Genomic DNA, 144,179 nt, shown 5'->3' with positions numbered 1-144,179 from the left:
GCCGCCTGCCTTCACCTTGGCGCAGCTTTCGCCAAATTAGGGGCAGACCCCCGGTCCTTTTGCTTCTCCCCTCCCTGGTCTGGGCTGGTGCACCCGGAACTGTAAACAAAGCCTGAATACTCCCTTTCTCTCCCCGCCCTCCCTGTTGTCATAAATTGGTCCAAGAATCCCTAGGCGCTGTCAATCCACCGCGCGCTCTGCCTGCCTCCCTCTCATGGCCCCGAGTATCTTTTTTCCACATTATACTTTCTCCTCACGCGAAACAGGTGTGTGTGTTTTCCAGGTATGTTCGCGTTCAGAGCGAACGTTACAATAGTCCCTGGCAACTTACGTGGGATGTCCATCTATCTTAAAATCTGTCTAGAATTGAGACTTCTTAGCCGTCCCTCCCCAAGTACCGCCTTATCTCGGCGGCATTCTCTGCAGAAGGCATTTTACAGGTAAAAAGACAGGAATGTATTGACGCACCCAGTCCATCCTTTTAAAGCAGAGACAACGCACTCAACAAGTTGCACAATCGTTCCCAGCCCGATTTACGTCCCGAAGCATACTTCTCTCGCCTCCCCCCTCTCCCTCCGTTGCTCTGCAACTGCTTAAAAAAAAAACCGCCCACGGAAGCTATTATAGTTGGAGGGAAAAACACTCTGTGTGTGTGTGTGTGTGTGTGTGTGTGTGTGTGTGTGTGTGTGTGTGTGTGTGTGAGAGAGAGAGAGAGAGAGAGAGAGAGAGAGAGAGAGAGAGAGATATTCGGTATGTAAATTAGATTCTAAACATTAGTATTTTGCCACCTTATAGGCATACAACCGAACTGTATACAGTCCCGTTTCTGCAGCTGAGTAGGAAACAGGTTCATAGTCAAAGTCCAAGGCGTGCGCGTGGGTCAGAATCATTGCAGCCCTGAAGGAATCGCTTAGTCCTACTACTCCGAGTGCTCTGATCTGGGGTGAACCCTCAGCGGAACCAGTGGGAGTTACTTCCGTGTAGATGGGCAGGAAAAGCAGCGAAGCTCCAAGGATCCTTTGCTGTGTCTGTGGGAAACGTCGCCGGAATGCCTGCGTGTTTGCCAGAAAATAGCGTGGAGATTGCAACCCACTCAGGTAATCGACGAACCAGCGGGCTCTGAAGATAAGAAATGGGGGTGCGTATTCCCGCGATCCTTCCCAACAGCCTGAGGGTTAGGGGGCTTTAGGCAGGCGACGCGTTTGCTGTTCCCTTGCCCGTCCCCCCCCGCGTGCCCACCCTCAGCCTTTTTAGAGGAGAAAATTTGCGTCCTCCCCCCGCTCAATTGAACTTGCTTTGGCTGCCGATTTGGGATCTTGCAGGTGAAGGGGCAAAAAGATTAACTGAGGATACGGAAAGTAACTTAAGAAGGTGAATAGATGTTCAGCAACCTTATGGACGTCTCCTTTGAAGTCAGCGCCACCACTGGGGTTAATGGGGCACGCGCGTCATAAGGTTTAGGGTTGCACTGCTACACCCCACCCCACTTCCCATAGTGATCCCGTGAAGGTAGATCCTGTGCAGGTTGATTTGAAAGTAAACCCTACTCATCTCCCCAGGGCTTGTTTCCAAGTCAGCACAGACTTAAAGAGAGGCGTTTATCTCCGAATTTATTTGGGGGCAGTTAGCGCTCTCTGGCTCCCCTTAGCTCCTTTTCCGGGAATTCAGAAGAGTTGTGCTTCTTTTTGCAAATAGGCCAATCCATTAGGATTTCCACCTCTTCCTAAAAATGTCTCCTTCCTTTCCTGAACTTTCGAAGAACCCTTGAGTCAATGGGATTCCCCTCCCAGACAGGAAACTTCCCTGCCCCCCCCCCCGCGAGCTATTTTTAGGAATCCTATAAATAGAGGGAGGGTTTTTGGGGACAAAGCTTGGAAACGGAGGCGGGAAGAACCCTGAGCCGCCACCTTAAGTCCTCCTCCTCCGGCTGCTGACCCTGGCGCGAGGCAGCCAGAGGGCTGGGAGGAGGAAAGCTCGAGCTTATTTGCATGAGCGCAGCCGCGTCAGCCGCCGCCGCCCGCCGCCGCCGTCCGTGGGCTGAAGCGCACGAAAAGGAAAAAGTGAGAGTTGGGAGGAGGGAAGGCGGAGAGGGGCGGGGTGGCGCGTGACGCAAGGGGACGGTGCCATTGACGCAACAGGCTCGGGATGCTCCAAAAATAGCAACCGCGGCGCCCAGCTTGCCCCGTTGGTGCCTGCTCCATTGCGCTGAGAGCGGGAAGCAACAGCCTGAGAGTGGGCCGGGCTATTTTAAGGCTCTGCGAATCGGAAACTCGAAAGCAGCCAAAGGGGGGTTATTTTTAAACCTTTTCCTGGGCGCTGTGTTTCGAGATTGAAAACTTTCTTCTCTCTCGCTCTCTGAAGCTGCTCCAAAGAGAAGGGTTTGGGCACCCACGGGCAGCGCTAACTCGCTTCCCCCTTTGTTAATGCTGCCAAAACCCGTGTCAGAAAAGTATGTAGTCCTGTTCAGAGTAACACGTACTAGGAATCATATTTAATAAGCGTGGGTGTGAGAGGAGTTTGCAAATAACTTTCTCTCTCGCTTGACCCATCACTTTTTTTTGCAAAGGAAAGTCAGGCTGACATAAAATATTCTCTGCAGCGATGGAGAGGAAAGGCAGCTGCCTTGGGGTCCGCAGGCAAGGTGACCCCCAGTTCTCCTTTGCCGCCCGCGCCTTGAAAGCTCCGGATCGTCCTGTGATAAGACCACTACATTTGGGCTGCAAAAGTACGGGCGACCACTAGATGGCAGCCCATCGATCTGCCTGTCTCTCTCCGCTGAATGGCACGGATTTTAGCGCACACCGTAACCCAAGAACAGGACTACAAACAAGAAGGGATGAAGCAAAAGCCAGGGATTCTGCTTTTACCTCCACCCTGCCTCAGTCCTGCATCAGATGGCAAGGGAGTCCTACAAGCCTCAGGAGATTTGCTGGGGGGCCTTTCCTCTCTGCCTACCTGCAAGTACAGTACTGGGAGGATCACTAGGTGGCAGCAAATAGTTTTTCAGTGTTTCTTTGATGCCATCTTGTGGTCATCTGGTTTTCTGTTGCCCAGCTGAGAGGTTGCCTTGAGGCTCAAATAACTTCCACATATGGATCAAGGCCATCCCTAATGTGTCTCCTGTTCTGATGATTGCCCAAATAATGGAATGTATTTTTGAGACTTTAAATATTTTTGCTCAAAAATGCAGTATTAATTTGGACAGCATGAACTATAAAAGAATGAAAACTAAACAGCCCAATCCTTTTATATTAGTCTAAAGCTCTTCTGAAATTGCCCAATTAGAATCATTTAGTATTGCATTTTCCCCGAACATGTCAATAGGGGGCTGGATTGTGTAGTCAACATAACCAAGAACGTTTGAAGTAATACTGGTAAAACTTGTATGTATTTTCTAAAATAAATGCGTAATCATTTCCAATAATTTGTTGAAGGCAGTTTAGATATGTAAAATCCTCTATCTTCAATATTCAAGGTTGATTCGAGTCAGTAGACCAGGGGTGTCAAACTCTCAACATCACGTGACGTGTTGCGACATATTGCAACTTTTTTTCCATTGCCGGCAATGGGATGGGCGCAGTTTCGCCATGATGCATCCAGCCCATGGGCCAGCAGTTTGACACCCCTGCGGTAGAAATTTCCTTTGCCATTAACCACAGTTTCATTTCAATGTGCAAAATAATGTATTGTATAGCTTGCTCCAAAATAGTTGTATGCTTTAAGAGGGCCAGCTGTTTCTATTTATTTCAAGGAAGTGGCATCCTATTAAAAATCTTTTCTATATAAGTACTTGAAATAATGTTATTTTTCTATATTACATCATGAACGCTAGTGATAGACATGGCGTTTTAATTCCTTTATATATTTTTTCTAAATCCTTAGAGATGCTACACACATAAGAATTAGTGTGGCCTGTGGAATTTAGAATCTATATATTTATGTAAGCATCTTAACTTCACTGCCATATATATATGTACACAAACATACACACACATAAATTTTTAAAAATAGGAAATTAATTACAGTTAAAATATTAATATTCAAGATTGATTCACAAATGAATAAAAGTTATCCCTCTGTGTTTATGTTTTATTTAAACAAGTTTAGGAGGATAAGAAAATTATTCTATTCTTGTTGCTAAGTATATACCTCAATTGATATATAAGTTATTTGCACATTTACTTGTAGCAGAAGATTGCTAAGTGGGAAATATGTTCCTTATATCATAAGAGTTATTTTTAAATTACAGTCTCCCTTTAAAAAAATCAAAGGGGGATTCTGTGGTCAGATTTTCTGTCAAATACTAGATGGTGCCCTGCATAATTTAAAAAACTACAGAGCATTTTTTTTCTTCTCTTCAATCATGTCCAACTCTCAGAGACTGCCTCAAAAGTGGTTTGCTATTGTCTCTTTCCTAGGGCTGAGAAAGCGTGACTGGTCCAAGGTCCACCAGTTGGCTTTTGCCTAAGGTGGGATTAGAACTCACCACCTCCAGCTTCTAGTCTGATGCCTTAACCACTACACCAAACTGGCTCTTCTGTAACATTACAAAGCTTTATATTATAAAATCTGTAGCTTATAAAAGGGAATGTAATAAAATATATAAAAGCACTACTCTATGTTTATGCAGTGCTAAATCATATTGTTCAAAAACTTTCATGTAAGTGGCTATAGGGAAGTCTAAATGAAAAGTATTATATAAAAACACAGTGCTCATAATAATTTAACAATACTTCTGGAATTAGGATTGAATCCTGCATGTGAACACATTTACTTACAACATGGGTAGCAAATTAATTTCTTATATTGGAGATCTAAGCACATTTATTTGTCTGTGTTATTTCAAGAATTTAACTAAAAAGACAATGAGTACAGGCTTGAGGCACAGAGATTTTTATTTCTAGTACATGGGAAATACTATGATTAGGAATATATCAAAATGAATAAAATGCTACTTCTCACACCAACCAAGTTAATTTATATACCAAGAATAAATGAAATACGGATGATGCAGCTTGTTGTTATAAATAATAATTATTTTTGTTTGTAATGTTCATAATAAACAAGCAATTTCTCTTAGTTTAATGCAAACTGATTCTAAGTGTTCTGAAAATGAAAAAAAGTCTTCAAATGTTGTTTCAGAAGAAATGGCGTAGGTAACCTTACCCATATTAGAGCTGAGAATATTGATTGTCAATTTAAGATGCACTCCGTTATGAGCTTTCCCCCAGGATCTTGCATGAAGAAAATTTCAAGATAGACAACAAAATCAAACCAGAAAGGCTGTGATAATGGCCTATAAAAAGAAAATTACATCATAATATGTTTGTGTTAGCAATAACGAATAATTTTATTTTTTAGAAAACATGTGTCTGTATTTTAACCTACAATGGAGTAACTTTCCTGTCTTTTTTCTGAAAACCATATTGATGAGAACTGAAAACTAACATTGATAAAGTATGCTTTCAAAGGAGGTTAGGTGCACAAGGGAAAATGGAAAAAATGTTCTTGGACTATTAATAGTTGAAAAAAGAATTTAACTATGTGCTTTTTTACCCTCTCCCCAAATACCATGATAAATCTGCCAGAATGCCGTTTAGGGCAATTAATCAAAGATACAGGAGTTCTTATTTTTTTATCCGTTCGCCAAAGACACAATACATTTATAGGATTTAGGTTTAAATATTAGTTGCAATTTCTGCTGATGCCAACATTTCAATATGGAATGAATGTTAATTACAAAAAAGCAACAATCTCTTTATGCATGAATATTATTTCAGTTACAGTTCTTGACAAAAGTAATACTTCCCTCATGTTTTAGTAACTCTCTTTTACCCTATTATTTGCATAATCCCCCCAAGACATTTTTACTTTTGAGTATGATTTGATTTAAATGGTGCTTTTAAAATAAGCAACATGCTTTGTTGATTATTATAAAAGGTTTCCCATGCTATATTTGCAACATTATAGAAATTAACATAGTTGGGCCCTTATATTGTTAGGTACATATCTAATTATCATAGCTTTAGAATCCATGTAATATAAAATTTCATTGCTCATTTTAAAGTTTTGAAGTTAACAACATAAACTTCAAGTTGAGTAATTAAGTAATCCTTATATAGACACTTATTAAAGTATTTATACATATTATCTTAAATCTACATCTATCATTTTGCCAATTAAAATTAGGACTTTAATTGCAATTAAGTAATTTAATTGCCAATTGAACAGCAAAATTGCTAAGTGACTAATTTTAATGCCTATTTTAATTACCAATCATGACTGGGGAGGGAGCTAATCAAGCAGTATCAGAGTAATGATGTGAAAAAAAGAAGAGAGAGAACAAACATCCATGGCTCCATGCTTCAAAAAGACATCTACGTTCAATGAATGCAAACAGTTTTTATAGATGTGACAAAATCATGCCTTCTGATACCTAAATAGCTGTACACAGAATTCAGTGTAAGAGATTCACTTTCTAGAACTGGAATTATAAAGGAAAAGCAATTTGACATTTTATAGAATTACGTGCAAAAAACATCTCCATCTTCAAACTGACAGTGTCTGGCATTCTGGTTGCCAAGTACAATTTTGGTCTCAAATGCCATTGTACATTGAGGACCACCTGCATCCTTGTAACCTAACAGTATCCCAGCAAAGTATGTTTCAGAACATATTAATTTGGAAGATTAAAAATAATGTTAATCTAGTGAATTGCTTTGAGGAAAAGCCCTTCAATTTTTTGTTCTTAAAACATAATGGTCACCTATGATTAGGAATATATAAGAAAAAAGAGTGTCAAAATATTAATATCAAGAAGGCAGCAACTGCAATAAAGCCAGAGTAATATTTACACGAAAATATTAGAATCCATAGAATGAAGTATTTATTGTATGTTTGCCTTTGTGATGAAAGGCATATGCCATTGTGTTATCAGCAGTAGTATTTAGGGACAATTGAGCACATGAAAAGGTGAATGAAGAATATTCTGAGCCAGTGGAAGCCACATTTTAGAAGATCCATATTAAAATATATTTCATCTGGGCATTGTTTCTAACTAGTTTCTACCCTTTAATGGCCCCAAAATTATTCCTATTTAGAGAATAAGAGAAATCTTCAAATTAACATAATACTTTCCATGTCAGCTCTTATAATAAAATCCAATATGGGAAATGTTTCTGCACTGTTTATATGCAAAATATTTACTTCTAACAGCAGACAATGTATCAGAGCTTCTTAAAGAGCCTATATTAAGGTTCAGAAGGATAGTGAAAATGCTTTCTCAATTAATAGAAAACTCAACATTCACTTAGCTAAACTACACATTACACTGCTGATACAGGTAACATTAGTGTATAAGAGTTCTTCTCTATAAAAAACTACTTTCTGGAAGGGTATTTTATACTAGCAGAAGTTGAGAAGGAAAGGTTTTTAAAGTCCCAACCTACTACAACATGCTCCCCCTGCCACTCTTTTGTAATTGCAAGGGGCATGTGTGGTGGGATGGGGGAATACTGGACTAAGATTACACATGCATTGTTAAGATATATTGACTCTGCAAGTATCTTGTCTAGAGATGCTCACTTACATGTGCACCTGCCTAAAGGCAGCTTTGGACTGCTGTTTTAAATTTTAAACTAAAGGCAAAATTATCTCCATTTTTATATCCGTGGATGTTAAATCATTCTTTTGATAGTTCATTATATAAATGGTAGCGATTTGGAATGATTATATGCTCATCTCCCCAAAAAAATCAAATGCTACAGAAACTTGGAGAAAAAGAACTGATTAAATCCTAGAAGTTGCAGCCTAGGATAGCTTCATCCAGTCCGTTGCAGAAATAAAATACTGTAATAGGACTCAAAAGTGAAACCTTTTTTCTTTCTTATTAAATCTCTCCTTAATTATTAGACTGGATTGCATCTATAGTTTGTGAACAATAATTAAATATAAGGGAGAAGCATATGTTCTGAAACTATAAATAAAAAGTTGGCAACAAGATAGGGTTAAAAAAATCTTGAAATATTTTCTGCCTCTTTTATGTCAGAATCGGAAATTATGGAAAATTGCAGCATTTAGAAGCAATGTCCAATATCTAAACACATTATAGTACTTTCCATTAAATATGAGCTCTGTAAAGTCTTTATGCAAAAAACAACATTTTTCTAAGGTAGTTCAAAATGCAGAACCTGAGGCAGGCAAGAATGATAAAGACAAATCCCTTAAAAATACTATTTTAAGGACTATGCATGTTTATTCTGAAGTCAACTCTGTAAAATTCAACAGGATTTCCCTCCTAGAAATGCATGTTTTAAACATAAAGAATGCTATTCTACACCCATTAGTTTGATTTCAAATTTCTTAGTTAAGATTAACCTTATTAAATCTATGGGACTTTGTCATGTTGTTTCATTGATTTCAGTGAATGCATTCTATTACTTTTGGAACTAATCCACCAACAAGAATCTGAAAACAACCCCAAAGAAAATATTGTATATAAGGTTTTTAATAGTTTATATAATGGTATCTCTGCTAACAAATAAATATGAATTGCTAAGGTATAAATATATTTCAAAAGAGGATAAGTAATCCTTTTTATAATTGTTATGGAGTCTGATTAGGTAATTGAGATAAATATGCTTTTTAAAAAATCATGTGAAAATGTAACCTTAAAAGACAACAAAACACAATTAGCTTCCTTCAGCTTTTACTAAACATTTACCTCATTTTCTGGGACAGAAAAAATGTAAAGTATAAACACAGAGAAATTGAATGTGATGTTAATATTTTAATAAGATATTGTAATATTAAATACATGTAATTCTTCTTTGTCTGCCAGGTTATATTAAGGGGACTAGGCCATATAACATATTTTGACAGTTTCCAGGCTCCTAGCTGACAAATAAATGTTTATACCTTTTGAAGTCCTTCTGCATTTTGCTCTCATTCTTACTAGGCATACTGTAAGATCCACTCTGTTCAATACCCTATGTATTTCCTCACAATCCATCCCCATTCAGTGCAATCACATTTACTTCCCGGGTATGTGTGCATAGGATTGCCACCTTACTGATTTTAAAAGTCTTAGGTCAAGGAATATAAATTGTCCAATGCAATTCATCTTCTTGTTCAGAGTCATTAAATCCCCCCCCCCCGAATATATTTGATTGATATTCTTGGAGGTGAAAGGCTAAAGGGACCATATGGCAACATGTTGCATTCCATATGTTATCTGCCCATCCATGCTTAAGCTGCCATTAGCAACATCTGCACCTAGTGGAAATCCAGCTGCGCTGAAAGCTATTGTCAACTAAATGAAGAAAAAAGAGAGATTTTCACTGTCAGCAGATAGACCCGTTTCTCCGTCTGCAAGGCATAACGAGGGGATTAAAAGGGAGAGGGAGCAGGGGGTGATATTATTAGGCGAGATTTTTACAGGAAAATTTGCTGTACGGTTAAAAACAAAAGCGCGGATTGATGAACACACGTATTGAGGAAAAAGATCCGTAAAGCTTCCACCACGACGCTGCAGTTCCTAAAGGCTTTTTTCCCCCGGAAGCTTCCAAAGGCGTAGAAAGAGCTCCTCCCCGCCCCCTGAAGTCTTCTCGAGCTAGAAACAGCGGGTTCATTTAGGGGTGGGGACAAAGGTGAGAAGCTCCTCCTTCCCCCCCCCCACGAGAGTGGGTTCAAACGAAGAACTTACTTTTCCGGAAGCGCGGGCTTCCTGCAGCTTGCTCGATGGTGCGCCTTCCCGCCTCCGCCCACACACTAATAATAAATAATAATAGCCGCACATACGCTACGCCGCTCCATTACGACAATCTAGGTTCTTGGAAAGAACTCGGAGCGCATGAAGGCCAACACCGGCTACAGAACTGGCAGCTACGACTTCACATTGTTGTGAATGGATGATGATAATAGTGATTGTTACCTTTTCCTGGGCTCCGCCAGAAGCCCGGGCTTTTCTGGTCAATGCCCGCTTCCCGCGCCCCCTTTCTTCTCTAAACCAGTCGCTAAACTCCTTCCCGGGCGTAACCTTTCGCCTCAGAGGCAAGCGGCTACCTCCAGGGGGCTCTCGCCGCGGCGCCTCTTCTGAGGAAGGTTTCGGGGTGCAAACGGGCGGCCAAAAGGCGACGGTCTTCCTTCCCCGCCGTTTCTTCCAAGCCCCCGAGTCGCTTCACACAAAGCGCCCATTGTAACCGCAAGCCCGGCTCCGGTAGCCAAGAGCGTCAATCCCTCGTCAGCGAAACGGCTCTCCGTGACGGCAGCGCCAAGCTGTATAAATAGCCCGGCGCAGCCCGGGCAACAGAAGGGAGGAGGGAGTTTCCATTGAGGCCGCCAAGGAAAGGAAACAATAGCTTTTGGGCAGGAGGGAGCGCGCCGGGCGCGCGCCGGCTTGCTAGCACCGGGCGCGCGCCACCCTGGGACGGCGCCTGTCTCTGCGCCAGCTCGGTCGTTGCGAGGGTTTCCCCGTTGTGGCTTTCCCGCCAGAAACGTAGTTTTTATGTTTTTGTTTCCCAGGCATAATCTGTAGTCTTTTTCCTGTCGCCGGCTCAGCTTCTTAGAAGGTCTCCCAGACAACCCCTATTGGGGGAAGAAGGAAAAAAAAAAACAGCCCCGCGGTTTAGATTTATTCCTTTCAGAAAATCCTTGCATACAGAAAGATTTTGAGACGGAAAACGTGCGACCGATTCTGAGGTGGCCGGTTTCAGGATTCTTTTTTGTGTGTCGGCGCCATCAAGTCAGCCTTTACTCCTGGCCATGTTTGCAGAAATGATTTGCCCTTGCCTGCTTCCTAGGCCCAGAGAGAATGACTGGCCTAAACTCCAATTGGTTTTATATCCAAAATTGGAATAGAACTCGGAGTTTCTCCGTTTTCAGCCTGGTGCCTTCATTATTACACATTAAACTGGCTTTTATTGAGAGTCTAGAAAATTAACAAGTAACAAGTACCATTTTGTCTCACATGCTTAAAAAACAATTTATATTATTGATGGTTATCTAGCCAAAAGTGGTAGTCTTGGACTTAACAACCATTCATTTAGTGACCATTCAAAGTTACATTGGCACTGAAAAAGTGATTTATGACCATTTTTCACACTTACGATCACTACAGCATCCCTGTGGTCAAAAGATCAAAATGCGGAAGCTTGGCAACTGGTTCATATTTATGACAGTTTTGTAGTGTTCCAGGGTCATGTGATCACTTTTTGTAATCTGTCAAGGGAAGTCAAATTGGCTTAACCATGTTCCTAACGCAACTGCAGAGCACTTAACAGCTGTGGCAAGAAATGTCATAAAATGGGGAAAATTCACTTCACAACTGTCTCGCTTAGCAACAGAAATTTTGAGCTCATGGTTGCAAGTCAAAGACTACCCACTAATACTATACTGTAGTTTAAATACATGGAAGTTATGTCAGAGTCATTGCTCTTCTTTTACTTGAGAGATGACTGAAATTTATTTCTACCTAAACTTGCACATGGCAGATGAACTGCAAGATTTTATCAATTGTTGGATCCTTCTTCCATATTCTGAGGTAGGCAGTAAGAGCTGAAGGGTTGCTGAATTCTCCAGTGTCTATAAAAACAAAATATCCAGGATAAAATATTTTTCAGAAATAGCGGGCTCCTGAAAAAACTATAAATTTTGTTTTCTGTCACTGGATATTCTCATTTCCTCCCTCACCTGAGAATTACTATAATGATCAGTGATTTTTTTTCCATTTCCATTTTTTATTAGTTTATAATATACAAAAATACAAAAGCAAATAGTAAGAAAAATAGGGGAGGAAAAAAGGAAAGGAAGAGTGCAGGAAAAAAGGGGGGAAAAAGGCATTGACTTCCGATTCCCTTTGGTTCAGTAGAACAAGATAATAACATCAAACCTCATTTTTTTACTTTTACATACTAGTGTAAACTAGCCATTTCTATAACAATAGATCTATCTAATCACTAAAACCCAAAATCAAAGTTTCATTTTTTCCACCTCAAGCACAAAGTCCAGAAGCTGTTTCCAGTTAGAAACAAAAGTATTTATGTTTTTTTCTTTTATCAAAGCAGTCAATTTAGCCATCTCTGCTAACTCTATCAACTTGTGCAGCCATTCGTCCATTGTGGGAATCAAAGAGGCCTTCCATTTTTGTGCATAAAGTAGTCTTGCTGCCGACTTACTGATGATTTTCAGTTTTGGCTCATGTCATCACAATGAAATGTTTTAAATCATTTTAAGAGTGTGAATAGTAGTGGGTTGTCTTTTGCATACCTTCCACTCTCATTCTCAGCTTTAAAATTGCATTGAATTGAACTGAACTAAACTGAATTGAGTATTTCATTTGGCCAAATGTGATTAGAAACACAAGGAATTCTCCGGTGCAGAAACTCTCAGTGTACATGCAAAGCAACAGTATAATAATCATAATAATACCAACAATACCTTTTGGTCCCTCCAGATAGTTATTTCAGACCTGCCCCTTTTTGCTGCCATTTTTTCTCCCCAATCCAAGCTTGTCACAAGAAATAAGGGAAGACCACCTGTATCTTAACTTTCTGTAATTAATCCAATTGTTGGATTGTTAATCTAATTGTTAATCTAACTGCTAATTGTTGGCTGCTGCTGCTGCTGTATTAGGCATATGTTACACTTTAAGCAAGTGTAAGAGTATATATTTTTTTTAAAAAAAACCTAGTAATCATAATATTTTGACATGCCCTTTTGACTAGACACAGGTCAATTTATAAAATATATAAAGAAATTGCCAAAAAACCCTATTATATAATCCAATTTAAGATCACCCATCAAAATATAGAGCTTTAATAACATGAAAGGTTAATAACTTCAAATGTAATAATCAGAATCTGTATCTAAATAACAAAATAGTAAGTGGTTGCAGCTTTGCGCTTTGTTGAAGAAGTGCCTAGCTACTCAGAAAAGAGATTAAGTAAAGTGGTGGTATTTTAAATCCTGCTTAAGTTTACCAGAATGTGATCTCAGACAATTTATTTAAGAGGAATGCATGTGATACTTCTTTAAAACACAATAGTAGTAGCTAAACAAAGAAAATATAGCATACATACAGTATATCTGCTTCATACAACAGCAATGCCATTGCAAAGGTGATTGCTTGCTTGTCTTCTGGCTTGAGCAGATTCACATGTACAGTATAAAATACATGCTCCAGTACTAAACATATTTCCTTTGCTACTGGATAAAATGCAGCCAGCTCAATACTTCTGTGGCTATATTAGCCAATTTCCAGTTAACCTATTCATCTTCAAAAAGATTGGCCTGTTTTGTTAATTCACAGATCAGCAAATGAATAGCATCCTGAGATCAATATTCAGTGATTAAAATAGTTGAATTTTAGAGAACTACATTTATAGCCAAAAACTATAGCCAGACACAGTAAAGTCAACAAAATGTGCTTTTAAATCATTTTGAGAGGTTTGGGGTTTTTAAAGAGTGAGAATAGTAGTGGATTGTCATTTGCATACCTTCCACTCTCATTCTCAGGTTTAAAATTGCATTGAATTGAACCGAACTGAACAGAATTGAATATTTCATTTGGCCAAATGTGATTAGACACACAAGGAATTTGCCTCCAGTGCAGAAATGCTCAGTGTACATGCAAAGCAACAGAATAATAATCATAATAATATCAATAAAAGGGTATAGTAAAGAAGATAATAAAGATAATTAATAATACTACATAGTTAAATATGCATAAACATTAGACAGCACTGTGAGAATTAGGTGTTCAGCAGAGTGATTGCATGAGGGAAAAAACTATTTTTGTGTCTAGTTTTGGCATGCAATGCCCTATAGTGCCATCCTGAGGGAGGAATTGAAACAGTTTATGTCCAGGATGTGAGGGGTCTGTAGATATCTTCTGCCTTAAATGCTAAAAAAAAAAAGGCCAACAAATTTCAGCCATATCTCTTCCAAGGAAATAACTATAGCACTGGATGGTCTCCAACGATCCCCCCAAAATATTGAGTTATATTTCTCCCTGAATTCTCAGAATATTTCCTTTCACTTAGGCAATTTTATTGAATGTGCAAAGAGTGATGGCGAATGCAAGTTGTGATCCACTACTTAGAATTTCTTATTATCATGTGTGCAGTGGCCTATGCAGCAAACCAGCACTATGCCAAAATTGATGTTCTGCATGCAGTGACATCATGAAAATGTCATTTTTATGTTTTTGTACCCCATGGTCTGAAACAAGTATATACATCGCTGTCTTTGTATGATTTTGTAATTATTTTTTTTGTAATTTTTTGTAATTTTTCTTTTGTAATTTCCCCCCATTCTCCTCTCTGGACACCCATGTGTGGAGCAGAACTAGTATTAAGAAATGTTATGCATAAGAATATCTGCTTGCAACAAATACCTGATAGTGCAATTAAAAAAAGCCAGTCAGCCTTAACTTAGAGCCCTCTGGATGTGTTAAGATTCTATTTCTGAAAACTCCCTAGCAAAGTAGCAAGGGATAGGAAACTGTTGGCTACAGGCCTGCCTGGCTGTCTGCAAGCAGGGCGGCAATGAAGGAAGTGAGTGAGGTCACATTGTGTACAAGATCAGGGACAATAGGTTTTCCGCAGGTTTGTAGATTTCAGAAATTAAAGTAAAATTAATACTAAACTATTGATTTCATGTGTACAGAAATAGTAGTCAGAGATGCAAATTGAATTCAGATTGCTCACCCTGATACAAGACATAGTCTGCAAGAAGGTGGGTTATTTCATCAATTAAAATGTTTTTCTGCAGTTAAACATTGCAGGTGGCTATGAATATTGCTATTTAGAACTCATATTTAGAGGAGAAAATATTAATTGTGTGGCCAGCCTGTACAGAAGTGATGTATTGGAATGACGCCACTATTAGCATAAAGATTTGCAGATATGAATCTCCCCTCCATGTCATATGTAAATAATATTCATTTAGATTGGCTGATACAATGACTATTGCAGCGCTTTGTCACTGATACAAAGACGTTGGGAATGGTTTTGTCCATTTCTGAAGCAAATGTGAAATGCTGGTAATAGCCAGACGAGCCAGAATGGATTAAGATTGAATTGTAAAGGATGTCACCTTTCTTAAATCCACATCGAAGATCACATTCTGGCACTGTTCTTGAGATCTGTCCGCAAATAATAAGAACCAGATGCTAAGTAAAATAAATTTAGTTCCAGTGGAACTCTCATATTGGATGTAATAATTTTTTTCTAAAGAGGCCCAATCAGGCGATTTTTTTTTTTGAGTGCCAGACATTTTTTCCAGGATTTTAATTTTAGAACTTCTAAGCTTCTTTCTGATATTGTTCCTAGTTCCTTGCAGCTTCCATATCTACTTTTTCTCATGATTCATTTCCATTTTTTCAAGTATCTACTCTTTATACTACTTTATACTAATACACATTTGGGACCTTAAATCTTTCTTGTATCCTTCATTGATTTTTGTGGCCTTTCATTTTAAGAAATCAAATTGATTACGCTTTTTGATATATATTTGTCTTTGCTTTTTGTACATGTGAATAAAATAATGCTTTAGGAAAAGTTTAAATAATAGGATAACGCTTCAGGAAAAGTACAAATATACACAAGCTGCTGTTTTCAGACACATTCTTTTTTATGTGAGATGCTACCATGATACTTTCATCCTGGTTGGAAATTGTGTTGATTAACGATTGAGACCCATATCCTCAATCATGTAGATATAATTCTGGGATGATGTATAGATCATAGTCTGCTAGAGCAGCCACTACTATACCAGTTACAAATGGATTGTGATTTGGATCAGTTAGCAATATGTAAATCATATTGATTTGGAGATTGTTCTCCTTTCTGTGCCAAATTATGTGATATGAAAGTAGTAAGCATGTCTGAGCTTCCAGTATGTTAATAGAAGCCTAATTAGAAATAATGTGATTCTTGTTTGAATAATATAGGCTAATTATAATTGGTTACTGTAAAAATAATAACAGATTTGATTTTGCTTTCTAATGATCTTGAGTATTGAAATTTTGCAATAAGGAAACTAATGCATTCACATTTGCTTATTGTATCAATATAGTCTAATTTTGTTGGGTCTTCTATCGAATTAACTGATGAATATAACACCCAGTTTTGATTTAGTGTCATTCATTTTTTTTTCATTTATTAAGCTTCTTTGGTTTGCAGAGCAATATGTTTGTTTTTGCTAATAGTATTAAATAAGAATCAATTTTCATATCATCATTCATCTGCTTCTTCATATTGAATAGCCAGAGCTCATTTAACTGAAGTATAGCAGATGTAAAATGAAGTTCTTGCTTAATGCTGTACACATCATTTAATGCTTGCGGTCGCCGGAATTGTCTCTTTGTGATAATATTTGCTGTCAAAATAAAATTGTATTACTTACAGAGATTTGGTATATTCTTTTACTGGACACACTGGAAATCTAATCTTCCAGCATCACAGATCTTGTATGAGTATCTTGCTCTTGATTTTGAACATATCAGAAAGTGTTCAAGGATGATTGGTGTGATTTGCACTTAGGTTTAAAAAATATAGACAACCTAAGCTCCATTGGAGCAATGCTTCAGTGACATTTCCTTACCTAAAAGAGAAACAGAATGACCATGGGTGATGGGCAAAAAAGCAGTGGGAGCAGGAGCATCTTCCAAGTTCCTGTTGGCTTCCCTCTTAAGTTTCCTTGTGGGAAGCTGGTAGGGAGCATCAGAAACCTCCCTCCTTCCCACCCTTCCTTTCTTCCCTCCTTTGTCTTACTTTTCTCCACTTTTTCCCTCCTTCCATCTGTCCCTCCTCTCCTTTCCCTCCCTCCTGTTATTCTGTCATCTTTCTCCCTCCCTTCCTTCCTTCCTTTCCCTCCTTCCTTCAATTCCTGCTGCTTTCCTCTTTACTTTGCTTGTGGGAAGCTTTCAGGGAGAAAGTTAGTGGAAAGCTGGCAGAAAGTTACAAACAAGGCTAGCTAGCAGGCAGTTAAATGGCTGCTGTCAGGTGGAGGAGGGAGCAAGGGATTGTGAGACTGGCTGGGAAACTGTCATGGAACATTGAAAATGAAGTTCATGTCACTGCAGCAGTAGCCTATCAACACAACAGCAATTAGTAGCACTAGAGCAGCCACAACTTCCCCAAATTTCATTTCCTCAGGAATCATGGGTCCCATATTTTAGACATGTTCTGTAAGTTCATTTGAAGTACCTTGGTCCAAGTACCTTGGTTGCCATATGATGCCATATGATGTACCATTTCATCCAGTTAAAGGTCATGATAATGAGAGTTTTAGAAGTACTGTACATAGATTCACATTGTAAGAAACAAAAAAGAGCTGTTAAGGAATATAGAGTTCTTCTTCCTGGTGCCGTTAAAAAGCTGTTTCATAGTTCTTGAGTCAGCGGAAAACTGTACTGCATGGTATAAGATTGGTTATCCTGATCCTGCCAAGGAAAGATGCCCATAAACCAGTGGTTCTCAACCTTTTTAATACCGTGACCCCCAACCTGTCGTAAGTCGAGGACTACTCAACCAGTCGTAAGTCGAGGACTACTCAACTGGTGCAGCACCGTTTGCAGAATGGGATTTTTGGCGGGCTCAGCAGGGCAGAGACAGCTTTGACAATTCCTATTGGCTTTTGAAAGCCAATAGAATTAGACTCTATTCAAAAGAGTCTATTCTATTGGCTTTCAAAAGCCAATAGAATAAAAGGGAGTAGCACAGCTAAGGAAAAGGGGGAAAAAATGGCGGACTGCGTTGTTTGGCGACCCCCCGTGAAATGGTCGTTCGACCCCAAATGGGGTCCCGACCCACAGGTTGAGAACCACTGCCATAAATGGTGTTGTCCATATTTAGAGTGTTTGGCGTATTTTAAGTTAGGGGTAGATGGGTTTATTTCCCTTCTTTCCCATCAAAATAATCAGCCAGCAGTAAAATAACCAGCAATCTTTCTCCTTAAAATGGTTAGCATGATGGGGGAAAGGCAGGTTTTTGACAGTTTTGATATCAGTGGATAATTTTTCAGACATGGCTTTAGTTCTGTTCCTGGAGAGACCTAAACCCACATTCAAAAACAGCCCAAATTAAAGTTGATAAGCATGGGGAGTGTTGTGCCATGAAGCAGAAGGGAAACAAGTGATGCTTCAAGATAAAGGTAAGAAAACTAATTTTTAACCAGAAGCTAAAGATGATTTCAGGGTACCTCTTGAGTGGGCTGGGAATCAAAAAAAGACAATGTCATGAAGACACAGTAGAAAAAAAGATTGCTGGGATATGTGGGTACACAGACAACTTTATAAGGCTCTTGTATCATACCAGCCTTTAGAAGGAAGCAGCCTCCTCAGTGCTTCCTCCAGAAAGTTTGCACAACCCTTCCAAACTTGAAGTGCTGTTCACCGAGTACATGAAATCTCAGCTATTACTTGGAAGTAAAAGGGTGGACCTCAATTCCTGGAGATGTTAGGGAGATATCCATGTAGTTTTCTTGAAAATAAACAAGTGGCTTGCTATTGCCTTTTCCTGGAAGTATTTTTGACTTCCCAATTTGGCCTATAACCTGGGGGTTTCTCATCCAAGCATTAACCAAGTCTGACCTTGCTCTATTTTTGAAATCAGCCAAGATCAGCTAGATCAGTGGTTCTCAACCTGTAGGTCGGGACCCCATTTGGGGGTCGAATGACCATTTCACCGGGGTCGCCAAACAACGCAGTCCGCCATTTTTTTCCCCTTTTCCTTAGCTGTGCTACTCCCTTTTATTCTATTGGCTTTTGAAAGCCAATAGAATAGACTCTCTTGAATAGAGTCTAATTCTATTGGCTTTCAAAAGCCAATAGGAATTGTCCAGGCTGTCTCTGCCCTGCTGAGCCTGCCAAAAGTCCCATTCTGCAAACGGTGCTGCACTAGTTGAGTAGTTCTTGACTTACGACCGGTTGAGTAGTCCTCAACTTACGACCGGTTGGGGGTCACGGCATTAAAAAGGTTGAGAACCACTGAGCTAGATGCTGCCATCTAGATTCTCCCGAAGAAATCAGCTACCAGAGAGGCACTGAAGGAATGAACACCCCCTTTAGAGGTGAGATTTTCATTAAAACTGTACCATGAGAAAATAGAGCTAATAACCCTGTATGCATCCTGTGCAGTTGCCATTTAGCTTTTAAGAATTAAAAATCTTAACTGATTTTGTACAATTAACTTCACCTATGACTTAATGTGTTTCTGGTGGAACATTAGAGGAAAATCAGGAGTCAGAGGTGTGAATCTGCTGAAATAGGATCCACTTTTGAATGTTCTGTTTAGGATTGGCATTGTGCTATCAACTTATAGGGAACAGGGCTGTGGTTACTTGAGGGACTGCCTGTTTCCCATAGTATCTGCCCGGCTGATCCAATCTGGTTAGATGTTCCAGATCCCTTTGATTAAATAACACCATTTATCAGGATCGCCATTCTGTGTAACAGTATCTGTCCCCTGGAATGAGGTTCTTCCTGAGATTTGAACAGCTCTCACTCTACTGGTGTTTCCAAGGGCATGAAGACTTGGCTCTTCGGTCAGGCCTTTGGCAAACATGATTGAAGGCCCCTTTTCTTCTTTCTTCTTTATTCCTATCTGGGTTTGTTATGTCTGCCATCTTCTTTTTTGTTTTGGGTTTTCTTGGTTTCTTGCAATTTTTTAAAATAATTTGTATACCACTGATGAAGAAAACAATCTCCATCACCACCTACAGTTCTTGGGAATCAGGTGGCATGTGCCTTTAACAAATTACTACTAAATATATATATACATTGCTTACTGGTGTACACCGCTTAGAGAGTGCTTGCACTTAAAGCAGTATATAAGTCTCATAAATAAATAAATAAATAAATATTATTGCCTTTTATGTTGATATATTTGTGTATAAAGCAAATTAGCTTAAAGTCTCCAACATTTTCTCATGCGTATCAATTTAAACAGGTAGGGCTTCTACTGAGCCTCTTATTACTAAGGGAAGAAGGTGTTTGTTTGTTTGTTTGTTTGATTGATTATGTGCCATGAGGTTGGTATCAATTCTTAGCAACCACAAGGATAGATCGTTTCTAGGAGAATCTATTCCCACCTGGTCCTTCAGGTCTTTTAATGGTGCACGCATTGCCACTGTTATTGAGTCCAGCAATCTTGCTGCTGGTCAACCTCTTTGTCTATTTCAGGGGTTCTCAACCTTGGCAACTTTAAGACTTGTGGACAAGTCAGGAGCATGCTGGCTGAGGAATTCTGGGAGTTGAAGTCCACAAGTCTTAAAGTTGCCAAGGTTGAGAACCCCTGGTTCTATTTCTTTCCATATTTCCCAGCATTAGAGCCTTCTCCAAGAGAAAGGCCTTCACGGAATGTGTCCAAAATATGATCATTTGAGCCTGTTCATTTATGCCTCAAGTGAAAACTGTAGGCTTATTTGTTTAGTGATTTCTTTTTTGTCTGTTTTGTTTTCTTGGGTACCTATGAGTATTTTCCAGCACCAAAGTTCAAAAGCTTTCCAGCCTGTTTCTTCTAAGTCCAGCTTGTACTTCCATAGAGTATCTCAGGGAAAACCACTTCGTGCATGATTCTACTCTTTGTAGATAAAGACACATCATAGCATCTGAACTTTTTTTTTCTCCAGACCTTCATTGTTACCTTACCAGTTACTAATCTGTGATATATTTCTTGACTTCCGCTTCCTTTGCTATTAATAGCTGATCCTAAAATGCAGACGCTATCTACCACTTACCTCCTTTGTTAGTTCTAAAAAGAGAGAAGTACATATAACATAAAATGCAATTCAATTCAACCCTTTATTAATTTTAAATTTACAAATTTGTGTTATGAGTTTTACCTTAGCGTTCCCATTTTGAAGTCTTTGAAATAATTAGATTATATAAATAGAAGTACTTCTCAGTCTATTTCCAAATCAGGTTTTCTTTCTTTTTTTCCCCCAAAAGATAAAATAATCCTGTATTTTAAGAAGTTATTTTAGTATCTGGATTAATTCATATATTTTTTTCATTCGGTTCTCAAATTACTTTTTTCTCCTACATAACATACCATATTAAAGGACTGATTCTCAGAAACACTTAAGAGTTCTAGCGTATATTACCCGTAATGACACCCAACATATACGTACAATTTTCAAGCGCAGAAACAACAATTCCAGTTTGCCAAATTGTGGTTTAGTAAGTTGGGATTTAATGTTAGCTGTTTGCAAACCCAGTGGGAGCAATTTGTACAACTTCAGAGTCAGTCTTGAATGGAAACAAAAGCGAGGCCGCTCTTTCCTTTTGTGAATTTGGAGACAATGATTGGTCCATTCCCTTAGTGGCAGGAACTGTTGTCTCTTTCTATTCCTGGGGGCTTAAGCGAGCCATTCCAATCAGTCACACACACAGAGAGACAGACAGACACAAACAGGTACGCAAACAGCCTGACAATAGTAGTATTCAGTATTTTGGGACTGTATTCATAGCATTCAGTATTTTGGGACTGAATTTGGCACTGGGAGTGGGAATCACTGTTTGCAGTGCTTCTTCTTCTAAGGCCAGCTAGAGCCTGTAATGATAGGAGAGGTCAAGAACTAAGATTTTCTATGATAGGTTGCCATACAGCAGTGGTTCTCAACCTTTTTAATGTCACGACCCCCAACCGGTCGTAAGTCACGGACTACTCAACTGGTCGTAAGTCGAGGACTACTCAACTGGTGCAGCACCGTTTGCAGAATGGGACTTTTGGCAGGCTCAGCAGGGCAGAGACAGCCTGGACAATTCCTATTGGCTTTTGAAAGCCAATAGAATTAGATCTATTCAAGAGAGTCTATTCTATTGGCTTTCAAAAGCCAATAGAATAAAAGGGAGTAGCACAGCTAAGGAAAAGGGGGAAAAAATGGCGGACTGCGTTGTTTGGCGACCCCCGTGAAATGGTCGTTCGACCCCAAATGGGGTCCCGACCCACAGGTTGAGAACCACTGCCATACAGCCTGACTTTTTCTCCTTCCCTATTCATTTTTATATATTCACTGTGTATCTGGCCTCTGAATCAAACAGGAGATTCAGTCAAGTTCTATCCCTATGGTGGGAGGGTCTGGACAGGAAGTATGAGACTCAGGCTTAATCCCAGCAAAGAATAGCTCTGGTTTGGGAAACAACTGAGGCAGTAAATATTCCACTTTTGGTTATGGGAACCTTGTACTGAATTGGTTTGTAATTTGGGTGTCCTCTGGAACTCACTTTTCCTGATTAAAAGTCAAGGGGTAGCTATCACCCAGAAAACCTTTGCTGCCCTGAAAGTACAGTGTACCATTTCATCCATTGGCGTCAGTACTTTTGCTTCTGGGTGTAATTCAAGATGCTAATTGTCATATTTAATGCACTACGTAGTTAGGACTTAGGTATCATCAAGATTGTCCTTTTTCTAATGGTATCTTCCCATTCAATAAGATCTAGAAGGGAGATCCCTTTGAATCCTAAAGCTAAAGGAATATTATTTTGGACTAAGAAAACAGGATTTTTATGTTGCTGCTCTCCTTCTGTGGAATAGCATTGTCCCGAGATTAGATCCTGTTGGTATTTAAGAAAGTCATTGATTATGTATGGCCAAGTTAGTGTTGATGATTAGCAACTACATATAGTGTTCTTCACCATAATGATCTGTTCCCAGCATGGACCTTCAAGTCTTCCAACAATTAAGAAAATCCTTAAGATATTTTAGTCTTTAAAGAGTGATTTGTGGTGCAGAATCCCTACTGAAATGAATTATTTTTATCTGGTTTAGATATGTTATTCCTCAGTGTAGAAAGATTTAAAGGGTGTTCACATTTGTATTTTGTTATTGAATATATAATACATTGGCTGAATTGGGGTATACAAAACTTAGAGTTGGCTGTGATTGAAGCAGCATACTAACTTAAGTAATCATTACTCAGCAAGTAGAATTTGCATACATTGAATGAATGTTTACTATGGATATATTTAGATATTTAGTTGGGGAAATGAGTAAAGAAATTTTAAGATGTGCAAGTGGATGGTGTTTAGTCTGGGTAGTTTTAATCTAACTTCAGATCAAGAATAACCATAATAAAATATTAAAAACAATAAGAGAAAATATATCCAAAGTTAAGTTACAAAAAGGCAATTTTCCTGAAGGACACAGAGTAACAACCAGGGCTTTTTTTGTCATAGAACGTCCAGAACAGAGTTCTGGCACCTTTTTTGGATGGAACCTTGTAGGGTAGGCAAGGCGGGTTGTATGACGTGTGTGAGTTCCTGCACCTTTTTTTTTTTTTTTTTTTTTAGAAAAAGAGCACTGGTAACAACTACAACTAAAAGAAGTGACCCAGGAGAAAACTGTTGTGCAAGGATCTGTCAAGTGATGGTGGTTTCCAAATGGCTCAGTTCTCAAGGATAAAAATTCTGACACCAATTCAACTAATAATCTTAATGCAACAAATTAGAAACCTTTAAAAATCAATTGCAGTGGCAATCTGAATCTTGTACCAAATGTAGAAGTGGTATTAGATTGTGAAGATGAAAGAAGTAACTTTTGCGGGCTGAAAAAAATAAGAAAGATCAATTAGGAAGGTACAGTTAAAAGTTACAAAATCAGAACTAATTTAAGAATTAGCAATTTAAGAAGTTGCACTGAGTAAAAAATAGAAGCTAATCAAGTTTTAAATGAAGTTCAACAGAGGTGTTACCCTTAATTTTGCATTAACTTTTCTTCAAAAGTTCTGTCTTACTTCTATCTTAATTAAAACTCCACTTTGCTCTTCATATTCAATATCTACTCCAGTACCTTATACCAATCTATTAATATCAAGTAGGTGAATTAGTAAAACTGTAAACATTTGAGGGAGAAATTGGCTGGCTGTTAGCAAGAGAAAAAATATTAATTTAAATTCAGATAGTAACTAAACATTTGCACATTTAATACATATTTGTTTAGTACTGTGTGAAGATTTGTTTTCATTCCCACAATCATCACATCTCTGAACTAATTTCTGTAAGGTGTATTGGAGATAATGTGTAATTTAGTTTTTCAATAAAATGAGCTCATGGTTTAAAAAAATGATGCCAACACACTATAAATAATTGTATATTTTATTTAGAATTTGTATAAAAGGCACAGCAGTGTATTTTATTTTAGCATTCTGTAATCAGATATGTAATGTTCTGTTTAATCATCTACTATAATTGGACTCCGTTGTTGGTTTCCAAGTAAGGTTTTGTTTTTGCCTTCTCATATGGGATTATAAATTAAAGGCTATAAAAAAAAAACAATATCATTTAATTGTCTAGAAACCTCTGCTTTATAATCTGTGTAAATCTGTATAACTACTCCAGTCACAGTGTCTCTTTATATGTGTTTTTTTTTTTACAGCCATGTTTCTATTCATGGAAAAATCTTCAGAGACATTCTTTTTCCCTTTTAAAAAATTCCGTAAAGGAATAATAAAATATTATCTTCAACGAACCTTTTAATTTTTCACTCTTTATAGCAGTAATTCCTAAAGTGTGGCCAGAGACCACTAATGTGTCATAGAAGGGATTAACACATGCTCGGAAAAACTACATCCAATAATAAATCCATCTCATTTATGACCCTCACTGCAAAGTGTCTCTGATAACCCCATTTTCTGCCAATATAAAGGCAGTGATACCAGTAAAAAATGGTGTCATAAAATGTTGGGGCTCAATTATTCCCTAATTCCATTGACGGTTCTTTGTGGAAGGGAACCAGCCCAGCTCAGCTCCAAACTGGAAGCAATCAGATTCCTTGTTTTTCTTACTAAAGGAAAAAAGACTGCTTGCAAAGACAATGCTCATGAACTTAGTAGTTACAGTATATTATTCTTGACTTGGCCCCAGCTTTCCTGCCAAATATGGTGGAAGCCAAGTGAGGAATTATGAGAGGTTTGTAAAAGAGGACAAGGATTTTAATGTTTTAATGTCTTTTAAATTGTTTTAGAATTTTAGAACAGTAAGCTGCCCAGAGTCTCTTGATTGAGCAGGGCGGCTATAGAAATTGGATACGAATTTTTAAAAAATCAGGCGAGCAGTGATCTATTCCAAAATTCCAAAAGAAATTTGAAAAGGACCAAGGAGCCATTTTCTTATTATTGACAACTGCTGGAAGAGAGAAACTGAAAGCTGAGAAATTTACCACATAATTCAAAACTGCACTTGAAGGCAGACAGAAGAATGATCTCCTAGAACAGTGGTTCTCAACCTTTTTAATGCCGCGATCCCCAACTGATCGTAAGTCGAGGACTACCCAACCGGTCGTAAGTCGAGGACTACCCAACCGGTCATAAGTCGAGGACTTTCCCTGCCTGGGAGCGCCACGCATGCGTGGTGCTGTCCTCTGCGCCGGCCGAGGCCTAGCTGGCAAGGGGCAGTGACGGTGCAGGGCGACCACCAGCTGGGCCACCAGCTGGCCCAGCCCAGGCAGGTAAGGCATCCGCCGGGCCCCACACGCACCAGAAACCCTCCCTGTGCCCGCCGCTGCCCCGCTAGCCTTACCTTGGCCACCGCCCATTTGGGGCAGCAGCAGACAGGCCCAGGCGCTCCTGGGCGGCCATGGCAAGCGGCAGCGATGGCGCAGGGCGACCACCGGTTGGGCCACCAACTGGCTCAGCCCAGGCAGGTAAGGCACCCACTGGGCCCCACGCGTGCCAGCAACCCTCCCTGCACTCACCGGCCTCCCACCTCCCATCCTTGGTCCTCTTTTACTTACTTTTAGTAGTTGCTCAGCAGGGAGGGAAGCTTTCCTTGCAGCACCGTTTGCAGACTGGGGCTTTTGGCGGTCTCAGCAGGACAGAGACAGCCTGGACAATTCCTATTGGCTTTCGAAAGCCAATACAGTATGTAATTGCTGTATAGAAAAGAAGATTGTGAGTAACTTTTTACATATCTTTTTCTTGCTTTTTGTTATCCTTTGTTTTTTTAACCCTTTTGTAACCTTTTTCTATTTCTTCTATGTTTTTGTAATTTTTAAGCCTTTGCAGAATCTTTTTTTTTAAAAGAACTATTTTACTTTATACTTTATTACGTATACTTTATTTATTTGGCCAAGCATATTTAGACACACAAAGAATTTGTCTCTGGTACAGAAATACTCTGTGTACTTGCAAAACAACAGAATGTAATAATAGCCTATTACTGGGATATTCGTGCGCATCGGTAAAACAGTGAATTGTCGCAGATTTGAAAGTCTTGTGTTGGAATAAAATGAAACACGTAATCTGAGTATCTGTAAACATTTCTAGAATACCACAAATGAGCTCATCATAGGAAGGACTGGTGAGTTAAGAGACATTGTTTCCTTCTGATGTTAACATTAAATCCAGACGCAAAGAGGTCAGTTATGCCCCAGGAGAACATTTTTGAGAAATTTGAATGTTAGGTTTGCACTGTGGTATTCAGGCTTTTTTTTTTTTTTTTTTTTTAACTTCACTGCAATAATACAACAGAGTTCCAGCCAGACATCTGGAATATGATGATGCAATGAGAGGTTTTCCAAACAATGATGAACATGTGGCCTTGGGAATATGTGTGTCATTTAGGGAATAACAATATTGGATTAACTGTATGTTGTTTACAAAAGCAGATTGAGAAATTGAGGGATTTTTACATGAATTATGTAAAATCATTTTTTTACTTATACTCATCATGAAAGTTTGAAGCCCTCGGAGGTAATTTTTCTATGAAAAGTAAAATAAATGAACATGGAATCAGAAAGTAATTAGAAGATTTACAAGGATATTGGAATTTTTGAAGTGGTTCATTACCTCAAATGGGCCAATATCTTCCTTTGTTATAAATAAACTAGGGTGAAGCAAACATGTCTAGGGATGTTGGCATCACAGACCCAGCACAGAAAAGAACACGAATATCAATTCAGATAAAACAAATAGCAGTTAATCATAAAAACTGACTAACTGCAACCCTAAGGTAAAGAAGGAAGAGCCACAATCAAGACAATGGTCAAATAAAAGAAACTTGAGTTTCAAGACAGACATGTAATTTGAGAAAACATTTTGGACTTGACCCTACCCTAACATAAAAAGAGGGGAAGGAAAGTGCATTCAGACTTGCAAAATTTGTTACAATAAATCTGTTATGATAAATAATATGATAGTATTTGTCTGTATGGTTTTGGTGTCCTAGTTTGGTCTACCTCAAAGGGCTGACAGTAACATAGAATGCAAAATCACAATAGTCCAGGTCAAAATATGATTAGCATGATCATTAAGCAATTGCAGATTGTTGTCCAGGCAATAATAAATAAGACAGCAACTTGCATATCAGAGATCTGCAGTGACATAAGTTTTATGAAAAATCAACGAGGTAGGAAAGATGAAGACGTGTCCCGTAGTATCAGCAGACAAGAGATGCTACGCCCAGATTGCCTGTAGAATTTTTACTAGCCATAAACATCTCTGTAAAATAGGATGTTGCAACCTGAAGTCCCAGGGCAATAGATGGCCACTGAAAGCTTCTGAAACGCCCTCTAACTCCAAGAGCTGCAACCAAACTATAATTTTCAGAAGACAAAAATGATTAAACAAATCAGGAGTCATTGTAACAATTCTGGAGTGAAGAAATACAGATAACCACTAGATGGCAGCAAAGCGCTAGAATTTTGATTTGCTTTGTTTTGCTCTCTTTGCTGCCAGGTAATGGTCATTAAGGTTTTTGCAAGCCAACTAAGGTAGTACTATAAAATCACCCAGCCGATTTCCACGGCTAAGGGTAGACTTGAACCTGAGTCTCTCCAGTCCACATTTAGTTTTTTTGCCCTTGCCCAATTTTTGGGGAGTTAGGATCTCTGAGAATGATAGTCAAGAGCAATTATAGCCCTTGCCAAAAAATGTGTGTCCCCCTGTATTTAACAAGAATGAAATACACTTTACCTCTGTGGGTCTGTGTACCCACCCACCTATTTGCTAATTTCAAACAAAATGCTGGAATATGCACAAAAGCAGCCTAGTTCTGAAAATAAAGAATTTCTATAAACCTAACTTTGTAGTGACAATAATAAAATTAATTGCATTATATTTACAGGAATAATTAAATAATGTATAGAAATAAGCAGAATCTGCTTATTTGAATAGATAAAAATATGCATTTGCTTACTTACTGGACAAGAATGAATATTTCCTTTAAATAGTTATTCTTCAAATAAATTTTTATTCTTCAAATTAAAGGTTTTAAAACAGGTCCCCAAACTTTTGGGCACCAGGGACCGGTTCCATGGAGAAACGTTTTTCCATGGACTGGAGAGTGCGTTGTTTTGTTTACTGCCTGCATCCCACGGATGGGGCTTTGCTTGTTTGTGCGGACTAATTGCTGGCAATGCTGCAGCCCAGTACCGGTCCACAGACTGGGGGTTGGGGACCCGTTTTAAAAGTGTGAAGCCTTAAGGATGAGTGGGAAACTTGAGGTGCATTTGGAAGTTTACAACTGGGAACCATACATTAACCTATAATGTTTTGCAAGTGTTTATTACTCTTTTTATAGGGGGAGAGATGACCCAGTGGTTAAGTCACTGGGCTTGTTGACCAAAAGGTAGGCAGTTTGAGATGTGATGCAGTGAGCTCCTCTTCTTGTCTGAGCTCCTGCTAACGTAGCAGTTTGAAGCATGTAAATTCAGGTAAATAGGTACCACTTCAAGGTAACAAGGTTACCTTCAAGGAAGGTAACAGTGCTCAATGCACTTGGCATATAGTCAATGGTGGGATTCAAATATGTGAACAACCAGTTGTCTGTGTGGATGCCACTTCCAGAAGTCCATTCTGGGCCTGGGCAACAAAAAATTAGCTACTGGTTCTGCCGAAGTGATGCAAACTGGCTGAATCCCACCACTGCATATAGTCATGCCAGCTACATGACCATAGAAGCATCTTTGGACAATGCTGGCTTCCTCGGCTAGGAAATAGAGGTGAGCACTGCCCTTAGAGTTGGACACATTGGACAGAGGAAACATTTACCTTTTTAAAAACCTTTATTACTCTTTTTATAGTCTTTTTACTTTGATTTTCCACTATATCAAAGTACTGAACTCAGACTTCAAGTACACTCTTCTTATTTTGATCACTTTTTTAAAAAAAACCCTGAAGCTTTCTTAAGCTGTGTTTACTTTGCTGCTGCAAATCAATGGCCTGCTTTGGTCTTCACCAACATAACATGTAATATTTCAGATCCAATATGACATTATTGTCTAGAGAAGGCTCCACTTGTTCTCTGTGTTTAGCATTCTTTTAGTCTTTTTTGTCTGAGTATTTGTAAGCTCATGTGCACAGGTATATCCCTAGCTGAAGTTACAAGCTGCCTTGAATTTTGAGAGGCCAAGCATTTTTTAAAATTATCAGTTGCTTTTATATTGTAGCTAATATTGTGAAATCTCACTATCCAGTTTAGCCATGAATCCATTCCTTCGGACAAGATATGGACTTCGTCCTTAATCTCTGTATAAGTTCTATTTGCCTATCCATCAGGCTTGCTATAAAGATTTCTGAAACAAAATGTAGTATTATTAAAGCTGGAATTAATTTTGTGATCAAGAGAAAATTAAAAAAAATGTCTGTTCCATCTTCAGTAATACAACTGTCATAAGAAATATTCTTCTTATTACTGTACTTGCCCCTATAATAATTTATTTTAATTGTACTCAGTGCTGAAAAAGAAGTAGGCGTTATGTTAATTGAGAAGAACAATGTAAAATCATCAGCAAAGAAGCAGATATTATTTGTACTAACAATATACTACATCCCAACAAGATTTCCCCCTTCTTAAATGTCTATTTAATTGTGCTTTGAAAGATACAAGACTATCTCTAAAACCCCACAGGGCAAAGAGTCATCTAATAAAAATAAATCTTATTGAAGCTGATTTTTTGCCATATCTAAATCACATCATGAAGAGACGTCCTCTTGTAAGATAAGGCATTACAACATCAAATCACAGTGCATTATAATGAAGGAACAGGATGCTTTCGCCCATCCAAACTGTTTTTGAAGATGTATTAATTTCCTTTTACAACAAAAGGCTGGAGCTACATGCCTAAATGAAGTCTAGCCTGGCAGATTTTTCCATAAGAAGAAAAAACAGAGGTGGCAGGGAGTGGGGGGAAGGACTTCTGGCTGAGAAATAAAGGTGGCCACCTTGGAATAATGCAAGTTGAAGAGGCATCATGGATTAATGTGACAAACAGGAGACAAAAAAAAGAACATAAATATAATAAAGAAATAGGAGAGAATTTAGATTTAAAATTAATTAAAATTAAAAATGATTACTGTAGAGCGATAATAAAAGTAAACCAAGAGGACTTTATAATCCTGTGCAGCCTAGGATTTCCAGATTACATCAAGAGAAAACCAGTATATTCACAGACTTATTGTTATACACACTTCTATCACAAAACTGAATGAAAATCTGATGTTAATCACCAATTGCTAAAACATTTATTTAAGTATTGGTGGGGGGGGGGTACGTTCCTCTCTTGGGATCACTTCATAGTTTGGAGGTCCTTCTGGACTCATAGTTCTTGCTCGAGAACCAGGTGACAGCTGTGGCTAGGAATGCTTTGCACTATTTCATAAGGTCTGCAGTTGTGCCTGTTCCTGGACTGAGAGGCTTTGCTCACATCTTATTTACCTCCTCTTTGGATTATTGCAATGATGTCCACATACAGTAGGGCTTTCCTTGAACTCAATCAAGAAACTGCAGTTGGCTCAGAATCAGCAACATGGCTACTTATGCATATACCTTGAAATGCGCACATAACTTTGCAAGGTGCACAGGCTTCCAAGAGAATTCTGGGTATACTGGGTGCTGGTTGTGACCTATAAAGCAGGGGTCCCCACCCTCAGTCTGTGGACCGGCACCGGGCCATGGCATGCCAGCAACTGGTCCGCACAAACAAGCAAAGCCCCAACCGCGCGATACAGGCAGCACACAAAACCACACCCCCTGCGGTCTGCGGAAAAATCTCTCTCCCTCGTGCCCAAAAGGTTGGGGGCCTCTGCTATACACCATTATTTGTGCAATTGCTTATCTCTGGTTACATTGTCCCTTCCCACACACTGTTCTAGAATGGGAATCCTCCAGGTCCTTTTGTTTCTTTTCTGTGGCTCTGCCCCCTCCCTAAATTTGTTTGTTTCCAACCCAGTAGTGGGATTCAGCCAGTTCGCACCAGTTCGGCAGAATCGGTACCTAACTTTTTGTTGCCCAGGCCCAGAATGGACTTCTGGATCCACACAGAGAACTGGTTGTTCACATATTTGAATCCCACTACTGCTCCAATCCTGCTAACTATCCCTCCTCTGGGAGCCATTAAAATTCTGATTTTTCCCCCCCTGGACATTTGGGCCAGGAAGTTAAATGTACCCATCTTAGGAGAAGATATGATGTGTCTAGTGCAGTGGTTCTCAACCTTTTTAATGCCACGACCCCAACCAGTCGTAAGTTGAGGACTACCTAACCGGTCATAGGTTGAGGACTTTCCCTGCCCGGGAGTGCCGCGCATGCGTGGTGCTGCCCCCTGCGCCGACCGAGGCGTAGCAGGCAAGTGGCAGAGACGGAGCAGGCCGACCACCGGCTGGGCCACCAGCTGGCCCAGCCCAAGGGAGGTAAGGCACCCGCCAGGCCCCACGCGTGCCAGCAACCCTCCCTGCACCCGCCGGCCTCCCACCTCCCACTCCTGGCCCTCTTTTACTTACATTTTTAGTAGTTGCTCAGCAGGGAGGGGTGGAAACTTCCAGACAGCTCGCCTTCGCTGCAGACAACTTGCAGCACCGTTTGCAGAATGGGACTTTTGGCGGGCTCAGCAGGGCAGAGACAGCCTGGACAATTCCTATTGGCTTTTGAAAGCCAATAGAATTAGACTCTATTCAAGAGAGTCTATTCTATTGGCTTTCAAAAGCCAATAGAATAAAAGGGAGTAGCATAGCTAAGGAAAAGGGGGGAAAATGGCGGACTGCGTTGTTTGGCGACCCCCGTGAAATGGTCGTTCGACCCCAAATGAGGTCGCAACCCACAGGTTGAGAACCACTGGTCTAGTGGTTGGAGTGTGTGTTTGCTTTTTATTTTTGTTGTAAATAGATATTGTTATGTTAATCATCCAGAGTCCTATCAGCAAGTAGGTGCCATGTATATTGGTATGTATGTAGATATGTAGATATGATAATTCTTTCCTTTATAGTTGTCTTGACAAAGATAAGCCTGATTCATAAATTCCAATAGAAATACAGTATGATCCTTGTTTAATATAAGTAGAAACAAATCCCACTATTTCTAATAGACCTAAAATATGCCTGCTGGAAACCACCATGGGTTGCACTGGGCTAATTAGATAAGTGATCTGTCCTGGTATGTAACAATTCAATAGTGAGATGGACACCATATACTGTAAGCTTAGTAAATAAATAATAAAATTTCTCTGCTTCTAATTAGCTGTACTTTAAGCATACTGTATATAGGCCACTGAATTGATTTCCATGAAGCATCCCAAGCTTGGCTTCACGTACGCCTATTTCCTTGAATAAAAATATGTGGTTCCAAATTAGCAACCAATTAGAAAGGATTTAAATTCCATGTGTTGTATACCTAGAAAGGAATGACAAAGCCCAACTGCAGATCTGCAAAACAGATCCGAACTTAACATCAAAAGTGACATAGGCTCATACTCGGAAAACTTGGGGTTCAGGGTTAAGGAAGCAATTTTTTTTTTAAAAAAAAAAATGAGATTCTGTTCATTTTGAAATCGTTTCCTTTCCATTAGGCTACATCTTCATGGACTGTCAGGCACCACAAAATGAGAGAGGTTGCAGAGATGAAGAGAGGACTTGTGTCATGGGAGAAGGTTGCATAAAATGGAAAATAAGGATAGGTAGGCAGAGAAGCCTTTTTAAAGAAACAGGAGTAAAGAAGCCCAGATAGCATGGATCAGAACAACATTGGTGAATGATGCAAGTATCAGAGAGATCCAAGTGGAGAGGAAGGCTAACAAAATGATTATTGAGATCACGAGACCAGAAAGGAAGATTAGGCCTCCTTAAACAAGAAACAGAATTCTGCTTCCAGTCCTTACACTTATAGTGTATCCCAGAGGTCTTCAAACTCGGCCCTTTTATGACTCATGGACTTCAACTCCCAGAATTCCTAAACCAGCATGCTGGCTGAGGAATTCTGGGAGTTGAAGTCCATGAGTCATAAAAGGGCCGAGTTTGAAGACCCTGGTGTATCCTTTGCCCATCACAATACCACTTGTTGGGGGTATTCTGTTAATTTCAAAGCATGTTTTGCTAATTCTGGAATTCTAGCTTAATGATTTGTTGTTTATTTTAATGACTTCTTTGGTCATGATGCTTTAGTCTGAGAGAACACCCCAGTACTTGGAACAAAATGGCATAAATGCTTTGTGGCAATTAAATGCATTTAATATTTCTGTTAGAAGGTTGCATTGACATTATTTTCCTGGACATCAATTATATACAGTAAATATCACTTATTTACCATAATAACCTGTTTCCCCCACAAGTATATTCATTTACTTGTAGCAGTTCAGAGAAAGAAAGAATCTTAAGCTTTTAAAAGAATTGTCTGTGTACATGAACAGAACAGGCAAAACAGAGAAAGGTTTATATACAACAATACAAAACAGTAGCTGCAATATTAAGATAAAATTTATTATGTACAAGAAATTGTTAGCATGGTTTAAATGCTGCAGGGTCCATCTATTCTGACACTGTCCCTTTCAGCACATTAAGAGCACAAAAGCTTATGAAAAAGTAAAAGGTCACATATACCCCAATCCTAGATTTAGAAACAACCCTTGCCAATTTCACTGTAATCTGGCTCTTACTAAGAATGCACAAGACCAATGGTTCGATCTTCAGATCTTAGCTTATTATTTAAAAGCAAATCCGTAAAAAAAAATGTACACATAGCTCTCAACATACAACCCTTTAGTGACTGTTCGAAGTTACAACACTGAAAAAAGCCGAGATGGCGCAGCAGTTAGAGTGCAGTACTGCAGGCCACTTTAGCTGACTGTGTTCCACAGGTCAGCGGTTCAAATCTCACCGGCTCAAGGTTGACTCAGCCTTCCATCCTTCCAGGGTAGGTAAAATGAGGACCCAGATTGTTGGGGGCAATGTAAATATATATATACATTGCTTACTGGTGCACACCGCTTAGAGAGTGCTTGCACTTAAAGCGGTATATAAGTCTCATAAATAAATAAATAAATGTGACTTATGACCGTTTTTCACACTTAGGACTGTTGCAGCGTCTACATGGTCATGCGATCAAAACTCAGATGGTTGCAGTGTCCTGGGGTCATGTGATCACCATTTATAACCTGACAAGCAATGGGGAAGCCAGGTTCACTTAACTACTGCATTACTAACTTAACAACTCTAGTGATTCACTTAACAACTATGGTAAGAAAAGTTGTAAAATGGGGCAAAACTCAACTGTCTTGCTTAACCACAAAAACTGTGGGCTCAATTGCAGTCATAAGCCGACTACCTGTAGTGAAATCTTGTTCCTCCAACATAATTCTGGCATTCTTTCTTGAAAACATGCTGATCTAATCAGAGGTTGGGATCTCTCCAGCTATCATTGGCCACTTCAGACTGCTGTGGGTCCATGCCCTGGGGTTAGTAAGATCCTCCATGAACAAATTAGCTGGGGATACAAGAAAGGCAGGAACTTCACTTCCCCAAAAACCCTGATGTTTTTCAAAATACTTGCCGGGCCTTATAAGGGCTGCAGCTGCTTTTAAACCTGGAATTTGTGCTTTTTTGGTTCTGAGATGCAAAGGTAGATTAAACCAGGAAAGGCGGCTGGATTCTGCCAACTGTTTATTGCTACTTCGGTCAGCAGTGGGTTTTTGCTGCTTCTGCTGATAGTTTCCCATTGCCATAATTTTGCAGTGATTATTAAATCAGGGGCAATGCCACTGTGTCCATTGTGTGCCATTCTGGATCTGATGGCCTCAGCTGCCCTAGTGATGACTGGTTATTAGAGTTAAACACAATTGTATCTTTTCCATGACCACCAAGTGGATCCTTTTGGTTACAGTTGTCCATGGGGTCAGAAATGGATTCCTTGACTATTTGCTGCTGGCACTACAACTCCCTTGCAGCACTAGATGAGAATAAACCTTGCTCGTTATCATTAGTTCTCACTCACATGCCTCCAGATGTCCTGTCAATCAGAAACAGGCATCTGACAGGCACAAAGGAGGCTTGTGTTACACTGTACCTCTTCTTCACACCTGTGCCCTGTCAACACACTTTCAAATAAGGGTTTAATATCCGTTCAGAAGACCGATAGCCCCATGTTTAGAAATAGCAGATAGGGTTGTGCTATGCAGAAGCATTGAGGTGCTCCTTCATGATTTTGGCCCATCTACCTTTGAGACCTTATGACCTGTCAGTCAGATCAGGTCAGGTTAGTCAGGAAAAAAAACCATATGCCAGATTAAAATCTACTTCAAGAGCAAGTCAATTTAATTGCCCAAAGTTGGGGAAAAAATAAGTATTTTTTCAATGCCAACAGTTTTCAAGTTGACATCATTATTATAATTCATCATACAGTCAACCAGACATTTAGATTAGATTTGTCATTTTTATCCACCTACTGAGTCGTTCTCAAGGATCTGCAATAAGCAGATGTTGTTTTTTGATGGTGTTAAAGATATTGTCGTAGGATGTAGGCTATTCCACATAAAGCTGACTTTTGCAATTGATAGAGGGTATACAAGTGGTACTCCAAATGTTCTGTGATTGTGTTATTGTCACTCCTCTTGGTACTATCTTGGCTTTCTTTTGCCATAATCTTCTTTTTGTATATCTTTGTATTTTGTGGTTTTCTCCAGTTCTTTCTCTTCTATTTGGCTGTCTCCAGGCACTGCAACATCCATTATCCAGATTTGTCTTTCTTATGGATAATTATGAAGTCTGGAGTGTTATGTGGCAGATGCCTGTCTGTTTGAATTTAGAGTCCCAAAGCACTTTAACTTTTTATTTTGTATTACTGTCTATTTTATATGGTCCTACCAATTTTTGCTTGCAGAAAAATGGCATTTCTTGTAGATCTTCCAATGCAGTATTGTTGCTACTTTGTCATGCCATTGTTTGTAGTCAGTGTGTGCAATCTTCCTGCAGCAGCTAACTAGGTGATCCACTTTTTCTTCATCTTCTGTGCAGGGCTGGCATTTCCTGTCTGTTGCTGTCTTCTCAGTTCTGGCTTTGTATGCATTTGTTCTTAGGGCTTGGTCTTATGCAACTAGATTTAGTCCCTCTGTCTCTTTCTTCCATTTTTTTTTTTTGCTCTTCACCATTGCCAGGCCTTCTTGTTATCTGCTTTGTCTGCCAGTTTCTTTTAATGTATTGGCCATGTAGTACACTGCTTTGCCATTTCTCTTTTCTCTTCTTCATTTGGTCTTTCTTATAAGCCAGTTTAGTCTCTTAGTATTCACTAGGCCTTCATGATATACTATTTCAGGGCATCTTCTTCACTGCCCTTCAGATATCCTTCCAATGCCTTTTTTTTTTCTTCAACTGTTTGGCGTACTTGCAACATTGCACACCCACTTATTTCCCTTGGTAAGTAGAGTCTGTCGACATTATTGCAAGGATGAAGAGCATAATTCATTGTCATTATTTTTCTGAACTTCCCAGTCAGGGCTTTTAGTTCTGCTTGAATCCAGTCCATTATTCCAGCTATGCATCTAATGACTGAAATTGTCCAGGTGTTAATTGCTTTGATGATGTTTCCTCTACTGTTTGGACTTTCAAATTATCTTCACTTCCCCCCCCCCAATCAGAATAGAGCTGAAAGGGTCCTTGGAGATCTTCTAGTCCAGCTCCCTGCTCAAGTAGGAGACCCTATATCATTTCAGACAAGTAGCTGTCCAGTCTCTTCTTAAAAACATCCAGTGATGAAGCATCTACAACTTCTGGAGGCAAGCTGTTCTACTGGTTAATTGTCCTCACTGTTAGGAAGTTTCTCCTTAATTCCAGGTTGCTTCTCTCCTTGATTAGTTTCCATCCGTTGTTTCTGGTCTTGCCTTCTGGTGCTTTGGAAAATAAATTGACCCCCTCCTTGTGACAGCCTCTCAGATACTGAAATACTGCTATCATGTCCCCCCTACTCCTTCTTTTCTCTAGACTGGCCATTCCCAAATCCTCAACCATTTTTCCTATGTTTTAGCCTCCAGGCCTTTAGTTATCTTGATTGCTCTTCTTCGTACTTTTTCCAAAGTCTCAACATCTTTTTTGTAATGTGGTGACTAAAACTGGATGCAGTATTCCAGATGTGGCCTTACTAAGGCTTTATAAAGCAGTACTAAAGCGGTACTAATACTTCACATGATTTTGATTTTATGCCTCTGTTTAAACAAAAATTAGCTTTTTTGGCTGCTGCCAAACACTGCTGACTCATATTTAAGTGAGTGTCCACTAAGACTCCAAGGTCCCTCTCACAGTTACTGTTTTTCAGTCAGGTTTCGCCTAAACTGTACTTGTACAGTACTGGTTTTTCCTGCCCAGGTGTAAAACCTTTTATTTTTATTTATTTTATTTCAGTGTGCTTGATGTTGTCCACTTGGAGGATGCCCAGATATTTGTAGTGATAGTCTCCATCCAGACTCTTGATGCTATTTCCATACGCAACTTGATTCCTTCAGTTTTCACTATTTCACTAAGGCACATTTGTCCAGCCCAAATGCCATTGCAATAGCTTGGCTGTATATACAGTGTTGAATAGTTATTCTATTTCAGATGAGATTTTTCCATATGGCTTCAGATCATCTATGTCAGTGGTTCTCAACCTTTTTAATGCCGCGATTCCCAACCGGTCGTAAGTCGAGGACTACCCAACCGGTCGTAAGTCGAGGACTACCCAACCGGTTGTAAGTCGAGGACTTTCCTTGCCCGGGACCGCTGCGCATGCGTGGTGCCACCCCCTGCGCCGGTCGAGGCATAGCTGGCAAGCGGCAGAGGCGGAGCAAGCCGACCACCGCCTGGACCACCAGCTGGCCCAGCCCAAGGGAGGTAAGGCACCCACCGGGCCCCACGTGCGTAAGCAACCCTCTCTGCGCCCGCCGGCCTCCCACCTCCCACCCCTGGCCCTCTTTTACTTACATTTTTAGTAGTTGCTCAGCAGGGAGGGGTGGAAACTTCCAGACAGCTCGCCTTCGCTGCAGACAACTTGCAGCACCGTTTGCAGAATGGGACTTTTGGCAGGCTCAGCAGGGCAGAGACAGCCTGGACCAATTCAAGAGAGTCTATTCTACTGATTTTCAAAAGCCAATAGAATAAAAGGGAGTAGCACAGCTAAGGAAAAGGGGGAAAAAAATGGCGGACTGCATTGTTTGGTGACCCCTGTGAAATGGTCGTTCGACCCCAAATGAGGTCGCGACCCACAGGCTGAGAACCGCTGATCTATGTAAATGTGAAATAGTTTCACAGAAATTCTTGATGTTTGAAAGCTATGGCTGACTTGTTCAGTTTGTTGACAGAAAAACCAGTACAATGACAAACAATAGTGATGATAGAGAGTCTCCTTGAAAGAAACAATTAGGGATATACACTACTTATCCAGTTACCAATATATACAAACATACACATCCAAAGTTTCTGTCTAGCTCAACTAGGCATGATACAAAATTGAAAAGAAATTTTTTATTTGAGTTATATATCACCTTTCACATCTAAGGCACTGATACCACTCCCACATCCAACTTTACTCCAAAATAGATGGAACTGAGGCACCATCAAAATGTAAGCACCTTGCCCAAAAAAGTAGTTCTGGAGAAAGTTCGTATCACCTCTTCTTTTACATGACAGAATTATTTCTGTAAATAGAGGTTCACCATTACATTTTTTCTATCTCTTCTCATTCAGTTTTATGAACAAGCAAAGGTAGGACTCAAGCAACTAAAGATATTGTTCAAATTTTCAGAAAATATGGTTTGGAAAGTATCAATTCTTATTGGTAAAGAAAAGGCTAAAATACCATTTATTTTCTTGAGGATGAAGAGATGCATGCTTGACAAAACACCATGTACACAATAGAATTATTTAAAAGGTATTTATAGATAATGTGCAGTAACATCTATTGTATCTTTTCAGGTACAACATCTATTAAAAGAAAAATCAATTTCTTTAGTCTGATTTTTTTTTAACCTGCACTGTGCTGTAAAACTAAAGATCATAAAAAGATAATTGTCGAAAAATGTAAAATATTTATTGTTAAGATACTTTAGGCAGGGTGTAAAGCAAAGAAATACAATCCAAATCTCATGCTGGTAAAATTCTGGGAATTACTTTGCAGTCTAAGAGCGACCAGAACCAAACAGAAAGGGCACATGAATTCAATATTGACCATATTGATAATGGTATATATTACAATAATATAAATTGCATTTTAATTTATCTTGTCACTGGAAATATATTTACTTTGACAATTAATGTGTGTTCTTTGTGCATTAACTCTTCTCACCGCTAAAAGAAAAACTGCAGTGTGTTACAGTCTCATAGTAAACATGCCTTTTTAGAAAGAAGTTCCATTGAGGGTCAGAGTCAGGTGAGTATGATAGTCATATTGGTGCCTCTTTAGAGTTTGAATTGACTGATCTCACTTTGGGGTACATATATTCCTCAACTTACAACGATTTGGTTAGTGACCTTCAAAGTCACAGTGGCAGTGAAAAAAGTTTTTCACACTTCATGGTCACACAGTCAAAATTTGCATGCATGTATTTATGATGGTTGTAGCGTCCCAGGTTCAAGTGATCACCTTTTGCAACCTTTGCTGACAAGGAAAGTCAATGGGGGAGTCAGATTCATTTAACAACCGTGTTGCCAACTTAACAACTGCAGTGATTCACTTAGCAACTGTGGCAAGAAAAGTTGTAAAATGGGGCAACTGTCCTGCTTAGCAATGGAAATTTTGGGCTCAATTTTTAGTCCTAAATCGAGGATTACCTGTATTCTGATCATTTAGGGAATATTCCCATCTTGAAACAGACCAAATCTGAGCTTGAATCACAGGCTCCAGATTCAAAAAGAAGTTTTTAAGCTGGAAACACTTCCAGAACTGCTGGAACAGTCCATTTAAATATTAAATAAGAGCCGAGGTGGTGCAGCAGTTAGAGTGCAGTACTGCAGGCCACTTTAGCTGACTGTGTTCAGCAGGTCAGCGGTTCAAATCTCACCGGCTCAAGGTTGACTCAGCCTTCCATCCTTCCGAGGTAGGTAAAATGAGGACCCAGATTGTTGGGGGCAATGTAAATATATATATATACATTGCTTACTGGTGTACACCGCTTAGAGAGTGCTTGCACTTAAAGCGGTATATAAGTCTCATAAATAAATAAATAAATAAATAAATTTCAAATTGTGAATCTTTTATATACCTATATAACGAATGCCACCTTTTTAAAAAAAATTGGAATTGTTTTAATTTCAGAGCTTCCAGATTAGGATAGACATCAATAGGTTAAAACTGCAGCTTTCACCTTTACTCTGACTACAGCAGGATTTTTCAAAGTTTCTTAGCTGCCAAATCTGTTTTTTTTTTTTTTAAAGTCCTTAGTCAATAGGAAAAGCCTTCATGACAGAAACTGCCACCTCCCTCCCCTTAAAAAAAGGAATAATTAAGAATCTGAAAGAAAATTCTTTTCCACCCCAAAACCCAAACATTTTCTTCAAGGGAGGGAAGCAGTGATGGGCAGGGCTAATTTGCAGAAGGCAGATTGGGCACAGGGAAACTAATGGCTATGGTGTTTTTATACTGCATGGCTGAGGTACCGCTGATGAATTTCTATGGGAGCCCTTAGCTGTATGTAGTGATTTTTTTAATTAACTTGTTTTGTCTTTAATCTCTCACAGAATATCATATTCTTGCAGAACCCTGTTTGATTTTGTATTTATTTAATGTATGGCAATGGTACAATTAGCCAGGAGACTACGATGTTACTACATAGTAGTTATTTGGCTGCTGAAGAGTGCTAGTCCTTTTAGTTCGTGCTCACGTGCATATCCAGGATGAACTACAGGGGGCGAACTAGCTGTGACCAGGAAGATGAGAGACATCCTGTGGTGCCATCTGGGGCCTGCTCTCACCGCCTGCAGTCAGGCATCATATTTGGGCAGATCCAGCACCAGCAGAAGTCCAACTGTCCACAAGAAACAATACATGTCCCACTGAAATGGTACCTATTTATCTACTTGCATGTAGCATGCTTTCGAACTGCTAGGTGGGCAGAAGTTGAGGCAAGTGATGGGAGCTCACGCCACCATGCAGTGTAGAAACTCAAACTGCCAGAGTAGAGACCATCTCCAGCATCTTTAAGCCACTCAGCCACCCTGCCTTCACCCTGTTTGAAAAAGCCTGGGTTAGATATTGCAAAGTCAATTGTGAAAGCACGACACAGAGCAATCGTCTTTTCGACTTTATAGTAAACCCTCAATCTAATGCAGTAATGAAGGTTGGATAGGAGTTTCTATTAAAGAAGAATGCCTATTAAATTTGAATGGCATATAACCCTTGCACATTTTTCTTATTTTTATGAATTTTACACACGGAGGCAAAGAAACATACCAGGTATATTCTGATTTCATCTGCTGCATCTGAAATAGGATAAGATCACTCAAGAATTGATCTTACCTTTATTCGCATGCTATTCCTAGGCTGCTGAACCTGTTAGAAATGAAGATAAAAATGTAATTGTTTGAACAGGAATTATGACCTTGTTGCATAATTATATTTTGACAGGGGGTGGAGCTTTGTATTTTGCTTCCATTCAGTGTTGTTCTAATGCAGGGGTTCTCAACCTTGGCAACTTTGTGGACCTCAACTCCCAGAATTCTGGGAGTTGAAGTCCACAAGTCTTAAAGTTGCCAAAGTTGAGAACCCCTGTAATGTAAACCATTATCTTGATTGCTAGCTAGGGAGAATGTCCTTCCTACTGAGATAAGGAGGGAGTACAAGCTGAAGTGATTATGGGTAGAATGGGTGGAAAATTGTCATATTTTTTTATAAGATTTGTTAAAGCTACCTAACTCCAGGAAGATTATGGGCAGCTTTCAATATGTGCAATACATAAGTTAGAAACACAACTAAAACACTGTGGCCTCCCTGATTGAAGCAGCATCCCCAACATTGAAAAAAGACTTGAGAGGGGCACATAGACACCCTAACCCCAGGCCCGGGAATACAGCAGGTCTTAATTACTATCCTACACAATGCTGTTGCTTGGAAACTGTACTCTGGATACAATCCAGCTAAACATTAGTGTTATTCTATGGTGGCAAAAAAGCAGGAATCCTTTTCCAGCTAGCACATTTTATTAAAAAGCATAAGCTTTCCTGAGCTGCAACTCACTTCATCAGATTTAAAAAGTGGCTAGACTGATAGAAGAATTACTAAACTGATGGCCTATACTAGGTCTTGCTGAGCAGAAAAAGCTTATAAAATTAAGAAACCCCCAAGACTGACAGCTACAACCAGACAAAACTGGTTGGGTGATTAGACTGATGAACTATTGTTATCTTATGACAACAGGTTCCTAAAAACGCATCTCTTATATGACTATAGGACCACTTTACAATACCTTGGTAAGGCCACACTTGGAATACTGCATCCAGTTTTGGTCACCATGATGTAAAAAAGATATTTGAGACTCTAGAACAGGGGTATCAAACTACCGGCCCGCAGGCCGGACACATCACAAGGAAGCCGCACCCAGCCCATTGCTGGCAATGGCAAAACAGTCCTGATACGTCGCGCGACGTCACATGATGTCGTAAGTTTGACATGTCTGCTCTAGAAAGAATACAGAGAAGAGCAACAAAGATGATCAGGGGATTGGAGGCTAAAAATATAATGAACAGTTGCTGGAATTGGGTATGTCTAGTTTAATGAAGAGAAGGATGAAGGGTGACATGATAGTAGTGTTCCAATATCTCAGGGGCTGCCACAAAGAAGAACCAAGCTATTTTTCAAAGCACCTGAAGACAGGACAAGAAGCAATGGTTGGAAACTAACCAAAGAGAGAAGCAATGTAGAACTAAGGAGAATTTTCCTGATAGTTAGAACAATTAATCAGTGGAACAACCTGCCTCCAGAAGCTGTGAATGCTCAACACTGGAGGTTTTTAAGAAGAGACTGGACAGCCATTTGTCTGAAATGGTATAGGGTTTCCTGCTTGAGCAGGGAGTTGGACTAGACGACCTCCAATGTCCTTTCCAACTTTTATTATTATTATTATTATTATTATTATTATTATTATTATTATTATTATTATCATCATCATCATCATCATCATTACTACTACTACTACTATTATTATTATTGCATCCCCACTCATATATTATGCAATACAAAAGATGACATACGTATGTATCAAGTTCTGACCAATTGTTTTTCTTCTTTGTTTGAATATTGCATAAAAGTCTAACACTTGGATACATGCTATTTTATTGCTGCAGTAACAAACAAATTGGGTTGGATTTCTCTCATCCTTTGTGTCATTTGGAGCTCCCCACACTAGATCTTTGGGCCTACCTTATACTAGTTTTCTGACCAACCAAACTAAAGTTGTCAAAAGCAGAAGAGTATCTTCTCTTTAACCACAGAATCCTGGTGGCGCAGTGGTTTAGAATGTATTTACTGTAGTCAGACTCTGCCCACAACCAGGAGTTTGATCCTGATGTGGCTCAAGGTTGACTCAGCCTTCCCTTCCAAGGTTGGTACAATGAGAACCCATATTGTTGGGGGCAATATGCTGACTCTGTAAACCACCCAGAGAGGGCTGAAAGCATTGTAAAGCACTATATAAATCTAGTGCTATTTTCCATTTGTAAGAAAATGTTACTCTGGTTTCTTCCAGTGGCAAAAGAGGGCATAATATACTCTTAAATTCCCTCTCTTCCATAGCGGTCCCCCAAACTTCTCCCCTTCCACACATATTGAAGCAAGGAAACCTTCTGGGAAAACTGAAGTTTTAAAAATAACTGGCAAAAATAATATCTTCCTTTTCTGTTAGTATAATTGTCCAGAGTAGGCCTATTTAGGAAGACTCTGGATTTAACTAGCTTTTTTAAAGGCATGAAGAGAGGTAAATTGTGCTTGGATGTCTGAGTAACAACACTTAGGCCTGGATATGTAAGTTGGGTGCTTGGTGAGTCTTGGCTAACCATGTCTTTCTAATTAGGTTTGTTATTCACCAACTATTGCAACCAGATTAAAAGTGGGCTGATATTGGGCATGGCCCCGCTTAATAGAAAAAACAGGATACAAATATAAGTATTATATTTCAGACGTTCAACTGTTTACCCTTATTTAAATATATAAGGTCCATTCAAAAGGTCAGGATTGAAAACATTTATCTGGTCTGATTTGTGTTGCTTAAGGCTGACGAAAAGTACTTTGAATTTCCTTATGAAAAGATCATGTGTTGGTTTAGGGACTCATGACCTCAAGTCAGCCCCTTTGAGATCGCAGATCTGTATGTTTGCTTGAAACTGCATTCCCAAAATAACAGCTCAACCTGTACGATTATTTTAAAACCCCAAATACAGATTGTTAAAGACATCTCAGAAGTGCCCAAGGCTCTTTTCTCCAAAAGGAATTGGCCTTTTAAAAGCTGCCCAGAATACCTCATGGTTTTAGTTGTTGTATGTTCATATGTCCTGAGGAATGCTCTGTTTCATCCTTTAATTTTTGGTATGTCTGGTTCCAGAAAGTTATTAAGCAAACAGATGACTTTTTTTTCACTTTTACACATTTGTATGCATTTAAAATATAAATTATCTGAATAAGGTAGCCCAGTATGCTGATTATAAATTAGATGCACAAACATTGTGGAATTGTTTCCAGGATCTGAGTTAGCACATAACAACCTTAAGCCATATATGGATTGCTTACAGCAGGGGTCTTCAAACTTGACCCTTTTATGACTTGTGGACTTCAATTCCCAGAATTCCTTAGCCAGGCAAGGGCCAATTTTGAAGATCCCTGGCTTATGGCATTACATTCAGTTTCAACATTCACGAATGACGGCGAATGAATATCTGTGTCCCAGGTTAATGTTGTAGGATCCAACCTGGGTCGGTCATCGGGACCAGAGGTTTTTCAGGGAAGATGGGCTCCAGCATGAATCCAAAAGCTCGGAAGACAAACTCTGATCCCAGTGACCGACCTGCAGTTTCAACATTAGTCATATGAATGTATTATGATGCTGCGGTATTAACATTAATTAGTGATTGGATTAATTTAACAAATGTAGAAGTACTCCTCTTGGAGGGTTGGGATTTACTTTTTGGATGGCATGCCTATTTAATTTTTAATAAAAAGGTTGATAGGGTTTTTAAATCTCATATTATAAGGACTTCTTTACTTCGGGTCTGGAAGAAATATTATAGAAGCGATTTTAAAATTCCGTTATGGGCTATACCATGGCATGCGATAGAAGGGATAAGGGGAGGAGTCAAGATGGATAGTGTTTCTTATGCACAACTACTTAGATGGGATGGTAAAAATTGGCAATTAAAATCTTTGGAAGACTTAACACAGGAAAATATCATTTATTCATGGTTTCAGTATAGGCAGATAATGGAGAGGTGGAAGATAGATTGTAATGTAGGTTTGCTTAGAGAAGATGAGAATTTGTTAAAACAAATAAAAGATCAAAGACAAACTCATATCAAAAGAATTTATGGGGTGTTAGTAGAATTGGATTCAGAAGCAGAATTAGTGAAAGAATGTATGGTTAAATGGGCACAAAATTTTGATGAACCGGTTTTATTAGATACTTGGGAGATTATTTGGGTGAGGAATGTTAAATTTACACAAGCCCAAAATTTAAGGGAGAATTTTTATAAAATGTTTTATAGATGGCACCTTGATCCACAAAAAATGTCTCGTATGTATCCTGACTTGCAGCCTAAATGTTGGAGATGTGGGTGTTTGGATGCTACTTATCATCATATTTGGTGGTTATGTAAAAATATAAAAGCTTTTTGGATTAAGATATGGTGGAATATTCAAAGAATTTTTAGAAGAAGGATAAAATTTACTCCACAATTGTTTTTGTTAGGTATTGTTTCTGATTGTGATAGTAAAGAGATTATATTAATGTTAAATTTAATCAAAGCGGCTAGGTCAGGGGTAGGCAACCTTGGCTCTTTTATGCTGGCTCAGGAATTCTGGGAGTTGAAGTCCATGAGTCATAAAAGAGCCGAGGTTGCCTACCCCTGGGCTAGGTTGTTGGTAGGGCAATGTTGGAAGAAGGAATCTTTGCCTACTTTGCAAGAATGGTTTCTTAAAGTTTCTTATTTGGCGGAAATGGCAAAGATTTCGGCTCTTTTGAAAGATCAATCGCAAGAGAAGTATCTCTTGGTATGGAAAAGATGGATAGATTTTATACAAGTTGGATATAAAAAAATATTATTTAGTTTTTGAATAACTTATATTTAAAGTTTAAGATTTCTGTTTCTTTTTTTCTCTCTTCTTGTTTTTTTTATATATACTGTTGTCAATTATTTTATAATTGGTGTAATTAATGTATTCGGATATGTTCACGGAATATATGTGTTTTAAGATTTTTTTTTTAAATTTTAACTAAGCCTGTATTCAGCTCTGGGAAGGTTGGGGGAGGGTCGGGAGGGTTCGGGGGAGGGAACTTTTTTTTGTAAAATTTAAAAAATTTTCAATAAAGAAAAACAAAAAAAAACATTAGTCATATGAATGCCTTTGGCCACTTTAAAAACATGGTATGCAGGCAATAGTTCATCCTACCCCCCCCTTTTTTTTAACCAGCATCCAATATTTAGAGGCATTGTACTTTAACTGAAAGTGCTAGCGTTAGGGTCAGTTAATATGTCACATTATAACAACCACTGTCTAAGGATATTTATTCTTTAGGACAAAAGCCGAGGTGGCGTAGCAGTTAGAGTGCAGTACTGCAGGCCACTTTAGCTGACTGTTCAGCAGGTCAGCGGTTCAAATCTCACCGGCTCAAGGTTGACTCAGCCTTCCATCCTTCCGGGGTAGGTAAAATGAGGACCCAGATTGTTGGGGGCAATGTAAATATATATACATACATTGCTTACTGGTGTACACCGCTTAAAGAGTGCTTGCACTTAAAGCGGTATATAAGTCTCATAAATAAATAAATAAATAAAAGAGACCAGTATTTTAAATATTTATTTGGAACATATATTGTTTTATAAATGCAAGAGTTCCAAGTGGAATTCTAACCTAAAATGTAGGACGTCATATTTTTTTTTTTTTTAGAAAATGCTACCACAGCTAAAACTAGCCTTAAAGGTTTTCCTGTCCAGTCCAGGAGTGTCCGACTTTAATAGGTGGTGGTTCCTTGGCCAATGGAGCCAGCGTTGTCCAAAGACATTTCCTGGGGTTATGTGGCCAGCACAGCTGTATGACAAAGGCCCAGGGAACTTTGTGACCTTCCCACCAAAGTGGTACCTATTAATCTATTTGCATGCTTTCGAACTGCTAGGTGGACCAGGAGCTGGGGCAAGTAATAGGAACTCCCCCTCCCCCCTTGAAACCAGCTGACAAGCTCAGATACAAAACAGCAACTTGTAAAAAAGGAGCAGAGACACATTACTAGTCTAAGCAGGAGGAAGAGGGATTATGTCCTCTAGAAATCAACTTGGTTACCATGCTGGGACCTAAAATGGGACACCTGAATTTTTTTCCTGCCAAATCACCTGTTTGCAGTTCCCTGGTCTGCAGCTAAGGGTTATACAGTAAAGTTGCTTCTAAAAGGACTTAGGTTGGACAGTAGATGGGGAATACATTGTTCGTCTTGCAAATAAGAGACGCAAGCCGAGTTCCCTAATGAATTACTTGACCCAGTAGGAAGTGCCCGGTAATTCTAAAGAGGCAGCCTTTAGCACTACCATGCAAAGGAGGCAAAGTTCAGTCGCTCCAACTTTCCGTTATTTTTATTTTTGCTAAGGAGAATGCAAGAATGCAGGGAAAACAAAGGCAGGTTGCAAATGAATGAACTCAAAAGAATAAAGTAGAAGAACCGCAAGGAAAAGAAGCCCGATTTGGACGCATCCTCGCCGCCTCTCCCTCCCTGCCTTTTCTTTAGCAAAGGGAAACTCCAAGTTAAAATGGCCCACTCGCAGCGCCTCGTGATCGCGTCCCTTGGAAACGAATCTGGGTCTTTGAGAGGCGATTGTGTTGAGGCCCCGGCTGGGTTTTTTTAAAAATTATTTTTAGGGTGACTTTCTTGGCAGGAGAGTTGTTTACCGGCTGGAAATGTCAAGAGCGCCGCAACGGCCTCCCCTTCCAAAAGGCAGCTACTCGAGAACAGGCGGCTGAGTGACTCGCGCGCTCTCCCTCTCTCGGCATCAACACGTGTGTTGAAAGGGAGGAGCGGGAAGCGCTCGCTCGCTTCCACTCGTTCCCCCCCTCCCCCCATTACAGCAACTTGCTCCTTTGCAGGCCGGTTATAGAGGAGGCACGCCTCGAGGAAGCCGGCTGGGGGGAAGAGGAGGAGGAAGAAGACGGGAGACCGCCAAGAGCCCCTAACTTTGCACCCCCGCCCCCTTCTTGTTCATCCGCGAACTGCGGCAGGGCTCGCACTGCGAGGCCAGGTTTCCCAGAAAAAAAAAAAAAAAAAATGCAGCCCAGGGGCTAGCTAGAAGCTGCCGGGCTGGCGAGAAGCAAACAAGGTAAGCGAGCAAGTCGCTCCGACTGGGCTCCACCTGCAGCCCGGGGAGGCGAGCGCTTTAAGGAACACGGCGCAAACAGCTTTGCGTAGGCCGGGCGACTTCCCGGAATGGTCCTCGCGTAGCGGCGGCCGCAGCGGGGCCTACCGAACGCGGGAGTTTTCATCTGAGATCCCCGCCTCGGCCGGGCCTCAGGGAAACCCTGTTGGCGGCGGGGACAGGAGCCCAGATCGGCGCGGATCCCTTTTTCCGCTTGCTGGCCGAGGAGGAGCTGCAGAATCCTGCATCTTCCGCTTTGCTGAGCCTGTGGGCGGCTGCAGCCTGGAGGGAAGGGTGCTGGTCGCAGGGAGATGCTGACTCCTCCCCCCCCCGCCTTCTTTCTCTTCTCAGCTCGGGCGGGAACAGGCGGGTGCAGTGGAATCGGCGCCTGGATCGGAGGAACCGGGGTCCCGGAGAAGGAATCGCGAGGGTCGGTCTGGTTGCCTCTTTATGGCTTTCCTGAATTTCTTCGCGCCTGCTTGTGGGTTTGATGGCTGGGATCAGGACCCGGTGAGGCAAGGGAGAGAGAGGGCACAGGTGGTTTCCCCACGATCGGGGTTCAGACCTAAAACCTGTTGCCAATGGTCAGAAGCTTATGTAATTGTTGCGGAGGGTCCGATCCTGGGCAGAATGCCCTGCTTTCTCTTTTTGTCACCGCGGCGACCTCATTTACAGGCCAAAAATTGTGGCTGAGCTGCTGTCCTCTTGCAAAGAAATGTATAAGGGTTGTGTTTGTAGTAACAAAAACGAGGACATCCATATATACTGTGCTTCTGCTTCAAGGGTCTGATGATGATGGTCATGAGTTGCATACTTTTGGTAGCTGTTTTTTCTCCCAAGGATAAGCCTTGGGACTTGTGATGTAATAACTGAACTCAAAAGGATCAATCAACCCCCCCCATCCCTAAATCTAACTAGCATCTTATATACCGGTAGTATTAGATTTGGGCTTATCATCTGCCAGCATCATCATGAGATCATGCCTTTCATTTGAGAAAGAAATAGTTCATTTAATAACAAATTACAAGAACTACATTCCTGCTTTTTTATTATTATCAAAGACTTTGAGGCTTTTAGTCTTTTTCTCTCATCAGTTGCAGTATCCGAGTGCTTTTTCTGGTTGCCAGTTTGGATATGCTAAATACACAGTGGTTCTGCTACCATTGTTGACTTACTACTGTGTAGAGTACACTTGGTTAGGGTTATTAGGAATATGTGAACAGATGGCAGGCCTCACCATTAGTCAGAGGAAAGTGGTCTGTTCAGTACAGCAGATACTTGAGGTAGAGGGAAATGACCAAGTGTAAGAAACAGTTGAGAATATACTGTTCAATCTGTCCTGAGTCAGCGTAAATTGGAAGTAGATAACTGACAGTTATGACTAGAACCTAATTTAAATTAGGAAGGATTTGTGAATCCAGTTTTTCCAAAAAAAAAAGGATGAAGCAAAATTTTCCTTCCTAATTATTATTATTCCATTTTATATATAATTCAAGGGGATAAGCATACCTAATAGTCCTGCCTGTGAGATGGATTGGACTAAGAAAGAGTGATGAAAAAGCTGATACATATTTGTGAACTAGGGTGGATTTCTATTTGCAAGAATTTGGAATTTTTTAATTCAAAAGAATTCAGAAAAGACTTTGAAGCAACCTGGTGGCCAAAATAATATAGAAGTACACTTTCAACAAGTCTTTGACGATTTTTTTTTTTTACCTTTGGATAGGTCTAAACCATTTTTATTGCTTCTTAGCATGATTGGAGGATTCTAAAATTCAAGATAAAACCACTTACATATTCCTTAGGTGAACATTATTAAAGATTTGGCTGCTGAACAAGGAAGTAAAATATCTTGGGTTAACTATTATAAGGAATGTGTAGATGATATCTTGATAAATTAACACTTACATTTTTGGTATTAGGTAATTCAAGGCTGTTCCTAGGCAAGAAACACAACCTACGAGTGCTTTCATAACAGGAAAGAAATCTTTTATAAATGAGAACAAAGATAGCTCACTTTTTTCTGTCCCATTTTGTTTTAAAGTTTGGCCTTTTTGAAGATTCTAAGGTGAAGTTTATTTTGCCTGTTTGATATCTGATCCATTACAAGCTTTATGTACTCATTGCAGTCCTGGATTTTGGAATCTCATTTCAGGTTCCTAGTTTATTTTTGTATTGCTTTATTTTAATAATAAAATTAAACTCTGAATAATAAGAATGGTCTCATTCTCTAATTATTTTCCAAAATTTATTTGAATTTTTATTCCTAGGAGTCAGAGTAAGATCAAAATATAAAAAATTATTTAAAAATTTGAGACGTGTAGATAAAAATCTACTGACATTGTAAATTATTTCTGCCCTTATACCTCTTCTACTGGTTACACTCTGAAAATCATATTTTTTAAAGAAAGCCAGTATTTCGGGATGATACTTAGATGTAAAAAATTTCCATTAATATAATACCACAGGTGTGAACACCCATCAAGAAAATGTACATATTTATAAATGTTGATATTGTTGAGCTCACTACGTTGGCCTTGAACAACTTTACCCAATTCACTATCACATGGATATGTTGTATTGTATTCCTGTGTTCCCCAGCTAGGATGAACAGTGGGCATGATGGATTAGGATATTCATGTCTGTCTGGGATTGAAGACTTGTCTTTGCTGGAAAACTGAAGTTGCTCCCCAGATGGAATTATGGGCTGCTGACGGAAGAATTGCTGTATTTTCTGTCACCATGGTAATAATAACTGAGGTCAGTAATGCAAAGGAATTGTATTACCATGGTAAAACAGCTTACCTCCTGGCCCAACCCCAATAGGATATCCTAGGGGAGGCAAGTTGTGGGACAGAAATGCCAAGTGCTGAATTCTTGGCGGCCCCTGTTGTGGCGAGACAGCAGCAACACTTCTGTACGTATACAGACAGAGGTAGGGAGTAGGCCTCCTTTGTGGTTAGACCAGAGAGCTGGAGAATGCTTGGTTGAGACCTCAACCCTGAGGCTTTGATAATATACAGATATGCTGCTCTTTGAAGATAGAATCAGATGATCAGTTACTGAAGAGCAACTTTTAAACATCTTAATTCTGTAGGAATTCAAAATATTTGGAAAACTAGTTATTTTAATGAGAGCTAGTTTCGTATACTGTCATGGTTATGACACCAGGGTAGAAAATGGGAGACTGAATTCTAGTCCTGCCTAAGGTATAAAGCCAGCTGGGTAACCTTGGGCGGGTTACACTCTCTCAGCCCTAGGAAGGAGGCAGTAGCAAATTGCTTCCAAGAAACATTGCCAAGAAAACGGCAGGGGCTTGCCCAGGCAGTCACCAGGAATCAACACTGAAAATCAAAGGCTAACAAAAAAAAGTTACGTTTACAAAGAAGTTTCAACAACTTATTTAAAATCTTTTAGAAGCCACGTGAAGCAGGAGAATGGGAGAATATTCACTTTCCATGTGTTCAGGATAAGGAGTGACCAGATGCTTTTGCACTCGAAGTTAGTACCATATATTCCGGCGTATAAGACGACTTTTGAGAGTGTCGAAACAGCCTCCGAACTCGGTCGTCTTATACGCCGAGTCGTCTTATACATCGGAAATAAGGTAGTTTCTGGCGTATAAGACAACTTTCTAGGCATGCGACTCGGTATCGATGGTCTTGCGACTCGGCATCGATCGTCTTGCGACCCGGCGTCGAACTAGGGTCGTCTTATACGCCGGGTCGCCCTATACGCCGGAATATACGGTACTAGCAATCATGCCCTGCTGTATTTCTGTTTATTTCACAGTTTGATTTGTAATGAATGACTTGTTATAGTTCTTAATATCCAGAATTAAAGAAAAAGACCAAGGTATGTCAGTGATCGCGTTTCATAACAGTAAATATTTTCAAATATTTAGAACTAAATCTCTTCATGTACTATTATAGAATCATGTCTTATGATATTCCTTAAGCAGAAAGTTTAAAGTTACATCTGACCTATTCATTACTAGCAGCTGCTCCTTGTGCCCTTTCTCACTTTAAACCTTCCCTTTAGCCTCTTGAGTTTTTTGTCCCAGTCCCATCTCTTTAGGGAACTGACAGAATAATATGGGATCGTTATTTGCTAAGGTTTGGATTGTGAAACGTTGCATTGTTCGTTGTCTTCTGTCAGTCTTAATGTAGTTCGTGGGAGGGTTGAGAAAACCAATAAAGTAAATATTCCATAGTAACGCAACATAACATAATTATGATCTGTGGTTTTGTGGTGTTATTGTATGAGTCGTTTGCTATGAATGATCAGTGCAAGTAACCCTAGTATATTTGTGTTTCTGTGGATATCTGTGAGCAGATTGCTTCTGCACTTAATATCTGTTACCAGTGTTTTTGCTTCAGGAGAATCCATATTTTTCTGTGGTATCTTTCTGGTTAAATTTTCTTTAAGTTCATTCACCTTTGTACTCAGTACTGTATGATATATATAGGTAGGACAGATTTATTATTGGAATGCTTATAAACATCAGGAAATACAATCAATATAATTCAAACTACAGTAAAATAAATAAAATATTACAATTATGACAAACTTCCTTATAGGCATTATTATGTAAGTCCTTTTAGCAGGTTAAGAGGTCTTCTGTGTATTGACTAATATGTGTGACACATTCAAAAGCATCTGTGGGAGATGGTCAATGACAAAAGGAGCGTTGTGCAGACATGGCATGACGTTTACCCCTGTTGTATATGTATCATAACATTGCATGCATGTATGAAAGGGTTAAAGCTTGCATGAGGTGCAGTGATTTTTTTGGGGGAGGTGTCAGAGAAGATATTTGTAGACACATCCTATGCTTTATCCTGTTAGGTGTATGGCAGTTTAAGAATTGCACCACCCAAAAATCTGTGGAAGTCTCATGAGAGAAGTCCTCCTCCTCCTCCTCCTGTTACCTAATTAAAAGCTAAAACAAATTAAATTAAATTAAATTTTCTTTAATCTTTTGTTCAAAAGCTAATATGGTCATGCAGTTGATATTTTATTTGGGAACAGCTATATAACCCGAGTACTTGCCCATTTTTATTATATTCTTGGATGGCTTTTCATCACAGCATCTTCTGTAATATCTTAACAGTAGTATAAGAGATTGGGATTAGGTAAACTTTCATTCATAATCTAATGTAGGGGTGTCAAACTCGCAACGTCACGTGACGTGTCGTGACACATTGTGACCTTTTTGCCATTGCCTGCAATGGGGTGGGCGTGGTTTCATTATGATGCATCCGGCCCTGTGGGCCGGCAGTTTGACACCCCTGATCTAATGTATTTGTGCAAAGGGCATACATTTACTTAGCTTTGGGGGTGGAGTTTCAACCTCTGCTCTACTCCCCAACTTCTCATTTTTGCCTCTTCATGTGACTATAATCCCCAAATTTATATGTAGGGGAGCAGGTTATTTTTATTTAGATGGCTGGCTTCTCTCATAATGCTAAACCATAAGGTACTTAGTGTTTGGGCTTAATATTACTGAGTGGAATCGGCAATTATAGTTAATAGACTTTGATTTTTAGCTTGGCATGTTGTGCAGAACCAGCTAATTATGGTTTGTTCAGTTTAACCATGATGAAGCAAGCCATGCTTAGTCCAACATGAGACTTACGTAGAAGTCATAAGTGTAGAATTAACTGCTCTAGAGTCTAGGGAATACATAGAGTTGACTGCTATGTATTTCATAGATCTAAACTTCTGAATAACTCTGGAAGTGGATTAGTGGGATCAGAAGGTACCAAAATCATCATAAGAAGAGTGAACAAGTTTGGGATAAAACAATTCTATAACTTGGTTTATTTGTTTGGAAGTAAGTCCAATAGATTTTGGCAGGCTTATTTGCAAGGATAAGGATACACCAATTTATAGGCTATCTTGCAGTCTTTAGCATGCAACTCAATATGACATATAATAATAAATCCTTTGCTATATTGATGTTTTGTTATATATTGATATATAACCTTTTAATTATAAAAATAATACTTTCTGGAATCATTGTGGATATACATCCCTGGTATATCTTCATCCAGGGCAAAGTAAGCAACTTAATTCTTTCACACTTTCTATTTTAGGGTGCAGTGAAACCAGAGAATTGCTTACCATTTCACTGTTGTGCTTATGCTAGTGCTGTGGCCATGTGGTAAGAGCTAACCCTATAAATGAAATCCCAGATCTCTGAATGCTTTGCATTTGATCACATGCCTTAATTTAGTATGGGACACTTACCAGTAGATAGGCAGTTAAAGCTGTAGTATTTTCAAATGGGTTATAGACATCAAAGAAAAGATTGAAGTAGCTCTTCAATATTGCTATGATTTTCATCATCCTACACCAACACTTGTGACAGCTGGGGCTGCTGGTGATACAGTTAAGCAATATCTGGGCATTTGCGGATTATTATAGATTCTTATTAATACTTTATTATTTAAAACTGACAATTTATTATCAGAAGCAATCTATACATTATCTACATACCTGCATAGAAGCTTATAGTTCAAGTTTGGGGGCAACAGTAATCAATAAACCAGGCAAGAAATGCTTAATGAATAATTGTGAATAACTCAAGTTATGTGTGACAACAACTAATGGTTAAAACAAGATTAAAATAAAATTTCAGTCTTTTTAAAAAAACATATTTTATTAGATTTTTAATTTCTTAAGAAAAAGTACTCAAGACCCACCGTGGTGTTTGGGTGGTCAAACATTCAAAAGTAAAGACATATATAAACAGCTCAGCACAATACATTTTGCTATCTCCTCTCTATTTCCTTCGAATAACATAATACATTTAAAATATTCTATTTCTATTTTAAATTTCTATAACTGCTCAACCTGTTTTATAACTTTATCAGTTTACAATTACCATAGTTTAGCTTTAAAACAATAAATTATCAATTCTAATTCTTAATCTCTCACATCCCTCATTTTATCACCAATCTCATTTGTTTCTTCTTTCACAACACAGTAAATATCCTAATAGCAATAAAGTATTAATCAACCCTATACATATATAATCCCACAATCAATACATCTCTTTAAAATAACAAAATAATATTAAACCTTAATTCATTCAAGTTCATTAAACAGAATTCAAATTCAGATTTTCTCCAATTACTTATCATGTCTTATCGCGTCTTTGTTGTCATACAAAAAAGTCACCTTACTAATTTAAAACACTCCATTGATTATTGAAACCATCCAATCTAAATAGTCATCATTTTTTCAATTCCAATACATAATGATTTTCATCAAATTGAGTCTATTATTCACTACACGAATACACAAATCCAGTACATTCTTAATCTGTTTAAAATATCTATCAGCCTTGATCCTTAAAACAGTCCATAAATACAGCGTTGGCTTTTATTCCATTACACCATTTTAAATTTCTCTTTTCAATATAATTCTGGCTTTTTTCCTATACCAGGTAGGTTTCCATAAAGACGCTTCCCTTTCAGCCATTGGATCTATTTTTGTTGTTGCAGTAAGTTTTAAAAGAATAAGAGTACCATCCTCTGTGTCAGGTGTCTGTTTCTCTCCTCCTTAAAATATCGTTGCTTTGTAGTTTCAAATCTCAGTCTTTGCTTCTTCTGTTCCTCAAAGTTACAAATGAAAGATTTGTAAGGTATGATGAGTTCCTCTTTTATCTCTATTATCTCTTTTCCAGTCTTTAAAAGTATAGTGTGAAAGAAGAAATAATCTTCCAACACCAGATGATAGTACAATTCTTAAAAAAAATTCTTAAAAAAAGGAGAGAGAATTTTCTGTATCCCAAAAAGTATGCAAATAAGATATAGTCTTAAAAAAAAAAGCCTTCTTTCCCAAACACGTAAAAGCTGCCTTCTCAAGCCAGGGAAATAATTCCAACAAGGCTCTTACAGGTTCCAAAAGCAAAGTAAAATAGAGAAAGTGACAAGAAAAAGTCTGACCCGGGGTCACCACGGGGGTTCTTACAGCTTAGATGTTCTTTGACTTGCGGTTTGAAGCAGCAGGGTGATCGGCCATTTTACTGGCCGATCTTCTCTGTCGGCCCTGAGAGATCGCCCGGACAGCTGGAGGAGCCACCGCTCCTCTGCAGCCAAGCTGAAGCCTCCTCGATGGAAGTCGCACCCTCCAGGGCGACTTTCGACCCGTATAAGGGTCGACCGGCAGAGAGAAAGCTAGCCGACGAGGAGACGAGTCTCCCCGTGCGACTAGGAATGCCGCGAACTGGAAGCAGAAGTCTAAAATTTCACTCTTATTTCATTCTTGGATCAGAGTCAAAACTTAAATCAAAATTAAAAAGAAAACATGCACAGAAATGGTACTTTGTTTATGGTAGACTTGACTGTTGCTTTTAAGTATGTGTGCATAAGGGTAGCTCATTAGTAGAAGTGCAGAGTCATTACTTCGTCTATGAATTTCAGAATTTTTATTTCACTAAATTTTGCCTTTAGAACTTTGCATACTTTGTGCTTTGCAAAGGCTACTTCTGTTGCAAGCAGAGGGTTTTGTGTTCGTTCAGAGATTCAATGAGTAGTTAGTGTAGTTGTGTTAAAAATACTTGATTTTTGGGTACCATGCTTAATTGTATGAAGCCTTATATGATTACTTAAAATGTTAAGAAAATAATTCCTCCCCTCCCCAAAACTCACGGCATATAATCTTAAATAAAAACATTTAGATGGCTGTGATGATTAAAATACTGGCTTGGTTTGCACATTTTATTAGAACAATATGGCTGCTTATATCATAGAAAATAGCTCTAGGTGGCTAATAATCATTTAACAAAAGTTACTGAATAAGTGATATTTGGCTGGTTCACATACAGGGCTGAGTCATAGACTATGGGATTTGAGTCACAGATGGTAGATTCATACAACATACTATGCCATAAACTAAATGAGCCACAATGGCCTGATTTATCCATCATGATAAATCAAAATCAAACCATTTTTTGGGGTAGCAAAATATGTGAAACAGGCCACTGTATTAAGGACTAAAGATAAATTATTATCTAATAATTTACTGTTAATGTCCTATTAAAATCTTTTTACAAGATATTTTAATGTCATTCAATACAGCTCTGCTGGTTTTTATATTGCTAAAATTCGGGGTTGAGCCCAAGAAGTCTTTTGTGCTTGCTGTCCAGCTCTCACTGAATAGCTTTTAATGGGTGAAAAATCTATGAATGGCATTGCTTTGATTTGTTTTTGTATTAGATTTATATTCCTTTTTTAAAGGAACTAAGAGTACCAAATGACCATCCCATTCTAAAATAATAATAATAATTATGAATTTTTTTTTGAATTTTGAATCTGGTTTCACTTAGATTGAAGGTCCTTGCCATGAATCATGGTTTTACCAACTACAACAAGTTAACTTCATCCCCAAAAAAGACAAACAGGAAAGAAGTTACCACAATGTGCTTAAATCTAATGCAGTGATTAAATGATTGATGAGCTGCTATTGAACAGTCAGCTTTGGATGGTCACAGATAGAATAGAAGAATAGAATATTCTTTATTGGCCAAGTGTGATTGGACACACAAGGAATTTCTTTCTGGTGCTTAAGCTCACAGCATACATAAAAGCAAAAAAGAGATAAATCGTAAGATACAACCAACAAAGTGATAGTCATAACATACCAATAGAAGTAGGTAATAGGAAAGATGAGAAGAATAATCGTAATACAGCCCTACTACATGGTTAGATATCCTTAGCATAAGACACTGCTGTTGGAATTAGGTGTTTAGCAGGTGTCCTTGTGTGTAGTTGTTTTGGCACTCAATGCCCTATAGCAGTGTCCTGTGGGGAGAAGTTGAAACAGTTTAGGTCCAGGATGTGAGGGATCTGTAGATATTCTCAGCCTTCTTTCTAGCTCATGCAGTATACAAATTTGTACACATTTGTACAAAGCTAATTTAAATCCGGAGGAATTGTTTCATCTTAAAACTAGCTTTCTTCCAGTGCCCTCAGATAATTAAATTTCATGAGGCTTTTGGGGGGTGGGGGGAAGGCATATTGACATCCAGTACTATAACCACTTACCATTACATTAATCTTATGTGTTCCCATTGTTCTTATGTGCTTATTTTTGCTTTTTTCTCTCTAAAAGAACAGTACACCAGAAAACCTGGGTTGGAGAACCGTGGAATGTAAAGAACAGCATTCAGTGCTATATTAGAACAAAAAACAAAACAAAAAACCCAATAACCCCAACTCATAATGAAACAATCTGTGATATACTGTATAAAGTTAGGACCCCTGTTTTACAATTAAATATTCTACCTATCATAATTCGTTAAGCATCACTTGCTTGTATCTCACGAAGGAGGAAGAAAAATCTAAAAAAAAATCTCAGTCTGTTCCTTTTCTTTTAGAGTCAGATGTCAAGCTGCTTCCCTCCCTGGTGTCTAAACACAATTTCGTTTTAATTAAAAAGGGGAAAAGCCAATTGCTTGGCTTGTGCCCTTGGTTGATAGAAAGGTAGAAGACAACTTGGGCTCTCTGTGAATAATTGAGCTTCCAGAAAATATCATGCAGCAATGACTTGTAGGGGGGGAAAAAAAGAATTTCTGCAGATATTTTTAACTATTGGCTCTAGTGAACATCACATTTGCTCCCCATAACCTCAGTTGCATTTCTATTTTTTTTTAAACAAAAAGCATTTTGGACAATCTTGGACGGCATGCACCATTCTTTCATTTTTGAGAAAGAATATATATATATATTCTGTAGTTGAGTGTATTTCCATTGTATATACTAGGAATGTAAATCTAACTTCTCTGATACTGAGAATGATTTTATTTATGTGACACATTAAGTAATGTTAAGCATGATTAAGACATTCTTCATGTTAACAATTTTCATCAGTATCCCAGCAACACTTTCAGGGACTGGTTGAGGAGCACTTCTTGATTTTTTTGACCCAATTTGGATCAAAGGCACTTGCCTGTAGCCAGAAAAAGCTAATTCTTCTCCCAACCTCTTTATTTTCAAAAACATGTCCCTGCAGGAGGTAATAAAGTGGAATTAATGATTAGTCTGAATTTGGTTTGGATAATAAGGCTAAGCCACAATCAAGGCTTGATCAATATTCCTAATCCAAGAATAAATGATGGTTCTCCATTGTGGATAATGACATTTTTTTCAAAAAATGAAGCCCAGACAGTTTAAGACGGGTGTTAAACTGCCGGCCCGTGGGCCGGATGCATCATAGCAAAACCGCGCCCACCCTATTGCCGGCAATGGCAAAAAAGTCGCGATATGTCGCGACACGTCACGTGACATCACGAGTTTGACACCCCTGGTTTAAGATATTATAGGAAAAGCATAATATGGGTTTGTGAGAACACAATTGGTTTTGAAGTGTAGTCTAGTTAGCTGTTAATATAAGATTTCATTGTGCGTTTGTGTTAATGTTTCACAGCCACAGTTCTTTGAAATAGTATGTATTAAAAAGTATTCATAATTGTGAATAAATAATGTTCCAGAACCTGCTGTTTCAATGCAGATGCTTGTTTATTACATAGATCTAGTGCAGAATATCAGATTTTAGATATTAATAGCAATTTTTTATCTATTAATCTTGTTTAGCTTTTAATCTCTAATAAATAACTCCAATGTTAAAATAACTCCTAGAATCTAACTGTCAACGTTGCTAACATCGGATGTTCTTCCTTTGACAACAGATGGAATTGCAGCCATTTTCCTCTATTGCTTTTAGAGTTAGTTGATGCTGGGAGGGAGAATGTGAATGAGAGTCCAGCTAGTCATAACAATAATAACTCAGGCGTGGGAACCCAAGGTCATTGGGCTCAGAGCTGATAGAGTTTTGGTGGGCTGGAGAGCTGGGGAGAAAGCCGAGGCTTCAAGCTAATTGGGGAATGTGATTTATGACTGTTTATTGGAGGAGGGAATTGTGCTTTGTTACTTTGTACTCAGGGGAGGGGAATTTAGTTTTTGGTTTCAACTATGTAGTGCCGATACTTTGTTTCTCGAATAAAAGATTCTTTAAGATAAACAATGCCTCGAGTTTCATCTGTCGGAACCATGACATTAACACTGTTGTTGAATATTATGATTAGGGTATAATTCACAGTATCTTTGCATTTTTAAAATATTATGATTTATTTTACTACTGTTACGGCTTTTACTAGTAAAGAAGTCTATAGCTCATGAATAGAATGGTAAGTGATAAGATAAGAGAATCACAGTCCAGCATTTGGTTTATGCAATTGGTTAATAGTAACAACAAATGCTGTCTGGTTCTCTATAAATACTTCTCATTTCTGTAACATTTATTGTATAAGCTGTTGTCATGTTCTGGCTAGTTATTCTAATGTACCAAAGATTATGTTAAGTGCTTATATGAGTCTTTTGATTTTGGGAACAATGCAATATGTATCACTGCTCCGGGATTTTTTGCATCTACAAATATATTAATTATACCAGGGCAGCAATCCCTATAATTTTTGACAGTTGGCTTGCCTGGCTAGGCATGATAGGAATTGTAGTTCAGAAATGCTAAACACTAAAGAACTTTTATCCAAGAATTCAAGGTTCATCTGCATATTCCTTCTGTATCCTGGGAAGACAGTAGAAAGATCTGCTAACGGCAAAGGAATTGGACTTTATCTTACCAGCTCAAGCCAACAGCACACATGCCTGATGGCACACAAAACTTAACAAATGTGCTTGCATTTATACTTTTGGGTTTTTTTTTTTTTTTTTTTGCTCCAGATAATATAGGAGAGATTGTGGCCAGAGATGGGGTTCTTTCTGGTGCTCAGCTGCAACATATGTGCGAGGTCTGCCTTTTTTTCCTGAAGGCAAAACTGATTTCATATGTGTAAAATGTTTGTGGAAATTCTGAAAGCAGAGATTGGATAACTCGAGGCCAAAATGTTATGACTGTATCTCATTCATCAAGATGAAGACTGCCTGAACAGTAGTGTGGATACCATTACTCACCACAAACAGGAGAAAAATGTAAAGTTTACAACTTCACCCGAGCATGGGAATAAAGAAGCTGGCAACAGGTCACAGTCGGAAGCAAAATGATTACAAAGCAGACTGTTGTCCTAGATCTTGGCAACCTCTAGCCTCCGGGGAAGACTCTACAGACATGAGTAAGCTACAAAAAGCCCTCAGTAAAATTTGTCACATGACCCAAGTGGAAGTGATCTATTACTGGTCATCAAGAAGAAGAAAACATAGTGATTGTGAACAGGATGTTTGTGAGAGGCACAGTAGTTCCCATTTATTACTCACATTGTTCATCCTGACCTATGTGCAATCTTCCAAGTCTGAGATATGGTAGGAGGACTGATAAGTCTGATCAGATCTACTGATCAGAGACTTGTCCCATTAATCTTGTGGGCATAAACAATACTGCTAAGTATGACTTACAGTAGATGTAGAGTTACTGCATGGCTTTGGGAAAGGGGGTGATGGATTTGGGGACCTAAGTGGTGTCTGTGAGAATACTTCCCATTGAAGGCAAAAGAAAGGAAAAAACATTAAATGAACGCCTGGTTGAGAGGGTTGAGGTTCAAAGAATGGTGCAAACATCAGGAAGGAAAAAGCTGCTTTGCATTAAGGTATTTTTACTAAGATGGGAAAGTATATTTCTGGATGATGGCTAGCTAACCTCATCATAAGGGCTTTAAACTAGAAAGCAAATGCATTCTATTTAATTCAATGCAAACTGAATTGTCAAGTAGTGGATTGGATATAGCAACAAAACAATTTGCTAGTTAGAGATATGGGAGAATGGGTTGGGTTTTCTGGATGTCTCTGCACTAATGCGCAAAACATGGTTGATAGGCAAGATGACCCAGGTGTTATTAGGCACTGAAAAATGGTGGGATGAATTTACCGGTGTCACATTGGGTTTGATGTCTACAGTTGGTTTCAGAGGAACAGTCAGTACAAGAGAGAAGGTGGAGTAGCATTCTTTATCTTAATGAACTTCCACAGGGCTGATGATAATATGACTGTTGAGAAACTCAAGGTAAAAGAGCAAGCTAATAGCAGGGATACCTTGCTAGGAATGTGCTGTAGATCAGAGGTCCCCAACTTTTGGGCACCAGGGACGGGTTTCATGGAGAAAGGTTTTTCCACGGACCGGAGAGTGTGTGATTTTGTGTGCTGCCTGCATCCCATGGATGGGACTTTGCTTGTTTGTGTGGACCGGTTGCTGGCATGCTGCAGCCCAGTACTGGTACACGGACCGAGGGTTGGGGACCCCTATTGTAGATTACCAAAGCAGTCCAAAGAAGTGGATGAAGGTTCATTAAAGCAGATTAACCAAAGCTTCAAAAAAAAAAAAAAAGTCATGAAGTGGTTGTGATGCGAGATTTTAGCAATCTGTTGGAAAACTAATTCTGCCAAACATAAAATGTTGCATAGATTCTTAACTAGTGTTGGTGATAATTTTCTCTTTTAAAAAGTTGAGTTAGCCACTGGTTGATCTACCTTGGATATGGTCCTAATTGGCAGGGAGGAATTGAATACATTAAAAAGTGGTGGGAAATATATGGTGACCATACCTGTTTTTGATTTTAGCAAAAAGCTTTGTTTTAGAAAGGTTGATTTTATAAATTAAAAGAAATAGGAGAGCAAATGTCATGAGAAGAAAATCTGAAATGCAAAAATATCGTCCCTGGCTGGGTTTCTTTTAAAAGAAATTAAGGATGCCATAGTCTCAAACAAAGCCAATGAGGAAGAAAAGGAGGTAGGAGGTACAATATCTAAAGGAGCCAATCTGTGTGAATAGGCAGTTTGTGAAGTAGCTGAGAAAAAAAAGGGTGCTTTAGAAGGAAAGACTAAAACTCAAGCGATTGTGTAAAGCTTTGGCTCAGAAGTGCAGGAAGTACACAAAGGGAAAGGTGTAAAATTAGCTAAACTTGGCAAGAGAGATGAAATCCAACAAGAAAGCTTTTTAAAAATACGTTCATAGCAAAGGAAAAAAAAAGGCAAAGAAAGTGGCAGAGTCGCTGTTTTCTCCAAAAGTGAATTCTTAATGGTGAGGGCAAAAATACAGGGGAACTCCTATTTTGCTTCAGTCTTCACTGAATGTTATTTTAAAAATAAATAACTGCTAAATAAATGTTACTATTTAAACTATTTAAATAAATGTTAAAAATAACATTTGAAATATTTTTTAAAAATGTTAATTTAGTAGCATACATCGGGAAGGTACACAACAGGAAAAGGGTGCAGGATGGTAGGGATGAAATAAAGGAGCATTTGACTAATTTAAATGCTTTCAAGGTCCCAGGCCCTCATGAAATACACTCTAGAATACTTTTGAGGAACTATTGTCTTTGATAGGAGGGAAGATACCAAATGATTGGGGAAGAAGAAAAAAGTATTTACCCTCTTCAAAAAAAACAGGATCCCAGTAATTATTGAACAGTGAACTGGACATTAGTCTCTGGAGGGATGGTTGAATAAGCAGGCCATTTGTAAGCTTGAAGATTGCTGTGATTGCCAGGAGCTTTGTCAAAAACAGGTAATCCGAGACAAATGTCATCTTCTTTGACAAGATGCCCTAATAGAACAGCTGAAATAACTTGGGATATTCAGTCTGGAGAAAAGAAGAAACTAGAACCAAAAATAATGGACATAAATTGCAACTATCTAAAGTTCATTTAAATATAGCAAAAACCTCACTGGAAGATCTGTATGATAGTAGACCAACCTATCCTGTTGCTGCACTTGCCCTCTGGAATGATGGGTTATTCTCTTCCCCTCCCCTCCCCCCTTGTCCAGAGATCTATGTGGCTCCTACCCGTATTTATTTAGGAATTTTTTATGGCTGTTTTTCCAGCTGTATTGACAGACTAGCTGTGGAATGCCATTTTGGGAGGGTTGGTTTATTAGTGTTACTGGTTTATTGATGGATTGTGTCTGTGATTGATTGACGAAACTATGTGGTCACTAGGAGCTTGATGACACATAAGGGTCTGTGTGTGTGTTGTAAAAGTTGTAGGCTACCCAGAGATATTAATGAGTCAGGTGACTTCATATTTGACAAAATAAAAATCTTATCTATGAAGACTGTGGATTCAATTCTCCATTTCTAGAGGTGTTTTAAGAAGGATAAGGATAACTTAATTTCTATTTGTAAGTTTTTAAAAAATCTTTTAGGGTCTTGCTTGTTACTATGATATGTTTTTAATTCTTTTTATACAGACTTAAAAATAAATCAGCAAATGAATGGTTTTCCTGTACATTGCAGAGGGCTGAACTAGATGATCCTTTCAGCTCTATTATTCTGTTTTCTGTTATATATCTATATAGTGTATTTATCAGTTTCAGACTAGTATAGCTGAGCGTCTACGTTTAATCTCCTTTTAAGAACGGAGCATTCTGCTCTATCTGATCTGCTGCAGTCTGAGCTGTAAATCAGATTGAGACATTGAAAAATCATAAGGAGAGGTTAGTGGCAAACTAAGTCCACATTCATGAAGTCATCAAGAGTTAAGCATGTCTTTTTTGTTGTCTTCACTTAAATTCTATTTTCAATGGAGGTTACTCTCAAGGAAATGCCTAGATGCCTAGAGACATAGGCCAGTTAGATTGACCAAATTACAATATTTTAAAATATTGTAAATTTAAAATATTTATATTTTAAACTGGTCTGAAGAGCTTTTTTTTTTTTTAAAAAAAATCAGATTATTAAAATGTTTGTTGTTTTAGCATAAGAATTTATAAAAACAGCTAGCAGGCATCATTTTAGAAGAATCATCTCCTCTTCCTTCACACTGGATCCTGAAAGAGTATAAAAGATATACGGCAATAACTTTAGATAATCTTACTTTAGGAAGAATATTTTAAAAGTTCCATGGTTTTTCATAAAGTTCTTTAATGCTTTTCCATAAAACCTAATTGAAGAGGTTGTGTAATTAGGACAGTTTGTACAAAGGAAGAATAGCTGCTGAAAAAGAATGGCTTACCAGGGTGTAACTGATGATTGGATTTGATAAGCGTGCATTCCTCATTCCACAGTCAATATTTTCTCAATGGCAGGGCTATTCTTATATCCCAACACATAGCCTGTTCCACCTACTTGGAGAATAGCATTTGCATCAGCCCTCTTGAAATCAATATATGGTTTATACACATCTGGAGGACTGAGAAAACCAGTCCAAATGATTTTTGTGAAAGGGTGTTTATGCACCCCTTTTTCTGCCATCAGATTTTATAGATAGAAGGAAAAAAAAAAGCACCTTTGAGTCGAGCTTGATACCTAGCAATTTCATGGGCATATCCATGTCATTTTCCTGGCAACAGTGACAGATGTGGTTTGCTGTTGTTTTCTTTCAGGAGAGTTTTTCAGTTTTGGAGGCTGTTTCTTAGTATTTTCCCATCAAAAAGGCCTTCCAGAAATTCCTAAATAGAATTTTTGCGCGTGAATAGGACTGGGGCCATGTGGTATAATATAATATATAATGCATTGAGAAGAGGCTACATGCCATGCAGAAGATTCCTGGGGAAAAAAATCCCATTAAAAAGTCAGGGAGAAGGTCATTTGAAAAGTCTTTGGATAGCTGCTACAACTGGGACTAGAGAGAGATAGGACTGGGCTAGATGGATTTTCATCAATCTCATGCTCCTTGAGTTGTGTTGAGACAGTTTTTGGAATTTTTTTAGAGGCCGCATATGAATGTTGGTTCCAATACATTTGAAGGCTATCAGATTGGGGAAAGCTGAGGTAGGTGGACAAGTAGTCTGACCTGCTTGGCAACTGCTTTTTATTGTTGGAAAAAAAGTCTTCATCATGGTTCAGTCCAAGCCAGGGATAAACAACATGGCAACTGCTTTAGAAAGAAGGTTGCAGTTTATTGAAGAGGAGAGCCAGACAGAAAGATGGGTCTGGCAGAAAAGAGAGAAAAAAAGGGCTGAGCACATGTAGGGAATAGTTTTTTATATCCTCTGGACCCTTTTGTTTGGAGTTGTTCCTGTGGCATGAACTTTGACCTGAGTCTGAGTGTGCTTTTCTGGTATTCTGATGGTGATGGGTTAATCCTATTATGTCCCAAAGGTCATATCCTGCTTCCCTGGGGCTGGGGCTAATGACTCTTAGAGTTTGGGTGAGGTATGTAGATTTTAGGTGTCTTTGTCTTCTTAATCTCCTAGCTTCAACCTTCCTGATGGTTTACATCTGCATTTGTACAGAGCTGGTTTCTGCTTGAGGGAGGGAGAGCTGGGGTTATTAAGAAAAACTGGACATGCTTTTCTGCCTCTTTAAGATCCTTTGAGGAAATATATATTTCTGCCATTTTAATATTTCCTTTTCTGGGGGGGCGGCTGACTTCCCACATTATAATCAGAGTTTGTTGAGATGACTCAACCTTCTTCAGTTTGGTGCTCATCGTATCATTACAAACAACAAAAATAATGATTCCTTCCATCCCGCTAAAGCAGTGGTTCTCAACCTGTGGGTCGGGACCCCATTTGGGGTCAAATGACCATTTCACCGGGGTCGCCAAACCATGCTGTCCGCCATTTTTTTCCCTTTTCCCTAGCTGTCCTACTCCCTCTTATTGGTGGCCACACTCACTTGGGAGTCACCACAACATGGGGAACTGTATTATGGGGTCACGGCATTAGAAAGGTTGAGTACCACTGCGCTAAAGAGAAATAAGAGAGTACTAATAATGTAAAGCTTCCCATATATATTTGAATAATAAAGCAAGATATTTTTGCATGGTCCGTTTTTTTCTGCCTACAGTATCACTGTTCAGTGTCATACAATGACATAACCAGCCAAAAATTTGATCCCCCCCCTTTTTTTAATTTTGGCAGATATGGGGACGCTTCAGGGGAAGGGGCTTATAGACACTACAGGCCAACTTCTGTTTGTGAATTAATTTTGTCAGTATTTATGTTGTGCCAAACTTCCTCATCCTGGTACCTTTCAAACACTTTGGCTGTTGGAAGTTCTAAAACTTGTAGTTTTGGGGAAACCACAATTTGATTTCGGAAATCAATTGAGTGGAATTTTTCTGCATGAATTGGACTGGGACCATATTTGTTTGTTTGTTTGCTTGTTTATATATATGCCTTTATTATTTTTACAAATAACTCAAGTCAGCAAATATATCCAACATATTTTACTTTTCCTATTTTCCCCACAACAACAACCCTGTGAGATGAGTTGGACTGAGAGAGAGTGACTGGCCCCAAGGTCACCCAGTTGGTTTTCATGGCTAAGGCTAGGACTTGAATATAATGTACAATATATTTGCGAAATATATCAGACTGGGCAAAGTTGCACAGTATCACTGCTGCTACCATGCTGAGAAGGACATTGTAAGAAAACATAGCAGCTTAGAATGTTAGGACGAGAAAATAAAGTCTTTTTAGGGTATTTTCTGCAGTAGCTGGTTTACATTGTGCTTCGGGGTTAGGTAGTACTATACACAGAGAATTACGTATATCTTTGATTTTGTATGGGTAGATGTAGGACTTTCCCACAACTAGTCTTTGAGGAAGGAAGAGAGTAGTTACAAGCTTGCTGCTGGATGACATGTGGGTGCAGTAATATGATATATCTCATGGGCTGAGAAAAGGACTCCAATTATTTTCTGTGAATTGGGGCATACATGTTCTCTTGTTATTTCTAGGTCTAATAGAAACAGAGCCAAAGCCCTATGTATCATCGGCATCTTCAGATATGTTCTTGTGAGAACAGTATAATCTGAGGTCTTTTTGAATTAATGATATTGAATTGACTTGAATACACTTATGGCTAAAATGCAATAATGTTAATACTATAAGTAAACAGGCTATGATGGGAGTTATTATTTTTGAGACTTGGGCTTTCGACTATTTGTGTTTTGCAGTGCAGTAATACTAAGATTGCCAATGTTTGAGCTAGTCTTTACTCATAATCAAACAGTTCTTCAAAGGACTCTGGAATGGAATCGTATTTCTTTTTAGTCAGCAAAGCTAAATGTTCTAGCCAAAGTTCCTTACCTAATGTGGCTGTCCCTTCATGAACCTTTTAAACTCACTCTCGTATGCATTACACAGACTTCCTCAAGTTTCTTATTCAAGTTTTAGAGGAAACTTGGTAAACTTTCCTGATTGTTTTTTTTCTTCCTTCTAGAACTAAATCATGGCATTTCGGAAGGCAGTGAAAGGAACTATCCTCATAGGAGGAGGAGCCATTTCAACTGTTTTTGCCCTCTCACAAGTTTCTCAATATAGAAAAAAGGTAAGTAAATTGGTTTAATACTTGTAAATTTCATGCAGATATGGTATTTCTATTGCATTAATATTGTAATGGTGGGTTGGTGCTGTATAAAAGTTATACAAATTGAAAGAGGCTTCAACCAAGAATACTGGCTGTATATTATTTTATGGTTGCACCAATGAAAAGTTCATTCATTTCTAAATAAATTTCAAAGTCGGTTTTTGTACCATTTCACACCATCCTCTTTGTAGTAATTAGATTATAAAAGATACAAGTAGCATATCAAATGTAATTTAAAACTTTTAATGTTTTTGAAATCTTCAATCAGTAATAATTATGGAGGCTAATTTTGTATTCATACAATAAGATGAAATCTAATTGTTTCATTGGCAAAATATAATTAATAAGAAGCTCTATTTGAATATTTAATAATTTGCCCCTTGACATCCTAGCAGTTCGAAAACATCCTAATGCAAGTAAATATACAGGCACCACTTTGGTGGGAAGGTAACAACGTTCTGTGCACTTCATTGTATAGTCATGCCAGCTAGATAAGAGGTCTCCAACCCCCAGTCCGTGGACCAGTACTGGGCCGCGGCATCTCAGCAACCAGTACACAAACAAGGAAAGCCCCATTCGTGGGATGCAGGCAGCGCACAAAACCACGCCCCCTCCGGTCCATGAAAAAAACTTCTCTCCACGTAACTGGTCCCTGGTACCCAAAAGGTTGGGGACCTCTGAACTAGATGACCATGGAAATGTCCTTGGACAATGCCGGCTCCCTCAGCTAGGAAACGGAGATGAGCACCGCTCCCTAAAGTTGGACACAACTGGATAGGGAAACCCTTTACCTCTTCTTAGTGTGGCTTTGTGGTCTCATCCAACAGTTCAAGGATATAAAGAGTGAGCCATGACTATAATTAATAATTGTTGTGTTGAGATGACATCTTCCACATTGGATGAAAAGAAAGGAAATTAAAAGCTTCGTATTCCTTTTAGGTTCTCCAGAGTTTCAGATTAGAAAGTGAAAATTAAGGAATAGATAAGTTATAACCTTTACAGTCATTAAAAAAAAACTCTTGGTAGTTTCAGCCGTATTTCACATTTTAATCGAATATAGGTAAGAATATCATTGCCAGTTTAAGAGAGCCAGTTTGGGTAGGCAACCTTGGCTCTTTTATGACTCGTGGACTTCAATTCTCAGAATTCCTGGGAGTTGAAGTCCACGAGTCATAAAAGAGCCAAGGTTGCCTACCCCTGGTGTAGGGGTTAAACACCAGGCTAGAAACCTGGAGACTAAGAACAGCTGTGTGATCCTGGGCCACTCTCTCTCTCTTGGCCCTTAGAAGAAGACAATAGCAAACCATTTCTGAAATCTTGCTAAAAAAAAAACCTGCGGGGACTTATCTAGGCAGTTGCCAGGAGTCAACCATGACTTGAAGGTGTGCTTGCGTGTGCATGCATACATACAGAAGTTTAAGCATAGGGAATACTGTGAAGATGCTGATTCTTTCATAAAGTTGAATATAGAAGGAGTTTGGTATAGCCCGTGTTATTTGTTGTAAGAGTTTTCATCTAGAGTTGAAAAATACAATTAAAGGCTGGAAAAGTAGCATAGTAGTATGCAGTAGTAAACCCCCCGTCTTACAATGTTTCAGTTGTAAATCTGGGACCACTGAGTTTCCTAATAATTAAAAGTGGAAATTTATATTCTGTGCAACCATGGGGTATATAGACAGAGAAAGTAAAAATGGCAAGAGAACAAGAGAAATCCTGTGTTTTTCCTTTATTCTGACTTTTCCACCACTTACAGCTGTTGTCTGCCCATATCCAACAGATGATACCAAGTGGAAAGATTGTTGCACAAGAAGATGGCCTGTTTGTCCTGTTGACATACCTAATTGTGGGGCAGAACTACCTTTATTATGCCTGTCAGTCATGTAGAGGATGTGGTAAATGATCTCCAGATTAGCAGGAGAGAAGGAAGCTTTAATTGGCTCTGTTATTTTTTTTTGTAAGCAAGACTTTTCAACACTCACCTGTGCTGAGAGAAGACCTAAGCCAATTAACATGCGGGCCAATTTTATATTCTGTCTTCTAGAAACATCTCATTTACTGTACAACTAGTAAGCATTCAGCAGCAAGCTGTTCTGTCTGCATTTTTAGGAATTCATTGATTATTCTTTGCCAAAGCAGCATTGAAGACAGGAAAATGAAGTTCTCCAGCACTGGAGATGGATAATCCACGCAGTGGGTTGAGACTGTATTCCTGGCCAATCAGATCAGTCAGCCAAAGTTGCCACGCCCCGTCTTGGACCATGATCCTTTAGTCTTGACTGATCTGGCCATGCGAGACATCTACAACTTTTGGCTCCTGGGCAGGTATAGTTCCTTTCCATTAGGGGGGATTTTTTCTAGTAGCTGAAATTGCTTAGTTTAAAAGTTAATTAGAGATAATTTAATTCAATTTAATTGACCACTCAAAAATTTCCTTGCTAAATTGTAAAACTCAGGAAGTCAGATTCCTACAGGGGAAACCACCCCCACTTAAAAGGGGGAAATCCCTAACTCCCCTCCCTAACCAACCCCAGCCACCTTCCAGCAGCCGGCAGCCGCCTTAAACAAACGGGGAGGCTCGGGCAACCCCTCGCGTTTAAAACAAACAAACAAACAAAAAAAAAAGACAGAAAGGCAAGCAGTTAGCAAGGGAAGCGGAGGACAAAGGGGACGCATGCTGGGAGGGAGATTGATTAAGGGAAACAGCTGGCGTGCGAAGGAGCAGTCTTTTCACTCCAGGCTGCTCAGGATTTTTTAAACGAGGTGCCATTGTCTGCACAGCTGGAAGCACGCGCAGCTCTTTGTTACAACCGCACGTGGCATAGGCAGCCTTGTTAACACATGCGCAGTAGTTTCCTGGCAGCGGCGGCCATATTTTTTGTCCAAACAGGGGAGTTAAAGTTCCTTAAGAAAGCTAGGTTCAGCCGCTGGAGTGAATTAATAGGCAAGCAGTACTGGGGTACTAAAGCATCTATTATTCATTCAGAGACATTCAAATCAGACACATAGCTACTGGTTCCAGGACTTGGTGTCTTCTACCTAAAGTAAATAAGAACCTTTCATAACTAACTGTGTTTAGTTGCCTTTGGCTCCTTCCAGACTTCGGGTCCCCCATTAGTGGCCCGTACGCCTCTGGATTTAGTGGTGGGTTCCAGGCATCCCCAGTCGCGTGCCTGTCCTTACCCACCATAGTCAAGCCGGGTTCCAGGCATTCCCATTAGCGTGCCTGTTCTTATCCGTGCACAGTGACTAACTCTGACAATTTTGCAGAGTCTGCTCCTGAGTTCCAGACGCCCCCAGTAGTGCGCCTGTCCTTACTCAAAGTTGGAGCTCTCCTACTACCTGGGTCCCCCCTATCGCGGCCCAGCGTTAGTGGAGAATGGAGGAAGCAATCATTCCCTCCACTGGAGCCCCGCCTTCATCCTCTGGAGCACCTGCTTCAGAGGATTCGGAATCCTCTGCAGCCCCTAGAAAGGCTGCAAGGAAGTCATCAAAGAAGGCTGACAAACAGGCAATCAGAAGACACCAAGCCCTAGAAAAAGAGTTCGACAGAGCCCAGAAAAGGGCCAGAATTGAAAATAGGCAGAATGGGGGAATAGGTCCTGACCTACCGCTGGGTCTCCCTTCATCCCCACGGGCCATTTGGTCATTAGGGAACTCATCACAGTCCCAAACAGAGGGTGGGATAGGCGAATTCTCATCGCTCTCCCGATCCCCCTCCCCACGGAGGTTACAGGAAACCCCGAGGACCATGCTAACCACAGCACCTGCAGGGTCGCAGGCAATGGTCACTCCTCCTGCATTGACAGGGGATCTGCTAGCTACCCTAATAGCACAGGCAGTGGACCGTGCATTTGAGGCCAGGGCTCAAACTTCAAAAGCCAAGCCTCTAGGACTTAGAACGAGGCATCGGGAGGAAACGGAGGACCATCAGGACCTCTCCTCCATCTCAGACTCGTCGGTCTCTGAGGAAGCTTACCTGGACCAGCCAGGTACGTCACAAGGGATTCAAATGTCTGAGGAGGAGGAGGACACCTCACCTCAAGGGCCGTCCTTCAGCGGCCTGTTTAACCCTTCTCTTTTTGTTACTATTCTGCGCAAGGCTGAGGCCACAGCCCATCTGGGGCATGGGACACCAGCGGAGCCTGTCACAGTTGACACGGAGGCTGAGCCGACGTTCGCCGAAAAGGTAACCACTCAACACCGCATACCATGCCCGACCATGTTCCTAAACACAATAAGGAAACAGTGGGCAGCGCCAACCTCCCTACCGCTTCCTAGCAATGCGGAGAGGAAGCTATTTAACGTAGCAAGGGAGCTAGAGGGAACATTGGAGGTGCCGGTGGTGGACGAACCCATAGGTCCCCTGATATCGGACACGGCCATATCAGGAGATTTTGCTGAGGCTCTTAAAGCCGAGGACCGAAAGAGTGAGTCCAACTACAGGAGAACGCACCAGGCAATAGCTTGGGCTACCAGGGCGTCTACCTCTGCGTCCTTTTTCTCCAGAGCCACACTTTGTTGGCTCCGTGAGTTACAGGGCCGGGTTCCCATGGAGGATATACGCACTCACCAGGAACTCAGCAAAATGGTAGCGGCCACGGAATATGCGTCGGACGCAACACTTTTAGCGACCAAGTTTTCAGCCAAGGCAATGGCGGCAAACAACACGAGCAGGCGCATCCTCTGGCTAAAGAACTGGCAGGCGGATACCAAATCCAAGTGGAAATTGGCTTCGGCTCCGTACCAAGGGGCAAAGCTGTTTGGTGAGGCACTAACGCCATACCTGACAGAGAACAAGGACAAGCGCAAGGTCCTTAAACACATGCTTAAAAGGCAGGACAAGAGACCCGGCTCCTGGGGAAGGAAACAATCCTTTCGTACGGAAGCCAGGGTCAACTACTTTCAAAATTCCCAACCCTTCCAAGCTAGACAGGATAGGGAAAGACAGGGGGACAGACAGAACACAAGACATAGGCAAACACAGGGAAGACGGCCCTTTCGGGGGAACAACCGCCCCTTCCGCCGTACCAGATGACTCCCGCCCAGACCTTCCCATAGGGGGCAGACTAGCAGGGTTTGCTCCCCAGTGGGAAGAGACCACCACGGACGTATGGGTCAGGAACACCATACGTCATGGTCTATCTCTAGAATTTCTCTCAAAGCCCCCGAACCGCTTCCGCCCGTGCCCCTGTCCCACAAACCCAACAAAGAGAAGGCTCATGAACGAGGCCGTTCAGCACCTTCTAAACATACGGGCCGTAGAGCCGGTGCCTATGAACCAGAGAGACCAGGGGTTTTATTCTATCCTCTTCGCGGTCCCAAAACCCTCAGGGGGTTGGAGAGCCGTTTTGGATTTGAAAAGGCTAAATTTCTACATAAAATACCGCAAATTCAAAATGCAGACACTACGCTCCATCCTTGGAAGCGTAAGGAAAGGGGATTTTCTGGCATCGATCGACCTCACGGAGGCATACTTGCACATCCCTATCTCTCTGGCTCACCGCCGCTTTCTACGGTTTGCCTACAGGGGGCACCATTTTCAATACAGGGCACTTCCATTCGGCCTGTCATCAGCGCCCAGGGTGTTCACCAAGATTCTGGCGGTTCTGGCAGCACAACTAAGAAACGTACCAGTCAGAGTCCAGTGCTACCTGGACGATATTCTAATCCAGTCATCGTCCGCCCAGCAGTCTCGGGCGGACCTAAAGTTAGTGATAAAAATGCTGCAGGACCACGGCTTCTCGGTGAACTTTCCAAAGAGCCATCTAACCCCAACTACGAGAATACTCCACCTGGGAGCGGTCATAGACACAAAGGAATGCAAGGTGTACCTATCACAGGAACGCCTCAGCAGCATAAAGAAAGCCGTAAAACAGGTAAGCCGCGTTCAGTCAGTGACGCTGGTCTGCCTCTCCCAGCTGCTAGGGAAGATGATATCGACCATAGCAATAGTTCCTTGGGCAAGGCTGCACTCAAGAGAACTGCAATGGTTCATGCTCCCGTTTCAGAGACAACAAATCAGTGCATCCCGGAAGAGGGTAGGCATACCTCTGAGAGTACGACACTCCCTCAGGTGGTGGCTATCTCCAGCTCTCCTCAGGGGGTCCCCCTTCAGGGAACCAGACAGAGTAGTAGTCACAACAGATGCGAGCTTATTCGGCTGGGGAGGCCACTTGGGGACCAAGTGGACACAGGGCCGCTGGTCAGCGGTGGATCTCCGACACAACATAAACTGGCTCGAGCTGCGGGCTATTCACCTAGCGTTAAGGCATTTTCACAGCAGCATAAAAGGCAGGCACGTACTGGTCCTGACGGACAACGTGACAGCCAAGGCCCACATAAACCGTCAGGGGGGCACACACTCTCGCTCGCTCTCGGCCGAGGCCCTCCTACTGGGGGCCTGGGCGGAACAAAATCTGGCCTCCATAAAGGCCGACCACATATCGGGGGAGGCAAACATCCAAGCAGATCTGTTGAGCAGATCAACAATAGATCACTCGGAGTGGCAACTACACCCGAGGATCTTCAGGGAGGTCTGTCACCGCTTCGGGCTTCCCCAGGTGGACCTTTTTGCCTCTCCTTCCAATGCCCACCTAACTCGCTTCTTCTCCCGATTCCCATCCAAGGTAGCAGAGCAGACGGACGCGTTACGGAGCCCATGGCCAAGGGGGCTCCTGTACGCGTTTCCACCCTTACCTCTCCTTCCGGCTGTAGTACGCAAGATTCTGCGGGAAAGGGCCGAGGTAATCCTTGTGGCCCCTTATTGGCCAAGGAGACCTTGGTTCGCAGACTTGAGGAGTCTCTCCCGCACGAATCCATGGCGGATTCCTCCGGAGAGGATCTCCCTCAAGCAGGGGTAGATCTCCCACCCAGAGCCACAATGGCTACAACTAGCCGTCTGGCTCTTGAACGGTCAATTTTAGCCAAGGGGGCTTGCTCACAGGGTGTAATTAGGGTCATACAGGCATCAAGGCGCCCCTCCACGAACCGTATCTACGAGGCCACATGGAGAAGCTTCCAATCATGGTGCTCTAAACAGGACTTGTTACTCGAAGGGATCACAATTCCCAAGATCCTAGAATTTTTACTAGATGGCCTAGAGAGGGACCTCTCGCCAAAAACACTGCGCAGGCAAATCGCCGCCCTCTCAACTATACTTTCTGCCAGCCCCGGTGAATCCTTGGGCAAGCATCCCTTAATACGATCCTTCCTCAAGGGGGCTGCAAACATCAGACCGCCAACCGTGCACAGGTGTCCATCGTGGGAACTACCACGAGTACTACAAGCTCTTACCAGAGCGCCCTTCGAACCACTCAAAACATGTGACTTTCGCTATCTGACCCATAAGGTAGCATTCTTGGTAGCCATCACGTCAGCTCGGCGGATATCCGAGTTAGCTTCTCTCTCAATGAGGAAGGACCTGTGCCATTTTCACAGGGACAAGGTAGTCCTAAGAATAGACCATTCATTCCAAAGGTCAACTCCCTTTTTCACAGATCACAGGAAATAGTCCTACCAGACTTCTGTCCAAACCCAGCTCATCCCCTGGAGCAACAATGGCACACCTTGGACGTACGCAGGGCACTAAGACATTACATTTCACGCACAGCGGAATTCCGACGCTCGGACGCGCTTTTCATATCCTTCAACCCTGCTACTAGGGGCCGGAAGGTCTCGTCCTCTACCATCGGTAGGTGGATTAGGGCATGCATCACGGGGGCATACCAGGCGGAGTCCTTGCAAGTCCCCAAGCATATCACAGCCCATTCCACAAGGAGTGCTGCCACCTCAGCAGCATGGGCCATGCAGGCTTCTATTGAAGAGGTATGCAGGGCAGCCACTTGGGCCTCGCCCTCTCCATTCATTCGTCCTTACAAAATCGACAGGTACTCCTCTGCAGAGGCCTCCTTCGGTAGGAGGGTTCTCCAGCAGGTGCTAGACCAAAGTTGCACACGGGACCAGTCTATTCCCCAAACCAAGGGACAATAGGCTTTGGTATGTCCCACTGCGTGGATTATCCATCTCCAGTGCTGGAGAAGGGGCGTTGACTGACCTGAACGCCTTTTCTCAGCACGGAGATGGATAATCCACACCCACCCTTATAGACTAGAATAATAGGGTATATTTAGTGGAGCCAAAACGTCTTACTGTCAGTCAATGGATGCGCTCGAGTCAAGACTAAAGGATCATGGTCCAAGACGGGGCGTGGCAACTTTGGCTGACTGATCTGATTGGCCAGGAATACAGTCTCAACCCACTGCGTGGATTATCCATCTCCGTGCTGAGAAAAGGCGTTCAGGTAAGTCAACGCCCCTTTTAAAAACTTTTGTTATATTTTTAAGTGAAAAACTTTGGATAAGAGCCTTATGCCGATGCTTAGTATGATCATGCAAAGGCTTAAAATGGGGAGAGGATTTAGGCATGTAACAAACTTGTTCAAGTCATCTTTGTTCACATTTGCTTAATCCTTGACTTTCCCATAATGAAAAGAATAATCTGAAAGAGATTTTCAGTAGCATTTATTTAAACCAGTGGTTCTCAACCTTTTTAATGCCGCGACCCCCAACCGGTCGTAAGTCGAGGACTACTCAACTGGTCGTAAGTCGAGAACTACTCAACTGGTGCAGCACTGTTTGCAGAATGGGACTTTTGGCGGGCTCAGCAGGGCAGAGACAGCCTGGACAATTCCTATTGGCTTTTGAATGCCAATAGAATTAGACTCTATTCAAGAGAGTCTATTCTATTGGCTTTCAAAAGCCAATAGAATAAAAGGGAGTAGCCCAGCTAAGGAAAAGGGGGAAAAAATGGCGGACTGCGTTGTTTGGCGACCCCCGTGAAATGGTCGTTCGACCCCAACTGGGGTCCCGACTCACAGGTTGAGAACCACTGATTTAAACAGTGGTAGAAGAGTACATCTTACGAGGTTTTCAATTCCATTTTCAAGTGAACATGGTTTTTTGGTGTTTCTAAAATATTTTTGCTCTTAGATTATTTTTAGTATTGAACTTCATAGTTGCTTTCACAATGCTGAAATTCAGTATAGAGATTGGTCTTAAAAAGTAATTTGAGTGTTCTGTGTTTTTTTTACTGCTGTGTCTATAACAGCAACAACATTCTGACAATAATAGAAGATTTTGGATGTGGACTTGACCCACTTAGCAGAAATATGCTTGTGCTTTCTTAGACTTACTGCTGAATAAACATGTATGTGATTGCCTAGTTAAGAATTTATTTTACTTTTTTCAGAGTTCGTTTCAAAGTAAAATATGAATTTACAATGAATCATATTAATAATGCATAGAAGTACTTAGGATACATATAAGTCAGTTTTACTTTTGCATACATCTTCTCGAAATAAATGTGTTCTGTGATCACACACGTGATGAAACATTGAATTTTGCAAACCGTAAACTTGCGCAGGATATATCTTTGTAGCTATAAAATAGCAGCTTGTTTTAATTAAGACAGAAAAAGCACATTTTCAGAATGTAAATTCAGCATCTAAAGCAATACAATTATATGAAGACCTAGAAAACTAAAGATGTATTTTTACATTTCTAATATTAGATGCACACTCACACAGAAGCCAATGCCAATTGTTGCTATTTTGCAGTCTCATGAATTCTTTTTTAGGCTGTTAGCGTTTTATATTTAATAATTTCAATTGTCTTTTGTAAAAACAAAAACACAGCAAGCAAGGTCTTAGTCTACTGATTTTTATTTAAAGACACTTTCATTAAGTCTTTTGTAGCGATTTTAGGAAAAATAATGGGCATGCTGGCATACTGAATAATGATGATGATAATACTTGTAATAATATTTTGGGATTATTTTATTTCAGTGCTATTCAAACATGAATCTTTTGTGCTGTTCTTAATGACTATAGATAAGGATTTTGAACTAGTAGTGCTGCTTTTTATAAATCAATATTAAATTATGCCCAACTCCTTCCTTCCTTCCTTCCTTCCTTCCTTCCTTCCTTCCTTCCTTCCTTCCTTCCTTCCTTCCTTCCTTCCTTCCTTCCTTCCTTCCACTTTATCTTTGCAGGGTCATCTTGCATCTGTGGAAGCTTCAGAATGTAAACTTAAACCAATGCTAAGCTCCCTTCCAACTAGGGAGAATCATTTCCAGGCTTTGAGAGAAACCGCAGAATTTGATGTTCTTATCATAGGTGGAGGTGCAACAGGAAGTGGTTGTGCATTAGATGCTGTTACAAGAGGTAAGTGATTCATGGAAATATAGAAGTTGGTTGTTTTGTATCTAGGCATTCATATGTCCCAGAGTTAGGAATATGTTTTTACATTAAAAGTAGATTCGTTCTATCTAAATTCATTGCTTTTCCTTTTCCTTTTTTTCTATTTTTATTTTTATTGTATTTTTTTTCTGTATTGTATTGTATTTCTGTATTGTGTTTTTTTTACTGTAGTTCAGAGGTGTCAAACTCAATTTCATTGAGGGCCGCATTGGCATTGCGGTTGCCCTCAGGGCGGGTGTGTGTGGCCAAGATGGGTGCGGCCTACTGGTGGGCGTGGCCTACTGGGTGAGCATGGCCAGCTCTACATCGTTTGCATCAAGGGTGCCTGTGGGGGCCTGGGCAGGAGTGGGACAGATGTGAGGGTCTCTGGCAGAAAGGGGTGGGACCGGGCAAACGCCAAGGCATGGTCCATTTCTTCATTCCTCACAAAGGATGACACCTCCCCAGCATGCACCCAGGGGGCGGGGCCGACGCGGCAGGGGCTGGTTGCTCACTGTTTCTAGACAGCCTTGTGGAGCTAAGACTAAATGCGTTTCAGCATAGATGGCCACCACAAAATTGTACATTGGCTCCCGGCCCTCCTGGGCCAGGGCCAAGGCAGCGGGGGCCGTTCCCTCACGGTTTCCAGGATGGCTTCGCGGGCCACATGAAACCACTTCGCGGGCCGCATTCAGCCCCTGGGCCTTGTGTTTGACATATCTGCTGTAGTTGGTTTGTATTATTTACTGTAATTTTTTGATTGGTTCTTTTAAATTATATTTACAGGTTTGGGGATTTTTTTTATTCATAGTACAGTGTTTAAAAAGGATTAACAGAGCTCGGATTTAATTGCTACAGTTCCTTTATTATACAATGCCACAAGAGGTCTTCTCATATTCTATCTCTCACTTATACCTTTGTCGTTCAATCCAATATAATGCCTGTGACAGGCCTAAGGCATTTTAAAATGCTGTCTTGGATCATGATAGAGATAAGTTGCTAACATCACAGTTCCCAGTTCTGAAAACTTAAAGAGGCTCATGCCTTTTGATATTCCAGAAGCATAGTTTCTAAGCATGGAGAATTCAACAAAGTGCCTTTTGTTTAAAAGATGAAATGAATATAATTTGAGCATTTGAGATTATCTCTTTTGATTTGCAGGCTTTCTTCTATTCCGTTTGTTTTTAATGTCATTGTCCAATATATCCATCTCATCTTGGCTGTGTGGGCAGCCTGCGCGTTACGTTATGACCTATTTTTGGGGTGTTCCTTGCCAAGCCAGTTTGCCTTAAATCAGTGGTTCTCAACCTTTTTAATGCCGTGACCCCCAACTGGTCATAAGTCGAGGACTACTCGTAAGTTGAGGAGTACTCAACTGGTGCAGCACCGTTTGCAGACTGGGGCTTTTGGCGGGCTCAGCAGGGCAGAGACAGCCTGGACAATTCCTATTGGCTTTGGAAAGCCAATAGAATTAGACTCGATTCAAGAGAGTCTATTCTATTGGCTTTCAAAAGCCAATAGAATAAAAGGGAGTAGCACAGCTAAGGAAAAGTGAAAAAAATGGCGGACTGCATTGTTTGGCGACCCCCGTGAAATGGTCGTTCAACCCCAAATGGGGTCCCGACCCACAGGTTGAGAACCACTGCCTTAAATCCTAAAGAACTTCTGCCTTCCTAATTGTGAATTGTCTTTTCAAAATTGCCACAATTCCTAACTACCAAAACTTGCAGTACAGGTAGTCCTCAACTTAATGACCACAATTGAGCCCAAAATTTATGTTGCTAAGTGAGAAATTTAAGTGAGTTTGGTGTATTTTACGACCTTTCTTGCCACAGTGGTTAAGGGAATCACTGTAGTTCTTAAATTAGTAACACGGTTGTTAAGTGAATCTGGCTTCCCCATTGACTTTGCTTGTCAGAAGGTTGCAAAAGGGGATCACATGATCCCCCCCAGGGCACTGCAACCGTCATAAATGTGAATCAGTTGTCAAGCATCCAAATGTAAATCATGTGACCATGTGGATGCTGCAACGATCATAAGTATGAAAAATGGTCATAAGTCACCTTTTCAGTCTTGTAACTGAATGGTCACTAAATGAAGTGTTGAGGACTACCTTTATGTGTAATGATAATGGTGACATAATAAAGGTGGAAAATAACAAAGAAAAAAAATTTCCCATATTGAAAGAATAACTTGATAACTAGCCCTGGTTGGAAGAGCAGATGAGAAAGAATAGAAAAGTCATTTTTGAACGAGAAAAATTAAATCAGCTTTTGTCTTTAGATTATGGGATCTACTTCTGCTTCATTTAAACCTCAAGATCTGTCAACTAGTGGAAATATTATGGATGGGATATATAGAATCCAGAGTCCAGAGATTTATTTTGACTATCAAATATGAGGGACAATTTACGTTTTTTAAATCATTGGAATCGTATGTTTCATTAACCAAAGATGTAATGTGATTGAATTTGCTCAGTATGTGTGGAAAAATCAGTTGTGATGTACTTAGTAAACCATAGTTGAACAAAAATAGCTTAGTATGTTGTGGAAACATCAGGTAAGTTACATTCAGTAATCCTAAATTAGCAACATATATCTCAAAATAAAGAGGCTTAAACATTCTTAATATTCTGTTTGGATAATTTCAGTTTCATTGTTTCTGGCCAAATTTTGCTAGATTTATAAAGAGGAGTCAAGTTGGGAAGTATATGTGGTGAGATACCTTCTTTGGCAACTTCCTTATATTTGTTTTTCCTACCATGTAGTTTGTTGTGGGGATATGATGTTGGCTTCATAATCAAATAAAGCTTTTCAGTATTTAGGATTGGATCTAGCTGATGATAGAGCTATGTAGGAAAACTGAAACTGAAGCCAATCTCCATTTATCGTTTTGGTAGTACATTTGTTGATTTGTATCAGTAGCTTTCTGAAGTGTGAAATAATCATAGGCATTTGGTTAATGAATTGTATATTGTTGCTCTTCATTCACGGGATTTGCTCTCATATTAAGTTTGATGCTTCACTTAGCAAATTCTGCTTTCTTTGTCTTTGATACGTTCTTGCCAAATTATTCCTGATTGTATTCATTAATCTTCAGTCACATTTGACAAAAATAAATTGCTCTGATCTTCTAAAGTTACCAGGAATAATTAGTTTTTTTTTCTTAAGGACATGAAAGTTTAGGGGGACCAAGAGAGGCTAATGTGGCTGTTTGTACTGTAATAAAGCATAGCAGAATCTTTAAGGCAATGAAGGCTAAAGGAGAGCTCAGAGGACTGATAGTTCGCACTTCTTCCTTGGACATGCAAAATCATGTTACTCCTTCTTCCACATCCTCTGTTAAAATCTTGCAATACTTGCTTTCATTTTTCCTGTTTTCTTCCTTAAGTATGAAGGATTGCCACACGGGAAGTATATATATATATTGACAGTGGTTGTGACATTAGCATGGCTACTTTATTCAGTTTTGAAAATAACACTCGAACGAAGTTAGTTTGCATTAGATGGGATTTCCCCCCCTCCCCTTAAAAAGGAATTTCATTTTAAGTGTCCTGTAGGTGTTTATTTTTAACTGCATTTACTTTCATTATGATTATATTTTTACAAAACAATAGAAGGATCGGTGGGAAAAAAAATGTCTGAAAATTGGTAATGAGGTATGCAGTTCAAAGTCGGTCTCAAGATAGCGATTGTGCACTTGCACGCATTAGTTAGAGGAGATGTTATCAGTATTACATTACAGTTTTTCATTTAGCACAAAAATATGAATCAGTTACAACCTCCCCAAGGCCCATTAATCTTCCATCTGTCTCCTGTTCTGCTTTTATTATATTCTACCTGATGAAAAGTTCTGAAGAACTTGAAAGCTGGCACTCTTCTCTAGAGTTGGGTGGTTCTAATAAAGGTATTGCCCAATATTGATTTAAAAAAAAAAATTCTGTAGACCATTATGTTCATATATTGTTGTTCTGCTAAAAAAATATGCAAATTTAAAAGGACATTAATAATGCTAATCGTTTGATTATAATTTAATTACTTTGTTTAATTTGTTGCTCTCATGTGTACCAATATCAAGAGTTGGAAACTAATGTGATAACTACCTATGTCGGCCTGAATTCTTCTGTCCTGCATTAGCTTAATTTCATTTATCCTCACTCATCTAAAAATTTTAATTGTCCTTGTATATTAATGAGAAGGAGAAAGGTTTTATGTTACCCTCAAATTCCTTCTTCGGTCATTTTCATATCTTCAGTTTTTATACTTACGTCAAAATATTTCTCTGAAAAGGCTGCCAAAGAGATGACATTATGTACTTTGAATACAAATTTATCTATATTCAGAGCAATTTTTTTTCTTGTGATTGATTGTCTGTATCCTAGAGAAGGGTCTTTAATGAATTACATACAAATTGTGTAATTTAAGAAGTTAATTTGCTCTTCTGGTTATGCAGGCCTCAGCACAGCTCTTGTAGAAAGGGATGATTTTGCATCAGGGACTAGCAGCAGAAGTACTAAATTGATCCATGGCGGAGTGAGATATCTACAGAAGGCCATCATGAAGCTGGATTTTGATCAGGTAATGGTTTAGGATGGCTGTTGCAAAGCACAACAATATGTTGCTTGATCTAGTTAAATTGGTTCTCACACTTAATGACTTTCAACACACTATTTGCTTTCAATCGATTTAAACCTTGAGAATATATGCAGAAAAGGCATATACAGGAAAAATGCATAAGTAATTAAAAATTATGGGATGTTTTATGTTAGCATTTGGTCAAGTAATTGAAATGCAAAGTGTATGTTTTAGTAAACTGACACTTTGATAGCACTTTATTTATTAAATTTGGGTTCAAATTCTCACTATTTGAAAAAAAAAATCCTAAAACGTGTTATGGTACAAATTATTGTTTTGTAAACAAGTTGAGAAGCTTCCATATGTTTAAGACAATTATAATTTTTTTTAAAAAAAAACTGTAGTAACAGCACACCTTGCAATAATCTGTAGAAGTGTTTGTATTCTTTTCAAGCAGCGGGTGCCATTGTGTAAATTTGTGTGATGGTGCAATGGCCAAAAATGTAAATAAAAATGCTTGGAAGATTATCAAAACTGTCAAGATCTCATCATTTGCACCCTCAAAATTCTGTCTCATAAAGGCTATCTGATCTTGTGACAATTTTAAATTCTTTCCTTGGGAAAAAAACAACAACTTTGGGTTCTTAATGCCTGATTTACAGTGAATCTTAGTTTCCCTCTTCTCACTCTTACACTGAACTAGCCATTTTGTACTGCATTTCTCCATATTAAGACTAAATTCTGCAGGCAGAACATTTTTGGTAGCAACAATTGTTTCCTTGTCTTGATTCTAAGTCATTCGATTCCATTATATCGCATTTTGATTCTATAGTTGTTCCATACAAGGTAGCACATTGATTTTTATTGAATATGGAGATTACCGCCACTTGGGAAGGCAGAACATTTCTGTAGCTCCTGGAGATTTAAAAACGGAAACAGGGATGCCTCTGTGATGGTTTATTTTTTTTAATAGAAGAATAGAGTTGGAAGCCTCATTTAGGCCATTGAGTGCAACCTACCTGCTCAGTGCAGGAATTCAAATTAAAGCATTTCAGTTTAAAGCCTGCACTCTTCCAGTGAAGAGGAGCCCAGCACCTTTCTAGGTAATTAATTTCACTATCAAACTGTTCTTACTATTAGGGAGGGTTCCCCCCACCCTCCTATTCAATTAGAATCTCTCCTTTCTGTCTATGGAGATTCTCAGTCATCTAGGTCAGTCGTGGCGAACCTATGGCACGGGTGCCAGAGGCGGCACTCGGAGCCCTCTCTATGGGCACGCGTGCCGTCGCCCCAGTCCTAGGCCTTCAGCTGGGTTTTATAAAACCTTTTCGCTTTAGGCCTCCGCCGCCGTGTGCAAAAAAAAAAAAAGGTTCAATCAATCAGTCAATTTCAACTTCTCATGGGGAAAAAAAAGATCTTGCGAAGTTGGAATTGATTGATTGAACTTTTTAGTCCCACCCAGTCTGCTGTTACCACCGCAGCCATGCCCACCCAATGGGCCACACCCACCCAGCACCCGACGATGCATAAGTGGGTTTTGGGTTGCAGTTTGGGCACTTGGTCTCTAAAAGGTTCGCCATCTCTGATCTAGGTCATAGTTGTCCCAAAGGTGCTTTCCCAAAAGACAACTTTCTTGTTTTTTTTTTTCCCCTGTTGAAAACATTTCACTTCTCATTCAAAAAGCTTCAATTAGAAGAAGAATTCTCCTAAGTCTAATTATTAATTTATTAATGGTTAATGATTGATTCATTGATAAATAATAATTATTAATAGTTATTAATTAAGAAGATAAATTAAGAAGATTTATCCAAGAAGAATCATTCTTCTCCATAGATGAGAAGAAGAGTGTTCTTATCCAAGAAGTTTCTTCAGTTAAAAGCGTCTTAGATGAGAAGCAAAAGGCTTTCAAAGAAGTCCAGTTGCCTTTTGGAAAAACCCCTTTGGGCTTCCTTCCTCTCATTCAAACCCATTCTTCAGTGTCCCGCATTCTGGGGCAAGAGCGATTAAGTTTGCCCCCCCTTTTGAGTCAAATGCTTTCATGTACCATACTTTCCAGAGTATAAGACGACTTTTGAAAGCGTTGAAATCAGCGCTGAAGTCGGGGGTCGTCTTATACGCCGAGTGTCTTTTACTCTGGAAATAATGGTAGTTTCTGGCGTATAAGACGACTTTCTAGGCATGCGACTCGGCGCCAAAGTCGAGGGTCGTCTTATATGTCGGAAAATATGGTATTATATTCCTTCTCAGTTGTCTTTCCATACCTACCTCCTTTATTAGATATTAGATAACCTTTATTGACTTTTTTACTGTGGGCACAATGGCACACATTAAAAATGAAATTTAGTTGCTTGCTCTCAAAGTGTACACATACATAACAGACATTTAAGCATACTATATACAACATATGTATTTTTCTTCATAGGAGATCAGCTTTTTCAAATTTCTCTGAATTGTTCTGAAAGTTTAACAGCCAGACCTTAAGAACATACGGAAGCTGGGCTTGACCAGTTTACTTCCTGTAATGCATTCATTATACTTCCATTGATGGAACCTAAAATTTAATTTACCCCTTTTATAGCCGTAGCACAGTGATCCCTCAAATTCATGTGTAATTAACTTCTATTCCAGATCTGTTTTACACATGCTGTTTCCAACTTAGTCAGCTATCTTCCGCTAGCTGTTGGTCATATATGTAGCTCACGTTTTACTCAAGAACAAGTTTGAACGTGTGTATAATGTTGGGAAAATACTGTTCCTTAGAACACGGGTGTCAAACTTGTCATGTGATGTGTCATGACGTATCGCGACTCTTTTTGCATTGCCGGCAATGAGGTAGGCACGGCTTCGGTATGATGAAATCGGCCTGCAGGCCAGCAGTTTGACACCCCTGCCTTAGAATATGGATGTAATTAAACACTAGCGCAATGTGTAAAAAAATTTGCGGCAGTTGTGCTTTTTACTATTTCAGATTTTTTTAAAACTCAATACAGTTTTGAGTTCCAAACTGTTATTTTGAATTTTAATCAGTATTTATTTTAAGATCAGATAGCACTTTCTGGATGGACAAATGGCAAAATTCAAATTTACTTGAATTTGGTTGATTAATTCCAGATTTTCTGTTATTGATTAGACAGGTTTTTATGTTCTAGAGTAAAATAGAGCAATAATAATATGAAATCAATACTGAATTGTCTTTTTTTAAAAAACAATAATTAGTACATATCAATTTAGAAACTGCATAGACTGCTGTCGTTCATCCCCATAGAGCTAAGTAGTCCTAGACATACGACTGTTTGTTTAGTGACCGTTCGAAGTTAAAGTGGCATTGGAAAAAGTGACTTATGTCCGTTTTTTACACTTAACGACTGTTGCAGCATCAACAGTTGATCAAAATTCTGGCACTTGGCAACTGAACTCATACTTTTGACGGTTGCAGTGTTCCCAGGATCATAGGATCATCTTTTTGCGATTTTCCTGATAAGCAAAATCAGTGAATCCAGATTCACTTAACAGCCATGTTACTAACTTAACACCTGCAGTGATTCACTTAACAACTGTGGCGAGAAAGGCCATCAAATGGGGTAAAATCCACTTAATAAATGTCTTGCTTAGCGATGAAAATTTTGGGTTGAATTGTGGTCATAACTCAAAGATTACCTATAGGGCAGTGGTGGCGATCCTATGGCATGCGTGCCAGAGGCGGCACTCAGAGTCCTCTCAGTGGGCATGTGCGCCATCCCCCAGCCCCGCCTCCCATTGCAACCCCTCCCCAGCAGCCCCCCGGAGGAGAGTCGCCCCCAGGCGTGACCCATGTGGAGCAGTGCAGCCAAGGACATGGCAGCTAGACAAGACTCTGCCCTCGTGCCCCATTGCACGCAGTTGATGCTGTGGGGCGTGGGCAGAGGGTGTGACTGCCATGGCGCTGCAGGACCACCTGGGTGATCTGCAGGCTGTGGAGGCGGTGGCTGGCCCTGACGGTGGGCGGGGTGGTGGGCGGGGCAGGGCAGCAGAGTGGGGGCTGGGCGGGGGTGGGGGCGGTTTTGGGGCACTCAGTCTCTAAAAGGCTCGTCATCACTGCTATAGGGTATGGTGATCAAGACATTGAACTGGCACAAGGGAAATGCAAGTTCTTGTTCCGATCCTAGCTATGAAAACTTACTGAGTGGCTTTGATCCTTTCTCTCTCAGATCAACCTTATTTCACACAGTTGATGTTGTGGTAGAAAATGGAGGAAGGAGAATGTGAACACCATATTGAGCTCCTGAAAGAAACTTCGAGATATATTTTAACAGTTTTTCTGCTATAAAAATACATCTTCTTCTGGTCAAAGAATGACCTGTACAAATTTTTATACAATCATAATTTCTAAAGTTTTTTTTTAAATATTACAGGGAGTCCACAAAATAGTAACAGATGGTTGTTTGTCAGTATCGCTGAGAATCAGTTCAGTAAATTCTTTATTATTATTTTTATTCTTCTTTCTTTTTTTTAGTATAGAATGGTGAAAGAAGCCCTCCACGAACGTGCCAACTTGCTTGAAATTGCTCCTCATTTATCTGCTCCTCTGCCTATAATGCTTCCAGTTTACAAGTAAGTTATTCAAAATTTATTCTCTTTTATTTGCTTGGCAGGTTATTGTTACAATTTAATCTGTGTCACTGTGTAGGAATTATAGTGCTTCCCCCCCCCATGGAGTATTTTTTATTTTGTTTTGTTTTGCTTTTGCTAGTGCCGAGCCTAATTTTTTACTTTGTAAGGACAAAATAGTGCCATTATTTTATAGAAGTGTAATGTGAAATCTTTTGGACCGTTGATTCCATTTGTTTTAATCTGGTATGGCAAATGCACAAAGAATCCTATTGGCATTTTACTGACAGATTGATTACAGTGGCAGAAACCTTTGATGTTGCTATACCATAACTGTGCTTGAATTAAATCTTGATTAGCCGTCTGAGAACTGAAACTTACGGGCATTTATATGCATCGGTGTTTATATGCATTTATTTATTTAAACGTTGAAACCATGTCTGCATCTCTGTGGTATAACAAGGGGAAAAAATGAGATGCAAATGTATGCATGCTGTTAATTTTCCTGACTTCTCAGATGCCTTGAGAAAGGAAAATACATAAGTAGCTTTTTTACTCTGGTTAGACAGACCAGTACTTTACCTTAAATTAGTCAGTAAGATGTGAAAAGAGAGTATCCCATTAATGTTCTTGAATAATAATAATAATTTATTAAACTTGAATTACGCCTGATTCTCAATTATTCTGGACAATCAAAGAATTTACAATAAAATCAATAAAACATAAAAAATATAGATAAGCGCATAAATGTATGCTGTTTAGGACTTACATCAAGGATGCATCTGAGGAGATGTTGCAGCAGTGTTTTGGCTGTGGAATTCTGGGAGTTGAAGTCCACATGCCTTAAAATTGTCAAGGTTGAGAAACACTGTGTTACAGGAAGAGAATAGTTAAGTGTTTTGTAACTTACCTATTTGAATTTTGATCTTTAGAGAGGTACCGGGGGAGAGACGTTAGCCTGAGCTGATATCTTATCCAGGGTCTCTAAAAGACTTTCTAAACCAAGTGACATTTTGAGACTTAGTTTCACACATCCCACCACAATGACTCAGAAAGAATAATATTAAGCAGTGGAAACATCAAGGATTGGAGAGAGAAGTCCTCAAACCTAAATAAACATACTGTGCTCAGATGATGTGGTGTTATGTATCCAAGAAAAATATGGGTGATGCTACAGCACTTCCAGAACATGTCTTACAAGTACAATTCTGGTACATTGTACTTTCCATGTCTCAGTGTAAAAGTATACGAGCTTGCTCCATCGTTTCAGACGCCTTACAAGAAAGGGAATTTTGAAGCACCATCCAAGTCATTTAAGTAAGATTTCTTGTTATGTAAGAAACTTCAGATGCCCGTAGGCTGCTTAGTTATGTGCTGTTGTTAGAAACTTGTTAACTAAACATTAAAAATAAGTATGCAAAACATTAGTCATTGCTCACTTTTGCTCAAGCATGCACAATTTCTATTGCCTTAAGAGCTGCAGCTGGCTTTATGTTACATATCAAACACTTTATTCCAAAAATTGGTCAAGGCCAGGTCAAATATTGAAGTGGGGGTTTAAGTCTGATGAAATCTCTTAAGTGCCTGCAAAGTTTAAGGCAGTGTTTCTCAACCTTGACAATTTTAAGGCATGTGGACTTCAACTCCCAGAATTCCACAGCCAGCATTGCTGGCTGTGGAATTCTGGGAGTTGAAGTCCACATGCCTTAAAATTGTCAAGGTTGAGAAACACTGGTTTAAGGCATTCATTTTGTCCTCTGGAACTCTCTAAACTTCTTAGTCTTTTTTTTTTTAAACACTAAAGAAATCCCCTGTGATCTTTGGAACAGGTTTTCCACACATATCCAGATCTATTCTGATTTTTCTAAATTCTGTTTGAGTGTTTAGATTTGTTCTAAAAGAATTTCCATTGCAAAAAAAGATTTGTTTTACATGCTTATGTATTTATTTGTCTTTTTTTTTTTTTTAGGTGGTGGCAACTGCCTTATTACTGGGTGGGAATTAAGATGTATGACCTTGTAGCAGGAAGCCAATGTCTGAAAAGCAGCTATGTGCTTAGCAAATCCAGAGCTTTGGAACTCTTTCCTATGTTACAGAAGGACAGACTCGTGGGTGCCATAGTCTACTATGATGGTATGTCCTCTCCTTTCTTGCCAGTGTTAAAAGCAGAAGCTTTGATCCCAGTTGTGAATCTTGAGCCCATTCTATCACTAGCTATATTCCAGAGGCACTGTACAGCCCTTGAGTTCATGCATTTCTCCCTTTGCACCACCCTGCAAGAATCTTTAAGTACCAACTGCTTTTTTCACCCGCTGCACTGTTTAGCTAATCAGTTAGAAAAAGTTGTCTTAATTACAGTTAACTTTCATTAAGCCATGCTAGCACAGTATTGCAGGCTAATTCTGCCCACTGCCAGGAGTTCGATCCTGACCGGCTCAAAGTGGACTCAGCCTTCCGAGATCGGTAAAATGAGGACCCAGATTGTTGGGGACGATATGCTGACTCTGTAAATAGCTTAGAGAGCGCTGTAAAGCAGGGGTCCCCAACTCCCAGTCCGTGGACCAGTACTGGGCCACGGCATGCCAGCAACCAGTCTGCACAAACAAGCAAAGCCCCATCCGTGGGATGCAGGCAGCACAAAAAAACTCCAGTCCACGGAAAAACCTCTCCATGGAACCGGTTCCTAGTGCTCAAAAGGTTGGGGACCTCTGCTGTAAAGCACTGTGAAGTGGTATATAAATGCTGTTGCTATTGCTGTTTTAGCTCTTTTCCTCTGCCTAGCAGATTTTCTCCCAACAACAGAATACTATGGCAGAGAAGATTCATTGTTGTTTCTCTTTCACATAGCAAGTGAAGCACACCCATCTTGCGTCCCTTCCTTCAGGCTGAAAAAAAGATATAGATACTAGATTAGTCTTGTCCCCTTTTGCTTTCAATGTCTATTTGTGTGAAAATTCCTGAGAACATGCCAGAACTAGTTCTGGAAAGATATTCATGTCTTTGGGTCCGGTAGATCTGTTCTTTCCTCGTTATATTGTCTCTAAATTAACTTCTCTGTGGCTGGTGGATAAACAAGGCATTATCGTACATGGGAGCGTGCCAAAGAACTTACTTTGTAAAATCTGTGTTTAGTTCCATTATTCACTGAGGTTTCCAGATGTCTCTTTTAGTCTGCCAGTAGAATGCTCCACCTACTGGTGGCTTTTGTGACTCAAAAAACCCATTTCATTCTTCCCTTGGATTTTTCCAAATGAAAGTTGATTTTTCATTTGCTTCTGTATGGATGTTGCTATTTCATCAAAATATGTTGCTGCACGCATAATGATCTTTTATATTTTTTTATATTAGATATTTCTCCAATTCTGCTTTTGATAAACTTTTTGTAGGCATACGGATAAATACATGAATTGGGGATGAAATATACTAGCAAATTAGTCCATTTACTTTTTGCGAAGGGGGAAGAAGAAAATTAAATTTATATAGCTTGAGCAAATTTAGGTTGGGGATAATGAGGAATCACCTCAGGCCAAAAGGACCATACTACAATAATACTGATGGGATCTGAATGTTCTGTTGAATATGTGCTTGCTATGTATCGTAGTTTTCTAGGAGTGCAGTTTTATTACTGATTGTAAGTTTATTTCTTTGCCTGATAAGTCTTGAGAAGGAGTGGCTGAAGAGGTTAGTTTTTGTTCTAAACTGGATTATATCTTATAAAACATCCCTTCTACAGTCTAGGGCATAAAATAAAATGTTATATGCACAAAAACATGGAAGTGAGTCTGCATACATTTTAATAAAGTAACAGAGAAGTCAGCCTACCAAACCGTACTTTCTCCGAAAATTACTAGAAGCCAAGAAACTCAGTTCTGAGATTGTGGAATGCAACTAGTTACACAGCAGGATGCCCATTTAGTGACATTTTTATTGCTCCCTGTCTAAAGGCCAGCCTTAACTGTGACTTTTTTTTTTTTGTCCTTATGTTAGATGGATACAGTTTTCTGTTCTTTTTTATAAGATGATTTATAGGTTTATTTTGTCTGTTGAGATAAGAGTGTCTTAACATGCACATTTTTTAGAAATGTTTTTTTCTACCAACCTCCAGTCCTGACCAATAAACCAGATTTGCATTTTCAGAATGTCTTTCATGAACAAATGCTACACAGATATTCAAGTACGAAACTTGAACTTCAGTATCCATCAAGATGCCTTTTGCTACCTTCTACTAGTGCTTCTCTGTCATTCATTTTGAAGAAGCTTTAGAATGGTGCGTGCTAATTATGGGACCCATGTGGATTGCTTTTGCAGTGAAAAAGCTACACAAGGATTTTTTTGCGAACAAAAAACCTGGAATTTAAATTTGTCCTTTTTATTTCTTTATTTTTTTACTTGTACATCTATACAATTAAACAATTTTTAAAGTTGAAAGAAAAACTTTTTAAAAATAGAAAGGAGACAATTCCAAACTTAAAATAAAAAATCATACAGAAAAGAAAAAAAACTATCTTATATTTTATAATCAATAGTTCTGAGTATGCTACCGTAGACTGTTCTTCCACATGCTAAATTTACTTGAATTGAGTGATCCTAAATATAAATTCTAAACTGAATTGATCTTCTGGTAGATTGCATGGTATTTTGTCTTTTCACATAGATACAGTCTGTTGTGTTTCACCCACATTCTGCTAGAGAAGCAGTCAGGTGATCCCCTAGACCAGTGTTTCCCAAACTTGACAATTTTAAGGCATGTGGACTTCAACTCCCAGAATTCCACAGCCAGCATTGCTGGCTGTGGAATTCTGGGAGTTGAAGTCCTCATGCCTTAAAATTGTCAAGTTTGGGAAACACTGCCCTAGACTAGAGCAGAGATGGGCAATTAATTTTCCCAAGAGACCACATGAGAAACTGGGACTGTTGTGGAGGGCCGAACCAATAGGGCTGTGAAGATTTGTAGATATGCACATATGCCCATACTTAAGTTGGAAAAAAAAAATAGCAGTTGCCTTCAAAATAAAAGCAATCCATGTGGGCTGGACAGAGACAGCCAAAGGGCTATAAAAGCCCAGCTCTGCACTAGAGAGTGGGAAGGGCCCTACATTTTTCTGGAATAATGCTAAATCTGCATCCAAAAGAATCTTTCAACTGATAGGGAGGACTAGCCACCTAGCAAATCATGCCCCCTCTCCCAGTCCTATCCGAGCCCAAGGAGAAAGACTAGTGGATGGTCTCCTAACAGCTGATGAATTTGTGAGAGTGAAGCAAAGCTGAGCTGGGATATACAAAACCCTATTTTTAATTTGTTCTGGATAATTGACAACGTGCCTTTGGCAGGACAAGGATTGGTGGTGGATCTGCCACATTTTAAAACCAGTGTTCTTTCTGCTGGCCCAAGGACTAGTATACAGAATTTTAATTCTCTGGTGAAGAAGTGCCCTTAATGTGTTTTTCACTTTGTGCTCTACCTTACATCTCATTTCTCAAGGAAATGTATGAAGTCAGACACCTGAAAAATTCTGGTATTGTTTCTTGTTTTTTTAGGCTTTTCCTAAGAAACCGCAAGTTTACTATAGCGAGCAAATAAAAGTCTATATTGAGATTCATTTTTAATCAAATAGTTAAAGGCTCAGTACTGCTAAATTTAGCTGATTTGCAAGTAGAGAAGGATAGAGGAGAGCAAAAAATTTAAAGGTTTGGTGTTCGGTTTCTTAAACTTCAGAGCTTCAGAAAAGTTTAAAGACAGAAGTATAGTCAAGACATGCTTTCTTGGTAAAGTAATATAACCACCAATATTGGGGAAAGAAACGTAACTCACTCTAAAGGTCCCAAGTTCAGTCCTTGGCATTTCCAGCAGAAAGAATCTTAGCTAGTAGTCCATTTTTTTTTAATTACATTCCCGTTTTCAAAAAGCTCTGTGCCACGTCCAGTAACAGGGTAAATAGAAGTGATCCTGGATTCATGAAGTGGAAAATATATATTAGTCTAGCACAGCTGAATATGGTAGGCAATTGAACAAAGCTGAATCCGGCAGGCAGTTTATTATTGCAAAAATGCTTCCTGCCCCATTTCACTTCCTTTCCCAGTTATTCCTGGAGGCCAACTATTAGTATAATTCTTGTAGGATATTCTTTTTGATGCCATATTCTTAATTTCTGCTTAATGGCACATACCATTCATCGCATAAGCCACATCCAGTGCAAGCCTTCTATCAGTTCTGATAAACTGAAAATTCTCGAGCTTAAAATATAGGACCACTTGCTATGCAGATACATTAACAAAAATTTGCCCATATCTTTTTTAGAAATGTAATATAAAATCTTCCCCAGAAAGCAAAAGACAAAACAGAACTTCACATTTCAATAAATTCATCTTTAGATAACCTTTCATCTTTAAGTCATCCATTGATTGGATCCTGGGAAATCTTGTTTTTTAGTTAGATTTAAGTTCATTCCAACATGGCCTTTGGGAGAAAAACAGTCTCGTTCAATCTGGTTGATAAATCCAATTGGAGTTTGGAAGAGATGGAAAGTTAGTTTTCTTGGACCTTTAAGTGGTAATGAACTGTCTGTTTAGAGTAGAATTGGGAATTAGGAGGTTCAAAACAGCTCCATTCCTTTTTGGAGGGAAAGATGTGGGATTCTCAGGGCCATTAAATTACAATACCAGGTAACTTTTCCAAGTACTTTTTAATGTTTGTGGAAATCATTAAGAAAAAAACTTACAGTGATTTTGGCTAAAAGGTACTCAGGAAATGTATGATACACAATCCTTCCTTCCTTCCTTCCTTCCTTCCTTCCTTCCTTCCTTCCTTCCTTCCTTCCTTCCTTCCTTCCTTCCTTCCTTCCTTCCTTCCTTCCTTCCTTCCTTCCTTCCCTAGGAAAACTGCAGTTTTAGAATAGTTTAAAGGCAAATAAGTAAAGCCTTGTGGGTTGACAAGACCACCATTTTTGATGCAAGCTTTCACATAATATAAATTTTAACTTTTCACATAATGTAAATCTTACCCACAGAAGATGGTTTTGGCCCAGTGCTACATAATTTCTGATCTCTGAGCATGAAGATGGTGCTTTCAATTTGTATATAATGATGAAATGCCATTTTTCTCCTGTATACTCCTTTGATCTTTTTGAAGAAACTAGACCTGGTGCTGCCAAAGCACCAAGTCTAGTTTCTTCAAAGAGATCGAAGAAGTATTTTACAACAAACTTAACCATAGTTCCAATTGGAAAAATGTGACCATCCTAGACCAAGCCAAGTCCGAAACTGTCAGGGAATTTATAGAAGCCTGGCACTTTGACAAATCAGCCATCAGTTGACACATAGACATTAGCAACATCTATAGACTATGCAAAAGAGACTATCATCTAGCCCTGGGGTAGGCAACCTTGGCTCTTTTATGACTTGTGGACTTCAACTCCCAGAATTCCTGAGCTAGCATGGCTCAGCTTGGAAACCTCTCCCTTTCCCCTCAGCATGGCTGGCTCAGGAATTTTGGGAGTTGAAGTCCAGGAGTCATAAAAGAGACAAGGTTGCCTACCCCTGATCTAGCCCAAAAAGGAATAAAAAGACCCAAGCACCTCTCCACCTGCAGTCAGTATCCAGATCAGCATAGATTTACTCCAAGATTAACATCAGATCAACAATACCCCAATAAAGAAACTGCCAAAGAAGCCAACAGCAAACAGCCGAACCAAATCATCGCTAAGACCACCCCCACCAACACTGACAGGCCAAGACTCTAGAATATAAACTGAGAGCAAATCCCACTCCTTACTGGCACTGATGATGTTAGCTAGTTGGGTAATGAGATGTCTGCAAGAAAACAAGCTTAGAGAGCACCAAGGACCCCCTCATTTCAACCCTGAGCTGCAAATATTCTCCTTTATTAGTACTATATTTGTACCTTTGCAAACCATGTACAACCATGTTTATAAATGCATTTGCCTGCTTTAAATAAAGGGCAAAAAAGTTCTCATAAAACTAGGCTCAGATTTTCATTCCTTCATTTCTTCTAATTTCATAGTAATTTGTCCAAGCAGTGATATACCAGAGTGTTCATTTTCTATCACATATTATTGCTCCAAGCTTTCTTAATTCCATTTTAAGTTTATATAGGCAAAAAAGGGGAACATTATAAATGTTGGCTATACCAGCCAGTGCAAATCACAAACCTTACCAGGGGCTGTTCGTGCTCTGTCACAGCATCAGGAAAACAAAGCATATGTTGGATGTTAGCCTAGCTGTACACAATGTGTCCTATTTATTCAAGGTTTCCTTTGAAAATACAACTTACAACCTTGTTTCTTAAGGGTACATGTCAGCTTTATTTAGCCTTTGTTAGTATTTGGATACTCTTGAATAGCAAAAAGGCAACATTTTGGGGGAGAAATGTGGCTGCTATCTGAGCAGTGATCTGTCATTTTACCTCACGCATCTCAATAAAAATTAAAAAGGGGCACGATGGAAAAGCTAGACTAGGATTTCTTGTAACCAGCTTTCCCCTTTTTTTAAACTTGGTAAGCCATTTTTAAAAGTACCATATAGGATCCTTGGAGAAATGTACAGCTTTTTTCTTAACAATTTTTTTTTGTTAATTTAAACTAAGCATTATCAAAGAGCATTTGGTGATTTAAATGGAGACAGAAGGTTTTCTTTCCGGTCTGATCTTCTTTGAGAAGAGGCAAGGGACATTCAGGCTCATTTTTCTTGAAGTTAAATGTAGTAAACTTTTACACGTAGTAAGTATAGCAAAGTTTTAAAGGTTTTCCTTGAAGTGTATGTAGGTGGGTTTAAAGATTGATAGATCTTTTTTCCATTATGTCTTAAATAAAATCTCCTTCAAGTCAAGTCTGAATTCTGGTAACTTCCTAGAGATGTCCATGTAGGGATTGATGTTGTTTTGTAAGATTATTTAGGTGGTTTGGCCTACCCTTTTTCTGGGATGTTTCTTTCTACCTTCCATTTATAGTTTATAGCCCTAAAATTTCTGGTAGTTTTCTGTCCAATTATTAACCCTGATGCCTTTTTGTTGTGATCAGCCATGATTGGTTGGATCCACACATTTGTTTGTTTAATTTTGAAATGTATACCAAAGGACTTCATAACCCACTTGTAGGGATCTCATCAAATTGATTGCTATGGAAATAGAAGTATTATCTAATTTGAAATTTCTTAGTATAGGTCCTATCAAACAGACATGCATAAATTGTATTGCAGAGAAGTTATCTTGAATAGGTCCTGCCTCCTACATTTGTTAATTAAATAAGAATAAAAAAACATCTGATAGAGATAACACAGGTATAGGGATACATGTAAGTACTTTGTGTTGACAGTATTTTGAATCGGAGAAAACTAATTAAGGTATGTGGAAATATAAAGTGACTTTGTTTCAGAAAGATTTTTTTTCCTACTGTAAACTTTATGAGATTTTATTTTAATGTATGTAGGGGAAGGGTGAAGCATAAAGAAATCAATGAGAAAAATGTAGAACATTCATTAAGCTGTCAACAGCTATATAGGAACCCAATTTCTCTTAGACTCCTATGGCTCCTTTTTCAGTGTGTGCTGAATTATGAAAAATTACAGGTTTATAATTCATTTTCGACTAATTTATAATTTGAGACATTTGAGGTGTTTGATTGAGATCCAGCCCAGTTTTAAATTTAGGCACTTGTAAAACTTCATACACTTCTTTAAAACGTTTTTCTCATTTTGAAATAAAAAACTATGTCACAAGCTGCTATTGTAAAGGTTTCTCACAGGTGAAACCCAGCATGTACATCACAATAGAATTATGACAACTTCATATATCAGTAGAAATCCATGGGGGGGCAAGGAGCAAAGTGAGGAAACTATTAAGGGTAGTTAAAGGTAGTCCCGAGACTCAAAATTATTTCTGAATCATTTCTATAAACTGAAAAATCTCTACACAAAACTTGCAATTACTTGCAGTAAAAAAGATTATAGGAAGCTGATTTGGTGCTGCATTTCAGAGCAATTGGATCTTTTCAATTAAAGGAGTTTTTATACTATGATCTCATGTGAATAGAAGGAAATATCTTGATGAATTATCAATAGAAGAGAATATTTGTAGCTCAGAATTCAACCATGGGGTCCTTGCTGCTCTCTGAGCTTGGGGCTTTTCTTGCAGACTTCATTACTAAACTGTTAGCACTGATGATGTTACCTAGTGTGGTAATGAAATGTTTCCAACAAAACCATCAAGCTCAGAGAGCAGCAAGGACCTCACTGTTCTGATGAATTATTGTGCAGGCACAAGGCAATAAAATGGGTAAGCTGTTCAAGAGCTGCATTGGTAAACATTGTTTTGCTTTGTTTTGTGGCTCCTGAGAACCACAGTGCGCATGGCCGTGATTTCATCGGATTGGTTAGAAGCAGGGTTTTCAGCCCCTTGGCTTGAATTATCTTTCAATCAGCGTGTTGTTTTAATTGCTCTTTTGTTTAAAAAATTTGAAAAAAATTTCTCCCAACCATTCGATGCATTGCTGGTAAAATTGGGCAGTGTTAATAAAAAGGGGACTGAGCATTGCACATGGGCTCTGTAGTAAGGATGCCATAAGGAAAGGATGTCCAACCTTGGCATCTTTAATTAAGACTTGTGGATTTCAACTCCCAGAATTCCCCACCCACCAGGGACATCCCTGCTGTAAGGCTTCTGTTCATCCAGCTCTCCAAAGTCATCTCTTTTCTTAACGTTATCAAATAAAAGTTCTGTGGCTGCGGTGATACCCCTTAAAAGTTTGGTGTGTGTTTACTGGCTGTCTCCTTCTTCCCGCCTCCCCAATTGCAGGGCACTGCCCCACACATAAACGTACCAATGGATGCCTAGTTTGCTTGTAACAAAAGGCTGGCTGTGCATTTGATAGCACTTTGGTTGCTGGAGGCACCGTTCCCAAACACTTGAAGATGATAGCTGCATCTCCTGCTGTACCTGTAACAATTTAATTGTATAAGTCAGCCCAGTCAAGCATTCCCAGTGCATGACTGGGAGACATGAAATTCATTGTCATTATTGTCCCTGTCATTTTGGATCATTATATCCCACTGCAGAATTTTCCTCACTTCAGTGCTTTTTTTAACCTCCAGGAGCCAGGGATTATGGCTGAATTGGAGGTGGGGGCAGGACTGTGATCTACATTTACCTCAGGGGAGACACAGATTAAATTGGCTTTGCTCGCTGACTGGCTAGATTCATCCATTTGCGTGCTCCGAGTTTAAGGCAGCAAATTTATGAAGATCTGGATGAAATGTCCAGACTTTGCTTTATTTTGTGGATGCATTTTGGCTTGGGAATCAAATGCTGACTCTTGTAGAGGGAAACCTAGAGGGAAGGTGTGCTTCAGGTCCCACGCCGTCCTTAAAGATACAGGATTATTCTCGACATTATTTGAGCATTATCCTGCAAACTCTTTTGGTATTCCCCAGTGTGCCACGGGGTGGTCAGAGAAAAGATTACATTGAAGCATATAATTTATGTGTGAAGTTTATGTGAACTTAATAATAGGCCATTAGTAAATATGGATCTCGTTCCATGAAATAGTGGCGATGGTGCCATAGATACTGTTTTAAAAAGGAAGAGAAGATTGTTGCAAAAAAGTGAAGCTTCCACTTGTGTGATGTTAGGATAATAGCAGAACATCCCTTGTAAAGAATTCTGTGATAGTAATTCCTTCACTGTGCTTAATAAAAGAATGGATTACATTGGATGTTTACAGAATTGCGTTTATGAGTCTGCACATCTGTCTTTCTCTGCAATGGGTCCTGCTCGGTTGTTGTAGAAGTGTTTTGGCTGATATCTATTTGTAGGGAATAAAATATAGCAACTGGAATTGCGAGGGTTATAAAAGCTGCTTTAGTCCATGCAAAGGGACCACTACTCAGTTATTTTTCCAGGTACTTCTGTGTTTAAATTAGGATTTATATTTTGAAGTCTATTCCAGCTAATATAAAATCAAGTAAAGTTGTTTTAATAAGGATTTGGGGTACCAAAAGACAATGTAAACGCTGCATTCAGAACTTGCTCATAATTTTATCTCACTCTTTTTCTAGGGTAGATTTATAGGTAGTTCTTGCTTAACAATCATTCATCTAGCAACCGTTTGAAGTTACGATGGCACTGAAAAAAGTGACTTACAACCGGTCCTGTTACTTATGACTGTAACAGCATCCCAGCAGTCACATGATCTCAATTTGGGCGCTTGGCAACCGGCTCATGCCGATGAACAGTTGTGGAATTCTGCAGTCACACGATTGCCGTCTGTGATCTTCCCAGCAGGTTTCCAACAAGCAAAGTCAGTGGGGAAACCACAGCAGGAGGCTTCAAGTTGTGGACATATGATGTCTCATTTAGCAACTAGGAGTGATTCACTTAATGAATGGCAGAAAGGTGGTAAAATCAGGTGCACAAACAATGCCTCTATTAATGACCGTACCACTTAATTTTCCAGGCCTTTTTGGGGTTGTAAATCAGAAACTACTCGTAATCTTTGGAAATCCAATTAGGAGCCTGATAGAAAGGAGCTTTTTCATTGTTCAGGATCTTGGCCAAAGACTTTATAAAGGATAACTAACTCAAAAAACATTAGATGCCTGTTGAACCTTTGACCCAGGAGGATTGCTTTTGATGCGCTTTTATAAGAAGCATCTTCCTCTCATAAAGTTAGGACCTCAGTGCATTAAACCCTGGCAACTTCCTTCAGGGCCTTTTTCTTTCTTTACTTGATACGCAGAAGGCATCATTTGAGTATGACTGTTCATTGGCCATTATACAGACTAAGAGAGTTGGAAGGGACCTTCTAGTCCAATCCCCTGCATAATCAAACATTAATGTTTGAGTTTTGTGTTTACTGGATGAAAAGACGAGTGGTGTTTCGTATGCTTTTCCCACAATGTGAGGAAATTTGCCTTATAATGACTGAGTAGAAGTAACTACAGGTAGTTTTCATTTAGTGGCCATAATTGGGACAGTCAGCTTGGGTCTATACGTCAAGTGAACCCGCCACTGTGCTTAGGGTCTTAACTTCAGTTTTCCTTTGCTATACAGATCTGCAAAGGTTGTAAATGTGAGGATTGGTTGGGAAATTACTTTTTCATTACCGTCATAATTGCGAACAGTCATTGAAAGAGGCAGTCACTAAACGAGGCCTATCTATACTGAAAACAAGCAACAATGGAGATGCAAGTCGCTGGAGACAATAGATGAATGTCTCTTAAAAGAAGCTGGAACGTCAGCTCTCCTGAAAAAAAGGGCTGTTTGCTTGGTGATATTATTTATGTGTGTATGCATGCGTTTGAATTACTGTGGGTGCAATCCCTGAAGTTTTCTTAGCAAGATTTCAGAAGTGCTATGGCCCAAGAACACCTAACTTCCTGCCTCAGATGGGACTAAAACTCACTCCTTTTGAAGCCTTTGAACACAATTTTTGTAGTTTTTCTTCTCTCCCAGTTTAACTAACTCTTCTTTTTACCATCCTGCTTCTTTCTTTTTTTTTCTTTTGGGAGGGAGAGAGTTGCTGCTCCTTTTGGAAGGAAGGAGTGTGAGTGGTTTGTGTGAATGGTTTATGAGCGGCTTGTGTGTATGAGACAGAGAATGATAGTTCATAGATGTACAGTACATGGGAGTTAATTTTTAAAATAGAGTTTAATTAGTATTATTAGAGTAGAATAATTTATCAGCATCATCTTAGCCGTGGTCTAGCCACTGCAGGATGAAGGCCTCTTCTGCATGGTTCCAACCCAGGGGTAGGCAACCTTGGCTCTTTTATGACTGGTGGACTTCAACTCCCAGAATTCCTGAGCCAGCATGGCTCAGCTTGGAAACCTCTCCCTTTTCCCTCAGCATGGCTGGCTCAGGAATTCTGGGGGTTGAAGTCCACAAGTCATAAAAGAGCCAAGGTTGCCTACCCCTGTTCCAACCAATACAGTCCTGAGCTTTCTTTTGCCAATTGGGCTCGTAATACTTGCTGATGTCGCTAATCCATCTTGTTTTAGGTCTCTTTCATGGACACTTTTTATCAAGTGGGATCTGTTCTGTGGCTGCCATGCTCCACTTGCCATCAGGTGCTTCTTGCTATGTGCGACCAGCCTGTTTCCATTTCAATTCTTTTACTTTCTTCATGATATCACATATGTTTGTTGGTTCTCTAATCCACATGCAGGTCTTTTTTATCTTGTCTTGTGATGCCAAGCATGAATCTTTCCAGGGCTCTTTGTGCCACGCGTAGCTTTTGTATCAGTTGTGAGGTTAGCGTCCATATTTCATCAGCGTATGTTAGAGCAGGTAGTAGATACTGTTCAAAATTTTTTTTCTCTTCACGCATAGGGGGATGGTTGTTCTTGAAAATTATGCTTAGCTTGCCAAATGCCTGCCAACCACATTAAACATGCCGTTCAATTTCTTTTATTGTATCACCTTCCATTGAGATCCGTTGGCCAACTACGTCTGATTCTTCTCCAGATAAATTAGCATAATTGTTCCTCTCCAGTAGAACAATTAATATTCATTAAAATAATATGCATGATAGTTAAAATATTTTCCCCTGTTCCTCTTCGAGATACGTGCAATGTGTGCACACAGGGTTACAAGCATGCAATACTTGCACATTTTTGGTTGGGAATAGAGAAATCTCCCAGCCTGGTTTCCGTCGAAGTTGGTAATGCTAGTTTGACGAGAAGGAAAGAGCATAGCAAGATTATCCGATGTGTTTACATGTATCTATATATCTCTCTGTATATATTTCAAAACTGTACTCGGAATTTCCTGATGAGTAAATAGGGGACATTGCTAATTCCATCAGACAGCAAGCATAAATTAATGGCAGACAAATGTCAATAGCAACCTTTGTACATGTGCTTTTTGTTCTCACTGCCCTGTGGTACCCTGAGGTGTTTAAGTATGGGAAGCTGGTGGCCATACATAATATTTGCTGTGGGAAATGACAATGCAGCATTAGGGTACTTGTGACAGTCTAAAGTAAAAGTAGGAAGCAGCTCTTGGTTTTGGCTCTAGGTCTGTTGTAATTAGCTGTATTTGACTCAAATCAAAAACATTTCTATAGAATTGTACTAAGTGCTTCTAGTCTCTGTTATCTGAGTGTATTTGTTGTTTTGGCATCTTCGTGGTCTATGACTGCCTTTGAAGTGAATACATGATACAGTACTAGTATTCTCTGTGTTTTTGTAGGGTGCTAGCTTTTTCTCTATACAGTGACTAAAACTTTCTCATAATTTATTTTAAAATTACCACATATTTCTGATGAGGATTGAAGTCACCTTGCTTCATGAAAAGTAATTCTCTGACATACTGTCTCCTGTCTCTTTTAATACCTTGAGTCATAATGCAAGTTGGTTTAGACAAGATAATGTAAGATAGAATTTTCTTGATGTCTTACGAAGCAGACAATAGTTTATAAAACTGTTGACTGGTTCTACTTTTTTAAAAAAATAAGTCTTCTGGTCAATTTGAACTGAAAAAATACACCTGCTTGTTAGAATTTGTTTGTGTACGTGTGTGCTTATCTCACTTTATTTGTTTATATCTCATCTTTCATCCTCCTAGTTTAAGATAGTGAACCAAAGATATGTACAGTATGTGAGCAGAATAATGTGGTCCTTGCTAACTCAAACATTGTACAAATTGTGTCAGTATGAATGTTTGTAACCTTCAGTTGGAACAAATGCATCATAGAGCAATATTTTTTGAATTAGTGTAGCTCATGTGGGCTAACTTACAGAAGGTGTCCAAAATCTGAGACCTAGAACCCCATGGGGTTGAAATTTGGCAAAGCTGTGTCTGCTTTAATGCTACTGCATCACTGTGCTACTATGGTCAGCTGCAGTCACATGATCATCATTATTTCCAATATTCCCTGCCAGCTTCCTACAAGGGAAGTCAAGGGTAAGTCCCTCCCACTCCCACTGATTTTTTTGCTGACCTTAGTCATTCTGCTTGTCTGTCTAGGTGAGGAAATATCTCTGAAAAAATGACCCAGTAGGTCATTGATTGTCTAGCATTCTTATAAAACATTACAAGGCTTGACACTGAGCTTACAGTATCCCCAAGGTTGTCCCATGAGTTCGAACCTGCCCCATCTGTACATTCAATGCAATTGCTCATGGTCCCCCCCCCCAAATAAGGATAAAAGGATGATAGCCCAGAGGTGTGTCTTCTGGGTGATAGCCCCCATGCTATAGAATATCTTGTTCTCTTGAGATGGTAGAAGTCTCCATTCTGGTTGTATTCCACAAGATTGTAAGGGTCCTTTGATTCCAGTGAACATGTGGACAGGTAGTGAATCAGGACCACATTTGCAATGGGCAACTTTTTATTGTAGTTTGTTAGTACGAATTTGCATTCTGTGGTGCTTTATAATTTTCTGTAGGTAGGTCCTCACTTAGAACCACAATTGGGACCAGGAATTTGGACAGTCGCTAAGAAATGGGGTCACCAAGAGGAAAAATCATGCAATCGCAAGTGAACTTGCAACCTTACTTTGATTCTTAAATCAAGCAAGATAGTTAACTAAATGAAAAATTATGTGACCATGACTTATGGTTTTACTTCTGCTTTCCATACTGCTTCAGAATTTGACCTGTGTGAAATTTTTGTTGGTTTGTTTACACACATGTCTGCACTTATATATACCCACGAGACATGTTAATTATCCCCTCTTTAATAACATACCCCGACATCACTGCACTTGTTCCCAGTATTGTAAAATGGACACTGAAAAGCTGTCATGACATTTTTCTGAGTGACATTTCAGTGTGGCTCCCATAAACTGGCACTGACAACGTTTGGTTTTCATTTTAACACTCTGCATTTACTTAACTGACATTGCAATAAGATGTCTCTGACATGTTGAAGGCTGATACAAAAGAAGTGGGTAGCAACATAATTAAAAGCTGCTACAACCAAGTAAATCCTAATTCTGATCTGTCCCTCAGCATTCTTTCTCCCTCAAGGAGAAATTCATTATCTGGTAAGGCCTCTGGTGCTACATGTCTAAGAGTCTGAGTACAGTTTCACACCTGATGTCATCCCGGTCCCATCTCTCTGACTAGGTCCAATTTTTATATGTGAGCCTTATTGTTTGTTTGTTTGCATCCCACTTTTATTATGTTTACAAATACCTCAAGACAGCGAACATATCCAACACACCTTCCTCCTCCTGTTTTCTCCACAACAACGCTGTGAGGTGAGGTGGGTTGGGCTGAGAGAGAGGGACTGGCCCAAAGTCAACCAGGTAGCTTTCATAGCCAGGTGAGACTTGAGCTTACAGTCTCCTGCTTTCTAGCCTTGTGCCTTAACCACTAGAACAGACTATAGCTCTCCAGTTTGGTCTAGTGCAGGGGTAGGCAACCTTGGTTTTTTTATGATTCGTGGACTTCAACTCCCAGAATTCCTGAGCCATGCCTACCCCTGGTCTAGTAGTTAAGGCATCATTACGTCTACCTTTGGTGCAAACAGATTTTGACACTCCATGTTTCCCCCAAATATGTAGAATTCTTTATTACTAACATATGTTAAATGCATAACAACAATAATAATGATGAGGATGATGCAATGCTGATTTTTTCCCCTTCCATTTTCTGTATTAAAATGTGGCTTTCTTCATTCACTGTAAAATTTTAATTTTCTTAATATTGCTACGCCAATTGATGCTTTTTCACTGTGTTACATTCAACAGCCAATGCTCCGGAATCTTGTCATAATGCCGACAAGTCCCTAGATAGAACTCAAGTGGGACTGGGATTGAACCATTTGTGTTAATGTTTTAGCACTAAAACAGTGCCTCTGCTCTCTCATTAAATTAATATAGGCAAGTCCCACCTCATTTATGGGTGATCTGCTCTTTTGAAATCACATTTCACTTGTGACTATTTTGTAGGGAAGTAGAAATGGGGAAAATTATGAAGATGTGGTGGGGGGAGGACAGAGTGGTTTGAAAACATTTGGTGAATGAATCCTGTTCCTTTTCAAAACAAGGGAATGATGGAGTTGAATTAAGTATTAGAGCAGTGGTTCTCAACCTTTTTAATGCCGCAACCCCCAACCGGTTGTAAGTCGAGGACTACCCAACCGGTTGTAAGTTGAGGACTACCCAACCGGTCATAGGTCAAGGACTTTCCCTACCCGGGAGCGCCGCGCATGCGTGATGCCGCCCCCTGCGCCGGCCGAGGAGTAGCTGGCAAGCGGCAGAGATGGTGCAGGCCGACCACCCGCTGGGCCACCAGCTGGCCCAGCCCAAGGGAGGTAAGGCACCCGCCGGGCCCCATGCACGCCAGCAACCCTCCCTGTGCCTGCCGGCCTCCCACCTCCCACCCCTGGCCCTCTTTTACTTACATTTTTAGTAGTTGCTCAGCAGGGAGGGGTGGAAACTTCCAGACAGCTCGCCTTCGCTGCAGACAACTTGCAGCAACGTTTGCAGAATGGGACTTTTGGCGGGCTCAGCAGGGCAGAGGCAGCCTGGAAAATTCCTATTGGCTTTTGAAAGCCAATAGAATTAGACTCTATTCAAGAGAGTCTATTCTATTGGCTTTCAAAAGCCAATAGAATAAAAGGGAGTAGCACAGCTAAGGAAAAGGGGGGAAAATGGCGGACTGCGTTGTTTGGCAACCCCCATGAAATGGTCGTTCGACCCCAAATGGGGTCCCGACCCACAGGTTGAGAATCACTGTATTAGAGCATCTTCACTGGTGCAGTCCAATATACTGTAACGGAGTCATGATAGTAAAATGGGGCTGTGTTGAGACTCTTAATCCTTGAGTTCTTCTGTTTCGTAATATAATATAAAGGATGGTCCTTCCCTGAAACTAATGCATTGTTATGAGCTTCAAGTATTTTTAACAAACTCACTTTTCTCCATTATGATGAAATGCCTACATACTATTATTCATTACTTAATGATTGCCATGTTTAGCGACCATTCAAAGTTACATTGATGTGGATGGTTTTTCACACTTACGACCATTGCAGTGTCCCTAGGATCACAAGATTCGGGCACATTTCAATCAGTTGGCATTTATGACCATCACAGCATCCTGTTGTCACGTGATCGTTTGTGTGCTTCACCAGCTGGCTTCTGACAAGCAGAATCAATAGAGAACCCAGCAGTCAAATTGGCAAGACATGGTCACGTGATGTCTTGCTTAACCACCACGAGTGACTTGCTTAACCACAGCGGAAATGAGGTCATAAATCCATTGCAGTCATATGATGATTCGCGAAGCAATCATTCTGCTTAGTGTGACGGAGTTGCTTGTTCCAATTGTGATCATTAAATGAGGACTATCTGTATATGTGCTTGTATATACAGTAGATTTTTGTATTTAGTTACAGGAATGAAAAAGAAGAGGAAGGCACACAACTTGAGCTATATTTTAAGTAACTTCACAAATGCATTATTTTTTTCATTTGTTTCACCTTCAGCCTTGATTTCAGTTCCTTTCTCAGCCTCTTGTTCAACTGTGTTTCCACCAATTTTTCTTTACTGTCACATGATAATTTGTACAGATTTTCAACTCTCCTGCTCTTAGCCATTTCCAGGTCTTGTTGTTATTTGACTTTTTTTTTTAATGTGCAGGTTATGTAATACTTTGTCTTGCCACATCTCTTTTCTGTTCTTCATTTGGTCTTTCTTACAAGCCAGTTTGGTCTCTCCAGTAGTCAGTAAACCTTCATGGTGTACTAGCTTCAGTGCATCTTTTTCACTGTCCCCTCTTTTTCTTCTTTAATTGTCTGGTGTTTACTTGCAATATTCCACATCCCTCTCTTTTCCTAAGTCAGCAGAGTCTGTCAACATTGTTGCATGGATGAAGGGCGTGATTCACTGTCATTATTCATTTGGTCTTCCTATCCAGGGCTTTTAGTTCTGCCTGAGTCCGGTCCACTATTCCAATTGTGTATGTAATGACTGCATTTCCCAGATTTTAATTGCCTTGACGATGGTGTTTCCTCCACTGAATTTAGATGATAATTTTTTTTCATTCTCTCGATGCATTCAGTTCTAATCTTTTTTAACATCAATGTACTTAATTTCAGCTTGAAGGATGCCAGGTATTTGTATTGTATCAAATTGGTATCCTACTCTATTTGTGTAAGTATACCTATAGAAATATTTTCTGTTTGTATATCCTATTTGTATCCTATCTACGATGACTGTTACTATTGGTACTATCTTTGCTTTCTTTTGCCATAGTCATTTTATTATTACTATTATTATGACAGGTTGCACAGTCAGCGAGATGTTTAGGCTGGATCTGGTCTTTGTTATTATTATTTCATTCTACCTTTTTATACATTTTAGTCAACGGAAGAGAACATACTTAATACTTCTGCCTCCTAGTTTACTCACAACAATAATCTTGCAAGGTGGGTTTGGCTGAGAGAAAGTAACTGGCCCAAAGTCACCCAACTAGCTTTCATGTTCAGGGGATGCCTGGAACTAACTGTTGTTTGGCAAATTCATTGTACGAAGATACCTTTCATACAATCCAAGACCAATGATGTTTCCTCTCTCACATTTAATATTGTTTGTTTGATTGCATCAGACCAGATGAGAAATCTGGAGAAATTTGACATGCTGTTCTTTGAACCAGAGGTGGCCTGAGAAGAACACAGTATTACCATAATAAAAATTTGACCCCACTGGGGCTAAGACAAACAACTGCATTTGTTTGTTGCTTTGTTTGGTTCTGATGCAGATAGTCTTTGACTTATTACAACTGAGCCCAAAATTTCTGTTGCTAAGTGAGACATTTCTTAAGCAAGTTTTGTCCCATTTTGTGACATTTTTGTGTCACAGTTGTTAAGTGAACCACGGAAGTTGTTAAGTTAGTGACACAGGCTTCCCCATTGATTTAGCTTGTAAGAAGGTAGCAAAAGGTGATCGCATGACTCAGGGACACTGCAACCGTCATAAATAAGAGTCAGTTGCCAAGTGTCTGAATTTTGGTCACGTGACTTTGGGGATGCTGCTTAAGTGTGAAAAACTGTCGTAAGTCACCTTTTTCAGTGCCTTCGTAAATTTCAGTGGTCACTAAGTGAACTGTTGTTAAGTTGAGAACTACCAGTATTAAAATCCTTCCGTTCAGATTCCTGGAAAAATAAAATCTAAACCTGCAAAATAAATTCAAGAGTCTAGTTCCACGTTTGCAGTATCTATTTGGCACTGACAAGAATTATTTTAATACGGTTACTGTAAATATATGCAGTCTCCCATTTTGCCCAGTTCTTCACTTTCACCAGACTTTGTGAACGGCCCTGTATTGGTCTTCCTTTACTTGACAATGTCCACAAGTTAGACTTGCAACTCCTAAAATTCCCAGCCAAGGCAGCCTTTGAATTCTGAAAAAAAACATGGTCCCCGGCATCTGGTGAGGGACGGCTACCCACTATGCTTTTCATTCTGTAGTTGCCATGTCAACTATACAAACAGTTCTTGTAACAGAAGAAGAGTAGCAAGAGTTCCTTATTTTAAGCTCTGATTCAAATGCCACAGTTATCTGAACAGCTAACCCGTTACATAAGGCAAAAGAATAAGACCGGAAGAAAATAAAAATGAAAATAAATCTTTTTTTAGGATCAGTTTCCATTTCTGTCTTCCGGATGTATCTTTTTATAATAACTATTTCCTTGTTCTCACTTAAAATGGAAGGGCTCCAGATGTCTTTTTATTCTGTGGATCTGTTTTTGATTTAGAGACCACGTTCCTCTCTAAATGAAAGGAGTTTTTTTGCTAACACTTCCTTAATAGGAAGCTATCCCTGGAACTTCTACACTGTTATTTATTGTTAGTGAAACATCTTCCGCCAATCTTGGAATTCCCTCTGCATGTTCATGGATGCGGTGTAGATGTGAATGTGCAATTTTGCTTTTAGAAAACTGAAGATCAGATTTTATAAAGACTGCTGTTCAGAGGGCACATGCCCAAACAGAGAACTTTAGTCAGATATTTTTAACGTTATGAACAAAATGCTTGCCTATTTTCAAGTTTCTTCAGGATACCTCATTTGTGCCCCTGTGTATTTGTGTGTGTGTGTGTGTGTGTGTGTGTGTCTGTGTGCCTAACCTCATTTTCTTCCATTTATTTAGTTTGCAGTTCTTTTAGGTTCTTTGTCATCTTCCTCTAAGTATGCAATTTGTCCCATTTTAAATCATTTATTAGGCATTTAAATACAGTGAACGTTTTCATCCATGTTCTTGTTCTCAGTTTTTCACACAGATTTGCTCTGAAGTTCCTCCCCCCCCCCCCAGTCCCACTTAGATTCATTTCTTCTCCTTCCAGCAGGTTGGCATAAGAAGAAGTTTTAAAGACAGGTTAGGAGAGGTGATGAATTCTGGGAGGCATTGATCCTTTTTCTACATTTTTGCCCTTTTGGGTTTTCTTTCTTTTTTTTTTTTGAAACGGATTACTTGCTTAGTGTCTGGGTGTTGCTGAAGCAGAATCGGAAAGGGACGAACTTTACATAAATCATTTATACTGAACACTTGGTATGCCGGTTACATAAATCAACAACAGTATCCATTACCATTCTCTCCCCCCCTCCCTTTACCAGTATTATCTTGATGTGGCTGGTCCCAACATTTGGGCATGCTGAACCCTGCCTTCAGAAGGCTAGCATTTGGTAATTAATTATGCTGGGCACATAGAGCTTGGCCCTTGCTACGGGGAATAATTGCTCCCAGCCAACAGACAGGGTTTTAACTTCAGTGGCAATAATAAATAGAAAGTCTCAGGTGATGCCACTATTTTAAAGTAATTAATCATCTCCACTCTTCCTTCTCTCCCTCCCTTCCTCTCCCCCCCCCATGTGCTCCCTTCCATGTTGATTCCCTCTACCTCCAAGTAGGAAAATCCAGCAATAAATCTTTAATGATATATATGTTTGAAGTGATCTGTTACCTAACCCTTGGGTTCCCCCCCCCCTTGTGCGTACCTTACATGTCCAAAGATTTTTTCCTTCACCCGCATACTTATTGTAAACGCTGCAAGTTGTGAACTTCAAGTGTGCATGAAAGGACTGTTATGTAGGAAGGTAAAGCTTAGCAATAGAATCTCTGAAATATCGTTAACTTTTTTTTTTAATATCATGCTGTACATGTGCTAATAGAGATGCTTAATTAACACCAGTGGGGCTGTCAAGAAATGCATCTTTCAAAGAGGTTGTATTATTGCCATCTCTGCCTTCTCCAGTACCAGAAAGTGGTGCCTTGTTTTGGACTGGATGCAAAATACATGCATTTCAGCTGTAGCATATAAGTTCACCACTGGATAAGAATCCCAGCCCTCTGCAAATGTCTGCGCAGTTTCCGCTGCGTTTTTTTTTTATTATTATTTAAGGAGAATATGCTACACTACAGAGAGTCTGTGATTCTCTGGATATTTCTTGGTAGATCTGACCAGCCATCATGGCTATTCAGTGTGACAGGGACAGATGTGACAGATTGGTTCTGACACCCTTCCATACCACAAATCAGTGGCTGGAGGTGACTCCTGTCCTTCTGTGATTGTGCCCCCCCCCCAACTCCCCCGCTGCAGGACAGCACAATGATGCACGAATGAACCTTGCCATCGCCCTCACTGCTGCCAGGTATGGGGCTGCCATAGCCAATTACACTGAAGTGGTGCACTTGCTGAAGAAGACGGATCCAGAGAGCGGGAAAAGCCGGGTTTCTGGAGCAAGGTGCAGGGATGTTCTAACAGGTATGTCCTTTGGGCTCTCCCTGGCATTTATGAAGCCCCTTGTCTCCAGGTAGCTTGCTCTGGCAGGTACTGGGTGTGTGCGTGTGTGTCTTTCTGTTTTTCAGAGACCCCCTTCCTTTTTATTCTTTCTGGGGCTGGGTGGCTGCCAAGATTCTGCCTGTAGCCCTTCACTTCAGTAGCTGCCCGTACTTTGAGTGTAGAGGGAGGAAGCTCTGCTACCCAGAAAGGCATTTTACTCCGCCTTAAAAGAAACGGGGAAATCCTTTCCTCCTCAAACTAAGTGCAGAAAGGTGGGTGAAGGGAGAGTGCAGTTTGTAAATATCGCTTAGCTGACAAAAAAGGCATGTTTCCAAAGTGCAATGGCATGTCATTACCGCCAATCATCCTTAACTTCTGTCAGGCTTTCATTCAAATCCTAGTGCTTTGGCAAGCTAAGTTGTGCTTTACATCCAAGCCCTTCTGTCAAGCAAAGCTGACGTTTTGAAATGCCGGGTGGTGGTGGTGGTGATGGTGCATTCAGCAATAGTACCATTTAACAAATTTCAGGGTTTAGGAATGTCATTAAATAGAGAGATCGATAAGTAAAACCAAATGATGGGGCCGAAAAAGGAGGAAGTTGCTACCCTTCTTTTCTACTTCTTTTCCCTCGTTTGATGAGTCTGATCTTCACTTTTTAAAGATTGGGGAGTCAACGTACTCTTGGCTGAAAAGTCACCTCCGTTCTAATTTTGCATAGGAAAGCGAGCTGCTGGGTTCTGCGTGCACGGGTACGAGTCTGAGTGCGCGTGTCTCTGTACACACACACTTCACAATAGATTAACTTCATGGATAAATTAATAATCCAGAGACTCAGTGACGGGGGAAACAAATGGAGTATGTGATTGATGCTGTTTTCTTTCACAGGGCAGGAATTTGATGTCAAAGCCAAATGTGTTATCAATGCTACAGGACCTTTCACAGATTCTGTGAGGAAAATGGATGAGCGGGAAGTACCAAACATCTGTCAACCAAGTGCAGGTGTTCATATTGTGATGCCCGGCTATTACAGGTAACAGTATTCAAAGCAGAGACCATTTGTAACAATCTTAAGATGTGAATCTAGTAAGAGTTGGGGCAGGGGGAATCTGAAGAAATCGTTTTCTGGCTTAAATGATCCATGTTGAATTCAGGCCTTCATTTCTTCCCCCCCACCCCCCACCCTACCTGCTGTATGGAAAATTATTTTGAATGAGTTAAACATAATCCATCACTTTTACTAAGGGGGGGAGTTTATATAGGACAGCTAACTAGTCTTTTAATGGTTGTTCAAAATGCCCCCGTGTTAAAATATCCTTGCAACTGGAGGAGATAGCTGGAGTTTTGAAAGAAGAGTGGAGCCCATTCCCTTTACCCACCCCCCTCAAAAGCCAGAGTTTTCCATATCTGTATGATTTGGGCAACAAATGTCTTTGGAAGAATGCTAACTGGACAATTTTCGTAGAGGGCTGACTTAACAGATGGGAATATCTTCTCCTTGCCTGAAACAACAAAGGCTCTAAGGAGTTGTGTTCTGTCCCACATTGCGTTCTCTCTACCCTCTCGTTGGTGAGGTAATTCAAAAGAGGGTATTGGCCATAAGGAAGCCCTAGAGAATCTTCAGCAAGTTGTTGCTGGCTCAGCCAGTGTAGCAGACAGTTAACCAGTTTTACACAAATAGCCTAAAAATTACTGCAGCCCTTAGTATTCACGCAGTACATTCAGTTGTACTATATGAATGCTAAATATTACCACTAATAAGGAGTTTCGTTCAGATGTGCCCTTCTGCTTGTGGCAGGGCAGTGTTTCCACACCATATGTTGGAATACTGAATGAGAAAATGAAAATCCCAAATGTTCTGCTTGCTGAAGAGGCTGTGCCAAGCCTTGGCCAGGCAGAAGTAGCAGGACTATTGTCCCGCTCTTCATTGCCCCTCCTTGCATAAACGATATATGTCATGGCTTAACTAACATCGCAAACCCCTTTTTTTGTGTCGGACAACTGGGAAACGGTTGAAATATGTTCTAGGTTGATAAATAAATATGCCAAATTCCTTTGAACCTAGGGCTTATTAATGTATTGGGAGCTTTTCTGTAGAGCTGCCTCTTTAACGTGACTGGAATAAATCTGCTTTGCCCAAGTGCAGCATCTACTTTATTTTGTCATATAGCCCAGGATTTGGTTTCCAGCTTCAGTTCTAATAGAATTTGCCTTCTTGGTAAAGGGAACTTGCTATAAACCAATTTATAGATTCAATTGTATAAAAATTCAGAATGGGGAACCATAGGATTAGTAAAGCATTGCTTTTCTTACTTGCATGGGTCCTTCAGCAGCTGCAACATCATTCCCCCCCCCCAAAAAAAAGAATTGCCACTGTTCTGTGTAAAAGGGGTGAAAGGACTTCAGGTAGTTCTTCACCTAATGACGACAATTGAAGCCAAAATTTCTATTACTAAGTGAGTCAGTTGCAAAGTGAGTTTACCTGCATTTTATGGCCTTTCTTGCCACAGCTGTTAAGCAAACCACTGCTTAACAGTGGCTTCCCCATTGTCAGAAGGTTGCAAAAGTTGATCACATGACCCTGGGACACTGCCACTGTCAAATATGAACCAGTTGCCAAGCATTTGAATTTTGATCACATGCCCCCATGGCGGGTTGCTGCGACCATTGTAAATGTGAAAACTGGTCATAAGTCACTTTTTTTCAGTGCTGTTGCAACTTTGAGGGTCACTAAACAAATGATTGTAAATTGAAGACTACCTGTATCTGGTTCTCTTTGTGGATGCCGCTTCTGGAAATCCATTCTGGGCCTGGGCAACAAAAAAATCAGCTACCGGTTCTGCCAAAGTGGTGCAAACCGGCTGAATCCCACCATTGCCTATATAGTATATTAAAAAACAAATTTGCTGGTCAGTTTTATCAAGAAAGAGGTTGGAGATGCCCAATGCTGGTCTTTATCTCCCAGTTTTAGATAAAAATCAAGAGGGTGTCTGTACATAAGTGGGACATGTTGGCTTACTTATTTGTCATATACTCATTGTCTATCTCCATCTTTGGCCTATTCTCAGCGTTATCCAATATTTGTGATTTCTTTCAAAAGCAATTGCTCCCTAGATACGGCATTCTAAGACTACTGATTTCATCCTAGAGATTGATAAATCAAGGAATGTCTCTGTATAATAAATAAATATGTGATGCTGAAATGTAAATGTATGTATTAATTTAGCAGTCGTTTCTTACCTCTGGTGTCGGTCTGAGTCTTGTTAAAGAAAATGCACGTCATGCCATTAACAGTTACTCATCTCTTTGGAAAAGTACTTTGACATCATCTGGGTGAAATGATAAATAGTTTTAAAGGCATTTTATGTGTAAATGTACCTTTGATTTAATTAATTTAATGTTAATACACTGCAAGCATCTCCCATCGGGTTTTTTAATTTTTATATTCTTCATTAATAGTCCCCGTGTTCTCTCTGCACTCATTAAATTTATTCTTCCAATGCATGTTTTCACTTAAGCAGAAACTGTATGGCTTTTTCTCACCCCAGAGATACTGGCATGTAATCTCTGAATAATTTTAAACCTCAATCCAGTGGATGTTGCTTTTAGATTGACTGTCATTCTGCCTGTCAGAAAATGGAAAAACAGGCACTTGATCCAAAGAGTCAATTTGTGCAATCAGAGCCTAAGCTATGCGTTCAGTTCCCTAATCAGTCATTAACTTGAAATGCTAAAAAGAAGTATGGATAACAGAGATACAAAGGATAAAGAGCTAACAGTTCTCCAGATGCTGAACTATTAGCCCCAGTAGCCTCAACCAGCATGACCAGTAGTACTGGTGGCTGGAATTGGAGTTTAGAAGTACAGAGATGGGCAGTGGCTCCTCTTCCCTGTTGTATGCCAAGCTTTTTGATTCCTCTGAAGCAGTGAATAAATGGTAAATATTATTATATGGTGAATGGTGGATATTATTATTGTCATCTGGAATCAATCTATTTGGCAGCCGAACCCTGGTAGTTATTCAAAATATAGTGGAAGCGAGCAAGGCTATATGAAAGTTAGCCCTTCTCTCGGGTTCTAGCTCCTCTAGCTCAGTGGTTCTCAACCTTTTTAATGCCGCGACCCCCAACCGGTCGTAAGTCAAGGACTAAACTGGTCGTAAGTTGAGGACTACCCAAACAGTCGTAAGTCGAGGACTTTCCCTGCTTGGGAACACTGCGCATGCGTGGTGCCGCCTCCTGCGCCGGCCGAGGCATAGCTGGCAAGCGGCAGAGACGGAGTAGGCCAACCACCGGCTGAGCCACCAGCTGGCCCAGCCCAAGGGAGGTAAGGCACCCACCGTAAAAGGGGAAAAAATGGCGGACAGCTTTGTTTGGCGACCCCCGTGAAATGGTCGATCGACCCCAAATGGGGTCGCGACCCATAGGCTGAGAACCGCTGCTCTAGCTAAATCGGTGGCAGTCAAAACAAATGAAAATTATCTCCCAGCAGCCTTTTCAAAAACGTACTCAATCTACAGTTCAGATTCTTTTAAGGCAATTTAGAAACCTCATTTTGAAACTTGTCAAAAGTTTTTTTTTTTAAATAGTTTGAGTCTGTATATTAAATTTCTTAGTTTCCTGGCTTCTTTAAATCAATAGTGATTTCATTTTGAAAAGTAATTACTTATCTGCCATAGTTTACCTTGCACAAGTCCATGTTGACACCTACTTTTTAAGCTGTTCTTCTCCAAATGTATCCTTAAGCTATATATAAATATCATCTCAAAGACTTAGTGTAGAAGTTAGACTTCGAGTGTATATAATTGTCATTATCTCTCTGAGGAGCATCTCATGCATATTTTTCTGTTACCCAGACCTGTGCAGGGAAAAAAAAATACAATTATCTATAATAGCAAATGGAATTTCTATTTGGATTGGTGAATAAAAATAATATAATCTTTCTGTATTTTTATATTTCTAATATTTTAATCATGTTGTTTATTGATGTATATATTTATCTGTCATATTAAGGAACTGCCCATCTCCCTCATAGAGGCAGATATATCCCCCCCCCTGTATATAATATATACAAGTGATTTTAGTATAACTCCAATCCCTTCTAGCACTGATGATGTTAGCTAGTTGGGTAATGAAATGTCTGCAAGAAAACAACCAAACTCAGAAAACACAAAGGATTCCACAGTAGTGCTACTTTAAAAATTGTATTAGTACCATCATGGCTGAACTAATGCTTTACATCACAGTAGAGCTAGTTCTGTGCAGTAAGCAATGGCTATTGAAGATTATAATCCATGTAACTCAGGTGGTCCTTTTTGTTTTAAAACCCCCTTCTCAGTGGTGGGATTCAGCCGGTTTGCACCACTTCGGCAGAACCGATAGCTAATTTTTTGTTGCCCAGACCCAAAACGGACTTCCGGAAGCGGCATCCACACAGAGAACCCGTTGTTCACATATTTGAATCCTACCACTGCCCCTTCTCCCTAAGAAGCACGGAGAGAGATATTAGCCATTAGCCACCCAAATTATGCCTTTCTCATGGAAATGGAGAACCTTTGGATCCAGTAATAGAAACTCAACTGCTTCCATTGTAATGCCTTGTTGAAGGAACACTATAAATAGGCACCATTGGCAGCGGACCTCACTGTGTATGGAAATAGGCTGCCAGGAAGGAGGGCAAGCATGTTCTACTTGCCTTCCATCCTTCCGAGGTCAGTAAAATGAGGACCCAGATTGTTGGGGGCCATATGCTGAGTCTGTAAACTGCTTAGAGAGAGCTGTAATAACTATGAAACTGTATATAAGTCTAAGTGCTTATTGCTATTACTAGGACATGAGCACAAATCCACTTTGCTAATAGCTAGGAAAGAGAATGTGGCATAGCAATCTTCTTTCTCATTGGTGCAATTATAGTTCATAAGTGTGTGTGTGTGTTGATGTTTCTTATTTCTGTTAGAAACATTATAGGAATAAACAGTGGGATGCTCTCTTAATCTGCTGGTACCTTTCTCAAAACACTTGGCTGGCCTCTGTCACAAAGTATTAAAGAAAATGGAAAACAAATGATTTGGCCAAGATCAGAACCAGAGTGAAATAGTTTAGATCATGAATTAATCATTTGATTCCCCATTTGATGCTACTACTAAATACCTCTTTCACAGAAGGCAAACCAATTAATTTCTCACATATAACTGGCCCCAAATGGCGTTCCTTCCAATTAATGTGCACCTTCAATATATATTATTTATACATTTCCGTTCATCTAATTCTCTGAGTATTTTACTTGAGAAAGTGTTCATTTTCCTTAATCTTGTTCCCAGAGCAAAGAATAACAACAGTAAATAATAATAATTATATGGAAGAAGAAATCCACTGTTATATCAGTCATGACTGGAACCCTTGGAGCAATATCTAAATTCAAATTTTGAATGTATGTATGTATGTATGTATGTATGTATATGTGTGTGTGTGTATATGTCTATATGTCTTTGGTTATTCGGGCTTTCTCCCGCGTAAAATTGGAAATGTCTTGGCGACGTTTTGACGAAGTCCCATTCGTCATCTTCAGGCTGGTGTTTTCGGCTTCATGCTTCTAGGAGCAATGTGTGATCGTAGCTGTTTCTTCCTTTTAACTGCCAGACCTACATACAAACACCCGCGAAAACCTCAGAAAACACACACACACACACACACACACACACACACACACACACACTCACACTGCTTGGAATTGCCTATATCCTTAGGCAGTATCTTAATAATTCTTACATCCTTAATTAGGACTTGAGTTTATTAAGTTTTCACCAGTGTTAGATTGTGAATCTAACTGCAGATTACTCATCATCATCATCTCACCCCTGGTTTTTGTCTTAAGGCCTTTTGTGATCAAGAAGGATTTTAATAATTTGGAGAAAGAGAAATTGCCATCCATCTACTGTTAAAGCGGAAGACTACAGATACTTGCTTGAAATTTTGTTCTTGAGAATTTTGTGAATACTTGTGTCTTATACCACGACACTATACCACTTATACCACAGTCTGAGGAGATATAGTGGATAAATGCATGTGTATATCTATGATGTGCCAGCAGGCTCTGAAACTTGAGGAACAATCAGTTTGTGAACTACATCCCTGAGCTATAGGGGTTCTTCGGCTTGTGTCACAGGTCTTCTTGCTGCTCCCTTGTTGCAAGTGATGGTCACACTTGGATCCAAATCTGCTGCAATTTGCGCATGAAACACCTGTCAATATTAGATCCAAATCCATGATTGCAATATTGCCTATACCAGTGGTGGCGAACCTATGGCACGGGTGCCAGAGGCGGCACTCAGAACACTCTCTGTGGGCACGTGCGCCATCGCCCCAGTCCTAGGCCTTCAGCTGGGTTTTATAAAACCTTTTCGCTTTAGGCCTCCGCCACCGTATGCAAAAAAAAAAAAAAAAGTTTCAATCAGTCAATTTCAACTTCTCGCGGGAAAAAAAAAGATCTTGCAAAGTTGGAATTGATTGATTGAACTTTTTAGTCCTACTCAGTCTGCCGTTACCACCGCAGCCACGTCCACCCAATGGGCCACACCCAGCCAATGGGCCACGCCCACCCGGCACTCGACGATGCATAAGTGGGTTTTGGGTTGCAGTTTGGGCACTCGGTCTCTAAAAGGTTCGCCATCACTGGACTATACTCTTCCATTGTCTCTGGTGCACTTTTTAATAATGTAGTACTCATTGCTATTTTGCTTTAATGAAGCTTTTACAAAGGAACATTTTCAAAGAACCTGGGAAGAGAAAAAAAAGTAATATTTTTGTTGGCTTCTTCTAGCCCTGATAATATGGGACTTCTTGACCCATCTACTAGTGATGGACGAGTGATTTTCTTCCTGCCATGGCAAAAGATGACCATTGCTGGCACTACTGATACTGCAACTGAAGTTACCCATCACCCGATACCTACAGAAGAAGATATCAACTTCATTTTGACAGAAGTACGCAACTATCTTAGCTGTGATGTTGAAGGTAATTTTCAGTAACATTAAAATGTAATTTTATTCTTCTCTTTAAGGCAGAAATATATAACTTGTCCATCACAAGAGCACATGATCCCTGCCTCCCAGAGGTTTTTTTTAATCATAATTGTAATTTTTTATGCAACAGACAGGATCAAAATATATACTTGGAAGAGTAACTGTACTAATTGTGCTTCATTTTACATGTAACTCATATTAAAAACATACTTTTAGAAGTTCCTTTGCATTATGATGCCTCCCTTGGTTTAGATAAAATTATATATTTTGATCCTTCACCTGTAATGTAAGCCAGTTTCTCTCCCCAACCCCTACTTCCATCAGTAAGTTGGAAGATAAGACTTTCTTTGGAACTCCACAGTGTCAAATGAGTTCTGCTAATAGGAGGTACCAGTTACACACACACAAACACACACACACTGCTAGCAGTTCTGCCCTTGTCTTTATTTATAATGCTTCCATAGTATCAATGGGGATACCTTCCCTTATCAATTAGGATCTTCTGCAGGGAATATCTGTGCTATCAGCACTTCTGTGAAGTGTAAATTCACTGTGAAGTGTAAAAGTGTTTATGAGTCTGAATCCTGATTTTTCATATCTAAACTCCACAGCACAGCCCTGCTACACATTGAATAATTGCTGCATGCACCAACTCACTTTTCTTGTATAGCCAATCTATTAAGAGTCAGGATTTACAGCACTGGCTTTCTGTCATGTCCTTTTTATTCTAAACCAAGATGATACAACTTGAAGAACCTAGTGTTGCATGTGACTCTCAAAAAGCCTTTAACTTTCAATGTAGCAAAACCTAATTTTAATTGAATTAAGATGTAAATTAAGGTTAGTCCCCATTAACTTTTTAAAATGTGGTCCCATCACATTCCTTAAAGAGCCACTTACCTTTCACCTGCCATTGTTTCATTTTTTAAAAAATTGCCTGAGTTTAAGGAACACACTTTTCTGCTGTGTTCTCAAGTAATTTTTTTAATAAAATACATTCTTTCTCCTCCTTCACTCCCTGAATTATATAACTGATAGAAAACAAATTGAACTTTGTCGTTTGTTTATTTAAGTAGAGATGCACCCTAAATGATTTTCTAGTGATTTGTCCCTCCAGAAATGAGATTTGATAACTGGGAGACCTGAACAGATTTCATTACCAAGTTCCTTAATTATCCAGCTTCTTTAAAGCGATTCTCTAAAAAGATTCAGACTCTGACTTGCCCTTTGTAGATTTATACTCATAATCGTAATCTCTTTTTTTTAAATAAAAAAGACTGAACGTTCTAGATTGCTTGTTTGTTCTTCCTTGAAATGAATAATTGATAGTTCTGTTATTGTTGTAGCCATTAAAGGAAAATGGTCTACAGGAGGAGGAGGGGGAAAAACCCATTATCATTAGGGCTTTTCTTGCAAAAATTAATAAAAGAGCTGAGGATTGTCAGGCAAGGTGGCTGGTTCTGCTAGGCTACAGCTTGGAGAATTGATTAGGGCAGCATTTGTTTGTTTGTTTGTTTACTTAATTATTTACAAGGCAGTTCTGCAAAAGTAGTTTTCTTGAGCTTTTTAATGCTTTTGAAAGTAACCAACCTGAGCTGTGCACTGTTTTCCTCATGTGTAATTAGTTGTGTTTATAGATTGTCTGTTAGAGAATTAGCAATTGTGCTGGCCGTATCAACTCACGGCAGACCTGCCTTTTTGCTGCCAAAGACAGTGGCAGGGTTATCAACTTACACAGGCTTGGATGTGTTCCAGCTGTTTAATTATGGTGTCACACATGCTGCTTTTTCTAGTTTCATTAATTTATAAATGTAATATGGTATCTTATTTCAGTGATTAGCACTTCATTTTGGTGGCCTAAACAGGCTGGCAGAACAACATTGATTTCTCAGATTTCTGTTCTTTCGAGATATTTTTACAAGGCGTTTTTAACACCTTTGTGAAAGTATTGTCCTTAAAACAATCCTCCCCACATGCACACTCACACACAAAAGCCTGTGTAAGAGTTTTTAGTCCACTGAAGGAAGATCACAGTGGTAATTTAGACTTCCATACCTACATTTTATTTATGGGGAATAGGCGGTACACAGATGATAGAGAGCTAAGAGAGAAACAGCCTTGTGTGTTTATTTGTTTTACTTTTAAAGAATTATGTAAATGCTTATGTGAGTTGAGAGGTAATTCAGGGGTTGCCAACCGCCGGTCTGTGGACCAGCACCGGACCATGGCATGCCAGAAAGCAGGCCGCACAAACAAGCGAAGCCCCATCTGCGGGATCCAGGCAGCACACAAAACCACGCCCCCTCCTGTCCACGGAAAAACCTCTCTCCACAGAACTGGTCCCTGGTGCCCAAAAGGTTGGGGGCCGCTGAGTTAATCATTCAATGGATTAGTAACTCAATAGGAAGCAGGAAAGGGAGATGAATTTGTTTTCGCCATGAAGTATAATATTGTCATGGTCATATTCTAGAGATGTCAATAATAATTGGATCAAGGTATAGTCCATTTTTAATGTTGCGGTATTAGGCTTCTACAGACAAGTTTATACTGTTCCACATAAAATTGAAGGGCATGAAACACAGAGATTGATCACATTCTGGGTTGGGGCAAAGAAAGAACTTGCATACTGTTGATTGACCTCATGCTCAGCTGTATGGGAGAATGGCATATGTTTTGAAGAGTGTATAAATATGTTAATCACACAGGTCAATTTTTTGAAAGGAGAAAAGAAAAAAACTGGAAACTTGCTTTTTATTTGCTATGATAGGGTCTTAGAAAGCAACGGCAGCTGTAGCTGCATGTTTCTTTCCTTTCTTTTGTTTTTCTTATGTGTATTCAACTTTTCTTCTTCCTTTTCTTGGTTGTGGAAATCATAATTTACCATTGTCTACCCAAAATCGCAAGTGGAGGAAGAAGCACATGAGCCTGATTTTTTTTTTTAAAAAAAACAAGGAATACAAAATGGGTGCTCACAGTCCAAGGGTACTTCCCATAGCCTTTCCTGAAATTGCAGAAGTCCTTGACCAAGCAAGATTTTATTCAATTTGCAATAATATTTTGTATACATCTCTGCCCCCACTCCCAGGACGTTGTGGCCATCAGCTTGCCACTCAAAAACCATCTACGCACAGGCAGCAACAGAAATTATGCTAATTGTTTTAAAGTGAGTGTAAGGAATCAACCACAGTAGATCTAGGACAGCAGGGATTTCCTGTATCCAAGTTCACATTCCTTTTTTTTTTTTTTTTTTAAATACGGACCTTCATAATTTTCTCTAACGTTAATGGCTTCAAACAGAACTGGGGAAAAAAAACTCATTAAAAGCATCTTGCTATTTTTCAGACTTTCTTTTTGCTATCAACTTTGAATTTGTTCATAGGACAGAAGGGAAAAATGATGAAAGGCTGACTAGAGAATTATACATAATAGAAAATAAATTCAAAAAGAAAACAAAACAAAATATATTTTTTCATTCTGGCTCTTTGGGTGGAAAATTTGGGTGGGTCCTTCTTTAATATTCTTACGCTTTCCTCTTCAATTTGGATGCTACATTTCTTTCCCCATCCTAAGAAAAACACATTAGTACTTTTTTTTATGTTTCTCTGAAATATTAGTAACTAGAAACAATCTAGAAGAAGTAAACTACAGAGAAAAATGATGGATGAACCTTTCTTTCTTTTTGACTCAGTGACATGTGAAAATAAACTGCTCTAGTGTTATCTCTGTGACCCCTTGAGGTGGTCTACAGGAAGCCAGATAACTTTAGTCCTTAAAAAAAAAAAAAAAAAAAAAAAAAAACCAAGGAAGAGAATTTAAAGAGTAAAAACAGCAATTTCAATTTTTTTGACCTTTCTGAACTGCAAAATGTGCCTGACAAATTCTGCCTCTTTCCACAGAGAATGATGACAGTACTCTTTCCTGAGGTTTTGGCCAAATAGAATAATGAACAATTCCAGACTAGTTCATAAAAATCGTCCTATAAAGTTCCTGGCCAGGCAGATTGTATTTTCCACATAGTAAGATTTATGAATTCACTGGTTAACTTGATTTTTCTCTGGAGGCTAAAATGCTTTGTTTATACATGTTGACAATGAGTTGCAGTCCATTTTCACAAATTCAGAATTTACAATGGTGTTTTCCTAAGTTAGCAACTGTTAAATTGTGTCATGCAATGTAGTTAGTTCTTTGAATTATTTAAATACAGATTGAGAGGAAGCTTTGGGGATATTGATTTAAGAGTTCCTGATAATAGTTAGTGATCTTGTATAGATGATATTTGTCCCAAACAATGAGGAAATAAACTCAAAACAATAAGGGAAATTCCAAAGCTCTGAATTAGGTAGAAGATCCTAAAAAAATGTATCAAGAACTATTTGTAAACATAATGTCCAAATATTCATTGATAGACCTATGTGAATGAGAAGTTTGGCAAAAGTAAGCTGTATGTGTAATTATTAAACAATAGAGGAAAGCTAAATATATAATTAATTGCTTAGCCAGGGGTGAGTCAAGATTGAATCATAAAAAAATAACTGTTGTAAAAAATTGTGGAAAATCTTATTAAGTATGCCAATATTGAGGTCAGATTTTGAGATTTAGGACATCGTGATTTTTGCTTTTCTTGGACCAGACTTCCAAGTTACCTCACTGGCATCTCTTTTTTTCCTCAGAAAACCTATTTTTTAGCTTTATTACCAAACTCCTATATTTTTGTCTTCTGCTTAATTATTTGTTTAATTGAATCAAAAGATGGAATTTGTACTGAGTTTGTATCTCTCTTTCACTTTGCCTTTTCTCATTAAAATTCGTTGGAACTAACAGTATTCTTTCCCCAAGACGACATTTTAAAAGCTGTGATTACTTTCTAACCTAGCAGCATTTAAATCATATTATTTTGAAATCCTTTCCTCAGATGGTATTTCTGACTTCTTTTTTAAAAATTTTCTTATTTTGTTTTCAATTACAGTGAGGAGAGGAGATGTTCTGGCAGCATGGAGTGGAATTCGTCCCCTTGTGACGGATCCCAATTCTAAAGATACACAGTCCATATCTCGAAATCATGTGGTGCATGTTAGTGACAGCGGCCTTGTGACTATCGCAGGTACTAGGATGTTGCTTCTAATTCTTTTCTTCCTTGTTGGAATTATTTCTTAGTGATATGAAGGAAACTGGTCAGATACATATGCTGTGGTTCTCAGTTCTGAAATATTAGAAGAAGAGTTTGAAAACTGATGCCCTCTAAATAACGTGGGTGACAGATCCCATCAGCTTTATCCAATAAGTGCAGTGTTGTGTTAGGATTGCAGGTGTCTTGTCTTCCTGTACAATGGAACTATTTCTTTCTAAGAGCTTTAGTTGGTGTGTTTTTAAATAAAGGCTTTAAGGGATCAATTTTTATGCACTATCTGTATTTGTTGATACTCCCAGGTGGGAAGTGGACAACCTATCGCTCAATGGCCCAGGATACCATTGATGTTGCAGTAAAAACTCATAACCTTCAGGCTGGTTCCTGTAGAACTGTAGGATTGCTCCTGCAGGGTGCAGAGGGTTGGAGCCCTACCCTTTATATCCGCCTGGTTCAAGATTATGGACTTGAAAATGAGGTGAGTTTAGGCTAGTTAGTAGAACCACTTAAATCTACAGAATTCTATGCTGACGGGTACGAATGGAATGGAACTTTCTTGTCTCTGAAGCTCCATCCCCTTGAATAGTATGAAATAGAGGCAGGGGAAATAATTTGCCCAAAATGAGTGGAGGCGGTTTCTATAAATACGATTGTGGACCGTGACATAAAGGGAGTGAGTAAAGCCCCAAGTTGTGAGTCAGCTCACTACTTGGTGAGTGCTCTGAGGACAGTAAAGCAATCAAAAGAGCAGTGGAAGAAGTGGAATAAAGAGAAATGGTGATTGAGAAGAACTATTGTAGAAGGCAAGGAGAGGACGAAACAAACACTTGAAGAAAAGGTAGTGGCAATAGATTACCTTAATCAAAATTTTTCATATGTTGCCTTAACAGCTCAGTACAGATATTAGTTCATTGGAAGAAGGGATTTTTTTTAAAGTATTCAAAGGGTTAGGGATTATTTACAAACCACGTTATCGACTACTTTTTAAATTTTTAATTATTCATAGACTAGTCTTATTCTTGACTTGTTGGCTTTTTGCCTTTGATACCATCTTGGGTTGGCTGTTGAATCACAGACAAGGGGAGAGCTTTCAAGGATGACTCCTAACAAGATGGAGTTCTCTTCCAAAAGGCATCAGTCTCTTAACCTCTTCTCAATTCTACAGGTTGCTCAACATCTTGCAAATACATTTGGGGACAAGGCTTTTGAAGTGGCAAAAGTAGCCCAGGTAACTGGGAAGAGGTGGCCTATCGTTGGGAAACGTCTTGTCTCCGAGTTTCCATATATTGAGTCAGAGGTACGAAATGTCTTGCGTTGCTGCTTCTCTTCTTCCTCCTTTCTTGCATTCTTGCTTTTAGTGTTGAAGGCTCTGTTTGTTTCTTGCCATATAAAATCGGAAGCTTCATTTATCTCATCTAATCACCAAGGGAAAAAAAGCTTGTTTTATTCTTACATTAATAGCAAATTCTGAAATATTTTAACTCTGTCATGACAGAGTACACCTGAAAGATGTACTTGCAACGACCAGTAGGAAATCAGTCAATCTCATCAGAATCATGGGAAGAACGGAGAACAAAAAAAAGATCTAGAGGAAGGAATTGGATATGTCTAGTTTAGCGAAGAGAAAGACGAGGGAGGACATGATAGCAGTGTTCCAATATCTCAGGGGTTGCCACAAAGAAGAGGGAGTCAAGCTATTTTCCAAAGCGCCTGAAGGCAGAACAAGAAGCAACGGGTGGAAACTAACCAAAGAGAGAAGCAACCTAGAACTAAGGAGAAACTTCCTGACAGTTAGAACAATTAACCAGTGGAACAATCTGCCTCCAGAAGCGGTGAATGCTCCAACACTGGAAGTTTTTAAGAAGACTGGACAGCCATTTGTCCGAAATGGTATAGGGTTTCCTGCCTAAGCAGAGGGTTGGACTAGATGACCTCCAAGGTCCCTTCCAACTTTACTACTACTACTACTACTACTACTACTACTACTACTACTACTATTATTATATCAGTAGGATACCCAAATGTCAACGCTATAACAGTGGATGTTTTTCCAAAAGGCAACTGGACTTTCTTGTTTTTTTTTCTTTGAAAACATTTCGCTTCTCATCCAAGAAGCTTCTTTGGCAGAAGGTAAAAGATTGGAGAAGTTTAGATCAGGGGTCCCCAACCCCTAGGCCACAGTCCAGTACCAGGCTGTGGTCCCGTTCAAAATCAGGCCTCGCGAGCAGTGGGCAAGCGCATGCATGCACATGCATCTCCACTTGCATGAGCGCTGAGTTAAAGGGTGTGGGTGCGAAGCTCCATTTGTACAAGCAATGTGTGCCCCCTGCTTGCACAAATAGAGCTGCGCACGCACTCCCCCCACCGTTCACATGGAACCATTCCCTCTCCCCCCCCCCCCGCCACCGGCATTCCGCAAAGCTGGAAAGATTGGAGGCCACTGGTTTAGATATTTACATGTGAGGTTAAATCTTCTCCCCCAAATGTGCACATTTGCTCAGCTGTAATTCCAGGTACATCATGGTTGTAATCCAAAGGAATGAATGGGGAGAGAGGCCTCTTGTAACTGGTGAAAAGTTGAGTTAAGCAGCCTAGATAAATACGTTCTAGAGTAAAAATGGTGGTAGATAATTCCAACATGGATTGCTATCAGGTGAACGTTGCATTTCATTCCTTTTGTGTAAATTTCTCAGACTGAAGCAGTTATTATTTTTTTCCCCCCAAACATTTTAGATCGAGTATGCCATCGGTGAATATGCTTGCACTGCAGTGGACATGATTGCTCGTCGCACTCGCCTGGCTTTTCTGAATGTCCAAGCTGCCGATGAAGCCTTACCGAGAATCATTGAGATAATGGGCAAGAAACTGAAATGGAGTGAACAGAAGAAAAAGGTACTGAAGAGGCTCCTGATTTCATAATCAGGAAGCTTATGAGAATGTTTCCAAGGAGTTTTATTTGACTTTGGTGGAAAATTTGAATAACGTTCTCAATAACCAAGGGCTGCGTGATGGTTCACGTTTCTGGACAAAGTAAGGGAGGCTCATTTGCAAAAACCCCACTCAGTCATATAGAGTTCACTGAATGCCGTGGGCTCCATCAAAGGGACTGTCCATATGTATCACTAGTCTTGACTTGGGTTAACAGTTCTTAATGTGAACATTGAGCCCCGGTCCACTTCTTCTTGCTGTAATGTACAGATCAGATCCTGCTATTGCATGGGTGGCCAGTCATGGTTAAGAAATACTGACAAAGTTATGTGTGAACTATGCCAATCTCCCAACTCAGCTCTACCACACAGTCTTGTTTTGAGAAATGGGAGAAACACCCCTCCACACACACACACACACACACTCCTTGCAGGAACTCTCTTCCCACCACAAACAGCACGTATGTATCTGTAGAAAAAACAAAGCCCTGTGCAGTTACAATTAAAGTAAGGAAATGAGTGCATAGAAGTTACAGGCCAAGCATTTCTCTCCCCCCCCCCTCCGCCAAATGCACACACCTATAGTTCTCCTAAACAAACATCCACAAATGTAGCATTGAGGGTTTGTTGAGAAGCCCTTCAGACAGGCAGCAATACGCATGCTGGCTTCAGCATGAGAGAGAACTGGGGTTGTAAAGTACTTTTTCTCTTTTTTTTTTTTTACCTTCACTATTTGAAAAGGAGTTCTTGGATCTTATTCCCAGCCTTTTGAAAATAAAAGATGCAGTCTTACCTAGCCTGCATGCTGTGCTGAGGGCTCCTTCCTCACAGCTGGATAGCTGCTTTCAGGTAGAGGTGCCTGTTTTCAAGTGCAGGATTTTGAGCATAAAAGGCAGCATAAAGCAGACAATGATAAAGGGGGGGGGCGGCCTTTCTTCAAATGACCCTCTCTGCTTACTGAGATCATCCAGGAGGTTCACCTACAGTTGCCATGAGCTCATCTGGCTGTCAGCCAGAATCGAGCCAACTCTTTTGTCGCTTAGCTTCCTTGGAACACATTCCCTGCGTGGCGAAGGGGCCTGAGTTTTTCATTAGCTTTTAGGAAGGCTGTTACGCCATGCCTTTTTGTACAAGCTCACTGAGTCAGACTGTTGATTTTAATCTAATTTGTTTTGCTTGTTACATTTTAATTGCTTTCGAAGTCATCTTTTAAGTCGGGGGGGGGGCTCCCCAACCCCAGGGCTGGGGCTCAGTCCCAGGCTGCGGCCTGTTCAGAAAGGGGCCAGGCAAGCGGCGGACAAGCACACAATGGCAGCAACTCCATTTGCGCGAGCGACGGGCACTTGCGTAGGAAGCTCCATTTACGCGAGCGGGTGTGTGTGCTCCCGCCGCTTGCACAAATGGAGTTTCGAGCATGAGCAGCCAGGCCCACTGCTTGCATGGAACCATCCCTATCCGGTATACAAAGCTGGAAAGGTTGGAGACCCCTGTCTCTAACGTTTTTATTTGAATAAAAATTGATTAAAATTTTAATGCAATTTATTTCAATATTTGCTTTGTTTGTAAACATTGGGAACTTCTAGTAGAGGAAGTAAAGGAGAGAGGGAGGTAGGGAAGTAGGGAAGGAAGGAAGGAAGGAAGGAAGGAAGGAAGGAAGGAAGGAAGGAAGGAAGGAAGGAAGGAAGGAAGGAAGGAAGGAAGGAAGGAGCTTGCCATTTCCAAATTACAGGCTCCATCATTACCTTGCTGCTTGAAGAGAGTAATCAGCACGTGCCATAAGCCTAAAAGAACTAAATGCATTAAACATCTCACTTGGGGCATTCACTGTACCAAAAGGTAAAGGCCATCTCGTGGTCCCTTTGTCTGCAAGTGCAAGGCTTGCTGACATCGCTGCGAGTTGCCTGTATGGATTAAGGGCATGAAACATCCCTAAAAATTCTTTACCTTGCACGTCTCCCGGGGTAATTATCGCTTGATAATCAACACTTGTACAACCAAACCAGTGATCTAGCTGAAGCATGAAATGCTGCCTAATCTTAATTACCTTGTTCACCTTTAAGCACTTTTTGGTCATCAACTGCTGATATTCCTCTAAGGACCAGCAATTATAATTAAGTGAAAGGAGCCAATAAAACATTCCAGCAAAGGGGAAATTCAGAATGTAAATATTTGCTGTTACCCTTAGAGCTCAGGTTGTGTGCTCTCCCCCTCTTAGGAAGAGCTTGCGACTGCACAAAAGTTCCTGTACTATGAAATGGGCTACAAGGCAAAGTCGGAGCAACTGACAGATCAGAGTGAAATCACTTTATCCCCAGGAGATATTGACAGGTAACTTAACACAGGGCAAATGACTATTACTTAGTTTCCAGGGATTTGGATGTATCGTATGAGGTATCTGAAAAGGGGATCTTCGGCCCTGCAAGCTGAGTTGTGCTTGATTTATGTTATTTGCCCATGTCCGGATCCTTCCCCCCCCCCCTGGTATATTTGAATGATATTATCCCCTCTCTGAGAAATTCATACATAATTGTATTTTCACCCTGGGTCAGAAAAAGGTAGAGGCCGTTAAGCCATTTTTTATTTCTTTGTATCCCTCCTTTATTATTTTTGCAAATAACTCAAGGCAGTGAACATTTACCTTCCTTCTCCTCTCTTCCCCACAATGACCCTGTGAGGTGGATTGGACTGAGAGAGAGAGAGAGGGACGGAGAGGGAGGGAGGAGGGAGGGAGGGAGAGAGAGAGAGAGAGAGAGAGAGAGAGAGAGAGAGAGAGAGAGAGAGAGAGAGAGAGAGAGAGAGAGAGAGAGAGAGAGAGAGAGATATCGACCCAAGGTCACTCAGATGGCTTTCATGGCTAAGGCGGGATTGGAACTCCTGGTCTCCCAGTTTTAAGCCTGGCACTAAAATTTCTGTTGCTAAGTAAGGCAGTTGTTAAGTGAGTCACACCTGAAAGGCTATAGGCAAAAGACTTTCCTCACCCTTCACTTTAGATTTGTTTAATTTGTCCATGCAAAGATTGGATTTGGCTGTCCGTGGGTATGGAAGCATGTTTTCTATAGGAATATAGCAGGGGGTCTTCAAACTTGGCCCTTTTATGACTTGTGGATTCAACTCCCAGAATTCCTCAGCCAGCATGTCTGGCTGAGGAATTCTGGGAGTTGAAGTCCACAAGTCATAAAAGGGCCAAGTTCGAAGACCCGTGGAATATAGCATCTCTTTGGCTTCTGCAGTGGAAAGTAATAGCATTATAAGAAGGGAAGTTTGAGGGAGTGGAAGTGCGCATTGATCAAGCCAGTTGAAAATCCTTTATATGTCTAAGTGAGGTTTTTCTTTGCTGGTTTAAAATTGCTTGTGGAGTATGTCAGGGTATAGCTTTTTCATGCATTATCTGTGTTGCAGGTACAAAAAAAGATTCCACATGTTTGATAAAGAAGGCAAAGGTTTTATTACTATATTGGATGTGCAGCGTGTGCTAGAGGTAACATTTCACTTCATTCTTTTTTTTTAATTCATCGGAATTGCCTGGCATGATATTAATAGTGTGTTTTTAATCCAGCCATGTGAGTTTTTCTCTCCCTTTCATATATTTTACAGAGCATCAACCTTCAAATTAATGAAAGTGCACTCCATGAGATTTTGAATGAAGTGGATTTGAACAAAAATGGGCAGGTTGAACTCAACGAGTTTTTGCAAGTGAGTACTTCCTTTAATTTATACACGTATATCTTTATCAATCTAATATAATGGTATGAAAAAAGCCTCGCAATACTCATAATGTTCAGTTCATTAATATTGGAAGGGAAAGTGTATAGGCATTAATTTCTGGCAGATATTAGTCAAAAATGGAAGCCACACCTTAATTGATGCAAAATGGAAATTATTTCTTTGATTCAGTTAGAGCAGTGGTTCTCAACCTGTGGGTCGGGACCCCATTTGGGGTCGAACGACCATTTCACGGGGGTCACCAAATCACGCTGTCCGCCATTTTTTTCCCTTTTCCCCAGCTGTCCTACTCCCTTTTATTGGTGGCCACACCCACTTGGGGGTCACCACAACATGGGGAACTGTATTATGGGGTCACGGCATTAGAAAGGTTGAGAACCACTGAGTTAGAGGAAATCAATCAGTCAAATGAATTACCTTCTGTCACTAAAACATAACACACATCGAATGCATGCATATTAAATAACAATACAATAATAGAGTTGGAAGGGACCTTTGAGGTCTTTTAGTCCAACCCCCTGCTCAGGCAGGAAACTCTATACCAGGGGTAGGCAATCTTGGCTCTTTTATGACTCATGGACTTCAACTCCCAGAATTCCTGAGTCAGCCATGCTGAGGGGAAAGGGAGAGGTTTCCAAGCTGAGCTATGCTGGCTCAGGAATTCTGGGAGTTGAAGTCCACGAGTCATAAAAGAGCCAAGGTTGCCTACCCCTGCCCTATACCATTTCAGACAAGTGGTTGTCCAGTCTCTTCTTAAACCTACATCTTTTATGCTGCATCCCCTGTTAGCTCTGTTAACTTGCATGTATACCAGATATGAAGCTATTTTGGACAGGTAGGAAAGAGGCTCATATGTTTAATCTGGGCTGATCTTATGGTGTGCGGTCTCTGCAGTAGCTGCACAGTATTATAGAAGTATGAAAGAGGGAGAATTGCCCCAAATACCAAAATAAGAGTGGTGAAATGATTTCAGGTCATCGTCTGGAAAAAGTAAAGCAGGAAGGCTTTCGGGTTCTTGACTTTTATTATCTTGTCAGACTTTATTAAAATCTGACCTTTACCTTGTTACTTAGAATCTTTGAAAGATTCCTTATAAGCAGTAATTGTCCAGTCAGAGGAAAGTATAAAATCAGTTGCTCCTGATCCCACTTGTGGCTATTACTCATAGTGTTGCTATTCAGGATAGGAACTTTCAGTAGTTAACACCCAGTTTGGGGAACTTTTCTACAGTACAGTTGTAGCTAGTGCTAGTACGGCATTGGGCAAAATGTTGCATTTTTGGTTTCTGAATATATATTAGTCAACACTTTAAATTTTGAATTGCTCCAGCAATTTCTGCCTTTTTTTTAAAAAAAAAGTAACAATCCGTTTTCACCTTCCTTTTCTGCTCAACCAGGGTTTTTTTTTGTCAGTGTTGTTTTTCACTACTATTTTTAAATTTATCACCTGTTAAAATGGGTTATAAAACAATAAGCCCTCCTAAAAAGTAGCAGTTAAAAAAAACCTGTAAAAACAAGAAAAGAGGCACAGCAGCATAAATTCACCTCTAAGTTCTAGGAATAGAAATGAGTCTCCAGATGGTACCAAAAACTTGGCAAAGCTTGCTATAACCGTACAATTGGAGAGTTCTCCAAACAGAGTGTATCTAAATAATTATCGCCTATATTGAAGTTCTGTCCTGAATTGGAGTGATAACCCACAAGTGGGATCATTAGCAATAGGAACAATAATTTACATTTTCCTCTGAGAAACCTTCAGTTCATCATTTTACTGAGACGTTTTTAAAAATACGTCTGTAAACCATTAAAATGCAAGTTGGAGGGAAATTTACCCTTCTAGAGCCAACAATGTCCTTTCTTCCTGGGATAAAAAATAAGTTTTGCATTGTTGTCGCTGTTTGGCTCTTGGTTTAGCCCAACTCATTGTCATGCATTGTATTCTCTCTAAGTACAGCTACTTAAATTGCTATATATGTCCCTCTCCTTAACCCAGCGGTTCTCAACCTGTGGGTTGCGACCCCTTTGGGGGTCGAGCGACCGTTTCACAGGGGTCGCCTAAGACCAGGGCTTTTTTTCTCATAGAACGCTCAGAAGGGCGTTCCGGCACCTTTTTTTGATGGATTTTTTTCAACTTTTCCATGAGCTGTGCTACTCCCTCTATTCTATTGGCTTTCGAAAGCCAATAGGAATTGTCCAGACCTGGTTGTTAACGGCTATCTCTGCACTGCTGAGCGTGCCAAAAGACCCAGCCTGCAAACGTTGCACATGCAAGTTGTCTGCAGCAAAGGCAAGTTTGCAGGAACTTTTCACCCCTCCCTGCTGAGCAACTACGCCATCTCCTACTTGTAAGTAAAAGAGGACCAGGGGTGAGAGGTGGGGAGCAGCACTTAATTCTGCCCTGCCAAAAAAGCGGAGTCCATGTGCACTCCTGCCTCGTGCTCACCCATGTAAGCCAGGTTCTCCATGTCGCGCTGCAGCATGGAGAGCCAAGCACTGAAGCACAGAAAACATGTCCTCACCTGCCTCGTGCTCACCTTGTGCGCCATTGGTGTGCATTGCGGCTGCTGTGGGAGCTGCAGACCCCGCTTGACAAGCGGGGCTGCGCGGGAAAGGTGGCGGTGGAGGTGGTGCTGGTGGGGCAGCGGCGGGCACTGGGCGCGAAAGTTGTGCGCGTAGGGCGTGGCGGGTGGCTGACCTTCCTTGGGCTGGGCCAGCTGGTGGCCTAGCCACAGCTGGACCTGCCGCCGCTGCCTCACCCTGTGTGCCTACATGGCTGCCCTGGAGCGCCTGGCCCACGACGCTTGCCGCCACCTTGGCCTGCCCGCAGCCCTGCCCTCCCACCGTCGTGCACTGGCATCTGGCTTGACAACCACAAGCTCTGCACCATCAGTGTGGTGTGCAGCTGGTGCTGTGGGAACCGCGGGGCCCACTTTACATGGAGGGGCTGCGCAGGGTGGGCGGCGGGGCTGGCGAGGCAGTGGGGGTATGGGGGCAGGGGTGGCAGCACCAGCTGCTCCAGCGGGCAGCCCGCCACTGATACCTCACACATCATATTCTTAGGAACCTGTCTCGCTTTCAACTCCCCCTAAAATTCTTCATTCAGGCAAGCTTCCAGAGTTCAGACGGCAGGATGCAGATAACCCCTCCCCCTGTCCTGCTGTCTCCCACGGCACCGTGCTGCTCCACGTCCCGCACCTCAAGCCTCCGTGGCACAGAACCGCTGGTGTCCCCAATGGCTGCTGATGCGCTCCCCACCGCCGGGAACCATGCAAGCCCTGGCAATTGCTCCAGCCGAAGAAGCGGGTGGCTGGGAGGCTGCCGTGGCACCAATCTTTTGTGCCCGTCAGCTGGCGCCCCCCTGAATGTGCGCTTGTCAGCTGGGAGGTCTGGCGACGGAGCCGGACGGCATGGAGAGCGATGGGGAGGTGGCGGTTCGGCGGGCGGGTTCTCGCCTGCCTGCGAATGTTGGGCCCACGGGACTCGACACAGAGTCAACGGTCCAACATAACTTCCCTCCTCGGATGAGAAAGGAGGAATCTCTCCTGCCCGTGTCCCTTTCCCTCCCTCAAGCGACAACAGGAGGTTGCAGACAACTAAGTCAGCCAATGCAGGAAGCCCTGGAATGGCCAGTCCAGGGTGCCTGGTTGCAGTGCTGGATGTCTTTTGGTCCTAGAAGCCAGTGGCAAGAGAAAGAAGTCGTTCAAACTTCAAGCTAGCTAGTGGACGCCTATCTCCCCCCTTTTTTGAGTACTTGTCTGCCAACCCACCCCATCTGTAAAAGAAAAAGTCTTCCACCCAAGCATAACTTTTAAGGATTTTAAGGATCTTTGAGAGGGAGAGAGAAATAGAGGGAGAGAAAGAGGGAAAGAGAAAGAGAGAGAGAAAGAGAGAGTGGCAGGGAGAGAGAGAAAGAAAGGGAGACAGGGATAGAAAGAGAGAGAGGGAGAGAGGGAGAGAGAGAAAGAAAGGGAGACGGAGAGAAAGATAGGGAGGGAGAGAGAAAGAAAAGGAGAGAAAGAAAGGGAGGGAGAGAAAAATAGAGGGGGAGAGCGAGAGAGAGAGGGACAGAAAAAGGGAGAAAGGGAGAGAGAAATGGAGAGAAAGGGAGAGAGAAAGAGGAAGAGAAAGAAAGGAAGAGGGAGGGAGAGAGAAAGAGAGAGAGGGGTAGAGAAAAAGAAAGGGAGAGGGAGAGAGAAATAGGGGGAGAGAGGGAGAGAAAGAAAGAGGGAGACAGAGAGAGAGGGAGAGAGAAAGAAAGACAGAGACAGAGATTAAATTAGTAACATGGTTGTTAAGTGAATCTGGTTTCCCCCATTATCGTTGCTTGTGGGCTGGATCTTTTGGTGCGCTCAGCAGTGCAGAGATAGCCATTAACGACCAGGTCTGGACAATTCCTATTGGCTTTCGAAAGCCAATAGAATAGAGTCTATTGCATAGACTCTTAATCTATTCAATAGATTAAAGGTGCCAGAATGCCGTTTTGAGCGTTCTATGAGAAAAAAAGCCCTGGTCTTAGGCGACCCCTGTGAAACGGTCGTTCGACCCCCAAAGGGGTCGCGACCCACAGGTTGAGAACCGTTGATCTATTAGAACAAGATTTGTTAGACGAACAGGTAAAAGAAACAATGTTAATCTGGAGTAGAAATTTTGGTTATAGTATTGACAATAATTGGCAATCATTATGGGACAGAAACAGGAGGTTAACACTAGCCACCTACAAAGAAAATTTATACAAGATGTTTTATAGATGGCAGCTTCCCCCTACTAGGCTAGCAAAAATAGATAACCAACATGCTGAAAGTGTAGAAGGCTTCCAGGGACTATCACATGTGGTGGGAATGTTCAAAGGAGCAAAATTTTTGAAATCGGATTAAAAATTGGCTGAAAGAAATATTATTACAAAAAATTGATTTAAAACCAGAAATCTTCTTATTAGGGATAATTAATGATAAACTCAGCAAAGCATCTTTTTACTTACTACTGCATATTTTAACCACAGCAAGATTGGCATACGCCCAAAAATGGAAAGGAAAGGAAACCCCCACTGAGGAAGAAACAATAAGTAAAATTTTATCCTGCGCTGAAATGGACAGCTCAACCCTAGAGATTAAAGATAAAACTGAAACAGAGTATTATGAAATTTGGAAAAATTTGTACGATTGGTTAGAGATAAGGAGGATCGCTGAGATGATTATCGATTGACTAGTTGATATTATAAGGACTTTTTATTAGTACTTATATTAGGACACAACTGAATGATATGTAAATACAGCGTTGACAATTGAAAAATGGTTTATCAAAAAATTTACAGATGTTATACTCAAAGTCTGTTATACTCTGTCCTGTTATAGAATGTATTTTAAGTTTCTGTCTTTCTTTCTGTAACATAAGGTAATACTAATAGCACTGTTGAAGCCAGGGAAGTTGAATCATGTCCATTTTTGTTTTTAAAATGTACATTTAATAAAATTTGAAAAAAAAAGAATTTAAATTTTGGTTCGCATTGTAGGAGCAGCATTGCAGTCTGAGAGTGCTTCTTGATCTCATCCATTGAATTTATTGCTAGCAACAAATTGCCTTCAACACCTTTACACTGTGATGTCAAGGGTCCCTTCCTGGTTGATTTGGTGACAATTATCTACACCTTGATTACATCTCAGTATTAGAATATGCCCTACATAGGACTACATCTGAAAAATGTAGGAAAGCTACAATTGGTGCAAGATTTTATTTATTTATTTCAGAAAAGGCAGCAATGCAGCAACTGAGCTACTGTATAAAACACAGCCATTGATTCTATGTCTGCATTGAAAGATCTGCAGACTTGCTTATTGGTCGCTACGTGAGATATTTGGATTGACGTCTACAACCTTGAGTAGATGGGAGACTGACTATATCGGGGTGGCGAACCTATGGCACGGGTGCCAGAGGCGGCACTCAGAGCCCTCTCTGTGGGCACGCATGCCGTCGCCCAGTCCTAGGCCTTCAGCTGGGTTTTGTAAAACCTTTTCGCTTTAGGCCTCTGCCGCCATGTGCAAAAAAAAAAAAAAAAAGGTTCAATCAGTCAATTTCAACTTCTGGCAGGGAAAAAAAAGATCTTGCAAAATTGGAATCGATTGATCGAACTTTTTAGCCCCACCCAGTTTGCCATTACCACTGCAGCCATGCCCACCCAATAGGCCACACCCAGCCAATGGGCCACACCCACCCGGCACCTGACGATGCATAAGTGGGTTTTGCGTTGCAGTTTGGGCATTCGGACTCTAAAAGGTTTGCCATCACTGGACTATATGAAGGACCACGTCTTTCATTATAAGTCGGTCCATTTGCTAAGATCTTCGTTGGTTGAAGTAGGTTTCTTATGCTACACCAGGCAAAAATACAGCCAATCGTAGGGATCCCCAGTTCTTGATGTGGTGATCTGTGGTTGTCAAAAGCCAGGAAAGGGAGGAGAAGATCGGCAAATGAACAGACAGGAAGTCAGTTCGGAGGATAGGGAAGAAAGAGGCATCAGCAGGAGCTTGCAGTAGATTTTTATTGCTAAACTATCCTGCTTTTGTGATGACATTGGAATTGAGCTATTTGGTACCATTTGTCCTATAAACTGTTCCATTATTCTGTGAATCAGAGGGGATGATTTAGTGTGAAATAGAACAAAAGAGCACATGCCTGTTTTTTCCCCAAAAAACTCGTATGTGGCATGATACACATTTGAGGGCTGTAGAGAGACTTGCAAAATGTTTCCAAGTGTCCCTTTGACTCCTTTTATGCAAGCAGCTGCTTATTTGTTTTCAGTTGTTCGCCAGGTTTATTTTTGCAGAGCCTTTCTTGGTCAGGTTTTTCAATTGACTGCCAGGTCCTTCCTGTGCCGTGGCAATGATGAATGCAGAACATGAGATAAATTAATGCTGGGGATTTCGGTCCATGTCAGCCCTTTCTTCACTGCATGTCACGTTAAACAAACAAGATGAAGGCAAAGGAAAATGGTAATTGTCTCTCTCAAGATGGGCTGCAGATAAAAGCACTGTTGAATCTAAATGCAGAAATGTGGAAGAAAGGAAGGAAGGAGAGAGAAAGAAAGAGAAAGAAAAGAAAGAAAGAAAGCAGCCTGTTCTCTGAACAATTTTTAGAGCAGTTGAAAAAATCTGCTGTATGATTTAAATTATGCCAATTATTTAAAAAAAAAACCTCACCTAATTGTACACGCATCTCTTATTTATAGCTCCAAAGCTATAGAATTTACTTTTAAATATTTTTAAGAGCAGTAGTCTCATTTCATGGCCACGTTTCAACCTTCTCCAGGCTTGCTCTCCAATCTGTTAGTTTTCTTCTCTTCAAATTCCTTAGGGAGAATATGATGCTGGAAAGAGTGCCATATTTGTTTAAGAGGGAGCTTATTTGAATTGGCTGTAATGTAAGAGAGCCCTCCAAATACATGGCCATCAACTTCTAGGATTCTCAGCAGAGGCCATGTTGGCTGGGAATTCTGGGAAGCGCCCCAGATAAGGGAAGGCTGGTGTAAGAAGTGAAAACTGTTTATCCTGCTGTCTTATTTCCATGGAACTGTCTTTCCTTAAAAAGATGTATTTATGTTGCTGCTTCTGATGTTGTAGTTGAAACCATTTTTATTCTGTTGTTCAGGAGAGAGGAAAAAAATGTATGTCAGAATGGTTTACATATCAGTCCCTACCCTTTGGCTTACAAAACAGAAGTTAACAACCCAAAAGGAATACAGGGTTTGATGGGGGAAATGGGAAATAAAAATAAATATGGAGACTGATTCTATATTATAGGGTAGTTACTTTTTGGGGGGGAGGGTACAAAAAAGCACATCTCTTTTTGCTCTGTTTCTGGCAAACGGGTATTGCAATCCTGCAATCTTTTATTTCCAGGAAGTATGGCAGTTCTGAAGTCATTGGGGCATATGTAATGTTGAAAAAAATTAGGAAAAATGGGCATCATCAAGTTGGTAGAGCTATGACAAATTAATATAAGACAAGGCTTTTAAGCAGGGATGTGAAGATGAAGGCATCATCTAATAATGCAGTGACACAGAGTATTGACCTTAAAGCTTTCTCTATCTTGCCTCTTTAGCTCATGACTGCTATTCAGAAAGGATATGTATCTGGAAGCCGGCTTGCCGTACTTATGAAAGCAGCTGAAGAAAATATTCATCAGCGGGAAGTGATTTCAGTGGACCGGAGTTGTGGTGGACTGTGAGTTGGGAGGTGGAGGGGCTTACAGCTATAAAAAGGGGCGCCCCCTGGTTGCCTCTTTCAATGCTGAAAAACATTCCACTGCTTTCAGATGTTTCTGCTTCTCCTCACTCTGAGCGACTGTGTGCAGAAAGTCACATTGTACAGCTCTCCTTTTTACATTTGTGTGAAGAGTCTACTTGACTGGCGGCCTGTTGAAATGGCTTTCTCTAGCATCCATGCCAAACAAGACGATGAAAAGAAGAAATAGTCCATCTTCCCCCCCTCCCCCCCCCCGGGCTAATCCTGGGAGATGAACACTCAAGCCATGGCAAGGGATCCATGTGACAACCAGACATGAATGTAGATTTCTTTTTTGCAAAAATAATTCGTCTTCTACGTTAATAGGGTCCTCTCTCCATTCCCTTTCTGCCTTTTGATACATTAACCAGGCAAAAGTGGACGATGCCAGCATGCCTTTAGTATCTTAAAAATGGACTTTTTTTGTTAAATGTCCAAATACTTTTTTTCCCTCCCCATCCTTTCAGAGAAGTACATTGTGCTAAATATTCATTGCTTGCCTAGAACTTTGGTACAAACATTTTTTATAATGGCCACAGTCTATTAAAAAGCGCACACCATAAAAATGAGTGATTTATCATGGAGGAGAGTGCTTGCATTTAGAATTTTCGTAGACTGTATTCCAAAATAGAAGTATAATGTCCAACCAAGGAATTGCAGTGATACAATTGTATTTTAATAAGAGGATATGCAGGGCCTAATTCTTCAAAAGTGTTCTAAACCCAAAAAAGCCAGCATAAAATAGAAAATAAACATATCAAATGGTGCTTTTTTACTTTACAGTAGAAAGAAGGAAGCCATTCCTTCCCTGGTACATTTTGTGTATAGAAAAAAAAAAGAGCTAAATCCTGTATCATGTGGGTGGTTTTGGTTTGCTCTGAAATTTTCATAAGAAAAAGGTTTCTGAAATCTTATTTTATTTGTGGTAGGTGCCCCATAACTCCTCAGAAAAATAGTGAAGAAATATTAGGCAAGATTACATTACCTTCTTGCTAGGATTGCTGGTTCAGTTTTAGACTATTTAGGCTATTTTCTAAAAAAAATACTTTTACATATTATTTAAAATGAATTTAGGTGAAAAAAATGCTTCCAGATTACAATGATAAATTAATAGCAAAATCAGTAAAAGGTATGCCCTTTTCTATTTAGAAAATAAAATTACAGCAAAGTACAAACCTAAAAGGAACAAAGTCATGTTACCGTGGAAATTTTGCCTTTGTATCTCTGATGGCCTTGCTCATTTGTTGTTTGTTACAGGTTTTAATAATAATATTCCAATGCAATTTATAGATCAGTAAGAGTTGTAGTACTTAAACTTGCAGATCCAAATTCTGTCATTTACTTATATTAGTGTTTCAGTGCTGTGCATTTCTTCACTCTTCAGAGCAATCTATAGGAAAGGGCCATTTATAAAAATAAAGTTAAAATTCAGATTTACTCTATATTCAAAATTTGAGTATATTAAGGGCATCTCTTGCTAGAAGTAGACATTGCCCTGCCCAGTCCAGCCTAGCCCAGCCGTTAGCATGAAGCACTCCTATTTTCTATTTGGAAATTTAGACAGCATTGAAGGAAAGGAGCAAGGTCTTCATAAAGGATATTAAAAGGTAGAATTCTAAAATGCCCTCTAGCAAAATTCTCTGCAGACCATTTCCCATGTAAGTTACCGTTATGATCAAGAAATGTCAATCCTGTGTTTTATAGGTTAAGAGTAGAGATGGAAGCCAAAGCAAGAATCTCCTCCTCTTTAGGCCTGGAGCACTTCAGAATGACTTGGAATACAGGCCTAAACTGGGCCTGCATTTGACAGTAGGAGATCTCTCTTTGAGCACAAAGAGTTGGGGTATCTTTGTGGTAGATCTTTCTCCTCCTCCCCTACCTCCCATCACCAACATATATTGGATGATTTTTACATAGCACTTTCAGCTCGTTCCATTTTCCTTTGACCAAAAAATGCCAAACCTTAACAAAAAGCTATTATAAATAACTCTTCTAAGATTGCTGAAGTGTGGAGAGGTCCAGAAAAACAGTTGAGATGCCGGTCATTACACATTTAATTAATAATGGATGCAACATTTTTCAGTGTTTGGGGCAAAAGATTAATGGCAGATATATGGATCCAAGTGCATCTTGTCCATGTGAAACATTGAGGGTTAAGCAAACACCCAAAATATAGTGAGGCTGAGGATCATAGGGCTGATATATACCAAGGCTATCTATCACAGTTCTTAGCAAAGAGTTTTAATGAGCATTTGCGTGCACACCTTTAGAAATAGACTTCTCTGATAACCAGACATTGGCGTAATGTCTAATGTTTGTCCTAAACCCAGCAAAGGTCTCTTCACAGGGTCTGCCATGTTTTCCTATTGATGCCATTACACCATGATCAAGAAGCCATGATTTCTTTTACGCATTGCCTGCATAAAACTAGTTGAACTCTAGGAAATGTTTTAGCCAACACACCCCTCGGCTTCCTATGGGAAGGGAAAATTTTATTCCCCCACATCATTTTATACATTTGCTCACTTCAGTTAAAAGTAGACTCTTGGAATTACTTGGTTTCTCTGTGATAGTATTTCTTTGTATATTTGGAAGGGAATATACATGAATGTATAGGAAGCACAAAGCTCTTTTTTGTATAACAGTAATTTGGTGTGATACTGATGTACAATTGTTTTGAAAACAAAGAAATACAGGAGCAGGGTGTTCTGTAGTGGTTGTGTGTGGGGATGAATAGGTAAGCACACATTTATCTATGCATATATGCATATGTATACATATACATATACCGCATGTTTTTCCATCTGGCACTTTTATGTATTGTGCTGGGTTATTGTTCAGGATTGGACTGCTAAATACTGTGTTTGAGGCTGGGTTGTCATTTTTATAACTGTCTTGGTGTTTTATTGCCATTATTTATTACTTTTGATATACAGAATGAGCTGCATGCATTTATAGAGCAATAAGAGGATGTATTTAATGTGCCTTGTTTTTAACTGAATAAGATCTGAAAGCATGAATCAATAAAACTGATTAAAATGGTCCACTCGTTGGCATTTTGATGTTAGTGGCAGTTACGGAAATAAAGTTGATTAGCTCGGAAACCCCACCCCCAGCTACCTTCTTTTTTCCTTGATTTCTTTTCTTTCCTTGTGATTAAAAAAAAGTTTAAAACAATCTCTTAAACCTCAGTTTTTAAGAAATGATATGAATTCTTGACCTTAACTTTATATTTAGAAGGACATATTAAAGAGAAGCCTGTCATGCAGTATTAATAACAGATATTGTCATTGTCATGTTTTGTTGCTACTACAACATTCCACACTTCTCCTCCTCCTCCGGATAATAAGCAAATGACAGATTGTCTCCTGGTTAGACTTTTTAATTTTTTTAAATTTTTCATTTAACCACCTCTCCTCAGGTGCCACGTTCCCAGCCCACCCTGATGAATTTTATCATGATTAAAATCAATAGAAATAAATGGAAAAGATTACATAATCCATTTTGATCATCTTACATGTCAGGTTAGCCCAGAGTCGCCAAATCCTGACAAATGTTCTGACATGGAAAAAGGCCATGTATTTTCGGTGAAAGTAAATCAGCAAAACTGTTTATAAAATTTTAATGAAAATGTTATAATTGTCATATTCTTTTATAGTTTCTAATTTACTCTTGGAGTAAGATTTTTTTTCCCCGTACACTTTGTAGCCATACATGCACGAGCATGTAATTAAAAAATTCTTGCATCTGGGATATGTGCTTGCCTTGTCACAAGCAGACACAATCTTTATTGCATAACAAGTAGCGTGACAGAAAAGCATCTTTCCACATCTACCATTTTATCCAAAACTTCCAGAGTTCCACTGCCTTTCTTCTACCAAGTGGTATCTTTATTAAAATGTGTATTACATTTATTTTTATTAAATTTATTAAT

The 144,179-nt window shown here is 39.9% G+C and overlaps 2 protein-coding genes and 1 long non-coding RNA gene across 10 annotated transcripts in view; 1 reads left to right on the top strand and 2 right to left on the bottom strand.

Annotated features, from left to right (window-relative positions):
* The window catches only part of NR4A2 (nuclear receptor subfamily 4 group A member 2), an 11,500-nt gene extending 11,444 nt beyond the window's left edge, over positions 1-56 (bottom strand). For both annotated transcript variants that reach the window (XM_039335406.1, XM_039335410.1), the window contains exon 1: positions 1-56. This exon is cut by the window's left edge and continues 491 nt beyond it. The gene's annotated coding sequence lies outside the window, so the exon portion shown is untranslated.
* Positions 57-4,877: 4,821 nt separating this feature from the next.
* Positions 4,878-10,353, bottom strand: LOC120304614. Its single transcript, XR_005555775.1, has 2 exons — positions 9,932-10,353; positions 4,878-5,296 (listed from the first exon to the last, which is right to left on the bottom strand). It is a non-coding gene; the product is annotated as an uncharacterized LOC120304614 (long non-coding RNA).
* A 37,726-nt stretch (positions 10,354-48,079) lies between these two features.
* GPD2 (glycerol-3-phosphate dehydrogenase 2) lies at positions 48,080-143,289 on the top strand. Of its 7 annotated transcripts, none has more exons than XM_039335400.1 (19): positions 48,084-48,729; positions 49,117-49,195; positions 51,371-51,525; positions 68,896-69,003; positions 79,090-79,261; positions 83,729-83,853; positions 88,343-88,440; positions 90,407-90,570; positions 111,996-112,160; positions 113,064-113,208; positions 119,994-120,187; positions 125,162-125,296; positions 125,623-125,798; positions 126,486-126,617; positions 128,054-128,212; positions 130,463-130,575; positions 131,647-131,725; positions 131,842-131,940; positions 140,064-143,289. In XM_039335400.1, the coding sequence occupies exons 4-19, from the start codon at positions 68,905-68,907 to the stop codon at positions 140,187-140,189; spliced, it is 2,181 nt and encodes a 726-aa protein (XP_039191334.1). In that variant the 5' UTR covers positions 48,084-48,729; positions 49,117-49,195; positions 51,371-51,525; positions 68,896-68,904; the 3' UTR covers positions 140,190-143,289. The 7 variants fall into 7 exon arrangements, with proteins under 7 accessions (XP_039191338.1, XP_039191334.1, XP_039191332.1 ...); XM_039335398.1 differs by having other exon boundaries at positions 51,367-51,525; XM_039335404.1 differs by lacking the exons at positions 51,371-51,525; positions 140,064-143,289 and adding an exon at positions 136,969-137,345 and having other exon boundaries at positions 48,080-48,729.
* Positions 143,290-144,179: the final 890 nt, after the last annotated feature.

Source organism: Crotalus tigris, unplaced genomic scaffold (assembly GCF_016545835.1).
Source record: "Crotalus tigris isolate CLP2741 ecotype Arizona unplaced genomic scaffold, ASM1654583v1 scf7180000017641.3106099, whole genome shotgun sequence".
Taxonomy (NCBI): domain Eukaryota; kingdom Metazoa; phylum Chordata; class Lepidosauria; order Squamata; family Viperidae; genus Crotalus; species Crotalus tigris.
The sequence above is the reverse complement of the archived record's forward strand: the minus strand, read 5'-3'. Positions and strand labels throughout refer to the sequence as shown.

Bases quoted from the DNA above. Each gene is read 5' to 3' on its own strand.
- GPD2 (XM_039335402.1), top strand. From the start codon at position 68,905: ATGGCATTTCGGAAGGCAGTGAAAGGAACTATCCTCATAGGAGGAGGA. The intron at 125,799-126,485 runs GTGAGTTTAGGC...TCAATTCTACAG, and splicing joins ATTATGGACTTGAAAATGAG to GTTGCTCAACATCTTGCAAA. The intron at 130,576-131,646 runs GTAACTTAACAC...TCTGTGTTGCAG, and splicing joins TCCCCAGGAGATATTGACAG to GTACAAAAAAAGATTCCACA.